Source organism: Cricetulus griseus, chromosome 5 (assembly GCF_003668045.3).
Source record: "Cricetulus griseus strain 17A/GY chromosome 5, alternate assembly CriGri-PICRH-1.0, whole genome shotgun sequence".
In the NCBI taxonomy this organism is placed as follows: Eukaryota; Metazoa; Chordata; class Mammalia; order Rodentia; family Cricetidae; genus Cricetulus; species Cricetulus griseus.
Genome location: NC_048598.1, coordinates 109,482,505 through 109,626,683, shown reverse-complemented (window position 1 = coordinate 109,626,683; position 144,179 = coordinate 109,482,505). Strand labels below are relative to the sequence as shown.

General features: G+C 38.2%; 1 protein-coding gene across 2 annotated transcripts; it reads left to right on the top strand.

Annotated features, from left to right (window-relative positions):
• Positions 1-32,399: 32,399 nt before the first annotated feature.
• On the top strand, positions 32,400-120,820 carry Flrt2 (fibronectin leucine rich transmembrane protein 2). Of its 2 annotated transcripts, none has more exons than XM_027419588.2 (2): positions 32,400-32,914; positions 114,086-120,820. In XM_027419588.2, exon 2 carries the CDS (start codon positions 114,479-114,481, stop codon positions 116,459-116,461), a length of 1,983 nt encoding a protein of 660 aa, XP_027275389.1. In that variant the 5' UTR covers positions 32,400-32,914; positions 114,086-114,478; the 3' UTR covers positions 116,462-120,820. The 2 variants fall into 2 exon arrangements, with proteins under 2 accessions (XP_027275389.1, XP_027275387.1); XM_027419586.2 differs by lacking the exon at positions 32,400-32,914 and adding an exon at positions 32,952-36,309.
• The last annotated feature ends 23,359 nt before the right edge of the window (positions 120,821-144,179 follow it).

The window sequence follows — 144,179 nt, the reverse complement described above, 5'->3', positions numbered from 1 at the left end:
CATTTATTTTGTAAAATGTACAAATTCATAATAGGCATATCACATCTGATGATTGTTGTGAATATTAATAGAATTTATGCTGTTGATCTTAATAGGCTCTTTAAGATACCATATAATACCGACTTTTTAAGAGTTTTTTTTCTATCCATGTGTTTGTTTTCACAGAAGATTAAATGCAGAGTTCTTTGCTGAGATCAAATCTAAATTTACTGTGCTGTACCAAAAAACTGCTTTCTGGACTTCAACCAATCACATAAAACCTGCAGTTTTTTCTTGATTTTAGCAATAATAGATAATATAGCATGAATTGAGAGCTAGATCTAGAAAAATTCCTAAGAAAATATGCTCCGAAACACTGTATATGCAGAAATAAATTTAAAGGATATAACGCATTGGGAGAAATGAGAAATGGAAAAATATGGGTATTGCCTTTCCCCTTAGGTTAAATTTAACACTTGAATGCAAAACTGTATGCACACATGCATATACACCATTGCAATACAAATTTTACTTTTCTCCACCTGAAAACGTGTGTATTCAAATGCATATGTTTATGGTGGGAAATGACCATAGAATGGAAATAATGACAGTGAAGTGCTGAGAAAAAACAGAAAAACTAAGAGATGTTGATTTTTAAGACAGCTCATAATGCTAACTTTACAGAAATAGGCAGCCTTTTTATCAACTCCCTGCACCTAATAATCACAAAGAAAAGAGATGTGTCGCTGTGATGCATAGCCTTGTATTCCAACAACAAGACCACTAAAGGGGGCTTTGGGTACTCATGGGTCATCTGAGAAGCGATCTGGAAAATGACAGTGGCAGATGTCTTTTCAACATGGCTGTAACCTGCATTGTTCTCTCATTTTGATGGTACTGGTTTAAGCAGAAACCACTTTCTTGTATAGCACTTTCTTGTATAGAAATTGAGTAAAGAGAATCCTGAAAAGATTGTGAAAATTGGTGGGGGCAACCTCTTTGGCTCTGAGAAAAGGTCTGCTCAATGCTTTATGTGCTCCAGGGCTTTCAGGAAGCTATTTATTTCTGTTTTATAAGTCTTGGTTTCCTTATCTGCTAGTGGAGATAACAGAGCTTTGCAGGATTGTTAAATGAGGATACTTTATCCATTTAATTCAATAAATATTTATTGGGTATCATATCTTCCCAATCCTTAGGGCTGGAATACAGCACTGAAGAAATTGAATTAAAATATATTTGTGAAAAGGTGTCTAACTCTTGTGGCTCACAGTCACAAGAAAGAAGATAGTCCGTAAAATAAGGAAAAGGGATGAAATGATAGGTGATGAGGTTTTAATATAGACAAAATAAATTCAGGAAACAGAAACAAGAAGTCCCCAGGAGTGGGACAATTTCACTTTAAGTAGAGTTGTTTAGAAAAGGCCTTGCTAGGAGTTTTAAACAAAGACTTAGAAAAAGTAAATGAGTAGTCTGGACAGATAAAGGTAGACAGATAACTAGGAGAAAAAACTTGTAATCTTGGCAGCAGGAGGTAGAAACTAGCCTGCTATGTGGAGAAAGAACAAGGGTCAGTACATTGCAGAACAGTGACGAAGGGGCACAAGGATTTTGTGGGGCATTGCAATGACTTTGAGCTCCTCTCTGAGCAAGAAGCTTCAGAAAGTATGTGACCAAAAGAGGGTTAGGACTCCACTTACTTTAAAGATGTTCCTATGTTGATATAGACCAAATTATAACAAGGGTAGAAGGAAGACAAGACCGAGAAGCAGTCACCTTGGAAAAAGACAGTGGTGGATTAACCACAATTACACAGCAGAAACTCAAAGAGTCCTTCTACGTCTGGGTGAAGACTTAAAGGTAGACTAATATGCATAGCAGGACCATTTTTGTGTAACACTTAAAGTCTCAGAACCACATCAAAAGGCAGTTGCCTCAAATGTGATGTCATATGAGAGCCTCCTACAAGGCACCTACTAAGCACACAGTGCTGGCATCCACCTGAAGATAGGTCCATTCACTACCTGTGGAATGGAATCTTAACAGGAATCCATTTCTCTTGACAGGTATACTTGATAATTGTGGTAGTCCTGTGCAACTGTAAAAGCACTAATAGAAGGCACATGTTTCCACTTTGAAAAATTATGGCATTTGGGGAAGAAATGTAATGAAACTAGAGAAAGGGGGGTTTATGAAAATGTCTAGGTGAAGATTACATTTCAATTCTAAGAAAGAGAAAATCGACACTGGATACTATGATGACTAACAGTGGTAAGTGTGGAGGTACGTGGGGAAGGACTGTAGGCAAGTCTTCTTTCAATGAAACTAAAGCCCAGCAAGACAGAGTATTTGATTCCCTGTATACACATAATTAGTGAAAAATATAGTAATTGTAATAGATACAAAAATTAGGTTATGGGGGAGACCAAACCTGTGCCAATTCTTTTGTCATTATTTTCTTTTTAGGTTATTAGTCTTTGCCGGGCGTTGGTGGTGCAAGCCTTTAATACCACCACTCGGGAGGCAGAGGCAGGTGGATCTCTGTGAGTTCGAGACCAGCCTGGTCTACAAGAGCTAGTTCCAGGACAGCCTCCAAAGCCATAGAGAAACCTTGTCTCGAAAAACCAAAAAAAAAAAAAAAAAACAAAAAAAACTGTCTTTGCACAGCAGCTCAGACAAAAACAAATATTTCAAAAAATAAAATGAATAGTGTCTGCCACTGATCATCTCTCAAATTGATTTGAAATCTCACAATCTGACCTTGAAGCATCAAACAAGGAGAGAAGAAATTTCTAAATTTCTTTGTATACTGGCTATTAAATTTCTTTTCAAATAGTTAATGTCTAAGGATATTGTAACAGGGTTTCTAAAGTTATTGATTGAATGGACTTTAGATTCAGTACAAAATGATGTGATTTACTAAATAATAACAATTAAGAAAATTCACATTTTAATTACTTATCAGTGGCTAACATGTACACATCTACTACATAAAGAAATTCCTCCAAAATGAGCTGTTCTTCATAAAATCAGGGAGTGAGGGAGAAAGGTACTTCTCCAGTTTTAAACTCAGTCTTTGCGTTGTAAAACCCAAATGAAATGTAAAACCCTGAATGTTCAGATAAGGTTTGGGAGAAAACTCTAAAATTTGGTTTCTTTTAAATTAATCCTATTCCTCTAACGTGGGAGGTAGGTAACTGTGAATAGAGCGCAGTGATCATTGATGTACATGGAATTATTGGATAAACATGAAGATTAATAGAAAGTGATATCTTTTGTAATTTTAAAAGACAAAGTTATAAAATAATGATCATTTGGCTTGGGGTCAGCTAGATGATTTTAAACAATCCTGTTATGTATCCAGGAAAATTAAAGAATGCTGGATGTGCTTGTAGTCTATAAAAATATTAGATAGGTATGAAATAGGCAAATGGAATTCAAATACTTAGAGTTGTCAGACAGCTCAATGTGGACAAATGAAATGTAATTATGACTTCAATGAGACTTCATCCATGAGACATCATTTTTTTATTTATTTAAATGAGAAACAAGCCTGCTTTACATGTCAATCCCAGCTCCCTCTCCCTTCCCTCTGCCCCCATCCCCATCTCATTCCCTCTCTGCTTCCCAGGGGGGTGAGGCCCTCCATGGGGTCCCCAAAGTCTGTCATATCATCCCAGGCAGGACCTAGGCCTTCCCACATGTGTCCAGGCTAAGAGATCATCCCTCCACATGGAATGGGCTCCAGAAGTCCATTCCTATGCCAGGATAAATACTGATCCACTGCCAGAGACCTCGTAGATTGCCAAGGGCTCCTCACTGACACCTATGTTCAGGGACTCAGGGTCAATCCCATGCTGGCCTCCCAGTCATCAATCTGGAGTCCATGACCACTTCAGGTCAGCTGTTTCTGTGGGTTTCAGCAGCTCTGTCTTGACCCCTCTGCTCTTCACTCCTCCCTCTTTGCAATTGGGTTCCAGGAGTTCAGTTCAGTGTTTAGCTGTGGGTGTCTAACTCTGCTTACAACAGCCCCTGAATGAAGGCTCTAGGATGGCATATTAACTATTCATCAATCTCATTATTAGGGGAGGGCATTTAAGTTAGCCTTTCCACTATTGCTTAGATTGCCAGTTGGTGCTATCCTTGTAGATCTCTGGAAATCTCCCTAGTGCCAGATCTCTCCTCAAATTTATAATAGCTCCCTCTATTATGTTATCTCTTATCTTGCTTTCCTCTATTCTTCCCCCTAGGTGAGGACTCCATAAGAGGATAGAGTACTAGTCTTGTGAGACGTCATTTTTTAAGTAAGAAAGTATGAGATCTTTTCTTTCTGAAAAGATGGAAAGAAAACATCTCTGGAGACAAATTGTTACATATCATTAATGGAGCAGAACAAAGAAAAATATACAAATCACAGCAGTTAACAACTCTTAATGGCGCAACTGTGTGTTCATTTCACCAAACCCTGCCAATTTGAGAAGGCCGAAAGCAGAAGACAACTTTTGAATGTATAATCCAATAGCAAAAGCCTTGGAAGCTCTGTCCAGTACTTGGATGGCGACAATTTGTCCTGTATTTTTTCAAGCTTGGCTTTGATAAATCTGAATGCAGGAAATGGGGCTTACAACATTTGCCAAATGAAAGCATTTTAAAATATGTCATCTCTCTCTCTCTCTCTCTCTCTCTCTCTCTCTCTCTCTCTCTCTGTCTCTCTTTCACACTTCACACACACAAAAACACACACATATACCTTGCCAACTACAATCAAACCTTTAAGAGGACACATAAGAACAATTTGTAGAGGCACAATTCAGAGATTATTTAGTAGTTATAATATATCGACCAAGAAGAACAACCTCCTCCCACTCCACCAAAAACAAAACAAAACAAAATACAAAGCAAAAAGTCCTTATAATATTTAGAGACTTTTCGGAATTATTGTCACAAGTTACGACTTGTGTCACAGACATCTTGTGAACAGAAACTAGAAATGGTCCTAAAGAGTCTATAGTATTCTGGGTAAATTTCCCCACTGCAGTCATCTTACCCAAATTTCAGTGGAAGTGAGTCTGACAAAGCTCAAAAGTAAGTTATCCAGCTTTGATCAAGTAGTGTCCAAGTAAAGAGGCCTAGTCAGAAGAGAATGAGAATGTATCAGAACGAATTTGTGTCCTTAAGGGTTTGAGGCATTAAGAGATGTGTTTTAAAACTATAGTCACCTTTTAGTTCACTTAGATGTAGAGGTAACAATTCAAAATATTAAGACATAAACATTAATGAGGAGCTCAAGAGACAGGTTTGTGAGTAGGAGGACTTACTGCTCTGGTAGAGGATCGAGGTTTGGTTCCCAGAATCCATGTGTCAGCTCATGACCTCCTGTAACTCCACTTGCAGGGGATACTTTGCTCTCTTCTTGCCTCCTTAGTCTCTTGCATATATGTTATGCACATAAACTCAGCAGGCATACAAATATACACATATAATTTAAAAAACAATAAATCAATAAACATTTAAGAATAATGTTGATCACAAGACAAAAAAGTTGGAAAACTGGAGAATTTTTTCATAATTAAGTATATTTTTTTGTTTTTAATGAATTTTTCGTTTTACATATCAACCCCAGTTCTCTATTCTTCCCCTTCTCTTGTCACCCCACCTGCATCCCCTCCCATCCCTCATCCACTCCTCAGAGTTGATTCCTTGGGGAATCAACAAAGTATCCATGCCAAATTGAGGCAGGACTAAGCCCTTCCTCCTTGTTTCTAGGCTGAGCAAGTTATCCCATCATAGGGAATGAGCTCCAAAAAGTCATTGATGAAGTTATTTGGATAAAGCCTGCAATAGGTGGGTAAGTTTGATTTTTTTCCTTATTGTTGAAAATGTTTGTTTTGCACAATATAGTCTAATTGCAATTTTCCCTTCCTCAATTCCTCTCAGATCCTCACAATTTCCAAACCCATCCAGTCCATTTTCTGTCCTTCTCTCCCTATTTAAAAAATACAAAGAGTAAACAGAAAACTCTCTCTCTCTCTCTCTCTCTCTCTCTCTCTCTCTCTCTCTCTCTCACACACACACACACACACACACACACACACACACACACACACACACACACAAAACCCAGACAAGCCAAAATATACAAGCAAAAGACCAGTAAAAATGGGGCCCAAATAAAGCTATATGACATAAAAAGTATCTACAAGAGACAAAAAAGTTGGAAAACTGGAGAATTTTTTCATAATTAAGTATATTTTTTTGTTTTTAATGAATTTTTCGTTTTACATATCAACCCCAGTTCTCTATTCTTCCCCTTCTCTTGTCACCCCACCTGCATCCCCTCCCATCCCTCATCCAGTCCTCAGAGTTGATTCCTTGGGGAATCAACAAAGTATCCATGCCAAATTGAGGCAGAACTAAGCCCTTCCTCCTTGTTTCTAGGCTGAGCAAGTTATCCCATCATAGGGAATGAGCTCCAAAAAGTCATTGATGAAGTTATTTGGATAAAGCCTGCAATAGGTGGGTAAGTTTGATTTTTTTCCTTATTGTTGAAAATGTTTGTTTTGCACAATATAGTCTAATTGCAATTTTCCCTTCCTCAATTCCTCTCAGATCCTCACAATTTCCAAACCCATCCAGTCCATTTTCTGTCCTTCTCTCCCTATTTAAAAAATACAAAGAGTAAACAGAAAACTCTCTCTCTCTCTCTCTCTCTCTCTCTCTCTCTCTCTCTCTCACACACACACACACACACACACACACACACACACACACACACACACACACACACAAAACCCAGACAAGCCAAAATATACAAGCAAAAGACCAGTAAAAATGGGGCCCAAATAAAGCTATATGACATAAAAAGTATCTACAAGATAGCATCGAGTTTGTTTTGTATTGGCCAACAACTCTTGAGCATGGGAACCCTGAATTGTGATTATCCAGTAAGATTCCATTGGGGAAGACTATTTTTCCTTTTCATGCAAGTACCTATTTCAGATGGTTTCTTGGTTAGGGATGGGAACCCATGTTCTCTCGCTTTAAGAACTGGGACCCCTTCTGACTTGAACCTGGGAAGGGTCTGTGAATACTGATACAGTTTCTGTCAGTTGATATGTGTGTCATGTTGTGTCCCAAGGACAATAATAGAAGTCATATATCACCTCTGGCTCTTTACAATCTGATTCCTTGCATGGGCTGCAGGATGTAGCAATTTCCAAATGTATTTACTTAATGAAAAATTTCAAAACTTATGCAACATGGATAGAAGAGTTATATTTGGGAAAGAAATGATGACAGTAGATTAATCTGAGATCTTCTATTAGGGTCAATACTTAGACTTGCACCTGACATACTGAGCATAAACCTGTGCCCAGGGAAGCCAACAGGGAAAGAGATGTTTTTGTGACCATGTAAGAAGGTTATGCACATGATTTCCAGAGGAAATAATGAAAAACTCTAAAAAAACTACCAAAAGTAGGATAATAAAGCTGTTGTCCCAATACTCCCAGTGATAATAAAACTATTGTCCAATTATTCCCAGTGATTACACTTGTCGAAAATCATTTGTTGTGATGGATTATGGTAATTTATTGAACAGCAAACAATTGTTTGAATTTTGGAATAGCTTTCATGAAAGCAAGGAATCTATGAAGTAGTGTCCACGTCATGTATTTGTTCCCCACACACTAGAAGGCCATAGATCAAGAGAGCTCATTCAGTAGCTTTATATTTTTCTTTCTTCAAAAGAGATATCACCTATTAATATGTAAGAGCACACAGAAAAGAGAAGCAAAAAATTGTCTACAAAATAACTAACCTAGAAGCGAAACCCATTTTACTATTCTGCCATATCTTCTTTCCCACTGACATCATTACTCATGATAGGGTCTGGAGTTAATTAGTTAGTAGAAAAAGATAAAACTCACAGATGCAATGGGAATCTAGGTTTGATGAATACCAACATTTCTACTTTGTCAGAGAAAATATATTCCTCTTTTGTTATCTACATTTGGTTCTCATTTGTCCTTTATTAATACTCAGTAAATATTTGAGGAATTTCCAGGGAAAATGAGTTTTATCAAGTTGAGGACTTTTGATTCATATAGATGCATTGATATAAAAGATTAGTGTTTACCTGGAGTGATGACTCAGTGACAAATGTGTGTGTGTGTGTGTGTGTGTGTGTGTGTGTGTGTGTGTGACAAAATCAGCCATATTTGAATTGGAAACACGTTTATATGACAATCCCAGTTCCCTCTCCCACCCGTCCTCACCTACCGACCCCCCAACTAAAACCTTGTCTATCACATTTCCTTTCTGCTCCCCCTGGATGGTGAGGCCTTCCATAGGGTATCATCAGTGCATCAGTGTCTATTGTATCCTTTGGGATACGGCCTAGGCCCATCCCCATGTGTCTTGGTTCAGGGAGTATTCCTTTATATGGAATGGGCTCCCAAAGTCCACAACTATGCTAGGGATAAGTACTGAACTTCTACAGGAGGCCCTGTAGATTTCTGAGTTTTTCTCACAGAAACCGATTTTCCAGGGGTCTGGATCAGTCCCATGCTGTTATTCCAGCTATCAGACTGGGGAGCAAGAGTTTCTGGATGTTCAGGTGAGCTGTTTCTGTGGGTTTCACCAGCCTAGTCTGCACCCCTGTGCTCTTCACTTGTCCTTCACTGCATCTGGGTTCCAGTTCAGTTCGGTGATTAGTTGTGGGTGTCTGCTTCTACTTCCACCAGCTGCTGGATGAAGGCTATAGGATGGCATATAAGTCAGTCATCAATCTCATAATCAGTGCAGGGCATTTAAGGTAGCCTGTCCTCTGTTGCTTAGATTGTTAGCTGGTGTCATCTTTGTAGATCTCCAGACATTTCCCTAGTGCCTGATTTCTCTGTAAACCAGAAACGTCTCCATCTATTATGATATTTCCATTCTTGTTATCATCTATTCTTCCCCTGACTCAAACTTTCTGCTCCCTCATGTCCTCTGCATCTCTCTTCTTCTCCCATTCTCATTCTCCTAGCAGATCTTGACCCTCTCCCCTTCTCCAGGGGACCATGTATGTTTCTCTTAGGGTCCTCCTTGGTTATTAGCTTCTTTGGCAGTGTGGATTGTAGGCTGGTAATCCTTATTCTATGCCTAAAATATGTATATGAGTGAGTACATGACATGTTTGTCTTTTTGCGAGTGGGTTGCCTCTCTCAGAATGCTTTCTTGTAGATCCATACATTTTCCTGCTAATTTCAAGATTGCACTTTTTTTTTCTGCTGAGTAGTACTCCATTGTATAAATCTTTCACATTTTCTCTATCCATTCTTCAGTTGAGGGGCATCTAGGCTGCTTCCAGTTTCTGGCTTTTACAAATAGTGCTGCTATGCACATCGTTGAACAGATGTCCTTGTTGTATGAATGTGCTTCTTTTGGTTATATGCCTAAGAGTAGAATTGCTGGATCTTGTGGTAGACTGATTCCCATTTTTTTGAGGAGTCACAATACTGATTTCCAAAGTGGCTGTACAAGTTGCCACTCCCACCAGCAGTGGAGGAGTGTTCCCCTTTCTCCACATCCTCTCCAAAATGAACTGTCATTGGTGTTTTTGATTTTGGCCATTCTGACAGGAGTAAGAAGGTATCTCAGAGTTGTTTTGATTTGCATTTCCCTGATGGCTAAGGATGTTGAACACTTTCTTAGGTGTCTTTCAGCTATTTTAGATTCCTCTATTGAGAATAGTCTATTTAGTTCTGTACCCCACATTTTAATTGGATTGTTTGGTGTTTTGGAGACTAGCGTCTTGAGTTCTTTATATATTTTGGAGATCAGCCCTCTGTCAGATGTGGGGTTGGTGAATATCTTTTCCCAGTCTGTGGGCTGCCGTTTTGTCTTGCTGACTGTGTCCTTTGCCTTACTGAAGCTTCTCAGTTTCAGGAGGTCCCATTTATCAGTTGCCACAAACAACATAAAATACCTTGGGGTAACACTAACCAAAAACGTGAAAGACCTGTACCATAAGAATTTTGAGTCTCTAAAGAAAGAAATTAAAGAAGATATCAGAAAATGGAAAGATCTCCCATGCTCTTGGATAGGTAAAATCAACATAGTAAATATGGCAGTCTTGCTAAAAGCAATCTACAGATTCAATGCAATCCACATCAAAATCCCAACACAATTCTTTACTGACCTTGAAAGAACAATTCTCAACTTTATATGGAGAAACAAAAGACCCAGGATAGCCAAAACATCCCTGTACAATAAAGGAACTTCTGGAGGCATCACCATCCCTGACTTCAAGCTCTATTACAGAGCAATAGTCCTGAAAACAGATTGGTATTGGCACAAAAATAGACAGGTAGACCAATGGAATAGAGTTGAAAACCCTGATATTAACCCACACACCTATGAATACCTGATTTTTGATAAACAATCCAAATTTATACAATGGAACAAAGAGAACAGTGCTGGCATAACTGGTTGCAGACATGTAGAAGACTGCAGTTAGACCCAAGCCTATCATCCTTGCACAAAACTCAAGTCAAAATGGATCAAAGATCTTAACATAAATCCAGCTATACTGAACCTATTAGAAGACAAATTGGGAAATACCTTGAATTAATTGGCACAGGAGACCACTTCCTGAACATTATACCAGTAGCACAGACACTGAGGTCAACAATTCATATTTTCTCTTCTTGACAATTGACCTTGTTGAATCTTTCTTCTCTAATTTGTTTAGTTACTCAGTAAGGAATTCTTTCTTTGCATATTCAGTGGTTAACAAAATGAGGTAATAATATACTTTAAAGTTTGACTCGGTATCTACTAAAAGTTCTGCAATAACACTGTGCCAAACTTCAGATTGTTAATAAAATTGGCAAGCCCTTTTCTAGATACGCTCTAGAATAAAAGAAATGTGGCATTTATAGTTTACAATAATTGATGGCCTTATCCAGTAAACATAGGTCATGATAGTCAACTGAAGCTACTTAATATTCTGCTTGTTATTCTGCTTGTTGTATAAGAAATGCTAAAGGATCACGGCTAGACATGCTTCCTAATCATCTTTCTGCTCTTACCAAGGGGCCTGGTTGTTAAAGATGTGTGTAGGAATTCTCAATATTTGTAGAAGTCACTATTTACCAGCTAACCTGACTATGTGCAATACCAATGGTTATATTGATTCTGGGAAACTTGAAAAGTAAGGAAGTTGAAACACTACATTACCTTCTCTTATCCCTCCTCACATTGTTTTTTTTTTTTTGTCTGTTTATATTGCTTTGTTTTTGTTTGTGTGTGTATGTGTTTATGTGTGTGTATGTATATATGTAAAATGGTCTCTGTAGGGTAGGGTATCTTAAAAATCACATTATAAACAAAGTTGTCCTTGAATTCTTTAACCTTTTTTTCTTTTTACCTCCTATAAGCTGGGACTACATATGTGCTAATACAACATCCTTTCAAAGAGGTTTCAAATAGTAGAGTTAGATTCACTAGAAGCACATGTCTATCTGTTAATGTAATTTGTGAAGTTGATGTGGATAAGATGATTTTGAGCTATATCACAACCATCAGCCTGAAATAATACAGCGAAAGTAAACATATTCTAAGAAGTGGGTACCTGAGTGTTCTCCACATGACTTGAGTAATTATTGGCCGAGGCAAGGCTTGATTTTGTGTTTTATATTGTCTGAAATGCATTTGGTCTTCTAAAGCTAAATAATTTTAAATTACCATCTTGTTTACTCTGGATTTGTTGCAGACTGAACAATGATGTTTTACCACTGATTATAAATATCAACTTTCTGTGGTTTTAAGGGAACTAATAAGAAATGGAAATTTATCCACTTTGTTTAGCAACTGGCAGAATAAAGTTAGGACTAAGATACATTAAGAAAATAAAGCTATCTTAATTATGAATATTTTGAATAGTAGAAATGAAGACACAGTCTTGGTTTCAGTTATATTGGACTGATGACATTATATTAAATGTGTGTGTGTGTGTGTGTGTGTGTGTGTGTGTGTGTGTGTGTGTGTGTGTGTGTGTGGAAGCTAGAGGACAGCAGCAGATATCAGCTTCTATCATTCTCCAAACTTTACTTTGAGGAAGGATCTCTCCTTGCACCTGAAGATTGTGTTTTGTGGGTACTCATCAGGCAGCAAACTCCAAAGATCCTCCTGTTCTCATGTTTCTGTCCTGCTGAGTACTGAAGATACAGACATGTGTGAGTCCATGGACCCCTGTGACATGGATTTGGTAGTTTAAATGCAAGTTGATAAACAAACATTCTTAACTAATGGACAATACCTAGGGCTGGAGAAATGGCTCAGTGGTTAAGAACCTAACAGACAATGTCCCCAGCCTATACTTTACATTTCTTCTTGTTGTTATTGCTGTTGTTGTTTGTTTTTGATTTTTGAAGACAGGGTTTCTCCATGTAGCTTTGGAGCACTACACTACCTAGGTAGACCAGGCTGGCCTTGAACTCAAATAGATACTACTACTCCTATCTCCCAAGTGCTGGAATTAAAGGAATTCACCACCACACTCAGCTTATTCTTTACATTTTTAATTTTAACACTCCAAATGCAAAGGGCATTTAGGATTAAACTTTAATAAATACATCTTTTTTAAGCAATATGCTTGATGAAAAGATAGTACATTTTTCTTAACTCTTGCCCTATGTTTTTTTTAAGTGAACTATGTGATTTAAAATACTTAATCATCAGTTGTAATGCCTGTTTACTTGTTATGGTATGATGGACAGTAAAATTTAGAAGGAGCTTTTGAAGTCCATGTAAGTTAAAATCCTAATAATAGCAAGAACATGAGCTGGAATCTACAGTTATAAACACAAGTAAACTCAATTTAATTTTTGGATTCAGTATTTTTTTTGAAAATATACATACTTACACACACACATACAAACAAAAAAATGTACATACACACATATACACAGATGCATACTCTCAGAATACAGAATCTTCAACTGTGCCCACACAGTCATTTTGGCATGCTACATGAAACCTTACCCACATACATCTGGACACAGTCAGGGCTCGTCATGCTGGAGCTGAGAGCTGGGGAAGGGATCTGCTCTGCTGTCATTGGTTTTTGACGGAGAGCATTTGAAAACAGTTTGTGGAGTGGCGCTTGAGATCTAAAGTACACTGACACAGCTCGGCATACATGAAAAGGAAATGTTTCATTGTTTGCTGGTGGGTTACATGCCAAAAATTGCAGACATTAAATATAAGGATGCCAAGAGTTCAGAGAATAAAAATTGGTGCAGCCATAGTAAACATAGGTACAAGAGGGTATTTGGAATTTAGATACTAAAAATGATGAAAGATTAAAGCTCGAAGTTACCGTCTCTGATAATTATCATGCATCATCTCTCACTGATGGTCTGTGATGACCCAAGAAATAAGCTTTCCAGAAAGGAGGCAGGCAGGAATCTCAGTTACTCACAGTGGAGAAGAGCATCTGCCAATTTCTTGCGGAAAAGTAATTAGGAGTTGCCACACATTTTAACATTAATTGTGACACTACCACTCTGCCTCCACATTCATCTGTAAAATATGAATGATGGGAGCCAAAAGTGGAGAGAGAGGGGCAGGGAGGGAGGGAGGCAGAAAAGGAGGGAGGGAATAGCTTGAGAAAACTGTCTTTAAGGTGATAACAGTGATACTATCTTTTAAAAGAAGGATGAAATTCCAATCTCAACTAAAGACAAATTACAGGCAGAACCATTTCTCAAAGGAAAGAAGTGGAATACAAAACATGTAACATTTTTAGGATAAATGCTGATCCTTCTCTCATCTTATCTCTTCAAATGAGATAGTACACCATCTGCTCTCCAAGCAGTTATTTCCTATCAAGCTGGGTTTCTGCAGGGCCTCCTCCCTGTTTCCATGAGTTTTCAGATTGGCTCTCTTCCGGTGAGTCACATCCTTTCTTTAAATGTTTCCATATTTCCCCCTTTTTCTATAGCGTATGTGTGACTCTTTGTTAAGAGCTTCAGAATATTACACATAATGTAATAGTTTCCCTCCACCTAACACCTTTTTTTTTTAGGACTTAGTGGTGTTCAAGCAAATACTATCTTCCCCCAGTACAACATTAAACATTAAAAGTGTTTATTTGTTTAGCAGGTTGTAGAGTTGCCTTATAATGTGAACAAATGGTAGAATGAATGCTTCAGGCTTTGGTTCTACTACAATGCTTAATACAACTCAGGGTTTTTGGTAGTATCATTTCAAGGCATCCTTCAATTGATGATCATACGTTATTCTATCACTGTATTTTTCAGAACATTCTCTGTAATACCTTATGAGCTTTAGGATTACTGATTGATATGTATCATTAAATGTAGATTAGGCCAGAATCTGGACAGCTCTCCTTCTTCCTTACATTTACCCATCCCTTCCTTGGCAATTTTATCTCATATGTAGTTGGCGAAGTCTTGCAATCTTTGACATGGGAGTCAAAGTCTGATAGCTGCTTTGTGTCAAAAAAGGTTTTATTGGACCATACCCGTACTCCCTTGCTTTCACACTGGCTATGGCAGAGTTTGCAGCAACAGCAAAATTTGGAACTTACTGTTATCCCATTTGAAATACCCACAGGCTCCATAATTCTGAATGCTCATGTTGCTAACTTCAATTGCATGGTGTGTTGCTACTTCTGTGCCATTTTTTTTACTTCCTGCACAACAGAGTTTCCAGGCATGAGCAACTTTGAATGAGTCTCCATAGTTGGAGAGGTAAGAGGGAACTTTGGCTGGTCTTTTGCTTCTCTGATCTTTCAGCTTTTACCCCAAAATCTGTCTCTGTTTTATTCTATTATTAAGAATAATTAGCCGGTCGGTCGGTGGTGGTGCACGCCTTTAATCCCAGCACTCAGGAGGCAGAGGCAGTTGGATCTCTGTGAGTTCGAGACCAGACTGGTCTACAAGAGCTAGTTCCACGGCAGCCTCCAAAGCCAAAGAGAAACCCTGTTTCGAAAAAAAAAAAAAAAAAAGAATAATTAGGATCATGCTTCAATATACTGTTCACATGCTCAAAAAAGAAAAGGAAGGGGGCTGCAAAGATAGTTCAGTAGCTGAGAGCACTTGCTACTCTTACAGGGGATCCAGGTTTGGCTCTCAGGACTCACAATTGGGGACTCACAGGACATCCTCTTCTCACTTCCATTAGTGCACTGCACTCATTTGGTGCATACACATACATTCAGGCCACACACGTACCTACACTCACACACACACACACACATACACACACACACACACACAGAGAGAGAGAGAGAGAGAGAGAGAGAGAGAGAGAGAGAGAGAGAGAGAGGCTTGCGCATGCACGCCAAAAAGTAACACTTTATTATTTTGAAGAAAATGGAAAAGTTCATATGTTTATGAAGTTTATTCTGAAAGGATACTACAATTGGTAAAAAACTGAAGGGAATCAGAAAATTCAACCCAAGAGTGGTTGAAAGGATGGATAAGTGCATTGGACATTTGTTAAATTTCAGTAAGTAATGACACATATCTATGAGAGATAATGGTGGAGTGACTATGCTTACATTTTATTTCATCACATGAAGTTAAGGAACAATTCCATAGCTGTATTTTTATGCTGATTTTTTTAAGTAAAATCCCTCTCAGGTATAACCAACTTTTGTAAATTTAGCCTTCTCAACTACCAAGATAGAAGACATGAGAATCTTGTCTTGCCTGAATGAGGCAGGTACAGCATGGGTGTGATTACAAAACAATGTTTTTCCAAACAAAGGAAGCATGGTGATTTTACTTAGGAAGTCTGTACATGTTCCTAAATTATTCTCTCTCTTCTTAGCATTCTCAGATAACAACTCCTGAACATGAGTTCTGAACATGACCACAGTGTAAAAGCAGAAAGATTCAGGGACAATTTTTCCTCAAAGTCATGCAGGAACCTATATGAATTATAAAATGATGGAAAGAAAGGTCCCTGGCATGTTCATATTGTACTAGAAGGTCTTAGTAGAAAACTAAATAAATGACACTGTGAAAAGTATAGTATCAATCGTGATGTTTCATCTAAAAGACAAGTGTACCAACAGCAAAATTCATATAGATAAAAGATAGAGAATACAAAATCTATGCTGATTTTTAACATACTTAGTACAAAACTGCAAGATATTAGCATTTCCACATTCATGTGATATTTCTGATAATGATTATGAACTACCCACTCTTATTATTTAGATATATATTTGTATTAGTATTAATTTTATGACTGTTTTGCTTATATCCTGTTTTGCAATATATGAATATATTAAGTATAAAAGTTACATGACTGAAGTAATTTTTTATTAGACCAGTCTCAAAGTTACTATGATATAGGTCATCGGAACTACAACTAAGTAAGATGGTCAAAGGGATAAAATACTACCAGAATATTAGTCTTTATTTTTATTTAATATTATCTAGTGTTTGGAAACTCCAAAAAACAGTTTAGATATTGGGATACCACTCATTCAATTAGTAATACTACAATAAATATTTAAATGTTCTATTCAAATTCTGATCATTGAATTATTTCATTGATCCTGTTAGCATTAATGTTGTTGAGATACTTCTAGATGTAGCTTTTTAAAGAGCATTTCATTACAACTAGATTTGTTTTAAGATATTTCAAAGAAGAAAAGGATTAGTAAGTATTTTTAAATAAGTAAAAACTAAAACATTTGCAAAAGAGAGGATTTTGGAGTGTTGGCAGAAGAATCCTAGTGAATTTACAATGTCCTCTGACCAACAAGAGTGACCTGAACTCTTGGTTGTGTAACTAGCCTATTCCTCCACAAAAAAAACACTTTGCCAATGATTTCAGCAATCAGGTAGACATAATTCTTTCCTTTTAATTTCCCCAGAATACTTTCTGGAAGGGCTGCCAGTGTTCTTTTCCTAACTATAACTTCATAGCATTAAGTGTCTAAAAGCAAATAAATGTGGGATATTATGTGATTCACATAAACAACTTGACTGGTCCTGAGAAAGGAAAGCCCTCCTACTGTTCTCAATGGTTATGTGACAGGATAAACCTTGCTTGAACTATTTGAATGCATATCCTCTTACTTCTGCCTGGTGGGATTCAGAGTCACCCACTAGGCAGGGTTAACTAATGACTGAAATGAAATCCAGTCATTTAAGGAAATCTCAAAGGCTTCCTGGGGTTAGGCTGGAAAGATGTTACTAAGAGTAGGGTTGTACTTCATGCTTCTGCAGTGTTTACAGAACCTGTAACACAATGGAGCATGATTAATGAGGCTCTTCCAGCTCTAACCCCAGCATAAGACCATACTTGTCATGTCTACAGATCAACCTTTATCACCCCAGTATGACAGAAATGTAAACCAGAACCTAGTCATTTCCAGGGGTGGTGGTAACCCTGGCTTTCATCCTCCACTAAGCTACAGGGTTAAAGAGGAAACATCCTCATCTTCTAAATGAGATCAACACCTTTGCCTATGAGATGATTTACACTCTAACATTTTTACAAGAGTCTTGTTTTCTATGCATACACAGTAGTGTAAAGAGAGCTTGCTAGACATCACTGTCCTCTCATAATGGTTGAGGTGTCTGGGACACAAGGTCATTAAGTAACTTTCCTGAAAATATATACCATGTTGGGAAGTTGTTTCATACTAGAATTCTGTTAGGCTCGATTTCATTATTACATTTAATTATGATTCAAAATAATAGGTTTCATTACAATAGTAATACCTCTATACCCTTTTATTTGTTCCCACTCACCCCTTGTTGGCCTATCTTTCTCTTCCCCTTCCAACTCTTGTTTGTCCCCTTTCTAATTCTTAATATACATAAACATGTATAGCAATAGATTTAAAGTGTAATGACATGCTAGTTTGGGGGTTTTTCATTTTTTTATTTTTTTTATTTTTTTGAGACAGGGTTTCTCTGTGTAACAGTTCTGGCTGTATGGGGACTCAATCACTCTGTAGACCATGCTGGCCTTGAACTCATAGTTATCTACCTATCTCTGTCACCCAAGTGCTGGGATTAACGGTGTGTGCCACCACTGCCCAGTTCTGATGTATTCTTATCCATAAAAGCAATATGATTTACGTCTATAGGATAAAATGTTTTCATTTTTTCAATAAAAAATTATATTTCAAAATCTTCATAATTTTTTTCTGTCCATCCCAAGATTACACACACCTTTTCTGTCCACACCCAAGGTACCACCTCTTTTGCACTGGGGTTGCTTCCAGCAGAATAGCTGATAGATGACTCACAGGCCCAGTAGATCTAGTCCTAACCTCTTTTATCCTAGTAAGTTTTTTAAGGCTTAGAAATTAAACTCTTCTTGATGGTAAAAAGCCAACTTGATTTTACTGCATCTTTGGTTGGAGAAAAATTAACACAGAAAGCCAACCAGGACTTGTGGTCACAGATTAGCGTTGTGTCTGGTGTTTTGAGCTTAGTATTTGTTGTGAACTTTTCTGGTACTATTAGAGGTAGATGGAAATTATTTTCACTGCAGGTTTTCCTCAAAAGTGCCCCCAAAAGCATGATGACAGCTATCCAAATGTAAAAGACATGACACACCCTTGTTGGGTTTTCTCCCTTTTTTGTAGTTAAGTTTGTCAGGTCATTTTCCTGGTAAAATGACAGATTTATCTTTTCCAGACACCGCAGTGAAAAACATGAAGAAGCAGTACCTTTGGTGGCTTTGGTTATTTATTTTATGGTTTCTCATAGCTCTGGAGCTGTCACTATTTAAGTAAAGAAAGGCCCTTGATCTAAGTTCCTTGATGGACAAGATGTTGTCCTTATATTTCCCCTTTGGCAAGATATACTATGTCTGATTTTCTTCTTAAACCATCTGTCTTTTGTTTCTTATTTTGCCAGAAGAGAAAAAGAAAATTTTGACATTCTTGGAAATTGATATTTACAATGCTGTAGCTGGGCAGAGGCACAAGTGATGCTCTATATTTGAATTTATAAAAGAATTAAATTTCTCTGCATGCAAGTAATTCATAATTTTGTGATCAAAGATGGAGGATTACTAAGAAATAGCTATGCAATGTACCTTGACCCTAGTAAACAGATCTGTGAAGTTATAGTAACAGAAGAAATTTTGGACATATGTCTGATTATAGACAGAAAAAAAAATCCAGCAAATTTCCTTTCCATGTGGCTTCATAGGCTTTTTTAAAAAATGTTTTCTTTTTAAAGAAAATACAGTGGGAAGGATAAATCACTTTGAAATTTGTTTATTTTTCCTTTGAATTTTGCAAATTGCATGTTGGATTCAATAAAATTTCTGATCACCTGCTGCTCCAAAGAACTTGAGAACTACAGGCAGTATTATTTGGATTTGCTCATTAGTTAGCTTTTTGTAGTATCCCCAATATATCATTTACCACTCTGAAGATTCAACCTTATACACTGGTGGTGAAAGACAACTTTATGATCTTCCAGGACCAAATAATCATACATATTGACATCGTTATTCTTACTGGTTTAGAAAATAATTCCATTTAGGCATATTTTGCATCATACCACATACTGTTATTGAGTGTACATCTCAATGAATTTTAACAAGCTTGAAAATTGATGTATCTTTCACCTTGAATCATTTCAGAACACCATCACCATAGTATTGGGACCCCAATATACTGTTTTATACTACAGTCATTTATTCCTTGAGGATTTCTGCATATTTACCATATGTTTTGATCTTATCACTCTCACTGTGGCCTACATCTCCTAGAAATCTTCCCCCACAAAACCCTTGTTCTTTCCAATTTCATGTCTTTTTACTGTTCATTTGATTTAATTAGGTTTGGTATCCCAGTATGTCTAATTAGTGTTGTCCATGTGTGCATGAGCATGGGGACATCCAATAAAGTACACCCCCAAAAAATGACTCTCTCTCTCAGGCAGTCATGGCCTGCCATTAGATTCTCAACTAAGGATATGGCATCCTGAGCTCTCCCCCCATTCATTAATTTCTATTGTTTGGGTCTTGTGCAGATCATTTGAAGACAGCCATGGCTGCATAGTTCATGAGTGCATCAGCCATGTCATGTCCAAAAGAGAGCATTTAGCAACACTTCTTCCCATTTTTATTCTTTCCCTATCTTCTGCTCCTTCTGTATGCTGCTTCATGAGTCATGTTGTTGGAAAAAGGCACAGGATGGGAATTAATGCAGATACCCATTTAGATATGAGCACTCAATAGTCTGCATTGAAGACTACATGCTGCAAACAGAAGCTTCTCTGAACAGAGTTGAGAAAATCCCAGGTCTATGGGTATGAACATAAATATTAGAAGACAATATGAAAACCTGACCATTTGTAAGGTAATAAAAAGGATTCCTGCTAAGTTCTGTGACCGGCATTGCTATGAGCTTTTGAAGAGGTTTACAAGGTCAGTTATAAACAATGTTGGTAGATGAGGCCACAAATCAAAAAAAAAAAAGTTGGTTATCTCTACAAGAGTCATTCCATTATTGCATCAGTGAGAGCATCTTGTTTGGTTTGACAGGTCTGTATTATAGCATGCAGAGTCTAGGAAAGTAGAAAGGAAACACTAGGGTAGGGGTCTATTAATGGAGAATGGGCAGTAAAATAAAGGTCACAGAGAAATAAGAGATGTGACCAAAAGGGTTGTAAAAGTTTAAGAGAGGAAGGGGTTAAGGGTATGAAAGAAATGAGTGTATAGGAGGAGAAGATTAAATGTTCAATTTGTTTGAAGGTATATAAAAATGTTACTTGTAAACCTATCTTGCAACCCACTTACAGATATAATTGGCCAGGTGATAGTAGAACTCACATAATATGAAAGAAGGTGGGATGCTGGAGTCATTTTTAATCTGAGATGGAGGGAATGAGAGGAGGAGGAGGTAGGAGTGAGTTAACCAAAACTAATGCTGTATGAAAAGCCTTATGGGAACCTATTAGTTAGTATGCTAATTGCCATTGTTTAGGGGAGGTTTGAAGAGAGATGCCCTGAATAGGTGGAAAATGCCACTCACAGAATCAGGGGAAGCTAAATAAAAAAGATTCTCAGTGCCAGCCATAAAATACCTTCTTATATGTTACTGTTATGGAATATACTAGAGTTCTGTGAAGCAACAAAAGCTTTTGTCATTGCCCTGAGTTGCCTACCTTAACTAAATGTTAGCATTTTATTGTTGAAGACAAAGTCCTGGTTTCAGGACAGAGAAATGAATCTTCACCTAACAGAAAATGTCCTCCCTGCAGGCTAGCTTTAGTAGTTCTCCAAGAGATACTATATGAGTGGGCACTAATTGGTATCTCATTCTACTTTGGGTTTACATTTCCTTTGTGACTCACCCCTATAGTTTAAAAAGCCATCTGATAGAGGCTGACACACACAAAAAACAATCTTGTGTCTTTGGCAAAATCCAGCTTTTAATTCAGGGATAATTAGAAACATTGTGACTACCTTTGGTTTCACATATGACGTTTGCTGCCTCTGTCTCTGTGAGTCCATATGTGCTTTGACCATGTCCATTGCCTAGTTTCCTTGTTGGCCTCTATCTGCTTTGTTTCTTACACCTTTCTGCCTCCTCTACCACAGGGCTTCTGAGTCTTGAGGGGGAGAATTTGGTAGAGACATGATGGGGGATGTCCCTTTGTATGCTGTGAATATGTTTCTCTTATTGGTTAATGAATAAGTGCTGATGGGTCAGTAGCCAGGCAGGAAGTACAGGAGGGGCTACCAGACAAGGAGAAGTCTGGGAAGAGGAAGACAGAAAGTGAATTGCCATAAAGCTGCCAAGAAAGCAAGAGGCTGGACCATCACTGGTAAGCCAACACAACATGCAAATACAAAGAATAATACATATGGTTAATAATTAAGAGAGATCTAGCCAATAAGAAACCTTAGCCATCAGGCAAACAGTTTATAATTAATATAAGCCTCTTCGTGTTTCTTTGGGACTAAACAGCCGAGAGACAGGACCTGGTGGTATAGAAACTGTCATCAGAGACATTCCCTTTAGAGCTGAATATTCTAAGGTCTCTCATTCCCTGTGTAATGTCTAGTTTGTATCTCTGCATTCTTGCCATCTGCTGCAGGAAAAATCTTCTCTAGTGGTGGCTTGTGGGATATTTGTACACTGTGTGAAAGTATATTACTGTGATTGGTGTAATTAAAAGCTGAATGGTCAATAGCTGTACAGGGGGTATAGGCAGGACTTCTAGGCAGAAAAAGGAAGTAGGAGGAAGAATCTAGGCACTGGAGAGAGACAAGACAGGGAGGAAGCAGGATGGTAGGTATGTGATAAAATGCAGATTAATATAAATGAGATAATTTAACTTATAAGAACTAGTTAAGAACAAGCCTAAGCTATAAGCCAAGTTTTCATAATAACATGTCTCCATGTCAATATCTGGGAGCTGGTTGGCAGAACAGAAAAAAAAAACAAACAAAATCTCATTACAACAGCTGAGTAAGTGATCATTGAGTATAGCACAATGACATTAGGAGTCATTTTATTGCTACATTTTGTTTGTTTGTTTTCTTCATTGTTTAGTACAGTAGTATTTGGTTTTACCCTAGGTCCCTAGCCAATCTAATCTCCCTTTTCTAGTATCAGAGATATCATTGGTATGGGTTACATCTCATGGAGTGGGCCTTAAGTCAAATCATGTATTTGTTAGTTACTCCTTCAACCTGTTTTCTAGCATCTTTGGTTTAGAAAGGTATTCTGTATGTTATCAAATCAGAAATGCAAACATCAACCAAGCCACAAACTATCTGATTGGCAGTGGAAGCCCGCCTGCAAGATATATTAGTGCAATGGTGCCATAAAGTTTCTGGTGAAAGTGAAGGTATTGCTGTAATGAGATTGACGATGTGCCTCATGAGCCTTTGGATCTGGTTTGCAAGAGACATGTGGAAGATTTCAGAGCTGTAGACTAGAGAATGCTGCAAAGAGAACCAACAGATCATACTGATGAGAGCTTCGAAAATGAAGACGTAGGGAGAAATTTGGGCAGTAGAAACCTGGTTATTGGGGTTTCAGTATTTAATATAGATTGTAGACTGAAAGATCAGAGAAGCAAATCAGCCAAGTCACTAGAAAGTTCTTACCTCTACCAAGGCTCAGAACAAAAGGGGCAATCCAGTCCTCAGCGTGACTGCAAACTGAATGCTCTGCATTCTTGCATCCACACACCTTATATTCCTCAGTACTGCTGGGAATAGAGGTGTGCACCCACCCAGCTTCTGAGGCTAACTAGCGTGGCTAGCTAACTCTCCAATCTTCAGACAAGCTGTATTTGTTAGGTCATAAATAAAACATCACCACAATAGATTCTATCAGGATCTGGGTTATAGTTCTGCCAAAGAATCTGGCTTCATATGCCCATGTCCTGAGACTGTGAATAAGGCTGAATTCAAAGGAATGCCGGTTATTTACTGAGCTGACAGTAAAACTTGACAGTGTTGTCTACATAATTCTGGTTTTATAGGCATGAGACACACAAGAATAAATGGATTAGGGAGGTTTGCACCAAGGTTTTCAGAAATTCATTAAGGCCAGCCAATGTGTTGCAGTATGGGATCCCTCCTAAGAAAGTCTTGAGGGACAAGAGCATGAAGCTGAAAATAAAAGGTTTAAGTGACAATGAATGCCCAGGATCATAGATATGCTATAACTGTGAGATATTCACCATACAAAATTTCAGGTGTGAATTGGAGTTGTCCCAAGAAAGAGAATATGTGTGCTATAGGCTGGAGTAGCAGGGCTGTTCAGAAATGTAATAAGTAGTTCCAAATGCTGTAAGCAAAGATGCAAGTTTCGGTGTTTGCTCTATTTCAGTCATTTGGTCTAATATTTCTTTGTTATTTTAGAAATGCTTATTCTATTATATATAGGATGGACATAACTTAGGTTTTAGTGGCTGAAAGTCTTCAGTCTCAAAATACTTTGGGTATATTGAGCAACGTTGAGAATATTAATGGATAAGGGAATTTCCAGAGACCATCTAAATGTACTTTGCATTGTAATATGGAAATGAATCATTAGGAACCAGAGACAGAATGCTATATTATAAAATTGATGTGTTTGGGTGTCAGGTTGACAAGGTGTGGAGGTGTGATGATTGTTCCCTGTCAGCTTGACAAGATTTAGAATCATCATGGAAATACACTTCTACGTCTTAGAAGGTGTTTCCAGAAAGATTTAACTGAGGGTGGAAGACCTACCCAGAGTGTGGCTCTAATGAACCTGTGGGCTGGGGTCCCAGACAGAAGTAAATATAGAAAAGGAGTTGAGTGTTCACCTTTCTCTGCTTCCTGACTTTGAGTTACTGTGATCAACTGCCTCCTGCCTCCATGACTTTTCTACCATGATGAACTTTACTTTCAGATTATGGGTCCAAATAATGTGTGTGTTTCTCTGGTATTTTGTCTCAGAAAAAAAAACAACTCACAAAACCATTTCATAGTAAAATACCTTTGTCAATTTGCATCCATCCAGGCTAGCCATCCAGAGTGGCTCTTTAGGGCGTAGTGGGAAATTTCAAAATATTTCACTACCAAGCTCTAATGTTAATTTTAATTTTCAAGAAGTGTTCCAAGTAGAAAAAAAAGGAGGAAACACTGAACCCAAGTAGTGTAAGTAAATGAGATAACTACATCTTGGAAAATCAAGCACTAAAAATATAAGAACAAAATAAAGATGACAAGTTGGGGAACTACTTGAAAACCGTTAGAATTACTTCTATTAGTAAGAAGAGGAAGCATAAAATAACATTTCTTCAGCAAATAATGTGAAGTTTTGAAATGACACAGTGACATATTAAAGTCTCTGGGATTAAAGTCTACTTTATTTCATGAGTAAACTTTGATATCAAATGTAATACCTGAAGGTATTGTGCAAAGCAACTTTGCAAAAAGTATGTAGTTCTATGCATGGGAAGTTTCAGAGAGGTTGTATAGAACTAAGTGATCAAAAAGAGAGAAATAAGACAAAAATAAAACTCTATGAAGGGGCATTGGTATATCTAGACTGAAATATGTGAGACATTGAATTTTGCTGTGTAGATTTCTTCCTATGTTGAGGTTTAAGATGCCTCACTGGAGTTGATTTTTACACATACATCCTAGATGGTAGACTTGATTTAAATGTTCTTATTTGATAGGAAAGAGCCTGGGGCTGAGAGCCATTTAATGATTACCTGATAAATTGATGGAGACTTGAAATAAGATCTTCTAAGTCCAAGTTTGGAATATCTGTAATCGAACAAGCTGAGTGAAGATGTGTTTGTTTTCCTAATAAAAGTCAGCCCTGAATACTGTCTCTGCCTTCCGAAGAAATTAAGTTTATTTTTCTAGTATGTCAATACATAGAAACTGAGAAAACATATATCAGTTTTAATTCAGTATCTTAGATAGACACATTCAATTAAATGTGCTTTCTCAGGTTATAAGATTTTGCCTCTGCTCATCAGAGTTACAGTTAGACATACAAAGCTCAGTTACATTTACTATAATGGCAACATCTAAGATTAAATAAGTCCCTTGGTAGATCTTGAATTTCTTTTTATATCCCCTGTTTAAAAAGGTGTGTCTCTTGGTTATTTCCCCTAGTGCAGTTGGAGAATATACATCAAGTTTTTGCTAGCCTTCCTTTGGAACAGAGCAACTCCTGAACAAATGGCAGGTTTATGTAAGAGGAAATCTCCATGGTTTAATGTGCTTTTGTTTCCTGTCAGTGTGTACCTTCTGTTTTTGTTCATGCATAATCATCTTGTAACCTCACAGAAATGAAAAAATTCAGGGCTGGGAAAATGGATGTTCAAGTAATTACTTATAGGCTGGCTTTCCAATCCAAGTCTAAAGGGCTTTTCATGGGACCAGAGACTTCAGTAGCTGGGGCTGCAACATGCAGAAGTCTGGATATAAAATAATGCCACAGAGGCCCCTATAATATCAGTACACTGTCAAGAGAACTTCATCATTACTTCAGTGAGGCCTTCTCTCTAGAGAAACATCTTTCAAAGCAGTGAAGTACTTTGCAGATATTAAAATTGTTTTATTTCTATAATGAGTATATAATTATGTTTCTCTGGGTCTCCACTAGACTGAGAATTTGACAGGGTAGACACAAAATCTATTCATCAACGACTTGCTACATGTTGTATGATTTCTACAGATGCTTGTGCGGTGTACCCTATACTCTGTAGTGTGACATTTTCAAATTAGAAGGGAATGTATCCCACAGTTGCAGATAGTAGACAACAAACTACTCACAAAATAATTTCATAAATTAATATATTTTCTACTCATGCAATAGAAAAAAAGCAATCTATTCACTGTGTGCTAGTCATGGATTTCCTTACAGTGGTCCCCACCTTAGACGAAAGGATATTTCTGTGCATGTTAAAGAAGGTTTATGTGTGAAATCAAGTCATCTTTGAGCATCTGCCAGGTAAAGAGTGATGGACTGGGTATTACTGATATAGAAGAGTGCAACCAATATAATTCTTTGCAATGATGAGACATAATTGAAAGAAAAACATGTAGATAAATTTCACCTTATGGAAGACTGAAATGAATAGCACAAGGGTGGGAAAATGTTAAAGGGTAAGAAAAAGAGTGGTGGGCGCAATGACTATGACCTCTGCATAAAGATAATGAAATTTTAAACAAATGAGGACTGTGATGTAGTGATATAGAGGAAAATGCAGAATGCCCCTGAAAACACCAAGAAGGTAGAAGAAAGACTTTTTTTGACACAGATTAGTTGAAAAGCACTTTAACGTGAGTACACAAAGAGAGAGGTGGAACCCTCTTCTGAATACTGGAAGCTCTCATAGTATCAGAAGATGATATGCACACTGTCAAGGGAGAGGAAATGATACATAGTCCTATTCAACCACAACAATGCCTGTGCTTGAAAGATATCCCCAATGGTACAATTGTACTAAATGTATGCTCAACGGTAAGGAATTAATGCCTGGTATTATAAACCTAGATAACTAGCCATGCCTGGAGAGGTCATAGGCCAGAAAGTAACTGCCATTTTTCTAAATTAATATACAACCTAACCCTATTACAAATACTTATCTTTGTGGGAGTTCTTTGTCCCCAGACCGATAGCTGGGAAACCAGCATGACACTGATCCAAACCCCATGAACTTGGGTGTCAGTGAGGAGGCCTTGGAAATCCACGGGGCCTTTTGTAGTAGATTAGTACTTATCTCTAGCATAGGAATGGACTTTGGGAGCTCATTCCACATAGAGAGATACTCTCTGAGCCTATACACATGGGGGAGGGCCTAGGCCCTATCCCAAAGGATATGACAGACTCTGAAGACCCCCCTATGGAAGGCCTCACCCTCCCTGGGGAGCAGAATGGGATAGGTAGGGTTAGTTACAGGGGCAGGGGAGGAAGGGAGGGAGAGGGAACTGGGATTGACATGTAAAACAATCTTGTTTCTAATTTAAATAAAAAGGGAGAAAAAAAGAAAGAAAAAAAAACAAATACTTATCTTTAAATCTACATACAAGTATAGCTCTGAGCCTTCATCAAAGAAGCTTCTTTTCAAACAGATGAAGGTCTGCAACTTGTCAAAATGCAGAATAAGGCATGTGGGTTGTCAATCCCAACTGGAACATCTGCAAGACAAAACCCTACACATAAAATCTCAAAGGACATTGTGGAAAAGGAGTCTGAAAAGTTGTAAGATCCAGAATTCCATGATGCCTGATGTTAGATAACACCATCTAAGCATAACATGGGAAATGCACCCATGAAACCTCATAATGTGGTTGCCTGAATATGAATTGCATAATGACATTGTCATTTGACATGCCATGGTGGACAGCAGAAACACCACCTTGACCTACACCTAGAAGTAGGGCTGCATTACAAGTGGTTACTCAATGGTAGCTGAGAGAGTGAGAATCTGTCTTTCCCAAGTACCAGGTTCCAAAGAGGATCTCTAATCCCATGTAGATAATCAGGGACACGTGGAGATACAAGCAATGTTAAATGGTCCTCTCCCTCTCCCTCTCCCTCTCCCTCTCTCTCTCTCTCTCTCTCTCTCTCTCTCTCTCTCTCTCTCTCTCTCTCTCTCCCTGTGTGTGTGTGTGTGTGTGTGTGTGTGTGTAACAATAATGGCTAATGACCCTACTGATTGAAGAGGGCATGAGGTTACTTTGAGGGAAAAAGGTGGATGGAAATGATGTAGGTAATAGTGCTCATGTATTTAGTTCTCAAAAATAAAATAAAACCTTAAATTGTTGTTGATGGAAGTTTCTGTCCTGTCTGGTCCTGCAGCCCTTTAGTTCCAAATAAGCACACAGAGTCTTATATTAGTTATAACCTGTTTGGCCTATTGCTCAGTCTTATTACTAACAAATTCTTACAATTTAAATTAACCCATAATTCTAATCTGTGTTTAGCCACATGACTTGGTACCTTTTCTCAGTAATCATTATTATCTTGCTTCTCTGCCTCTTGCTGGCCACTGCATCTCTGGCTTCCTCTTCCTAGAATTCTCCTAGTCTGGCTGTCCCACCTATACTTCCTTCCTGGCTTCTGTCCAATCAGCATTTTCTTAAACCAATATCAGTGACAAATCTATAGAGTGTTGCAAGTTTTAAAAAAATAAAAGTTTTAAAAGTTTAAAAAAATAAAATAAAAAGTATCAAAGACTTTCATAAATATTTTCTAAGGTCTCTGTGAGAAACCATATGTAAATTTATATTTGGGGTTCTTACCAGTCATGTGGGACAATCATTTTGCTCTTTTAGATATCCTAAGTTTATGAGGGGGTGATGAATTTAGAATTTATTTCCTGCCCGGCATTGGTGGCGCACATCTTTAATCCCAACACTCGGGAGGCAGAGGCAGGCGGATCTCTGTGAATTCGAGGCCAGCCTGGTCTCCACAGTGAGTGCCAGGATAGGCTCCAAAGCTACACAGAGAAACCCTGTCTCGAAAAAAAAAAGAAAAAGAACTTATTTCCTAAGAAGAGAGTACCAAAAGTCAAGAGAACTTCATGACAGAAAAATTGGCAAAGAATATTACAGTTTTGATGTAATAAATGATACCTGGCCCCATGAGATTGGTTAATGATTATTCACAAGAACAACAATGAAAGTTGAAACAGGAAAAGTACAAAAAAAAAAAAAAAAACTGAGACATGCCATAAAATCCCTAATCCTCACTTCTCAAAACTCTCAGGATCAGAGCTGGGAAGGTGGCTTCTTGGTTATGTGCTTCTCATGCAATTATGGGAACATGAGTTTGCATCCTAATGTCCTGTATAACAAACCAGGACCAAGAATGCTTGTAATTGTAGTACTGGGAAGGAGACAGGAGTACCCGGGGCTCACAGGCTAGCCAAGTTGGTGAGCTGTAAGTTCTACTGAGAAAACCTGTCTTGAAAAAAACAAGGTGGAAAGCAGTTGGGGAAGAAAGCAAAGTAGACCTTTGAAGTCCACATGTGTGTGTGCATGCATGCATGTGCGTGTGCACACACACACATGCACACACACCCTCAGGATCTTAAAAAATAGGAGAAACTGATAAACTGTCAGACTGGAAACATCGTTAGGGGATCCTGAGACAGGAAAAGGCTGTAAAGGGAAAGTGTTGAAATGTGAATTTGCTTTATTGCAGTGTTGGCATTATGGTTTCTCAGTTTTTGATAAAAATTTGGAGGCAAGATGAGAGCATTAGAAGATGCTGCCTATACTAAGAGTGAAGGAATTCACCTATTTGGTGAATGCTAGGACTATGTGATGGAAGGGTAACCCCATTAATGATAATAAGGAAATGAATGTCTAATGCACCTTGCCTATGCTGATTCCCTGATGGAGTAGGGAATTTTCTCAATCAAGTAACATTGGATCAGTCACTGGCTCAGTGAAGACTTGAATTTATACAGTATTGAACTTTTCAGTACTTTTGGAACAAACCATCTTCTGTGATCCAGGTATTGTGTTATATTGTTACCTAGAATTAGAAAGACAGGCCAGTAACTCTCTCTCTCTCTCTCTCTCTCTCTCTCTCTCTCTCTCTCTCCTCTCTCTCCCTGTGTGAGTGTGTGTGTATGTTTGTGAGTGTGTGTGCATGTGTGTGTGTGCATGTGTGCATGTGTGTGTGAGAGTGTGTGAGTATGTGAGTGTGTGTTTGTGTGTGATCCTGCACTCATTCTCACATGCTATCTAATAATGGAGAATAATCTGAGATATTAGAAGGGAGGTAAATTTTAGTTGCAATAAAAACTCCATTAAGGACTAAAGCCTTGAAGATTACTAATGAGCTAACTTTCTGTTTCTTTTCATTTCTCTTCTTCCCCTTGTAGACCACCTCAACCACTCTGATTTATCAGTGATTGTTTATCAGTGCAAGTAAAATAGCATGACTACAACAGACCGTGAGTTTGTATAACCACTGTTAGGAGCCCTTGGACCACAACGTTTCTTTTGCTCTGTCTGCTCCCACCTTCATGCATTTCTAAAGCTGACTTTTATTTACTTATTTTTTCTGAGACAGGGTTTCCCTGTAGCTTTGGACCCTGTTCTATAACTTGCTTGTATTCCGGGCTGGCCTTGAACTCACAGAGATCCTCTTGCCCCTGCTACTGGAGCGCTGGGATTAAAGGCCTGTGCCACAATAGCCAGGCCTAAAGCTGACTCTTTAGTCATGTAGATAAGAAACTTATTACATTGCTTCTCTTCATATATTTGTTGTGGTATTTTTTGTAAACTCACATTATAATCATGATAACTGCACCAGTATCTTTTTTTTTTAAAAAAAAAGACTATGCTCATTACACTGTTTCATTATAATTTAGAATCACCAATACTTGAGATTAAAATCTACGTATTGATAACCATTCCCACTTCCCCTGGTAGACTCAACTCTTTCCATCAGCATAAATCTGAAAGCAAAGCCTGTTTAAGCTTCCATCTTGCCAGTTAGCCAAAATGTGTTTTTAAGGGTGAACTCAATAAAGCGTCCTCTCAGAGAAGGATGCAGAGGAAGAGCGGTTCTGAAGGCACAGATGCACACTTGCATAGCAGAATGGATATTTAAAGGCAGGTGGAAGCACACTTGTCCTAAAGTGTGGTCTTTGCGGATTCAAGAGCTCAAGGAGCTATCCCTATGCTCTACTGCCACCTTGGCATATCAGAAGGATTTACAACGGAATTCTTCACTCTGAGGTCTGGAAGCAGCTCCTGAGGCCTCACAGGGCTGCAGGGCTCAGCGAGGCATCTGAAGGGCTTCTATTCACAATGGCTTGGGTACGATTCTGCGTGGGTGGGGGGCCGGGTTCTATTCGGTGGAAAAGCAGGATTAGCTTTCCCCTTTGAAACAATCCGGTTTCAGCAAGATCTACCTGTAGGTAACTCTCGGAGCTTTCTAATAGCTTCCTGCTTCTTTAGTGCAAATGAGAGCCTGAAAAAGCGATTCTGCCCTTTCAGGGATCTGGGTTTGCTCTCAGATCACAGTCTTGGCTCATTTAAGTGTGAGGGTAGAGTAGAGGAGCCTGAGAACTATTTTCTCAGGACGAAGTGTCTTCTGGGGGTCAGAGACTGTTCTCTGTTCATTCAGCTAACTTCCTGGAAGTTCCGAAGGCGTAAGCAAAGCTGTTTACTAAACCCAAGCAGGAGTTTATTATCTGATTAACCTGTTCCAAGAAAGGCACTGAGACACGGTTGATCAAATCGCCCTTAAAATTGATCTGCTGTTTCAAGCCCCCTCTTCCCGCTTTTCAATTTCTTCTTTATTTCCCTTTTTGTGTTTTGTATTTTTATTCCTCCCGATCCCCCGTGTATTTTCACGTTAGCCTTTCTCTTTCTGCCCGTTTCCCCAATCACACCCCCCCCTTTTTTTCCTTCTCAATGGGTGTTCAGGTGTCTTGATCTTCCTTTCTTGAGTGATGTCATTTAGTTTACACCGGCCTCGGATGGGCAGGTGAGAGGCAACTGTCCTTGTGGTTTTATTTAAAAATTTGCCAGGAGTAGTGGGTCCCTGCCTCCATTCCCCTAGTGCTGCACTTGGAATTCTGTTAAGAGTTAGAACTAGATCAGAGATTTCCAAGTCTCAAAGCGCAACTGGGAAAGGAAATGGTACCAGGGGCGGGGTAGGGGTGGGGGACGACGACGACACAGAAGTAAAGGAATAATAATAATAAAAAAAACTTTTCTGGCAACTTCAATAAATCCGGTAACTGGAGGTAAAAAATAGATTGTGAGGGCTGGGTCTGGTCCGGATGAAACGCTAGGCTCCTTCCCAAATCCCGAGTCTGGCTCCGAAAGCGCGCCACTGGCATCTTGCCATGCGAGTGCCCCTAGACAGCCACACGCCCACTGGAACTGCACGTGAACAAAGCTTTTGCCCAGAGAGCCACCGCCTGCGGTTTCTCAGTGCAATGTAGCTTCTATCCGGAGTGTAGGGTGAATACAGGGTTAAGCTAGCTCCCTCCTTGGTAGGAGGGAAAGGAGGGGGAGGGGGAACTAAGCATTCTGTCTCGCCGCCCGCCGGGTACCTTGCAGTTAGTTGTACATTTCAAAGCGGTCGCCATCACTCGTGAGTTTGGCGTCATCCATTGTCACCACCGAGGAATGTGCGCTGGGAGATAACACCAAGTGCAGGGCCTCTCAAAACACTCAGAGCCCTCTCTGCTTCCAGGTGCGCTCCTTTCTGATCCTCCGTCCCGAGTTTCCAGCAGCCAGAAGCAGCAGCTCACAACGGGTCACGGCGTCCACCGAGCCTCAGGACCAGGGTGTCAGTTCTCAACGATGGGCAGGAGGGACCTCGGCGGCGACCCCTAAAACAATACCATGCCCGGAGAGTCCCTCTGCTGCCGTGCCAGCTTCTTCCCTTTCCACCTCCCCGACCCGGTCGGATTCGGATGAGCTAAGGAGACAAGACCACCAGGTAAAGGGATTACTGTGTCAGGTGAAGTTTCTAGTGACTGCCCTAGCTTTCCTGACGCGGGCACCACTGTATTTGGGAAAATTTATTATTTTTTTCCTTCTTTGAGCAAGTGGTGGGTGGTCACCGGATGGGTGTTCTAGGTATTGTCTCTTTTTATTCCCAAAGAATATTGGCTTTCTTTCTTTTTTCTTTCTTTATCTCTGTACCCCTACATGGAGGACTTCTATACTCTCAAGTTGAATCCATATCGTCTAGAGAGTTTTGTGACTGAGTTATGGGTTAAAAACCCCTCGTTTGCCGCCTGCCAGAAACATCCATCCTAAATGGAGTTTACCAAATCCCCCATGCCTTTAGAACTCCAGCCTCTCATTCCCCCTAGAATGACTCTCTTAAACCCGGTAAGTAGCAACATCCCTTACTCCTCTTTGTTGAACACCAGAGTGTTATTATCAAACGTCTGCATCTGAAACCTCTAGCCGCCTTGTGCCCCAAATCCGGAATCAATTAGCCACTAAACTGAGGATGCTGGTTCGTTTTCTTTCCAATCTAGTGTGATTTTTCCAAACCAAGGATCCTTGCTGCTCTGCTCTTGCTCCGGGGACTGGCAATTCCAGGGCTGGAGTAGCTGCGCTTTCCCGACTCAGCGGCGGGGGATGGAGAAGTCCCCCAGAGCTCCTAATGCTGACCTATCATCTCTTTCCCTGCCTGGAAAGTGGAGATGGGTCCTTCTACGCCCCCAGGCGCTGAATGCAAGTCTAAGCAGATGCCCAGAAGGGGAAGGACCCATCCAACTGTCCTCGAGTCCCCAGCAGGCTAGGGGCCTCCTGGAAAGATTTCTCTGCTAAACTAACCAGTCCAGGGCTCCTCCTGGAGCTTTCAGCGCCTGGCGCGAATGGAATCACTTCTGTTTTGTAATCCCTTCCACGATCTATGGTCTGAGCGAGCTAAGGACTCTGCACTGATAAGGGAAAGGAAGATTTAGGAAAGAGCCTGTGTGTCTTGGAAAGACTGATCCCACACTTGCTGTTTGGATATATATTATTTTGCTGGGGGCTGGGGCAGGAGCAGTAGCTGCTGAAGGCTACCGCCATCGCTGCTGTCATCTTGGCAGCTTCTCTTCAGAAGCTCCCAAGATGATTCTCAACTACTCATTCTCCTTAGATCAGAGTCTCCATTCATGCCCCATTCTCTCCTGGGTATTTGTCAGTTGCGCTTTGAGTTTGAAGAAAAGACAGGCTAAACGTAAGTGTGTTCTGGTCGACTTTGTGTATATAAAGGACGGGAAAGAGTGGCAAGTTCTCCTGAACCTCAGTGGTGTCTGCCAATGTGTGCGAATGAGTGTGTCGCGGTGCGTTTTGGGTGGATCCTTGTGTGGCTTGGGAGACAAATCGGGCGTGTCTCCAAGTCGTCTTACCAGGACTTAAGCGCTCAAATCCATGAAGGTAGTAGACACAACAGCGATGAAGGAAATAAAAACAATTGGGGAAGTGGTGCCAAGTGACTCAGACTTTGAACTGAGGACAAGGAGTGCGGTCGCGCCTGGGGTTCGTCCGGAAATCATCTCCAGCGGGTTACAGGCAACGCCCTTGCCAAAGTCGTCAGCCCAGAATGCTGAGAAGATCCCCGGGGAGTTGGTCCAGGGCGAGCTTTCAACTTGCAAATTGCTTTTCCTGGGGCCCTACCCACAGCGCGCCGCGTTGCAGACTAATGCTTGGTGCGGGCTTGTTCTCCCTCTTCTGTTAGTATTCCGCCGGTCTCCAGACTAGTTAAAACACGATCACAACTTGCTGGAGACTTCTGGGCAGCAATGAATGGAGGAGCAAATCAGGCTACTACCCCCTTGCCAAAAAGAAAGGAAAAAGATCAAATGAAAGAGACATGTCTCAGATTTCTTAGATTACTCTTTAACCTTTGCAAAGATAATCCCAAGTGAGAAAGGCGTGCCGGTTGGACGTTTTAACTACGCAGCCTGTTTTCATAGTCTTTGCAGCTGACATTGTCAGTTGTCCATCGTAATTTAGAAAGACAACTCATCTACTGAACATCACTCTTGCCAGGAGCAGCCAGGGTGACAGGGGAAAGTGGATGTGCTTAAATATGTTGCCAAACTCTAATTCCTCCAATTAAAGTTTATGGAAGAAAGCTAGAGGAGCAGACCTTTGACGCGCTGGGGGTGCGGCACGTCCCCAGTGTTGCCTGCGAGTAAAATAACGCCATTTTGGTTGAGAGACTTGCTATATTTTTACCCTCTAATGTTATGTTTCCATCATTTCTGAGTCTAAGTAATAGATCATCTGGCATAGACATCCAGCGGGCGCACTATAGGGAAAGGGTCCTTCACCGTTTAGAGAAGCTGGGGGGTAGGAAGACGCCTGAGTTTTAAAGATAGAGGCGAGGACCTGGGTCAAGTTGGTATTCCTGGAGCAGCCGGGTGCTCGTGAACTCTCTCCAGGGAAGACAGGGTTAAAAGCCCCATCTGACTTTGGCTCTTGGAAAGCTTAGGGTTGCTGCGACTCCTCCCAAGCATTCTTTAAACCAGAGAAGTGGGAGGGACTGGGCTTGGGAGGGAGGAGAAGAGGGAGGCCAAGTAAGAGGGCTCGAAGAGGGGAGCGCGCCAGAACACGAGGGACCGAGGGAGAGGAGGGGCGCGCAAGCTGCAAAGCCTATCCCGGGAATTCATTACAGTAAACATCTCCTGGGGGTGTCAAGAGGGGTGGGGGTGGGGACCTCGGCTCCTACATTAGCGGACGGGTCCGATCAAGGCAGCAGTGTGGTTGGACCAGCCTCCAGACCCGCGCCCCGCAGACGCTGCACTTGGAGTCAGACCCGCGCCCGCCCCCGCGCAGCCAGCCGGAGCTGCACGCCCTGCTGCGCGTGGTCCGCACACTCCCCGCGACCAAGCACCAGCCCAGTTCTCTCGCCGACTCCCGCGTTCCTCGGTCTCCCAGCAATCCGGGTCTAGGTCTGGACTGTCTCCGCCGCCCTCCTAGATCGCCCTACTTTTTGGGGGGTTCGAGGTGGAGAGGGGGAGAAGGAAGAGGAGAGGAGACCGGAGCTGCGGCTGCCCGAGCCTAGATAAAGTGGCATGCCCGACCCCTGGAGGAGGAGGTGGCGGAGGACGGGGGAAGACGATGCCGCGGCTCCGTAGGGGACGTAGGCGACAGCGAGCAAGGCGAGCCGGGCGCTCAGGCTCCGGCAAGCTGCCGGGAGGCGCGCACCTCTCTGAGGCTCTGGCCTCAGCTTCCCGGAGCTCCGACGCAGCCAGAAACAGAGCTGGGTTGCAGCAGCCGCCGCCGCCACCTGGAGGACCCAGCAAAAGTTTGGATCTGGGGGAGGGCGCTGCGCTGAGCGGGATTACCAGCAGGGCTGGAGAGAGACCTGGAAAACCTTAGCAGGTAAATGAGTACCCTTAACCGTGCCTCCCCGCCCCACTCTGGGCTGGAATCTTTTGAGAACCTTTACCAGGGTTAGCAGGTTTAACTCAAAGTAAGACGGTCGTGGTGGGGGTGGGGGGAGGCAAGTTCAAGGTCCCAGGGATGAGGATCCATCACTGGCAGTCATGTTAGCTGGGGATGGGAATGGGAGTGTGTGGCTGCGGGGGTGGGAGGTGTCTTGGTGTTTCTTCATGCCAGATTGGCAGCTGTGTGAGTCGACCCCCCCCCTCCCAAGTGACGAAGAACCCTGGGCCCCAGCTGGTGTCTGATTCTGTACAGTTTGGAAATTTAGAATTGTGTATCCAAGGACTTTTAAGTGTGCCTCTCAATCCAGGGAATGATTGATGGATTTCATTCACCCCCATTCTCGCATTCTCTTAGCCTTATGTCTTAAAAAAAGAAAGGAAGCTTACTTTTGCTCTCCTGTTTCTCGGCTTTCTCTGAATCTTAGATTTGGAGAGAATTATGAATATTGAAAGCAAAGTAGAAAGACGTATACCGCTTCCCCCCCCCCCCAATCCCCGGAGTCTTTCCTAATTTCATTCACCTTCTGGTGTGGTAAAATAGGAGCTATAAAAGTCACATTTTCATTGCAGGCTAATATGAAATGTTAGTCATTGGAGGTGTGAATTTGCTCTTTGTGTGTATGGTGCGGGGCAAGAGGGGGCATGGATATGGATGTGCATGTATGTTCCACTGCCTGGGGTTAGTGATGTTGCAGAGAGCGCCCCTCTTTCCTTTGGACTGATGCTCAGTGATGTGGGGGAATTGAGAATGGCCTCCTGTGTGAAAGGAGGGTAGGACATCAGAGGGAAGACACTCGCTGTTCTCAACAGCAGCTCCATGCACTTCAGCTAACAAAATAGCTACTGCTCACTCCCAGGGCACAAAAGATTTAGCACCACCGTGACCCCTTAAGGCACTGTAGAGTTCTGAAGCAGCTCTTGGGGCCCTCGTATTATCTTTATTATGATGATCACTATTAATTCTTCTGGAAACTCCTAGTCCATTCTCTGAATGAAAATCATCCCCCCTGAGAGCTTGTGATTAGTTCTAATAGAGGGGATCTCCGAGTAAAGCTGACAGTAAACTAATCAAGTAAGTGCAAGGCGCAAATCCCTGCAAATGCTCCTCCAGGAGTGCAGGGTGCTGATCAGATTTCTTTGCATGCTGTGTTTGTTGTGCCCAGCCTCTTCTAAATGGGAGCCATTGCTCCCCCATTCAGCTGGGAGGCTACTTAAATCACACAGGGTTCCAGTGAGCTTCAGAGCATGTCCACTAGCTTACAGCATTATTGCTAAATTTATTATGGCTAACTTTCCCCAGCCCAAAGCTAATGTGAAGGATGGCTTCCATACCAGAGCCGGATCCTCTCTAGTCCTACTTGGTATGACCTTATGAAATCAGCGAAGTATCTCCCCAACATTCTGGGGTAAATAGAATGCCTGGTTGGCATTTATCCAGGGCTGTATTTGATTGTTGCCGTATGTATATAGTATGTATATAAAATTTTAGGTCAGGATTTCAAATGTTAGAATTGGATTATGTCTTTTAAATCACCAAGGATATTTACCAGATACATCAGGCTTGCTGGTCACCATATTAGAGGAGAATCAATCTTTGGGGAATATGCACACCAAGAAAAGTTGCCCATTTTATTGCCCCTGAATCCTGAATATGTAAACCCCCCCCATTTGCTTTTTTTTTTTTTTTCAGAAGACTGAGGAGAAATCAGAATAGACTAGGGTAAAACCCTTTAAGGACCTTTATTAATGACTGTTGACAGTACAGCACCATACTGTCACATCAAGTTGCAAGTATCATGACTGTAGGAAGTTGGAAGATGTGATTTTAAACATTATTCCATGTGTCGGATAGTAAAAACACAGAACTGTAAAAAGAATTGGACCAACTATACTATTGCAGAATCTATTATAGACAAGGAATGCTAGGCTTTTTGTTGTTGTTGTTGTTGTTGTACCTATATCTTCACACTTACTGTAGTTTCACTACGTTTAATAAATTCTAGGGGATGCTTTGAAAGTAATAAATTATGTCATGACTCTGGGGTCCCTAAAGCACTCAAGTTTTTTCCTGTATGCAAGGTTTGAGATGCTGTGATCGTATCTGAGTTTGAAAAGCTGGATCTCAGTTGAACCTCCTCTGATGCCCTCTGCATTTACTTTGGCCTGTTGGATAGCTTGACTTAGGATTTAGACTACTCTTCCTAAAGCAGCGGTTAAGTTTCCCTGTTTGAAGCTGTGACTTCAAGTATGTCCACAACCAGAAGAGGCTGGGATGGAGCATCTAATCTAGTTTGACTCTTCATCTCTATACCTTTTACAAGGAAGAATGGCAAGTGCTGACAGGATCAGCAGTGCCTTAGGTTCAAAATAAATAAATAAATAAATAAATAAATAAATACATAAAAGGAAACAGTGAGGGCACTCAGAGACCCTGATGCCTGTTTAGAATATTCCAGTAAGGTGAAGGTGATGAACTCTGTTTCTGTTTGATCCGTGATTTTCTGGATAATCATCATTTGATATATTTAATTTTAATTCAAGTTTCCCCCCAACACACATACTGGATTGCTTTAATAACTTTGTGGTTTCTGCCACACCGATTCAAATTCGGTCCATTAGTGACCTCTATCTGTGAGAAGGGAATACTCATTGTTTTTCTTTCTTCTCACCAGCATCTGCAGACAGATGATGTGTGTCTGGGGACCTGCAAACTCCATAGATCTTTCTGAATATTTCATATTTTGTTTCTAATTTGATTTTTCTAATACAGAGTTCAGTGCAGGTAATGATATTTAATAACAATAATAAAATGTTATCAGGGGATGGAGTCCTACACTAAATGATTATTCCATAAAACGTTGACAATATGATCCACATAAATTAAATCCCAGCAGTGTATACTGCCTGAAAGACTTGTACATGCAAGGCCACTGTTGTGTTGAGACTCACAATGCTGCTGAATGTCTGTGGAATTTTATTGCCCCTAAGTGCTTACATAACAAGGGAAACTTGAGACGGCCCAGAACATATATGTGGTAACCTGACTTCTTAGTAGCAGTGTACATGTGTCTTTAAATTCAGCTTGGCTGCTGCTGTGAACTTAGCTTCAGATGAGGGACTAGATGGAGTATGAGAAGGCTATTTCTAAACAGATGGTCCTTTTAAGGGGAACTCCAAAAACCTGACTCTTAATCCAGCTTTATCTTCTGGGGCTTTTCAAGTAGAAGCCCGAATTTTAGTTGATTATTGGAAATGTTAATTGAAGCCAAAGTTTACTGCATTTCTTAACTTGGGTGGATATCATTATCTGGCATTTTCCACATGTTTTTGATGTAGTGGTGTTTGGGATGTGGAGTTTTAGGAGTTTTTCTTTCTTTTCCCTTGGGCAGGTTTTATACCAAAGGCATTTTAAAAGACCAATTATTGTTATTATTGAAGTTAAACAACCATTATAGTATACCCACAGGCTTCCTTTCTTACTGTTCCTGCCCTCGTTTATTTGCTTTTTCGAAATCATATTTTTTCCTCTATAACTACATGCTGAGGGATGGAGCAGTATTATCAGTATGTTGAGACTGTCTCTAATGAAAATCAACCTCCAAGTTTATAACAAAATGTAAACCTATACACACCTCCATGGCTATTTTCAGACTGATTCTTTTCAAGGGTCTAAGTATATTCCTTTTTTAAGGACTACAACACAAATATCGTAATAAAAATATCCTGTGTTCCGATGAATACAGAGGTTTATTTCAGTTGCATGAAACAGTAAAACACTGTATTAGCAAAATAGTCACTGGTATTTTGAGAACATGGTCAAAATCTGTTAGAACCTTCATGCCCCCCCCCACTCCCTTTTTTTTCTACCTTTTGGCGAATTTCACATCTACTGGTCTCTTTTGGTTTTCTTTGATTCTTTCTACTGTGGCTCTTTGAAGTGCTTCAAAATTAAACAGTAGCTACTTTTTAGGGAAATTCATCATGTTATGTTCAGGATTCCAGGAGAGTTAATGACGCAGAAAAAGTCCTGTAAAACGTCTTTCTAAAAGAAGTCCTTCTCCTGAAGGCTTCCTACTTATTGGCCTCCTGTACCATTTGCAGTGAATTGGAACTCCGTTATTTGTTTTTCAAATACCACCTCTAACTTAATTTAATGTGGGATGTATTTCTGTAGAAGTGTGCATTGCCTTGTGTGTCCTGAGTCTCTTGAACAAAGTGGTGTCATTGTTACCAAACTGCAATAAGGGAAGGTCACAGAAAGTCCTGTGATATAATTGAGGAAGTCAGATGCCTCATTCACAATCTTTAAACACTGGTCAGTTACGCTGCTGATATTTAATAAAGACATACTTTTCTTTTCCTGCCAGCTTAGTGGTTAAAACTTCAGCCATTTTTGGAAGCATTCACAAAATAAATCTTTGGAGCTGCAAACCATTGTCTTTCCTTGATGATTCTCATGTTAATTTTAGAGGAATGTGCAAGAAACTTGGAAGAAGCCTTCCTTTGACCTAGGTTTACAGGCCCTATTGTTCACTTCAGCTATATTGATATATTCCAGTTCTTTTTATCCAAACTTTCATAAAGATAAAAGGATCCCCCATATAAACTTTTGAAGACCCTGAAGGGGTTTGGAGTAAAACTTACTAAAAAACAGGTTCGAAAGTTCATAGATTACAATGATCACTGAGACCAACCTTTCTAGGAGTGAAAAATCTGTGGTTCCTGTGAAGGTTCATGAATACACTGCTCACTGGAGTCCACACAGATCACATGGCCAAGTGGAAAGCATTAGACACATATTAGTCCTGAAATAGGTTCACATGTTAGTGTCACTCTTAGTGCCAGCTGGTTGTGGGTGTCACTTTCCTGATAATTCAATGTCACGACAACCTTTGGGATCATTTTCTTTTATATTTTGCTCCCAAGCTTGGATGCAGATGCTTGGATAAAGGAATTATGAAGGGGTTCTAGTATTTAACTACATGTAGGACAAAGGGGAGCTAAGAATAAAGAATAAAGGGGAGGTTGTATAAACATTGCCCTTCAAGACTCTATTATAATTTGTTTCTTTTTCCCTAATGGTCCAACTTCTGCTTAAGTGACACAATGAAGTTAAGGGTTACCTGACTCTACACATAGTTAACAATGATCATTCCTTTTAAATCTTAATGAAGTAGATGCACAAATCTCCAAATATGGAGTAAAAGTTTTGTTCTTTATAGATTCACCAAAAAAAAAAAAAAAAAAAAGGTCAGAGGTGTGTGTTTTTGTTAAATACAAAAACTTCATGGCAGTCTTTGATGTATGTACATTTTAAATAATAGCATTTCCCCACCTCCCTTCCACTATTATACAAGAGTATTTGAGTTTTTCTCTGCCGAATGATTTTGTGGTGTAGGCAACTGGCTCCTCAACTATGATAGAGCATGGGAAGTGTTTTTGTTTTTGTTTTTTGGGGAAAGAAAAGTACAATGTGAATTTTTTGTCAGTATATTCCTTCCTATATTTGACCTTGTAGGTACTGCTTAATCTCCTGGAGAGTTAATTTCCTCTTTGCAGGGTTCACCAGAGTTGTTGAGAGGTCAAACAAGATTAATGTGTGTGGAATGCCTTAGTAACAATACGGTGTTATATTCTCATAAAGAGGCATTATTCATGTTGATACCATTTGTCATTGCATGACTGTCTTGTGCTAGGATAGGCTAGCTTCTGTCTAATTAACAGGTTAACCAATAGATTCCCCTGCTCTTTCGTAAGTCTTAGTTTTTGTGTGTGTATGTGGTTTCACAAACTTAAGTGTTTTTTGGACCCATGTATAAAGGATAACTTTTTCCACCAGCTGCCTGGGTTCTGCCACCGCTTTAGGGCCCTCAAATAACACACAGAGTCTTATATTAGTTACAATGTTGCTGGCCAATGACTAGGATTTCTTATTTGCAAGCTCAGTCTTAATTATTAACCATAAATACTAATGCATATATTTTTATAAGGACTTATCTTACTGATTATGCTGACCTTCTGCCTCCTCTCTTCCTGGGATCATAAGGCGACTCCCACCCCCTTTCCTACTTTTCCCAGAATCCTCCTCTTCTAGTTCCACCTAACTTGCTTCCCTATTGGCCAGCAGTTTTTTATTTATGCACCAATAAGACAAACATATACACAAAAGGACCTCCCCCATCGTCCATGTATCTTTTTTTTTTTTTCTTCCACTCATTTAGTGATTGGTTGCCTCTTTTGGTGAGCTTTCTCTGTTTTGATGTTCCTCTTTGCAAGCCCAAAAGGTAATTAGAATGAGATGAGTTAAAGGATTAGACTCTCATTTCCATGAACTACTGAATAGCTGACAGAGACTGAACTGACCTTGGATGGGTTCTATTAAGGATCTCTATTGGAAGAAACTTCACACTCCTTTGAAATAAAATTGCTTTTGTTTCTGACCAAATGTAAACTTTATGTATGAGATTTACTTTTTGTGAAAAGAGTAGAAGTAAAAAAATATAAAAAAGTATGGTGTGTTTTTTAAAAAGTTCCCTTGTAAGGGAAGACTGTCATTTTCGTTCTTTGGTTAAAAAAAAAAAAATTCATTCATTCATTATCATGAATAGAAAGATATGATTGGCTTTGATGAAAATATATATTATGGAACTTTGTGGTGCTAGTGTTACTAACTCTTGATGGCATTAAGAGTTGGTGTTCATTGCCTATTTCTGTGAATTTTTCAGTTGTCCCATCTTTAATTGTTTGTTTCCACATTGGCTGCACTTTGCTAATGTGTTTACATGCAGGCTTTTTTGAAGGCTAATTCTGAGTGTTTTAATGTCTCCTGATTCAAAGTTTCACAAACATAGCACATTTGTAAAATGTGCAAAGTTCTCTTGAGATGGTGATTCCTGGTCAGAATGAATATTTTAACCAGTGAATCTAATTTCTTTTTAATTTCTAATATTTTACATGTCCAAGTTCTATAAGATAGTCTTACTTTCTGTTTCATTAATTTCTTTGTTATGAATTATTTTTATGCTTATTGAAATTACTGAAACAGGGGTCTCACTGTGTAGCCCTGGCTGTCCTAGAACTTACAGTGTAGACAAGGTAGACCTTGAAGTCACAGAGATCTGTCTGTCTCTGCTTCCAAGTGCTGCAGTTAAATTCTGCATCACTACTCCCAAGTCTTCCTTAACTTTAGCATTTTTATAATACCTTGTAAAGCTCATGATTATACATAGTATTTCAAGAATGGAAAATTGCTTTCAAAATTTGGCAAAATGGGTCAAAATGCTTTTGAGTCTGGCCTTGTTAAATACTTTAATAATAAGATTTTAAGAAAGAAGATGCTTTCTACAGCTTAAAGTTTAAATATTCAAATGAAAAGAGCTTATAGGCATCTTTCTGTGTAGTTAGTAGTTTAGTGTGTATCCTTGCAATATATAAACATATCTTTTGTCTTGGAGACTGGAGGGGAAATACTATTTACCCTAAAATAAGCTGCTGTTAATTTAGCTGTTATCTCTTTGAGATAATAAACAAAAAACAGGTTTCACAAATAATTTTAGGGTTTTGTTGCTACATCATTCCTTCTTTCCTTTTTTTGAGATTATAATGTAATTACACTTCCCCCCTTCTCTTTCTGCCCTCTGAACCTTCTCACACAGCCCACCTTGCTCTCTTTCAAATTCAGGCCTTTTATATTACTGTTGCATGCATAAATGTATATGCTTATGTGTATACTCAAATATTTTCAAATATAACCTGTTCCAGTCTGAAGGGTGCTACTCACAAGCATGGCCTCAGGACTGAACATTTGGTATCAGACAACCAACTCGTATGATCTTTCCAGGAGAAGACTATTTTTCCAACTCTTAGCATTCCTTAGGTGTCTATAGTTCTTTGACTGGAGGTTTTCTTTTCCATGTAGGCCAAAGGAAACAGTGTGTAAAGAAAAGTACCAAATACTGTGAGCATGTCTGTCTCTTATAGTGTAGATTATGATACTTTAGAAGCAGAAGGTATACTAACTACACGTGGTAAGAAATCTTTTCCATTCACTTAGAAGATCGTCTTTAGCACCTGCCATGGGTCAGACAAATAATGCAGGCATAAATGACCAATATGACTGGAGAGTCAAGAAGGAAGTAGCGAATGAGTCCTATGCTGAGGCTCTGAGATGGTAGCAGGAGAGGGTGATGCAAAGTTTATGTATGACTGAAGACATTGCTTTCGACCTGAGTAAATGAGCCAGGATTATGCAGTGAATGGAACTCTGCATTTTGGACAGTGAGAACCTTAAGTCCTAATGTTGGCTCTTCCTACTTGTTAAATTGGTGAAATGTGCTATTTTTTTTAAATGCTTCTTAGTCTTTGTCTCGTTAAGTAGAAAATGGGATGGTTGGGCATGCATTTTTTTGTGGTAGAGAAGCTGCTTAATATATATGAGGTTGCTGCTGTGCATTTCTAGCTTAAGAAGGACTGGGAAAGAAGGAAGGAAATGCATGCAGTGGAACCTATAGAGGACAAGAAAGGTAAAATTGTATACAGTGACAAAGGAGCCATTATCTAGTAGGGAGTGGTATAAGAAGGTGGTTTGAGATAGGACTGGGAAAAGACAGAGAAACAGAATGTGGGAAAAGACAGAGAAACAGAATGATGACTTCTCTCAAGCTGGGGAATCAGACACACCAAAAAGTTCATTGGAATCTCCACTTTTTCATTATTAAAAGTTGTGTGCAATGTGCTCGCACACACAGCAGTATATCCTTGCACCCTGGACCAATGTTTGCAAGAACCCCAGGTTGTAGACTGCAACACTTATCACAGTGAGCTATGTTGATTATGTCTGTCAAGGTAGAGCAATTTTTATCAAAATGAATTTAAAGCTTGCCTTGCCCAATTCACTTCACCCATGACTTTTGGCAGAGTCATGAAAATAATTCATTTTAAAAAGTTAATATTCTGATTATTGTTATAACTTTTTAATATTGTTTCTGTCCATGTGCAATGTTTGTCCCTTAATTGTCCCATCTTAATCAAGTCAATCAGAACTGTGTAAGAAAGCTAGCTGAGGCTTGGTGTAGGTGGCACATGCCTTTAATACCAGCATCCTGGAGGCAGAGGCAGGCAGATGTCTGTGAGTTCAAGGCCAGCCTGGTATCCCCCCCCTCAAAAAAAGAAAAAGAAAAAGAAAAAGAAAGAAAACCGTCTGACCTTGAGCCAGTGAGTTAGCCGATAGACAGTTCCTGCCCTGCCTTTCCTCAATGGTGGAATGTGATCTGGAAGTGAAATTTGAACCCTTTCCTTACCTAAGTTGCCTTTGGTTATGGTGTTTTTCAGAGCAACAGAAAACAACCTAGAACACTTATGTAATGATGGACATTGGATATGGGATGGTGCTGTTGGACTATCAGTTCAGTATGAAAGCATGTCTTTCAAAAGCAGTTCAATTAATTTAAAAATGGGACTTTGCACAGCTTCCATAATGGTTTCTCAGAGAGTATAGTCTCAGAAACTGTTCAATATCAATTTTAATACATTATACTCATATATGTATGTATAAAACAGTATATATAGTTATATATATGTATACATAGTTATAGATCAAAATGCACAAATTAATATATATGTATTTATACTATATAGTATATATATATATGTATATATATAATATGTATGAGCTTTGCTCATTTTTTTAACATTGTGAGTGTATAGTGTAGTGATTTATAAAAGATATGTTTAACAGGATGTTAAGCAGGTCCAGGCCACCAAGTACGGAAACATAGTAGCTTTTCCTTTTAAGATCACATAATTCATAATGTAACACAAATACATGTGATTAATCAAATTGGAGCAGTGAGCGCCAGGCACCAGAGTACCCTTTGTAAGGTGGTACTATATTTTTAAGTAGCTTCTGAGCTACAATTCAACCCAACAGAAAACAATAAGACCTTGTTTTGCTATTTTAGAAAATGTAGGAGAGATTAAAATTCTTTGGAAAATGATTTTTTTAAAAAAATGTTTTTCTTTTTACTCAAATAAGTAAGGAACAAGTCCAGTAGTGCTGACAGCAATGGAATTTAAAACTTCAGTCTAATACTCTCAGACTCCAAGGGATGACAGGCAGACTTCTGTAGGAGTCAGGAGCTTAAAACTGAAGGCTGGGCAAAGACTGAATCTTACCCATGTGCTGCTCGCTCACCATGTTAAGTTTTGTGTAGGGCATTTGGGGTAAATGTTCATGCAAGACTTCATACTTGCTCAGAAAATGGTAATAGCTTAACCTGTAGCTGAATTAAGTGAAGACGCTTGATAAAATGCAAGTTTTTGGATTCTAGCATTGGAGATTATGCCTTAATAAACTTTAGTGGAACCTGGGCTTAAGGGTTCTTAAGAGCTCCTTAATTGTAATATGACTGTTAGATTTCATTCTTTCTGACCATCTGACCTTAATATTCTGTGGGTATATAATAGTCTAGTTGAGAGTCACAGGAATTTAAGAGGGGGGGCGGGAGAATGTGTGTGTCTGTGTGTTTTCTCACTTAGGCATACTGCTCCATATACTTTTATTCTTCAGATATTAGGGTTGGATTCACTCTTGGAAGAAACAGTGTCTTATGTTTTTCTCTCTCCATCAATACTTCCCTGAACCCTCATACTCTTTTACTATTACTAGAATTAATTTATTAGAACATTGAATAAGCCAAAAGATGCAGTTGTATCATAATCTTCATTTATCTCATCTGTTTCATGGATTCTCTGTCCTTGTAGACAAAGCCTATCTGTATATGTTGATCTTTCTCAAAAGATCCGTATTTATCCAGATCTCAAACCAAGCTCTCATTTGTCCTCAAACACCCATTCCATGGATTTAACTAATTTAAGAAAATTAAACTTTTCCTTGGTCTTTATCTGTTACATAGACTATTATACAATCATTCTTCTTTTAGGAAACTTTTCTTGTAGAAGTCACTGGTATGTAAGCTTTCCCCCTCAACAGCATAACTTCACTGGCTGCTGGTTCATGTTGTGTTATAATGTGTTTTTACTCATGTCTATGTGTCTAACTGGATTAATAGATCTTTGACTCAGTCATTCTTTTTCCTAGTGTTAATGAAAATGCCTGGTGCAGCAAGTTCTTCATACATGTAATTAAATGAGTTTATCTGTAACTTCATGAGCTGATCATGAAGGACAAGATCTTCATGCTGTAGCAGAGAAGGGCTGTTTGTCAGAAGTACAGTTCATTTCTCTACATTGGTTGCCTAATGGAAAGAAATATAGCCCCCGCCTTTTGACTTGCTCTAAGCAGGTTTTACTGGCAAATACCTGCTGGTTAACCAAACCCTGATTGGCATCAAACTTTTCAACCCACACATGAGGTAATTCAGATGCCACATAGCACCTATCTGTTTGAAGAAATAATTTTGTTTCATGATACGTCTTTCCTGATGCCAAATGAAACTTTGTTAAATAGGTGCTCATATGGATGTGCATTTTCACATGGAATAAAATGCATAACTCACTGAATTAACTTTATGGATCTGTCTTGGCAGAATTAAAGAGAACAAAGCAAAGCACATGTAAGTTTGTAGATTTGCTCTCTTTTTATAATTTTTGTTCTTTGATTTTATTTTATGTATTTTATCTTAGGTTGGTTCTTTCTTGACAGTGTTCACTGAGAGGCTGGGGCTCTCCAGAGAGGGTAAAAGAAGACTAAAAAACCTAACTTGTTTATAACTATTTTTCCACAGAGCAGGGTATACTCAGTCTATTGGATTTACATCTTGAGTGTAGTCAAGGGCATGTGAAGGTTATGGTGAGTTCCAAACATGAATAGCATGAGTCAATTTAACAGTTCACCATGCCAAACTACCTTTGATCCTGTGTGTGTGTGTGTGTGTGTGTGTGTGTGTGTGTGTGTGTGTGTGTGTGTGTGTGTGGAGTGGGGTGGGCAAAAGACAATTCTAACTGTATTCTTCCGCTTTCATGGTGGGTGACAAATTGTGGTTAGAGATGACTTGCTTATATGTGCTGTGTCTGTTGTTGCACCTGTTTTTCAGAAAAACAAACAAGCACAGCAGAGGCAGAAAAGTATGGAAAAATGAAGGATATATTTTTGATATGCACCTTTTAAGGTTCCTTTAGTTTTTATGTGTGTGTTTTCCATTCTTTCACACCCTGAGATAGTTTTTTACAAGGTCAAGGCCTTTCACACTGCAGACTAATGACATCTCAGATTTTTAATACTGATCTGTGGGATGCTATGAAGCAGTGACCTCTCCTTAGTCTTGAATTGTACAAGGTGTTAGAGAGGCCACATTCTCATCTAGAGGATCAATAATAATAATAATAATACCACTAAAGGTTAGTAATAATGTTATCCATCAAATGGTTATTCTTTTAGAATGCTGTTTATTCAATTCATGCATGATACCACATTAATTTTTTTTTACAAAGCATGTGAGAAGTGCATTCCTCTGATTAATACTGAAAGCCTTTGCTTTGCATCACCCAAGACAATGTGATGTAATCTTTGCCATTGTTTTGACTGAAAATGATCTTGAATCATTCAATATAGTTCAGTGAAATGGAAATAGTGAAAGTGTCATTCATTTGTAAATAAAGCATGACAACTTTTAGCAACATTTTTGCCAGGGATGCTAGCCTGCAGATAAAAGTGAGAGATGGAGGACGACTTTAATTGTAGAGGAGGCTCTCCTTTATTTTCCTCTTGCTGTCTTACCAGCATTGCTAATAAATAGTTAAATGGATTGATTTGAGATTCACCTCTTTTTCCCTGTGGAGGTGATAATGGGCAATGAAGTGACCAGAGGGCAGATAACAACATAAAGTGTAGAGCTTGAGAGAGAGCCTGGAATAATGGAGAATTGACTGTGTTATAAATAGGTCAGGTCTGCTCCTTTTCTCAATCTATGTAATTGCTTGGGTGGTAGACTTTTATTGAGTGAAAAAAATGACCCAGAAATGGGCTGGGAAATACTCCTTCCATGTTGATAACTTAAATAAGCAAAAGTCAAAGCTTGTAAGTATCCTGTCTGTTGAATTTTGACCACTTTCCACCCCTGGAAACTTATACTCTTTAACTTATCTGCATAAGTTAAATTTGTAAGTTTTCAAGTTCCAGAATTAAGATGCTCAAGTTACGTGTTCATTATATTTGCACATAAATATGTTTTAGACTGTTGAAACTAATGGGTCTATTTATTAATTCTTTCCCTTCCCTTAAGGCAGTAGACTGCAGTTTCTGTTATTCCTGCACACATTTGTCACCACACCCCATTAGCTGCAGTGAGTCATGAGGCCACCGAAGGTTATTTCTGACCTGGATCAGTCTAGATGAGCTCACTTATGGGTTTGTCTGACACATTGTAGTACCCAGGTGTGGGAAAATTTTGGAGAGCATCCTTACAGTCACCCAACACCATGACTGCTTGAAAACGGCAGCTCATTTTACATCTTTGCAAATATTTTACTTGTTTCTTATCAAGAATTGGGTATAAACTTTTGTTACCTTGATTTTTATAATTAGAAAGGAGCAAGTCCATTTCAACATGACCCATAACTGCACAGTGTCAATTCTTCTGGGAATGGCTGGGCACCTCCCTTTTTTGTACCTAAAGCTTCTGTAGGTCAGGCTAGGGCATGGAGACTTTCTTCTTCCCTACTCTTATTGCTGGGCTTACCTGGACTTTTCAGATTTCAATGTCAGTGTGTTTTAAATTGAGCTGAGCACTACTGGGATAGTTCCACTAATGCTCCATTCACAAATATTTTATTGAAAAAGGATGCTGCCTATGTGGGACCACTACTTTGGGTCCTGTTGTCTTTTCTGTTTTGGCTGTCCCCACTCTGTGGCTCAGGTCTGCCATAATCTCTTGATCCTACTTCTTAGCCTCCAAAGTTCTGGAAGTACAGATGTTCTCTAACATTCTTCTTCATTTGTCTTTACCTCTCCTGTCATTAGTTTCTTGCATCATTAGGATATTTCTTCCTTAGCGTCCTTCACAGAGACTTAAAACTGTGATCAGTGTAGTGAATTCCACCCAGTCCCTCCTTTCATTTATCCTTCACTGACCTCAAGAGCAGCTACCTGCCTCCCACTCTTCCTGTTAATTACACTCCACATTAACTGAGGGGTTCAGGCTGATGTCTAGGATCTGAAACTATTTTTTTTTTATTCCCGAAGTCTTCCCTGGTCTTTCAAGGACACTTCTCCCTTCTCAAGTAAATTTAGGATAGTCCTGTTATGTATTTTTCTACTAGTCTCAATGTGGCTATAAAGTGCTCCCAAATTCTCAGTTTCAACTCTGACTGTGAGATCACTCAGAGCAAATGATATTTGCAAAGATGAGGGGCTGAATTTCTCTGGTGTCTGTCTCTCTATCTCTGTAACATAAGTGTTGTTACAGGCTGAATCCATCTTTAGGGATACTGGCTCCCACGGGATTTTCATTGCTGAGCATATTAGTATTTATGGAGTTTGTACAAATAATGCTGATGTACAAAGGTTTTTAAATGATCTAATAGAAGAAGCTTCCTTTGTTCTCTCCGTGGACTACGTTTCAAAACAGTGTAGCCTCTTGCTTTGAAAACAGGAAGGTGGAACATTCCAACAGCATCGTGAGCCCTCTGTTTATATTTGTCAAACCTGTACTCTTTCCAGGCCTTCAGGCAAGAGCAAATAGGAGTAATCAGAGACATTAGAACTTGATTATGTTGAACTGGATTCTTAAAACCGAAGCATGATAGCCAAAATTAGTGGTGTGGCAGTTTATTCTGAAAGAGATGCTTGTGATATTGCAAAACCATAGACTCGGGCCTGCTGGAATCCTTGAAGGCAGTTGGACATTTTGATAAATACAAAAATCATATGCTTTTGATCATAGTTTGATGATCATCATAGTAATAGGGTCGAGGAGGAGGAGGAAGACCAGAGAGTTGTATTTACATAGACTAGGTTTGAAACCTGATTCAGCCTCAGCTTGTTAACATGCTTCCTTCTTTTTGTATCTGATATATAATACTCATAGGACCATTTTGAATGACAGCTTATGTGTTGCTGGGCATATATCATGACTAGCATGCACAAAGACCTTTCTTGTCTACCAACCAACTTGTCATGGGGAATTTAGCTTTTAATTTTCTGATTTCTTCTACATAGATAAGAATATCCTTCATGGCATATACTGGTCCTCCCAATGGAACCTTCTGTCTGGCCATCATTCACTTCTCTATAACAATATTTATTTCTGAGGTCCAGAGGAAGGTAAGTTACTCTGGAAATAGTTACTGCTCTCTTTCTCAATGAGGATCCTTTTTGCTCATAAAATTGATTCTTTTTCTGAGAACAAGAAAGAGAGAGAGGGGGAGAGGCATAGGGAGAGGGACAGAGAGAGAGAGAGAGAGAGAGAGAGAGAGAGAGAGAGAGAGAGAGAGAGAGAGACTAAGGAAAATCTTTCCAACAGTCTCATCATTTCACAGACAGTGAATAATAGGGATTGATAGCAAGGAATTACCCAAACAAAGTGTTCTTCAAAATAGCTGTAGAGGAAGGCTGTTGAGGATAGGAGAAAGGAGTTTTTCTACTAAATTTCTTCTTGTCACTATAAATGAGCCAATACAGGATTCCTGATGTATTCTATGGGGACAATGCTGTGTTTCCACTCAGTGCAATTCTCCTGTAAGAGTGTCTGAGAGTGAACATGTATTTTAGAGAACCCCTGGGAGTGACTCTTAGGAGCCAGACAGATGAAAAATGAGAGAAATGAGACAGCGGTTGCAAAGAGGAAGGCAGAAGTAATCAATAAATAATACATAGATAAATTCTCTACATGTGAATAAATTCTAGATCATATTATAATAAGGGACACATTTTGTTTTGCTCAGTGTGTGGGATCAGTGTGATTATACTTAGCTAATTTGTGTTTTTGCTTTTCTGCATGATATCAATATCATCTAAAATTACATGATGTTTTTGTTTTCAAATTCCTTAGTAACGCAAAATTATAATTTCCGAGTTTTTCCCATTTTTCTGGTTGGGAAAATGTAGTCTGTATTCCTTTGTTGTTTAAAAAGATTTATTACTTTTTATGTATGTGCTGGTTTGCCTACATGTGTGCATTTCCCATAGATGCCCAAAAAGGACATTGGATTCCCAGGAAGTGGAGTTATACATAGGATTGAGTTCTGTTGTAGGTGCTGGAACATTACCTGGGTCTTTTGTAATATCAAGAAGTGCTCTCAGTCATTGAGCTGTCTCTCTATTCCAATTTTCTCGTATTTATTTATTTATATTTGTTTGTTTGTTTTGTTCAGAAGGTAAAGGTTTCACCCACAATCTGGAAGCTCAATGTCGGGCATAAATACAATGACTTATAGAGTATATTTGTGAGTTAAGGCCAAGTAATGCTGGATATTCCTTATGTGGGGGTATCGATCAATATCACACTTTGGAGATCTGGAAGTGGTATCATCGGAAATGCCTAGTGTTTTCCATACCAGAGGTTTTAACAACATGAGGTCTCTTTTAGATGATTTAGTATCAGTTCAGTTGTCTTATGACAAGTGTATAAACATCATTGTCCTCTCAAGCTCTATGCTTCGAAATTGCTAAATCATTAATGGAATTTCTCTGAATATAGCATATAAATTCCTGAAATAAATTGTTATTCAAATAATTCTTCTCTGTGCCTAGGAGAGACTTCTAAATAATTAAATCTAGTGTCAAGTCTCTAGTTTCATTTCACTGGTCGATTGGAAACAACACTGGCTACAACTTTTTATCATATCTCCTGATGGCAAGACAGAGGGAATCTAATCTTCAAATCCCATTTCTTTTTCTCCTTGAAATTAAGATTGCTGCACTGTATTGGAAGGAAGGTGATGAATGGGGGCACTTTATCATAGTTGAAGTAATAGGAGAAATAGGATTGAGCAGAAAGATTTGAAAATGAATGGTGGCTGAAGAGGAGAGCACTGGAGAAAGGTCCAAGTAAGCTAGGGATACCAAAAATCCGTTAGTGTGTCTTTTTGCAGAGTAGGCCTTATACTTCTCCAAGGGACATTAATTGTTAATTTATGAAAAATTTAAAAAAGGTGAAATGCTTGCTTTCATCTAGTTAACCACCAGAAGACCTTGTGGTAACAATATAGATTCCAGGGTCACCTGTTTGTGTCTTGTTCAATAGGAAGGGACTGAAGAGGTTGTGGCTGTTTTCCTTTAACACATGCAAGCATGACTCTATGAAGATGGGATTATAGTACCACACAATTTCTAATTAAGTGGGCCCGAAAACCTGAGAATATTGTTAGTTTTATCTAAGCCATTCCTACAAAGTGAGAATACTTTATTCCTGTCCATAGAAACATTAAAAAAATAAGCTGAGCACAGTACTTTGCATTGGGATATAGTATATTGTTGTTGGTATTATATATGTTTTCACTGTTGACTACTATAGCCTAATTGTTTCATTAATTTACTAATAAGGGCATGCATGCAGGGACTGAATGCATCTGAATGAGAATTTGACCCTCAAAGTCTATAAAGGTTTATTTTGTTTTATATCGCAAGGGACTCAAAGGGATAACTGAAGCTTCAATTCAATTATTACCAAAAAGAAAGTAAATCCATATATCCATGCAATGGGAAACTTGATGGCTTGATGGGAGAGATTAATCTTTTTTTTTTTAAATTTGTGTGCCTTTGTTTAAAGTTTCCAATCTGCTTATGACATTTTACTTTTTCCTGTATGTGGATTCTCAGGGGAATGCTGAAGGTGATAAATATCCATCTCTGTTCTAATAGGCATTTATTTCATCAACAACTGAGACTGTGAATGTAGCCTCACAAGTTATGTGGAATTCTTGACAGTCCAATACTATTATAAATAGCACCGCATTCTAATTTTTATGCTGCTGCTAAAAAAATTCTTTGTGTTATATGAAATGACTTAGGCTCAGGTTTGAGTTTATCTGTCAGAGGCTAATCCCTGATTTTTCACAGTCCAGGTTACCAACACTGGCAGATAAAGACTTGGCCCCCAACTTATTCAGCATGGATTTATATTCGTCTTGATTGTTTCACAGTCTTGCCGTGTTGACAAGATACTTAACCTATATATGAACCTCATTTTTCATATACATGCAATGTGCTTAGAATTGATTGAAAACATCTTAATGAGTTGCTTGAGGATTAAATGACAATTCAATAGGAAGCCTTTACCAGAGTACCTGATGCAGGAAAGAAATGAATAAATGCTACCAAGTTTTTCAATTTGACTTCTTTTAAAAATATATTTGGATAAGTACCTCTGGTGTTTTCTGAAAGCTTTGGTATTGATATATTCTTGTGTTAATTACGTAGGAGCCTAAATTATCCTCAATGAAACACCCAGGAGACTAAGCCACTATGGTTAATGCTGGCATGTCTCACAGGCCTCTCAAAGGGAAAATAAGTATTCTAGGCACAGAGGCACTGAATGATAGTGTTGATGGTTCTGTGAAGCATGAGGTGAAGACAGGTGAAGTGGGTAGACCCGTGAGATTATGGCAAGTTGTGAGGGACACCTATGTATTTTGGAAGGAAGTTAGTTATTTTTGCAACTCTAAGACACCTAACTCCTCTTCTAATGACACCTGACACTCCCCCAACTCATTTGTCTGCCATTGTATTAAGTCTCTGAAAATTTACAGCGAAGACTGTTGGAGCAATGATCTTTCTTTCTTCATGTAGTGTTTGGCATGTGAATCCTTGACTGAGTTTCAATGATGGGAATTTGTTGATTAAAGATACATAAGTAAAGCAGATAAGGTGGGTTTGATAGGGCTTTGAAGAACAGCTGCTTTTTTACATATTGGTTCTTTTTGATTCAGATAAGATAGTGTGTCAGTGTTAGTGATGGTTATGCAGTGTGCTCCTGACTATACTGTGCAATATCCAGGAAGGCCAAAAGGATTCAATGAATGGTGCAGCCTTGAAATTTGATGGGCCAAGAAACATGAAGGAGGACAAGATATGGTAGTGGATACAGGGTATTTACTATTGAGCTCCTGAACAGTCAAATTCCTTAGAGAGAACCCATCTCAAAAACACAAACAAAACAATAAAAGAATCAATATTAAGGGTCAGATGTGATAGTGCCTATTTGTTACCCCTAGCATTTGGTGGTGCAGGCAGAAATGTCAAGGGTTCAAGGTCATTCTTGCTTTCATAGACCAGATAGTACTACAGGAAACCCTACCTCAAACCATGACAAAAGAAGAACAGAAAAAAAAAATCAAAATTACATGGATTTTCAAGGTATGATGTTTGGAGAAATTAAAATACATTCTTAAGTATGAATTTTGTAATTGTACTTAATGTTCATGAATGCTAAAAATCTTTGTAAAAAAAGAGTGAATTTTGTATACCACTGCAAAGAAATGAGATAGCTCTGATATATACAGATACAGAGATATTGACAGGAAATTCTACTCACTACTGGATGAGGAGACAGCATGGTGTAAATTAGGATGATACCATCCCATATACATAATTTTAAAGAGAGTACGGATTCATATATATTTGCTTATGGTTAGGAAATCTATGACAGGTTACACAGGTTGTACCTACCCATCACTTGTAAGTAGGGCAGTTAGTTACATATTTGGCAAGACTGAAATGCAATGCAAGCTCGCTTTTTTTTTAACTGCCTTCCCATGTGTTATCTCTGTCTCTTAGAGCTGATATCACTGGCAACATTGAAGACTACCTGTTCTTCATGAAATCCTTGGGATCTCTAGATGTGAAATCCATACTTTTATCCTCAGATCCTGACAGTAACTGGGGATTCAGCATGTGGAAGGCAGGAATTGGGGGAATGACAGGAGGGAGAGAAAGATTGTAGGGATAAGAGTAAGGAGAAAGAAATTGAAACTTATCTCCAACAAGTTGTTGTAAATTGTTTGAATTTTTATTCTCCACTTTAATTTCTGAGAATGATGGAGACGTTGTGAAGGCTATGAAAGAAATAGAATTAAGTGGTAAATTTCAGGATGTGTTAACAGTCAATTCTGTCTAAAGAAGCACAATAGATTTTATGTTCCTTTGCATGCATGGTTGGGAATATCCTTGGGAAGTTTCTTTTCGAGGGTTTAAATTGGAAAGGAAATCTTATCAGAAACACAAAGCAAAGCCTCCCTTTTCATTCTTGGGGAGAATAAAGGGAAAACTTCTTATTTTATTCTCTTTTAAGAGCTTAACTTAGTAGAATGCTTTATGATACTCTGCAGGACACCATATATGTTTAAGCAAAAAAATATTTCTTGCCAGAGACAGTGATCATCAAGTATGTATTGAAGTTTCAAATGCCAGAAAATTCTAAGGCTAGTTTAGTGGTCATGCACACACACACACACACACACACACACACAGAGAGAGAGAGAGAGAGAGAGAGAGAGAGAGAGAGAGAGAGAGAGAGAGAGAGAGACTATGGTCCAAAATGCACAGGGTTTTCATTTGTTTTAGAAGAACACCAGTGGATGACAGATGATTCTCAGGTTTTAGCAGGTTGTAGGCTCTTTTTATTTTATTTTTTTGTCATTTTATTGAAATATAATTTTTTCTCACATATATATCCTGATTATGGATTCCCCTCCCTCTATTCATTCTAGTTCCTCCTGATCTCACCTCCATCCAGATCCACCCACTTTCTGTTGCTCATTACAAAACAATGTTCTATGGGGTAATAATAAAATATGATAGAATATAGACTAACATAACAGATTTTAACAAAACAAACAAAAGGAAGAGAGCCCAAGAGAAGGCACAAGAAACAGAGACCCACTCACTCACACACTCAGAGATCCCATAAAAGCACTAAACTGGAAGCCATATCCTGTAGGGTAAAAAGAGATACACACACACACACACACACACACACACACACACACACACACACACACACACACACACGCCTTCAATTTGAATCTTGCACAGAAACATGACTATGAATACATTTTATCAAATATAAAGAGACTGCTTCCTCTTTAGTTAATGTGATTTCTACTGAAACCATTTGTACAATTCAATTCATTGCTCTGAACAATTAACATTATGAATATTAGTGTAGCCTTTAACCTAGTCCAAACCATGTTTATCTCTCTAGTAATCCCATTCTGAATGTCAAGTCAAAAAGAAAAACTTTTGCTTTGAATTTTAATGAACTTAGCTGGGTGGAGCACCTTTGCAGTACAAAGGCCACCGTTGGACTATTCGCTTTCTAGTCTCTATGGCTGAGTGTTGTAGCTTGTCCTATACGGTAAGGGTTTAGCCTTTGCCATGTGTTTGGAACACACACCCTCACCCATGAGGTATGTGTCACACTGTGAAAAATGCTGTGATACAGATGGACAACAAAGACAAAATGCAATGAAAAAAAAACATGACATCCTCTAATAATATCTCTCTACTGGAAACAGACATCACTTTGAAAATGCAGTTTTGTTCCTTGGAGATTAGTACGCAATTAGCACTTGCATTTTGCTCTTTGTGTGAAAGTTCTCTTAATAGAAAGAAAAAGGAATACCTTACTTGGGAACACAGTCAGGATGTTTTATTTGTTGTTGTTTGCCACTGCTCAGAATATTTTGAAGACCTGGGAGCTTATAATCAACTTAATTTGGCATACACAGTTTCAGACAACAAACTAGAGTAAGGTGGAAAGTGAGGACTGACACTTGAAGTTATTCTCTGACCTGCACACGGATGCTATGACATCCGTGACCATGAATGTTCACACACACACACACAAGAATATGTAGCTTTCTTATTTGTATCAATAATATGTTGGTTCACTGTTCGTAGAATTAGGAGATCTCCATTAAGTTGCCAAATATTTGTTTAGCGAGTGCATATGGTGTGTGTGTGTACACATGAATGGCATTGTGCACAGGTGGACATCAGAGGACAGCCTAGAGGAATTGATTTTCTCTTTCCTTTATGGGAACTTGGGGGTTCAAACTGAGGTCATTGGGCTTGATGTGAAGTGCCATTACACACTGAGCCATTTTTTCAGCCCAGAGAACTTACCATTTACCTTGATCTCATACCCTGACCCACTGAGTATCTGTCATATCCTGAAGAATGCCCTGATGTGGACTGAAAATACATGGCATCATCTAAGAATATCTGTTTAGTGAAAATAGGTGTCCCTTTGCACATGTAGTTATGTACTCACGTAGAACTAGATGGAATATTTAGGTGATTCTTTTAAAATAAAATCAAAGCATCAGAACTTACTGCTGTCTAGGCATTTACAATGACCTGGCTTCATGTCCTAGAGACAAACTATAGATTCTGTATATAATAATAATAATAATAATAATAATAATAATAATAATAATAACATAGAAAGAATGCTGAGTGGGTCTTTGGGAATCAACTTGTATAGGATTGTCCTTGATACGGCAATTTTAGCAACAGGCACTCTTTAAAAATTTTCCTTTTCAAATTTGCAACTTATTCCCCAAATATCCTCTTTTCGTTCCCTGAACTTCATATTCAAATAATGCTGTTGATTAAAAAAAATCAATAAAATTGTGTTGCTAAAATATGTTTTTTTGAAATGGAATGTAGTTTAAGGTTGGAACATATTCATGGGAAAAAAGGACATTCATCCTTAATATTAAATATACTCTGGGAGGATGTTTAAGTTGCAGAAAATATCAAGCAGGAAAGGGAATCAAACTCACTAGTTTCAGTTCCCATCTCTTGCAAGCACTGTTTCACTTTGGACAAGCCTGTTGTCTCAGAATATCTTAAATTTCCTGTTAGAACATGTGGATATTAACTGGATGCCTATCTTATGTGGTAGTGGAGAAGATTACATCAGTTAACATATAGATGACTTCAAAACATGGTTGGGATTAGCTTTTACTGTTAGTTATAATTGTTTCTGTCTTGCCACAGTTTCTATACCACTTGTAGATTGTCTGTTAGAAGCTGTTATGTATACCAGGATAAAACACAGACTCCCTTACTGGTGTGGAAACTTAAATCACCGATTCCACATATTCTTTTTAAAAACATTTTTAATGAGATAGCTAGAATGCTAGTTTTAAAACATTACAAAATCAAATGTGATACTGTGGGTGTCTCATGATACCTCTTCAGCACCTATCTGAACATTGAAATGATGACCAAATCTTCCCTAATGTCCTCTTTCCTAACTTTATATTATGAATATGAGTAATATTAGTGGTGATGACATGCACAGGCCTAGATAAATATATAATGCCAAAAGCTAAAGGATTCTTCTCAGAGCTGTTTTAACTACTTCATTATTTTTCTGTCTGTTCATATTAAAAGGAAACCAGTGACCATTGAACTTCCCTACCTGGGTGAATTTTCAGAAAATAAAGTACAGAATGGACTTCCACAGAAAAGATCTCTCAGGACAGTCTAGGGACAGGTAGTTATGATAATGAAGTCACTGATTATTCTGTGCTGCCCTTGGAGTGTGTGTGTCCTTGTGTGTGTGTACACATACCCATTCATGCCAATGCTTTCTGGAGGTTTAGTGGATATACTTGTTTTGCAAGCAGAGAGGTAAAGTGTTCTTATCACTCACAAAATTGTACTGAAGTTTTTCCAGAGAATTTCCCCACCCCCAGTGGACCTTGCAAGATTTACCCTTGTTTCTAAACTTAATTTGAAAATAAGCAAATATGAAGAAACAAAAAAGATTAAATGGAGAGGTGGAGATGGGAACACACAAAATTTTGGGAATGAGCATATGCTTAGCTGAATTGAAAGGAGAAGTAAATCAAGGACAAATATTTCTGGATAAATGTCGATATGCATTATTAAATTAAACAGTAGTAAGATATGGACTGTCAGAGCATTTTTTTTTCTTACAGAGACACAAGGGGAATTGAAATATGGTTTTCAAAGGAGAAGTTTCTCACAGTGTTTCTTCAATCATTTTCTATCTGAAGCTTTAATTACAGTACTTCTTGCTGCCTAATGCTTAAGGTTTAAAATCCCATCACAAGAGAGTGTGTGATTGCCTGTCTGCAAAGTACCATCTCAGCATGGAGGTGTTCATTCATCTGGGAGTTCCTGCTACGTGACTCCTGTCTAGATCAACACATTGTTTTAGGGACGCTTTTGTGTCATGCATAACCGACACAGTGTTTCTTTGCAGTGATTGCTGTGACACTGCCATTACCAGCACAGATAACAGCTTTCGGGAAATAATGTATTCCAAAATAAAAGAGCTCATTATTTGCATAGCATTTTCTAGATAGGATAATGTGTGCAAGGTGGCTAGTGGCTTCTTGGGGATTTAGCATCTTAATCATGGAACTTTGTGTTTGAAATATGTTTACACAGCTTAGAAATACACATGGATGCACATGTGCACAAGGATACATGCATATATGCATACAAATAGATTATATGTGTGCTTAGTGTAAGAACAGTGGTTTAGAGGATGTGGTCTCTTTTGTCAGGTCTTCACTTCTGAAGCGGCCAAGGATGGAAGGGCAGATCATAAATTGATGGTTGAGGACATATGCACATGGGTGGCAGCAGAGCAAAGTGACGGTCTTTCTCCTAGGGAACCTTGGCAGTTTCTAGGAAGGATGGCCTCTGAGCTGGTTCTTTATAAAGGAAGAGGACTTAGATAAACATATAAGCAATAGGAAGTTATATCAGGTGAAGTACTTTCATTTTCAAGTACTTCTGATGTTTTCTCAGTGTGCTGGGCTCATTTCTTGAGGAAAGGGAGCCAGGGAACTGGTTTATGGCATGGCTACTTTTAATGTAGTGTGTGAAGTCTATTTACACATACCTATGTCCATATTTATATAAATGTGTAGCATATGTGTGCATATATATATATATATATATATATATATATATATGCTGTTTATTAAACGTCTATACATTCTACTTTTCTGCTCTTCCTCCTTCTTTTCCCTTTAAGTCAGATCAATGGGACTCTTGTCTTCCAGGAAGGGACAAGGAGGAATGGAGACTGTTACTTTTGCAATTTCACAGGGGTCATTTCTTCCGGTGAAGTTTTGGGATTCATCTCCCTTTTCATGACCCTCAGGTTGAATTGCAGGTTGAAGATGTCATTGCTGACCTTAGTCTCCTGGTAATTATCGACATCTTGTTAGTCAATACTTTTCTGGGAGTTCCTAGTTTATTCTCCATTTGGGCTATTTAAGACTTCCTATGAAATCTAAGTGTTGACTTTCTGTCAAATCTGACAAACCACCATGCGTTTAAATAAATCTCTTATTGCCATTTCCTCATTTCCACATCTCAAAAAGTTTCCTCCCGACATACTTTGCCTGTACCATCTCTCAATCTTAATTAAAATTCTCATCCTCTTCTACATGTGGATATACATAATGTAAGGAAACTCCTCACCTTGCCTCATTTCTGTAGTTACAAATGTGTAGTTCAGTGAAATGATTGTATCCAAAAGCAGGGAACCTATCCTGATCTAACAAAATTAGATGTGGCAGCACACAAGGAAAACTGATTCCTCACACACTCCAAACATGTGGGTCCATTCGATTGGACCAAAGGAGGTGCTAAAAAAATGAAGATATTCACAAGAAACATAAGTAGCTGTGTATGTTTCCATAAAGGTGGTGATGCTCCCTTGAGCTCCTGTGACAGTAGGAAGTTTTAAAAGTATCCATTTCTCTGATTTTCTCCTAAAATAAGTATCTTTTTGACTAAGTAAAACTTCAGACAGAAGAGCAACTACCCAGTTATAATAATGATAATTACTCTCCTAATTATAATGACAGCTTTTTCATATTATCTAAATTATCTAAACAGAAAATGCAAGCTCCAAATCATACCAAAATTGGTTGTATTACTGTGTCAATAGCTCACTGTCAAGTCTTAGGATGCTAATTTTTCCCCCATTACATTTTACTTACACAGCAGACGTTTCTTTGCCTCAGAAAATGGTAATATATTCATTATGATGTGTTTGGGTTCCACTACCCCATGATATGAATATAGCTTTTCGAAGGTCTGCACAGTTTCTGCGTTGTCTCTTGAGCAGTGTGTAATTCTCTCTGGCTTTTAGATGGTAATGAGAAGCGCACATGTAACTGTAAAACACAGTCTGGGGTGAGAAAGGTGTGGTTTATCAAGGTATCTTACAAGCTTATGTTGTTATAAAATTTTACTGTGCATGCTTGGTGAGATTACATCCCCTAGAAATTTGTCAGCCATTGTCAACATAGTAAAAGAAAAAATAATATGAATTATTCTAGCCAACTTAATTTCATTCATTTCCTTGCCCTCATTTTCAAACAGACTGACTATCAGGGACACTGTTTAATGGTGCCATCTGTTAAATTATGAACTGTGTGGAATGAGCCTAGGAAATATACTAGAACACTCCCTGAACCCTGGCAGGTGGATGACAATTCATCCTGATGCATGGCTTCTGCCAGTTTGGAAACTTTCTCTCTCCAATATTACAGCATATGATACTGTTGACAACTAATAAAGTTACATAATGGCTCCCCCAACCCCTGGCAAATGATGATGAAATGGAAATGCCATATAATATAATCACTTTCTATATATAATGGGAAATTGCCCTAAATATTAAATGTATTCTAGTGGAACCTTTAAAAACCATTAGAGTGATGGCTCTACTCTTGCAGAGGCCTTGGGTTCAATTTCCAGCTCCTACAAGGTAGCTCACAACTGCCTGCAACTCTAGTTTCAGGGGATCTGCTACCCTCTTCTGGTTTCTGCAGGCATTGCATGCTTGTGCATAGTCAAAATACTCTTACAGGTAAAATAATAAATACATTTTTAGTATCACCAGATAAATAATGAACTATTTTCTGTTATTGTATTTGCCTTTTGTTGTTATTGCTTGGCTGTGCTGTTCCTAAAATTCCAGAGTGCCTCCTCCTTGAAACTTTAAGGCACTTGGATTACATAATGTTATGAGTGTCCCAATGTTTTCTGAGTAAGGGGAAGACTGGTTCTCATTATAGTGTCTCTGACTGAAACCCATGTTGTAAGGAAGCTTCCCAAAAGTATTTACCCTTTAAAATTGTAAGTTAGGCTTTGACTACATTCTATAGCTATATCACCCTGTGAAAGAGATTGGTGGATGACTGATGGACTGGGTAAAAATATTCATGGACACCAAACTACCAAGGCTTCTAAAAGATGTCCTCACACTCCTGGTTAGTTTCTAAGGTATTATCTACTACATTTTTTTAGCCTGGCATCTACCGAAAGTTGTTAAATTTTCCAAAAATTGAGTCTCCATGACATATTCAATTTAATGAATATGATGAGGTGGTGTTTATCTGCCATCATTGAGAAAAGGTGGCTAGATAATGTCTGCTACATGGTGCTTGTTCCCAAAATTTCCCTTGGGACTTTGCTATTTTCTTTTTACATTCTATAATGTATTCCTCATTTTTCCCCCATATAGTCTGATGTTCATGAGCACAGTTCACTTTCTTCTCTTTGGGACATTCATCAGTCTGTAACAACTCACTTGCAGGAAACAATACTATCATATGATTGCACTGCTCAGAACGAAACCTATCTATGGCTCAACTGTGTAAACAGCAAAAAGCATAATTGGTCAAACAACCCAAGAGAAATAGCCCAATGAAATTAGGCAAAGGAAATTTTGTGCTGCAAGTGAAAATCAATAGTTTGAAACAGAAGCCTACATGAAGAAGTGATCTCTGGTCACATAGAAAGAGAGAGGGGTTGTAAAGCTGGTCCTAGACCCATTTTTCTACATTTCTATTGCTTTCTACTATGTTAAATATAAAAATAAATAGTAGAAAAATGTATCATGGAATATTTTATTAAAATTCATACATATATGCTACTTAAAAATAACTACTTTAGAAAGTTAAGATTTCATGTACATTGTCCTTTCTCAGGCTTGTCATTATAGAAAGTGATATAATATGAATTATCACAGTTATTCTTCCCAAATAATATCCTAACAGTTACCCAATTGCCAGGGCTGCATTGTCAAGAAGTAGGGATATTGGAATGAGAAATAATTCAACTGATTGGATAGGTTATCCTATGTAGCAAACACTAAAGGCATATTGAATTCTTGCTCTGGTTTTTAAACCAGATCTTGTGTTAATTTTAAACCCTGATAGTTTTATTTGGTTCTGATTATTGAGCACAAATCAAGCAAGCAAAAAAGTATGGTGGAGCATATTCACAAATACATGAAACAGTGCAAACATTGCCTTGTAGGCAGACACGATGGGGGTGTCTCTGACTTTTACATAACCCTATAGACACTGTTGCACTAATGTCTCTTCCAGTTACTTACAGCTACAGATTAGCTCTTATGTCCAATTCTGGCTTCCCTGAGAAGCAAATATATTGAAGACTTAGCCACATCTTTGGAATTTTGAAATATTATTTCTTCAACATTGAAAGACAATTTCAACTAGTGATTTGATAGGTTCACCTAAATTCTATGATATTATAAAGAAAGCTGTTGAATGCATACTTGTAAGTTCTTATTATGAAGAAGAGAAGTCATTTACCTTGTGATTAATAACTTCATCTTGACTTCACTTGCTGTTTATGAAAGCAAGAAATAAGATGACATGCAGTCAAAGTACAAAGCCCTTGGAATCCGGGGATTCTAATTCAAGCTATACTTTCAGTTTTATCACCACACTTCCTTCAAGGATATTAGGGACAGGAATTTAGTGACTTAACTAAAACCTAAAGGAAAAACAACAAAACAAAAAATCTGGCTACTGATTTGTTTTGATTGTGTGTGTGTGTGTGTTTCTTTCTTTCCCTGAGTGAGTGAATGAGGGAATGAAGGTAATCAAAGTCTCTTTGACTCAACTGATATGCAAGCAGGAGTGCCTTGTGTGTTTGTGTGTAATTGTACATATGTTTGCATAGATTGATATTAAAAGTCTCAGTACACATAGGAAAATAAAAATAACTTTTGTCATAACATTACTAGTGTGCTATTACTTTTCTCATAAGGAACCTGTCACATTCATTTTAAGCTAAAATGCGGCTGTGAGACAAGTAGAACCTGCAGGTTTTGACAATAGTGTGTGGGTAGAAATAATGATCTTACAGTAGCTGTTCCTGGTCTTATATACTAACTGAAACCCTTATTTCTTATACTAATTCGTAAGAATGCTATCATCTCTACTGCATGCATGGTAATTTCTTTATTTACCAATTTACATTTTAACGTTCCACATGATATCAGGAACCAAGTACAAAGACATGTGTTGGTGTGTGTGTGTGTGTGTGTGTGTGTGTGTGTGTGTGTGTGTGTGTGTGTGTGTCCTTCCTTGAAATCTGGCTACAGGTTTTAAAATATAGGTTGTTAAATCTTAAAATAAATGTTGCTATTTCAGGATGTCTCACTTGAAAGACATTTTGAAATAGCATAAAAGGATTCCTAGATTGAAGGCTGCTACATGCCACGAGGGAAAATGTGCTTTTTGTGACAGTAATGTATTCACACAGGTTGAATCCATGGGGCCTTGGAATATGTGATGGAATTCATTGCAAAATGCCACCAAGCTTTATGGTAAGGGAGAAATGATGCTGCTTTTTTAGCATCCTAGGCAGAACTTTCTCTACTTAAAGAGAGATTTTGATTAATCATGAATATACACATGTACTTAATTTTACAGGATTCTCCTGCAAACTTTTAGAACATGAAAGGAAAGTCTTTATCTTCTGATAAGTATATACCATGTTAACAGATGAAAAATGAAAATAAATTATGGAAATTTATAAATTTCATTCTGTTAGTAGTAGTTTTCTTATGTTGTAATCTGATGATGCACAGACTGGGGGGTGACTCGAGGATAGAGAAATTACACCTAGAGAGAGGTTGGTGCTGTTGATGGTTCTTGCCTATTCATTCTGATCTGGTGCCTTAAAAAATACTTGAGCCAAACAACAGACAATGAAGGCCTGGTGGTGGTGGCGCACACCTTTATTCCCAGCACTGGGAAGGCAGAGGCAGGCAGATCTCTGTGAGTTTGAGACCAGCCTGGTCTACAGAGTGAGTGCCCAGGATAGGTTGCAAAGCTACACAGAGAAACCATGTCTCGAAAAAAAAAATAAACAAAACAAACAAACAGAAATAGCATCTAGATATATCAGAGATATATAGAGATATATCTAGATATATATCTTGCTTTGGCCTCAAGAACCTGATGAGCTCTGTGCACATGGCCTGGGGTCAATGGCATTTACTACATGATAGTTACTCTGACTGGAGAAATATTTACACAACGGGAGGTTTCATTGAGAAGAATGCAAAAATAACAGTATTTTTGTTTGTTTGTTTTTGACAAATCAGAGATTTTTCTCTAAGGATAAAGTCTTTTGTAAAAGTGAAATATCCATACCGATTTTTCAGTGCTCAATATAACACTGGCACAGTTCTCAAGCATAATATTAGAAAAGCAGGGTTTCTTTTTAAACCAATTTTGTAGCTCTCTCTGTGAATGTCTCTATCTCTCAGTCTCTCTGTGTGTCTATCTCTGGTCTCTCTCTCTCTCTCTCTCTCTCTCTCTCTCTCTCTCTCTCTCTCTCTCTCTCTCTCTCTGTGTGTGTGTGTGTGTGTGTGCGTGAACAAGGTGAAAATTCTACTTTGCAGAAAGACTTCTAGAAAAGGCAATATTTAGTATTATGAGCTATTTGCTAGGAATGTGCATAGTAGTGTTTACAGAGCTTATAATTCCTAGGCTACTTCCCAGGAAAAAGAGGTGTCATCCACTGGCTGAAAAATAATGTCAGTGTTCAGTCCTATTAAATCTTTGGCATGAAAAAGGAATTTATCCCTTGCATGTATCAGCTTCCTAGAAATGAAGAAAACATAAATACTTCATGGTGTAGTAATTTGTGAATTAGTCACAATTAAAGAGCAGTCTATTTGGCCAGATGAAGGATAATACACTATGAAAATTCAAACACTAATAATATTTGTATTGGGATTAAAGGGCAACGAAGCTTAGTTTAGTTATACACAATTTCTCATCCTACAACATCATTCAAATTTAAGAGGAAGAGGTATTTTTAAAACTTGTTTAAGTGAGTAATATGCTAATGTTTTTATTGAATTTTGATTTATTTGAAAGAGGTTAGAACTGGGGAATATGTATCTATGTTACATAAATTGTGCATATGCACAACTTAGGAGCAGAATTTTAAGTTTAAAATTTGAAACCATTCAAGTTTATCTGCCATATTTGACATGTTCTCTCTGAACCCTTAGATATAGTCTTGATCCTTATGTTTTCCATCCTGTATCCTTGAGATGATCCTAGTATCTTTAACGCCCATGAGCTTGCTGCATCTCAGATGGATATGAGAAAGAAAGAAAAGCTATTCTCTGGGTGTACAATGTGTGTTTGCTTATTGTGTGGTTAAAAGGAACCATTCGCTTCCTTGAGAGTTAGGGCATATACCTTCCTTATGCTCTCCTCTCTCTCCCTGCAAAGTGCAGATAGGATCTCATTTATTTCATGTGTAATGGTGCCTGAGTGAATAGGTATCTGTAAATAGCTTAGAGTAGGATACAGTAAGGGAAAGTTTATCTTGATTGACTCATCCTGTAAAATCTCATGGTTTGTCCTTCTCTCAGCACAGACCTTCTGGTCAGCATGAGCATTCTAGTCAGCCATGAGCAAGGAGTTTGACAGCTGATATGTTAATGAATCATCTCTGTTCTTGACTTGGGTTCCTTGAAATTCCTTCAACTATCATGCTTCATAAGTGGACAAATAAAGACTAATTAAAGATGATCTACTTACAGGTGAGAAACATCTCAGTGCAAAATGGGGACTTTGAAGCATAGAGCTCATGAGTTTTAAGCAGAGTATTTCTTTATTGCTTGTATATTAGAGACATATTGTGCAAATCTGTAATGATACAATAAAACAAACTGGATATCCTAGAGATTACATATGAAGCATCAATATCAAATCATCAGCCGTAGCTAGAATATTTGGTCTTCATTTTAACTGAATCTTCCTTAGGTTGCACAGGTTTATGGAGATTATAATGTAAAATATTCAATGCAAGTGCCTCAGACTAGCTCTTGACTAAGCATAAGACACCCAGGTTACATACAGGGTTTTGTTTGTTTGTTTTGTTTTTTGTTCTTTTCTTTCTATTTCTATGAAGTTTCTTAGGGCTGGAAGTTCAGATCCTGTCCCCTTTCCCACTCAATTAGTTATTATTATGGGACCCAGCCTCAGTTTGGTTGCCTTCTCTTACTTCTCCAGTGTCTGTTGATCCACTGTACTATAAAGCAAAAGAGCAATTGCTGATCAATATACAACATTTGGTCCACAGATCATTAGGAGGATGCCTTACATGTACGCTAACTCTCCTTTAACATAGTCTCTGCTTAAATTTAGGAGTGAGAGTAAGTACTGAATATTGTACACGGAACACACACACACACACACACACACACACACACACACACACAAAATAGGCTTTCACTTTATTACTGAACCACACCACCAGCCCTCAGTGACTTAACAGTTTGAATTCCAGTTCCACTGTTAGTCAAGTGGAAAAGACATTACTTGCTTCAGAAGTTAATGGGTAGGAGGTGCAGGCCTGACATTTTTGCATTTTTGTGTGTTTTGCATATATATATATATATATATGTATATATATATATATATATAATTCTGGATTAAAAAGAAGTGTATCTAGATGTGCTGAACAAGGGCAGTTTTACAGTCATCCACCCAAATACAATGAATAACTACCCATATAGCACTTACGTTGTATTCAGTATTACAATTCATCAAGAGATGATTTAAATATATATAGATGGACATAAATTTTATGTAAATATTATCAACTTATAAAAGCCATTTAAGTGGTGGAGATTTTAGAGCTAGCATGGCTTGAGGCCAGTCACCCTCAGATGTTGAAAGACAAGTGTATTTTAAAGTGTTTAGCACAATTTCTGGCTCAATTTTCCTACTCACTATCCCTGACTTTCACTTATTCCCTCTTTGCTTTATTTTGATATTATGCTCTCTTAACTGATACGGAGGTAAATGGATTTGGTATTTTAGAAAGAATATGATATATGTGATCTGAAATTTCTTTTATGATTGATAGAATAGTTTAACTGCAATTTCCTAGCAACCACAGTCTTTTGCTAGCAAGAAGGTCTACACAGTAGTGTAGGTTTGGCCTGGCATATTGTGTAGGCAGGCATGTGGCGCAGGGGTGATAGGCCCGTGGGAAGAAAATGAGCCATAGCCACAGGTGCACAACATTTTGGCTTTGAGTACCAATCTTGGGTTTCTCCTGGGAAGGAAGAAGAAAAATGTGTCTGCGCAGAGAAGCTCTGCCATCCCTCCACATCCTTGGCAGCTAAACAGCCACTGTCAAGGCTACCACTGTCAATGCAGGTTTTCTTTTTCCAGTCTGACCTAGAGTGAGGGGGAAATTTGATCTCCTCTGGTTCCCTCGGCTGACCAGGAAATGGCATCAGAAAGAAGGAGGAGGGCAGAATCAGAAGTGCATCTACTATCCTTGGACTGTAGGACCAGAGCAGGGCAAGGAGGACACCAGGGACAAGAGGTCATTTAATGCTGCGTGAACGCACACTGGATGTATTCATTTCAGTTGTATGGATAAAAGTTTGCAACAAAGGACCATTTGGAGGCAGGATATTGTAAGTGTGCTGCAGAGTCCTAATTCAAGATTTTAGACAGTCATCATAAGGAGGGCTTTTGAGATTTTCAGGTGAGGTTTATTTTGTACCTGGGCATCTGTAACTATAGCTTGTTAGGATTTTATTAGAGATACTAAAAACACACGTATCTTGCTAAACTGTGATGAGACAATGACAAAATGCCAATCAATCTTGGGATAGTGTTATTAAGGCTTTATCTTTTTTCCTCCTGATTTTGCAGAATATTTTCATTAACACTGAAAAGGATCTCCAGAGCTGTGGTGACCAGGATTTTTTCTTTTAAATATTTTGGCCAGATTGAATTTTGGAATCAAGTTAATTGAATGTGACAGTGAGTCTCAGTGGTATTTATAAGTTGTTGCTATGCTCATTTTGTTTACGCCAGCATTCTTTAAACAGCTTTCTCCAAAGGGGCATATCATTTTTCAACCTTATAGAAAATCAAGAGCTGAAAGTGACAAGCTTTCACATCAAATACGATGAGCATTTCTGCAGTTCTGTCTGGCTTCTGTTATTGACAGCCATCACCTAGGAGCGTAGAGTTGTCATTTCAACACAGGAGCCATATCGCTGCCATTTGAAGATGTTTTCTGGCTTCTGTGTCAAGTTTCCATTGAGCACTAAAGATTAAAGACCTTGCGTTTTATAGGTTTCAAAACCCAAGTTCAGATTAGAGTCTATGTGAGGATATTGTAAATAACTCGAAATGCTTATGGGAACTGAAATTGGAGTAATTCAGATCTTTTGTTATTGTTATTGTTCTAGACATTAAAATCCTTGGTTGTGTTTTTCTCATCTCAATATGAGCATGGTATTGTAAGCAGCTAAAAATGACTTCACAATTCAGATTTTACTGCTTATTTAAAACTTTGCATTGGTATGCCTTAATTTGTACAATTAAATGAAGAAGCAAAGAGTGAAGTGCATGGCTTCTATCTTTGTTCATATTGGTTTGTTTAGATGTATCTTATTTGAGGCAAGATTTCGTGTATTCTTGTCTAGCTTGCAACTCCCTATGTTTGCATGGTAGGCCTTGACCTCTTGACCTTCCTTCCTTTCCCTACTAAATACCATATCACAAAGCATGCACCATCATGCTGCCAGCATGCAGGGATTTGAAGCATACTTTGTATTTTCTCTTCAATTTCCATTACTTCATGAAAACAGAGATACTCTATAAAATATAATCAGACTTTTCTCTGAAATCTGTGCTATAAGAGGAGTTCAGGCATTGAACTCACTACTGTATTAGCAACTGCCAAGAACTCTCTGATTAGATGATACCTGTTTAAGGTTTCAGGTCTTTGTCAATGTGATATAAATTGATAACAATGGATCTTTGGTTCATCACAAACCATTTAGAACCATGCTTTTGTTCATGTATTCTGAGAAAGTTTGAAACGGTTTAAAATGCAAAGCTTTACTTCAGCACAAAAGGCTAGTGTGTTTCTGTAGATGAACAGATCACTTTAAGACTACCATGATGGCTGGGTGGTGGTGAAGCATGCCTTTAGTCCCAGCACTTGGGAGGAGACAGTGGCTGGCAGATCTCTGTGAGTTTGAGACCAGCCTGGTCTACATGAGCTAGATCCAGGACAGCCTCCAAACCCTGTCTTGAACTACCCTCCCACCCCGCAAAAAAAAAAAAAAAAAATCTACCATGATGTTAACTTGGGATCAGCTAGCTTGTCCATAAATGTTCTAGCATTTCTTTATTTCTTTCCAAATGAAAATTATTCCATTCTTAGACACACACACACACACACACACACACACACACACACACACACACACACACACACACTACAGAAATGCTCAAAATTGATTACTCAAAGTTGTAGGGGGGAATAGTGAGTTATCAGATGGATGAATACTGTGTGTTATGATACTCCCATTCCCTACAAAAGTTGGTATTGTACAAGATGTAATACAGTCCTCTTCATAGTACTTGGTAAAGGCATAGGGAAAAATTGCTCATCTGATTTCTGAGGTCTCTCCTTTCATTGATTGACATGTCCCAAAGCTAGATCAATAATTAGTTCCTAAAGAAGGTAGAATGAAAGAAACCATTATTCATCTAGTATTATTTCCATGATATTGTCATAGTGGTATTGAGAGGGGAATTCTAGCAAATGGAATTGCTTAGGATGATGGAATAATAGCTGTACAATGTTGTGTTTGTCTGACTTCTTGTGTAAATGATGCCTGGAGAGCAGCATCAGCACCTTCTTTCTTTATCAAGTGTTTTATGATAAGCATGTCAAAGCACCCAGTGACTTCTGTTCCCCATGGTGGTGATATAAACCATGTGTCCAGAAACTCCTGTGCTTTGCATTCCATGAGACAAAAACGTGAGTGTGTGCATATTGTTGAGGGGATGTAAATCCAATTCATTGGCCTCTTCATGTACTTTGAAAATGGACACTATTCTCATCTGACTACTATACAATAGCAGTATATTCGGGATATAATGAATGCTTGCAAACCCGTAAACAGCAGTGTCTCAGAACTGGCATTTGCTTTTGAAGGTATGAACAACATTAATAATATGTTTCAATGTCTCCCAGTCATCCTTTGGCTCTGCATGTTCTCATTTCTCTGGCTTCACTTGTGTCATATGTAAAGGATTTCCTCTTCTCTGCTTATCTGAACTCTGCTTCTTTTTCAAAGTCTGTCTTCAGTGCCTTATCTTCCACAAAGAATTCCCAGACTACTCTAAGTGAAGGTAGTTCCTTTCTTCTCTGAGCTCATAATTTTTAACCATTTATAACAATTTAGGTTAATGCTCAATGACTACAATTTTTCTTTTATGCAGTCATTTTTGTAGTTGTTATTTCAATCATTCCCATTAACTTTTCAAGCTAATCACACATTATTTTCTGATCCAAGATGTGGAGGCTGAACAAAAACGACTTAAGATTTCCAACCATCTGAATATTCCTATGCCAAGTTCATGGCAAGGGTTTGTATTAAACATGTATTGATTTCCTTATTCATAGCACAATGATGGACAAGACAAATGGTAGCATTTGGTGTGGCTCCTTTGTCCTGGTCATAACTAGGAACAAATTCACATTCATAGTTTTGGACAAAGTAAATTTTTGCCTGAGGATTGGTAAATGTACAACAATTGGAAAATCCGTCGGAGTCACAGAAATGTACCCTTCTTCTTTCTGTTCTTCTCATTTGCTGACGTGTTATTCTGTGTGGTGGGTGCTTAGTTTATATAAATTTACTTACTATTCATAGATGACTAAGCGCCTCAATGGGTTTGGATTTCAATATTCTATGCATTAACCTGTGAAGTGGGAAACTTGAATTTGAGAATAGTTCTAAATAACTATCAAGAGGAAATTTCTATTACTCATTGCTTTCCTGTATGCAGTTTTGAGTTCATGGGTATCCACACTTCATATTTAGCTTTCCAGTCCTTGGTCATTCTTTGCATTGATTTGCAAGGACTTTCCTGTAAAAGCTTTCTCTGGCTGAGTCATCATTTTAGAAATTTGGAATTCCAAAATTGTCATCCATACCCTTCCATAAGGAAGTACCTATAAATTATAAATGATCACATATGTAATGGGGGCATGTTAAAAAGCCTACTATTTTAATCACAAAGATGACAAATGTACCTTTCACTGCTCTTCAAATTGGCTTCTCTTTTTTTTGCAGCAGAAGGAGATCTTAGAGGAAGCCACAACTTCTCCAAATGCAGAGAACAGCAATGTGCAGTGAGGTGCCCAGAGCAAGTTGATATATTTATAATAGAAGTCCCTAGATCCACGGCTTAGAGACATATCAAAAAGGAGGCTGTGAAGTTTGTCTTTTTGACATGACAGGGAAGCTACATCCATGTAATCTTAACAGTATGGCTGCCTAAACAAGACTGCTCAATGACACCAGTTGAGATGACAATACAAATGAGAGAAATCTGATGGGACTCTACCATTAGATGAAGAGCTATAGGCAACTAATGAGTTATAAGAGGGAGAGAATTGATCTTCCCCAGAGATGAACAATTTAAATTGTTATCCAATACCAAGTGGTCAGCCTTGAAAACATATACATATAAGCAACAGTAAATGGATTCATCAAGTAGTCATTTTATATTTATTCATTAGTTTGCAGACATATGTAACAACAGTTACTAAAGATAAAGAGATCATGAATTTAGGAAGGGCATGGGAAGTATTGGAGACAGGCTAGGAAGTGGTGAATGATGTAATTATACTTAATTTAAAAATAGAATAAATGTAAGAAATTAATGGTGTTAGGGGAAAATGGTATTCTGAAGAAAAGCAAAAAGACTATTCCCTTCTCTACCCTGTTACCCCAAAACACATCACTTACTACACATAAGCACATATAACATAAGCACATATAACATATATCCCTAGAAGAAAAACAAAATTGTTTCATTGAACTGCAATTGCATTTTTCTGCTCTCACTTTTATTGCTGTTTGCCCCTTTGCTGATAAGATGAAGAAACTGTTGACATCTGTTGAGATAATTCCTGATTCTCATGTGTATTTTGCTATGCTGTATTATGACCGGACAGTCCCTCTGCAATGAAGGACTTAGCACATCACGTAAGCACAGAAAAATGTCTCCACTCTGACTCCTGGGTGTGCCAATTCTTTCAGCTGTTGAAGAAACAGGACACGAGGAGAGAATTGTTCAGTAGTGACAGCATGTGAAAGTTCTTGCATGAGGTGCCATAGCTTCTATTTTGGTGTTTCTGGTTTGCTACTTTAGGGGAGGATGACTTTCTCTACAGTGTTCTAAGCTGGGTTCTAAAGAAGCACACTTCCATTTGGATTGGCATAATTTCTTCGATCATTCCAAGGGTGATGGTGTCGGAAGGTTTGGGACTTCTAAACTATTGTGAGAGTCCTCGTGGAGTTATTTGAGCCTTTGGAGGACTTCAGTGTATTGGTTCTTCTTTGTTTTCTTTTCCTTTTATTAGTCTGGGTTGTAATAGTTTTCACAGATGGGTGTGTACAGGGACTGTAAACATAATATAAACATTAATTATGCTTGATTCATAGGAATCCTGATCACAAGGGGAAGCCTCCAACACTTTGTGATTTCAGAATATGTTCCAGCTAACTGGGAGTGCTCTCCTAGATAAGGATATTTGGTTTGCATCATTAATCAAGAAAAAAATCACTGAGGACTTGGCTCACGACTGCCAGATTTTTCTGTTAATGCAATATTAGTGGTAATAAATAATAAATTTCAGTATGCTAGATTATATTCGAATTTCTGACAGTGTGTCTTGTACCCATACATCTCCTGTAAAAACTATAGTTTGGTTAGAATGTTTGTTCTTTATGAGACACAGAACCCCTTCCTTCTCAAATGTTAATGCAGAAAGATTGCAGAGAATTGAGGCAGGGTCGTTGTAGGGGCATTGGTCCTGCTATGGACCCATGTCCTGATACCTTTTACAGAATCATTACATAGGAAACTTGTATATGCCTTGTTTACCTTTTAGTACTCTTCCTCCATTTCTGCCACTCTGTGACAATTCAACCTACACCTTCGTTCCTTGAATACACTGAATGTTGCCTTGCCAAGTGCTCAGGAGCCAAGCCCTATGGCTATTACAAAGTCATCACTACACATGGAAATTTGTTCCAGGTTTTCCCATTTCCCTTTCCCCAAACCGCAGGACTTTATTTTGATCAGAGGTTTATGAGAAGTTCATGATGTCAGCACTGACTATGATGATGTCTTCTCAGTCATTATCCAAATGGAATATTTTTCCCATTAATTGAATTGTACCTTTTCATTCTCATTCTGAGAGCATGAAATATCCAGGATGATCCTAAGCAATGCAGAAAACAAAGACTTTGGCCACCTTTCAGGCGTAAATCAGGTCAATGCCAACAATACTAGGATTCATTTCCATTCAGATCTCTGGGTACCACCCACACATGTTACAGATTTACCCAGCAGAAAAGTTCTGTGACCTGGATAAGCAAGTGCTTTCTCTATGGCTTTTAGTAATTTACCACTTGTGGTTTTCTGGGCTCAACATAGGTATACAAGTCTTGTGCCTGTGTCAGATTGTAACATAGAACTTGGAATGTTTTTTTTGTTTGTTTGTTTTTTGGTTTTTGGTTTATTTTGGTTTTTCGAGGCAGGGTTTCTCTGTGTAGCTTTGGAAACTGTCCTGGCATTTTCTCTGGAGACCAGGCTGGCCTCGAACTCACAGAGATCTGCCTGCCTCTGCCTCACGAGTGCTGGGATCAAAGGTGTGTGCCACCAACGCCCGGCTCAAGGAATGGTTAATTAGGATGGCCAGGGAAACTTGGTTGAGTTGATCAGACTCAAACTTACCATCACCTTTGTTTATCTCCAATGCATGTCCTCAGATACTCAGAACCAGATGAACCTATGCAACAATAGTATGTCTAAAGCAAAAATGGCATGGTTTTACACAAAACATTGAGTGCATGTGTCTGTTCCATCTGTCTTCCTAAGGATGTAGAATAGATGCAGCTTAGTTGGGGTTTCTGAACCTGCAAACCCCATGCCCTATTTCCAAGACTGATAGTTTAATAATTTCTTATTGAAATATTTTTTCCAACTCCAATGCATCTACTGACACATTGTCACCTTAAAAGTAGTTTTCTTTTAAAAAAGATTTTTATTTATTTATTATGTATACAACATTCTGCTCCCATGTATATCTACACACCAGAAGAGGGCACCAGATCTCATAATGGATGGCTGTGAGCCATCATGTGGTTGCTGAGAATTGAACTCAGGACCCCTGGAAGAGCAGTCAGTGTGCTCTTAACCTCTGATAGATCTCTCCAGCCCCAAAAGGAGTTTTCTTAAAAGAAAATAAAAGAAACTTTGTATCTCCTGCAAGTATTACTGAATTTACCTTTTTAGGAATGGGAATTTAGGTTGGAAGTGGGGAAAGAAAATATGTCTCTGCCTTTTGACTAGCATATTACCCCAAGCTTAGCAGAGCTTAATGGAGTAGTGGGAGATGAACTGTTAGGATCTCTGAGATCCTAAGATAGCATGTATTATGGTCTGTAGAAAATATTTCCTTCTGTTCTCCTTCCCTTGGGTATAGTGAACTAGTGGATAAAGAACATCCTTCACATGTCCAAGGCTCAATGTAGGAACCGCACAGTGAGAATGTTTAGGAAAGAAGGCAAAGGGCCATTTTGACACCTTCTTACAGAAGGACCACAGCTGTAGATAGCCTTTCTCTTCTAAGTGTTAAGTATTCATAACCAGAGAAGTAGTGTCTTCACTCACTGAGCCCTGGGAAGCATTAAAGGAGATGCTATCAGTTCACAGCCTAGCAGCACATTACTAGGCAGGGGTGCAGCCCTTAAGGATTCAGGAAATCTTAATGCTTCCTTGCTGTTTGGGAGAGCAAGTTCAAGATTTGCAGTGGACGCTTGTTTCTTGAGCTCATAAGCATATTTATTTATGTGCTTCATTTCCTCTAATTAATGGTCTAATGTGGAACTCACAATGACCATCATGAGGAAACTAATGGTAATGTGGACTATACTTGAAACTCTGACTGACAGATGGACCCTCAGAAACTCATGGCCAATCCTTACTTACTCAGTTTTGTGTTCGTTTAATTACGGATGTCTTTTTCAGGACAAATGTTATATAATTTTATCATGGCAGTTGTCTTTGAATGCCTCAAAGTGTCTAGCTGTGTCATTCTGTTTGAGTATAAAAGTAAAGGCATTCTGATTTGTTTGAAAAATTCGATGTCTCCAAATAGTAGACACAGTGACTTACATTTATAATGTGATAAAGCATTACTGTTGTTTGCTGTTTGTGGCTTGCAAAGTTGAGATTTTACATGTTATTAAAAGCTTTCAACACCCTTTCTCCTTTGAAGAATAATCAGCATATTGCTTGCCTCTAGCTTTCTTTCAAGGAAAGCCAAAAACAGTGATTTTCCTTTTGCTGAAAGATCTAATTCTAAATGCAAAGGCAGTACGCCCTATTTGTGTTGTTTGGGGCTAGGTTAACAAGCTATTTGTCCTTTTTATTTTTGTTTTCAAACTCACCTTCAGCTCCAAAGCTCTCCTTGGATAAAACTAATTGCCTGCTTAGTGGTGGAAATTTTTTTAGTTCATAGGGGGAAAGTCATCATAGATGGACTTTGAAAGCATCCCTGACACACACCTACAAGTCCATTTACTACGGAGGTCAGAGTGGAACTGATCATTTTGCTGGAAGATGCAAAACCATTGACATGAATTTTTTACTGTGTGCATTTGCTTTCTCTGTCTTTAGAGACAAAGTAGAAAGCCAGTTCTGTTAGTGTGTGCTCCTGTTCTTAAATATTATTATTCCTCTAAATATAGTGCGGGACATTTGTCAGCGAACTGTAAGGCTCTTGTTAAAAATAAAATGGAAATTCGAATCTTAAAATAAGTCAAGAGCAATCTGTGATGCTTAAGCACTTGGACTTTTCTTTGTGAGCTGATTGTCTGAGGCCTATGGAATTCCATTGTGGGTCACCCCCACTTAAGTATTTCTTCACAGCCTGTCAAATCTTTTAATTCTCAGGGCTCCTTTAGATGTTTCAGTAGAAACATTGATTCTTTTTTTTTAGAATGTATTTTTATATTCTGTCAATATATATAAAATGCAGGAGAGGAAGCAAAATGAATCATTGTAAATGACGTCTGAATCCATTTCCCTCTACAACGCTGTAACAAAACTCTCGTTGACTTTGGAAGGAAGTGCATTTATAGACAGGATCCTAGGCACAAGCTCACCGCTGCTATGACTAAACGGAGATGCATGGAATTTTACTAATTCCCCACAGCCACACTTTTTATCTATGTTCACTTTCCAGGCAGTGTACTATCTTATAGTGTGTTTATTAGTCTCTGAGGTTCATGCTTTGCCTCCAGAATGTGTTTTACTTCCTTGACTCTCAGTAGGACATATATGAGAAGGTGAAGGACAGACTTGGGCCTTCATTCAGCTTATGGCCATCAGCATCCTCTGAGAGTTACTCAAAATTTGAGTTGAGAACAGACAGGGCAGTGGGTTTCAGTGTTGGAATCACTACATGAAAGGACACTCAGTCTAGTCTTTTGAAAGATGCCATGGACGTGTTTTCTCTGTCCTTCTGAGCTGTACCTGTAACCACCCAGAAAGCTGCCAAACATAAAACTTGGGGCCTTTTGTGGCAGAACAAACATTAAAGGCATGCTGTATTAAGTAGGCAGTAGGAAAGCTTATTACAAGCATTGTTATCCAAAGGCTCATCATTATAAGTCTGTAATGACTATGAATAATGATGCAGCAGCAACAATGATGACAGATGGATGATAAATTAAGAATGAATGCCTAAATGGCTGCCTCAAAGAAGTCATTTTGTAAATCAGTGACAGGCTGGACTAAGGGAGGCATCCACCTGACTTCTAGGTAAACTCCAACCCCTGTTACATCAGAAGAAGCAGATGCCCTAGCAATTTGGAGAGGCAGGGGCTTGGTAACACAAGAAACCTCTTGTAAGAAGTGTTCTAGTTATATCACAAGTTTGCTTTATGTATTAGCTCAATCTACAGTTATTTTTTCTTCTACAAAAGAATATTTCTTGAAATTACAGAAGTGCACAAATCCAGACAGATCAGCTCTGTGGGAAGCACAGTAAGGCTGCCTTGTCATGGTAGGGGTAAATTAAGTCCATTTGACATATGGATGCCTTCGCTCTTCATCAAACTCAAACTGGCCCACAGAAACCTGGAACAGTCTTAGAAACCTGGGAAATATCTGTGCAGCAGGAGCACATCCCTGCCAGATGGAAACTCTTACTTTTTGAGCCGGCCCAGATCCCTGATAGAAATCAGCACTAGGAGGACGCTTTGAACACACGATTTGAGATGACTGGCATCTGCAATGAATCTCTGTTTCTTCATGCCTCCCTTACAGATCAGGGCCTCCTCCTACTGACCCTTCTGACCTCATTGCTATTTTTTCCCCAGGAGCTGGTTTTGAAGTCAGTGGGAGTTGTTCATTGGTCTGGGGGAAGTGAAACATTGAAGAGGAAAAAAGAGCCAATAGAAGTCCCAGGTGCTCCATGGAAATTATAGCTTCCTCCTCCTCATTCATTCATTCATTCATTTTTTTCGTTTTGAAATGTGCAGTTTCTTTTTGATAAAATAAAAAAAAGTTATCAGGGTTTCAGTCACCCTTGGGAGTTAGTTTGTTTTTGCAAAGTGGGGTATAGTGAGCAACTATAATCAAAGTCAGGATTTGAAACCTTTGCAGATACTCATTTCATTTAGACATAGGTTATTAAGAATGGGCAAAAGAACTAGGGAAGTGTCACAAAATACATAAAAGGCCCTAATGCCCAATTCTTCCTATTTTCTCATTCATTTTCTATGTGGACCAAATTACTTTTCTTCTCCCAAGCCTCAATTTTCTTTATCTCTAAAATGGAAATAAAAATCCTTACTACTCTTCTTTTTTGAAGATTAATGTGTGTGGAATGCTTAGGCACTTTATATAATTTCTGATTTATTCTAACTGTTCAGTGACTTACGTCATTTATCATAAGCAAAAATGTGTTTATGGCAAGGCGGTTTCTACTGGGTATGCACAGAGGCTGAAATAGCAAAAAATGACAGCTTTTTGTGGAAACACCACTGGAGTCAGTGTGAAGACTTTCTACTGAATATGTAAACCATGCCACAGATGGGACAACTGAGGAGTGTTCATCCCATACATACAGTGCTGGGGGTTTCGTAATGTGTGGTTGTCAGAAGCGGAAGTCTGCATCTTTGCAGCTTTGCCCTTGAGTATGCACTGGTCTCTTTTGACTTGTCTTGGTTTCCTCACTCAGATTTGCATATTATATTCTTCTTTTTTCTTTCTTTCTGGTTCTAGTTGTGTGGATTTCTTCCTGAGTGTTGTGGCTGAGATTCCTTTTAAACGCTGAGCTGCTCCCTAGCCACTCCCCCTGTTTTGCATAAGATTTGGGAGAGGATCAATAGAATGTTAAGATGTTAGGCACACCTGCCTAATAGGTGTGTGTCCAGCTGGACAGTGTGATTGCTTTCGTGACAATAGTCAGTGTGGGCCCCAATGAATGATCTAGGGAAGGCACTGTGGTGGTTGTGGGGTGTTTGCAGAGTTTCAGAAGAAATGTGGTGTTTGCTCCTGATGAGTGTCTTTAACAAAAGAAATATTTCTTCGTGTATGCTTGCTCCTTTATCAGTGTTCCTTTACTATAGCTTTGATCCAGCATGTCAAACACAACCTCAGTAAGGTTTAATTTAAAGTCAGAGTTTTATGCTAACTCATGTTCAAGAGAGCAATACACTGGAAAACTGAGTGCATTGCTGAAGTTCTCAGTTATATTTACCAGCCCTGTTCTTATCATGGAAAAGCACTTTTAAAAATGACTCATCAGAAACCAAGACAGAAAGTTAAGGAAATGTGTCTAGATCCAGGTATTACTGCATTTGTATCTTGTTTCTGCTCTTTTAGTATTTGGAATAGCTCAGAATTCTAGACCCTTTTACAGAGTAAGTATAGAAATGCAAGTGAAGAACCTGGGATACCTCATAGGCACCTTAAAAATGCTGGCTGGCTCTCTAGATATTCAGAGATGCGACAACATAGTAGTGATTCCAGTTTCTTCCATAGTGAAAAATGTCAACATAGGTCTTTATATTTCTTTCTTGCAAAAGACTTTCTCTTGCTTTAGCTATTCATTTCAAATAGTTCTTAAGCCTGTGCCATATAGTTAATGATCACATGTACCCTTGAATTTTAGTGACCTCTACATTGGTGTTTCTAAACGGTCCTGATCTAGATTTGGACAGAAGGTGAGTAAAGTGGAAATGAAACTTATGTAAATTTGTTTCTTATTTGTTCAGTGATGGTCTGGAGGCTGCCTCGAGGGCTACCGGTATTCCAAATTCCAGAAGAGAACAAACAGTGCTCTGAAAGAGATGCTTGTGGTCATAGTGGCTCATTGAAGAAAGCCTCTCAGCTCAGAAAAGGCCTGCTTTAGTGGTCAAGAAAGGAAAACAATAGCTGGGTAGTGCCATGGATTTCTGGTTGAAACAGTTCAGGAAACTCTACCACATCTCAGCTTCTTGGAAGCCTGTGGTGGTTGTTGTGGAGCTTGTTTCCTTCCTCCAAGTTCACAACCCTGGTCTTCTTAGACATGCATGCTTACCATTACAGTAACCTTAGCATTAAAGGTTTATTCCAGGATGCAGGGGTTCGTCTTCTGCTGGAATGAGACATTAAATTCCCTCTAGAAAATGGTGACATTACCAATGTTCCTATAAGTTTGTTTTATACATTCTTTTTTGTTTCAATTTATCGAAATGAAATTTAAAGGATGAAATTATTTTGTATGATTTTTTAAGAAAACTGTGCATGTGTACAGAACTTATGAGAATGATAAGCCAATATTCCTTTCTCATATTGCATTTAAACGAAAGTGATACAATTTTTAAACCCTATTTTGGCACTTTTTTCTTTCTTTCTTTCTTTCTTTTTTTCATTTCATTCTATTCACATCTTCAAGTGTCATGAACAAAATCGTATGTCATTTCAATTCTACCAAGATTATGGCCTTTGAAAGGATATGGGTTTAGGATTAGCATATATGCACATGTAAATACAAATGTTGTCTGGTATAAACATAGTATGAGGGACTTGTAATGTACCTCTAGTAATGGGAAATCTCTCCTTAATGATGACTGCTAATCTATAGCCTGTGTGATATACAAACTAAAATGTATGTGTGTGTGTCCCGCTATTGGATACCACAGGCTGGTGGTAAGTTAAAACAGGTGGAATTTGGATAAAATAATATTCATAGTCATATGACCATTATTTTCGTCATAAGAAATATTAGCTACCATTGATTGATGTACAAGAGTATTTTTCTCTGAGTGAAATATAGCAGTGGTTTATTTTGATTTAAGAATAATGGAAATAGCCAGAAAGCTTGAAATAGAAACCTGAGCAGTTATTTGCTCAATAATTCAGACATCCTTTTGAATTCTACTGAGTGATTTTCATTTGGACCTAGAATTTGTTCGAGGCAGTTACACAGATGTTAAAAAGTCTAGGACCTCCAACCTACACCCCACCCTATCCACCCACCACTCCCCAGGCAGGGTAGGGCCCCCATGAAATTATACAGGGAACAACATTTGATCTCTCCATTAGCGTGCTGGATAAAGAAATATTATTACATGTATTACTTGTGCCTTAGTTTGTCTCATCAGTACAAGCCAACTGTCATACTTAAGGACTAAAGATCTAAAAAACAAACCTGTGAAACTGGGACTGTATTTGGGTACTTTTAAAACAACAGCACAACCAAATATAAGACAATGGTATATACCTTCAGCTATACACTGATGGGTGATAATAACTACAGAAACAAGTATTACACCTCATAGGAAAGAAAACAAAGTTGAAGCCAGATGGTGGTAGTGTACACTTTTAATCCCAGCACTTGGGGTGCATTGGCAGACAGACCTCTCTGTGAGTTACAGGACAGCCAGGAATGTTTCACAGAGAAGCTCTGTCTTGAAAAACCAAAAAAAAAAAAAAAAAAGAAAGAAAGAAAGAAAGAAAGAAAGAAAGAAAGAAAGAGAAAATGAAAAAGAAAAAGAAAGAGCAAACAAAGTTGAAATACATGTACAATTATATTTTAATAAACGTAAGTGAAGATCTCTGTTTAAAAAAAAAAAAGCCTAGGACCAGGCATTCTAAGTTAATGCCTTGGCAATTATTTCCACAGGTACCCTGTCATTTATCTTCTGTGGTGTCAGTTTCTGCTATGTATATTGGAAACAACTGAAGAACCAACTTCAGTACTGTTCCATGAGCTAAATTAAGGCACTTTAACAATTGTGCCTGGCAGATACAGTTAAATTCCCTCAAATCTTACTGATGTCATCACTAGTGTGAGTATATAATAGCACTGGTAATTCATCCAATCTTAAGTGGCCATTCAGGGGACAGCATGAGATATTCATATACAGACCTTTTCACCTTCAGGAAGTGCTCAGTAAATTCTGGCTTTTTATTATCAGATCAACACATGTGCAATATAATAATAAGAAGAATTTAAATTTGGAAATAACCTAGGGAAAATTCCCTCTTGAGGAATGGAATAGCTAGCTGAGGGTTAGGATTCTAAGAACTGTGTGGACAAATGTCAATGAAAGATAATATTTATGTGTAATGAACATTACAGGCACAGTTCAACTTTGAGGATCAGATGGTGTCTCCTAGTACTTCTACAAATAATATTTAGAATGATGTAAATACATGTGGTGTCTGCCTTGTTTTTGTGAAGTATATCATATCATTTTCAAAAATGTGAAAGTCTTGAATTTTTTGCTTGTATCCTTAAACCCTCCCAAATTCTTGCTTCTGGGAAACAAGGACATTACATTTTTCACAGTAACAGTCATTAAGCGGTTAATCCATTGAGCAATGGATGGACACTCTTTCCTGAGCAGAATTCAAATGTGGGTTAGTACAATGAATTTTAGGAATGTGGTTCTATTTTGGCAGCAGGTGCTTAAAGCCACAAGTACTTCCAGAATCAGCCCTGATGCCTCTGAGAGTTCCTAGGAGCCTATTCCTGATCTCTTAGAGAGTAACGGCAGAATCACAGCTCCTGGCACCATCCAGGAATGTTGCCTCGAGGCATTGTTAAAGAAGGAAATATAGTCCCCTTTATAGTCAATAAGCGCAGAAAGTTGCCTGTCGTAGTGTAGAGAACAGAGAGCAAGAGCCTCGTGGGGATCAGGTAGGAGAAAAAGGACCTTTCTTAAGTTAATCAGAGTGTGGCCACGAGTGTATGAAACGTGTAAGAACAGCTGATGATTGACATTGGTTTCTCATTATTGACTGGCCCCTATGGTATGAACTGTCTTTAGTATTGCAGTCAGATTTATTTATTTTTCAGGGAACGTGGGCTGCCACGTTCCTTTGGATTGTCAGCTTGAAGGCTCTGGAAGGCCCTCCAATTAAATTGCTCTGTTGTCTTAACCTTTCTAAGCACTGCTGAACCAGGGCTTCTTAGCTACTTACCTCATAACATGAATGAGTGAGTTGATTAATGTTTGCCTAAGACTTGAGCTGTCTGTTCTGAGTGAAATGTGCACTTTCCAGGTTGTAGAATATTGATTCAGGACATGATACTTATTTCCTTGTTTAAATAATTAGAAAAGATATTTCCTGACCAAACCACACAAAGATATAAATGAGAAAGATGTTGGGGCTGATGAAAGATGCACAAAGCTTTCTTCTGCGTCTTCATTCTGCAATCTGTAAAGCAACACATTGAGTGCCTGGGTTGGGAGACACAGTGGGGCTGAGGCTCTTCCATGGACAGTGTTTGGCTGGCTTTCCTCTTCCTGTCTTTCAGGGTGTGACAATACACCCTCCAGAGCCACAGAGGATGGACATTCTTCTCTGGCTCACAGGCTCTTTACTCTGCTCACATGCAGGCCTGCCTGGGTTCAGCAGAGAATTGCTCACTGTGCAGAGGCTGGCTGCTGTTGCAGATGCATACTCACACGGGATGCTAAGTGCTGCTGAAAGCTGCTTTATGAGCCTTGCAGAGTCGGTGTGCATGTCTGCAGCTGCACTTCTGGGAGAATGCTAGTGGGTTCAGGCATTGCTGGCCCCACCTTAGGCAGGCCTTTTGTGTGGGAGCAAGCGGAGGGTTTTGTAACCTTGTTTACTTTTCCATGAAAAAGGGCTAACATCCACAAAGTATCCAGTGAATGAGCTGGGGAGATGGCAAAGGAATAAATAAAGATATAGATGGACCAGAGAAAGGCAAAAAAGAAGTCTAGGTCTCTGTGACATAGTGAATAGATGTTTGATTTAGTTCCAAGAAACATGTAGGTAATTCAAAGTCCTCTTCTGACCCATTGTGTGACTCTGGGCTCTGAATTCCTTCCTCATGAAGTACTCTAGTGATAACTAAAATGTGGGCTGATATTAAGGGAGATAATGCCTGCCACATCATCTGTAATCAGCACTGGATGAGCCCTGTCCTTTGCAAACCATCTGTGATCAGGTTTTACTGAGTTGACTGTCTACCCTCTGGGTTGAGAAGAAGTTATTTGCTGAGACAGTCTATTTCACCTACTAATCTCTTTCAGATTTATGTGATTCCAGACTGCCATTTTTCAGGACAGGATTTGCATTATACTAGACTTATTCAGACTTCCCCATTCAAAGGGAAGTTTAGTGTTCAGCCTAACAGCATCTCTGAATCCATTCACCTTTAAAAATGGAAACTATTTCAGATGATAAGCAACACTGTAGTGAAGATTTTTCAAAATCCAAAGCTAACAAGAAACTGTAAACTGAAAACTCAGCAAACAGAAGGGATCATTGTGTGTGCACCTAGGTGTGTACATGTGTGATTATTTTGTATATCTACATGCCATTGTGGATACAGAGTTTTCCATTATGTATTGTATTTTTTGAGTGAATCATTTAGGCTTCAAGGAATAAGGATATATTATTTCTTCCCTTTTTATCAAAATCTAAGCCACAATAGAGAAATAAAGTTGCAAGGGTCCCTTGTATTTTTTCCTGAAGCTTGATGTAAGATCTAGAAGTTGTCAAAGCAGAGATGAGTGGTTCTGTGTGTCTTTCCCAATGTTGTAGAAGAGCAAAAGTGCTTCAGTTTTGCTGACAATTACAGTAAATATTTTGCTATATTGTCCTCCTTGGCATCAGTTCTTCATGCTTTTAATGAGTAAATGAAAGTATTTCATTAAATACTTTCTACAGCTAACATGTATTTGATGCAATCAACATTTATACAATATATAAACACACACATATATTATGCATGTATTTATGTATGCACTAAATATTATATTCAATATAGTATTGATTCTCACTAAGAATTGAACCTAAGATCTTTTGTGTGCTAGGCAAGTGCTTTGCAACTAAGCTATATCCCTAGCCAAAATACTAATTTTTAAAACAACTCTATTAAAAATATTTCACCTCCATTTGTCAAATGAGGGAAATGAGGCACCATGATCTTAAATAACTTATTTGAATGTAATACAGTGTGGGGAACTGCATTTGTATCCTGCTGGTAGAGCTTGAGTTTTTTTTTTTTTTTTTCCCTCTAATCTCTGTTTGCCAGGCAGTGCAAACTATGGTGCTCAATCAAAAATCATAGAATTTCTGGGATGAAAGAAGAACAAGCTGTAGAAGTCTACAGTACAGCATTGCCCTGTGGTTAAAATGCCATATTGAACAGTTCAAATTTGATGAGTGGGTAGATAACATGTTAGATGTGATTGCCATGGTACGTAGAATGTCTGGAACAAAGGAGAGGGTCAGAAATTGGTGTTTAATGATTTTCTGTGTGTACCAATGTTTACATAATACTTTGTTGTGTAATTTAAAAAAGTATGGTATTTGATGGTGTTGGAGAAATTGCTCAGTAGTTAAGAGCACTTCTTGCTCTTGCAGACTACACTGGACTGGTTCCCAGCACCACCATGGTTGCTAATAAACATCTGTACCCTGTGTGCATAAAAGAAAACAACCATGCATAATAATTTTAAAATAAAATAAAAATTTAAAATATGGTACATGTATGTACATATATTACATAAAATACATGAAAATGCATGAATATTTTTTACGTATAAAATGCATGTTTTCATGGGAATGGTCAACATATATTCCATTTGGAAAAGAACTTAGCATTTTATCCAGTGTGATCTCAAAGCAATACAAAGGAAATTCTCATCAAAAAGTTCTAGACACAAGCAAGGCTTGTTCGCAGGAGCTTTGGTGGGACAAGGAAGTTCCCAGGGAGTTTAAAAATGCTAGCTATGTTTATTTATTTTTGTTGGCTTTCCTTTCCAGATCAATAGTCTCCTTTAACTGCAGTGAAATCCAAGCTGTTTTATATAACCAGCCTCTAACATGGCATTTGCTACTTTACTGCATTTCAGACAAGTGTGTTGTGACTGCCTTTTACTCTCAAAGGAGGAAGTTCAGTTTAGCTTTGTTTCCAAAAGTAATGCTGTGTGTATGCACACTGGCTCTCACACACAGCCCTTCTGCATTTCAGGAAGTGGGTACAAGTGCGTTTTTACACTGAAACTGCTTTGTCATCTAGTTTGTAGCTGTCTAAGAGAAAGGAAAGAAAATGTAAAAGCAGAGGTCGTTTTTGGACCCTCTAATTGACATTGACAGCAAACACCCATGTGCTAATAGTTGCAGTGAATTTCTGCTGATGAGCTCTTTCTGCACTCTGGATCCTCTTGACTGGTTTTGTTTGTTCACTGCCTGTATAATCTTGTGGTTTATGGCTCTCTTCACCTCCTAAAGTGGAGAAACATATTGGATTTTTAGGTCATTTTAATAGGAACCTGCTTTTCAAGTGCCAACTGTTTCAACAAATTAAATGACCTGACCAGGGAGACACCTCCTTACCCTCACCCTGCACTGCCCAAGTGAAGACATCTCTGTTATTCAAAACTCACCACAAGATCAGCAGACAAATGAAAACTGCCTCTTCAGATGTGGTCACAGTTGACAGTTCAAACAAACCATATCGGATCCATGAAGACTAAATACAAATTTTAGCCTTGGCACTGGAACTCCTGTTTCAAAAATGACACGAATATAATCATTATTTTAGCATCCTTTTTAAGTGTGAATTTTGTCTGCTTAAATCCTGGCCATAATTTCTAATTGCTATTTTCATTCAGCAAAATACTTGAAATGTGACATGAAAAATAATTGAGGGGTTGTTCTTGGGTTGTTTATTTTATCATCCTTAATTATTGATGGTGATCGGATTAGACCACAGTCTTCTAAAAGTTACTAAGTATAGTTTTCCAATACTGGACTTTATTTTCTTAGTGTTATTATCAATTTAAAACTAGTGTCTAGCCAGGCGGTGGTGGTGCATGCCTTTAGTCCCAGCAGTCCGGAGGCAGAGGCAGACATATCTCTGTGAGTTTGAGACTAGCCTGGTTTACAAGAGCTAGCTCCAGGACAGGCTCCAAAGCCACAGAGAAACCCTGTCTCGAAACCACCCCCCCCAAAAAAATAAATCCCCAAAAGTCGTGTCTACTTTTTGCAAAGTTAGAAGTTTCCATCTTCTTTTGTGTGTGTTTTAAAGTCTTCAGGGTAGTGTGGATGTTAAAGTTTCAGGAACCTTTGAGTAATTGAAGTGTTTGCATTGAAATGCCACAGCAACACATAGCTTTCTAGGTAGAATCTACTGTTTTATTAGTAATATCATATAGATGGGAATAAAAAGGCTCTCAGAAAAAGTAGTTAACCTAGTCAACTTCCTATCATCAGTTCAATATTCCTTCAGGGTGACACTCCCAAGCATTGACAAATTTGTTTCAAAAAGCCATGCTGTGCTGTGCATTGTAGGAGAGTAGCCATCTCTGTTTTCTCTGTCCACCCAATGCCAATCACACCCCAGGCTGTGACTTTCAAAAATGCCTCCCCTGGGCTGAGGTCCTGAGAGTAGAAGCTGAGAGGTAAAATGGTTATCACAGTTTCTATGCTAGTGATGTAGCAGAGCCTGGCTATGTTCTAGACTAATTTATTTTTTTTTTCTTAGTTCAGGTGTAGAATTGCTTCTCTCTTTAATTTGTTGGTAGTAATAGCTGTCAGCTTTTGTCTTTCCCTTTTTGTTTTGTTTTTCTTCTAAACATGAAATTTTATCTTCTGAAAACTGAATCACTAGTAATCTACTTGTTCCACAAGGTGTTAGGTTCAGTTCATGGATAAAACCACATCCTCTCTTGCCTTTGTCAATATATTCAGTTAAAAATAGTGTAGAGGTTTTGGATATGTGAAGGCTATAGAATCTATGTACCATCATGTGAAGAGGCATGGATAAAGCACCATTTGTTTATTCACACTGAGTGTGTGCTTGGGACTTGTGGTAGTCATAAGTTCACTGAATCAGACATTTAGTCACTGTTTCCACTGAATACTGAGTGGCCTTGAGTAAGTCACTGAATTGCTAGTGTTTCTTTTTCCTTTTTCTTTTTTGTTCCTTTCCTTTTTTGTAGAGGAAGTGAGAGCCATTCTTTATCTGATATTCCTTTTACCTTTGTCTTTGGGTAAGTTGAAAAAAGCTAACTGCAAGGTAGTTTGAAAGGAATTCCAAGTCAATTAATTCACTGAACATTAAATACCATGTTTGAGAAATAAAGTATCCTGTTTTGGCTTTAACTCTTGATATTATATAGTGAAATAGTCATCATTTTTAAGTGTATAATTAAGCAAGGGAGGTTTCAAAGACTTGCAATGCACTATTTGATTTCTGTTTTATACTTTCTTAGGACTTGGACCCCCTTGAGGACTGGCCTCTAGACCTGGCCTAGGTAACACTTCCTATGTGCCTGTTTGGTCTGGTCAGTGCTGTAGGTCCCAGCACTCCTACTCTGTTCCTACCCTCCATGCTTAGCATCCTTGTGACATTCCAGTCTGCTGAGCCTTCCTGACTCTAACCTGTCATGACTCTAACAAAGCCATTTCAAATCTCTAGTTTTAGCTTGGGTCTCACACTTGTACACTCTCCCAGCCTATCGACTGCTTGGAACCCTACCTATGTGTGTCATCCCCAACTGTCTTGCCTAGCCTCTGTCATACTGCACGTACATTGCCTTAACCAGTGAGTGCCTAAAGCCCAGGCCCATAGGCATAATCCTCACACTCCAAGCATAGCCCAGAAGCCCAACTGACACGCCAGCTCAAGTAGATCCAGCTATTTCTCTCGTTCCCATCCAGTTTTTACTTACCATGGTATTGCAATTTTCTCCTTTCCTTGAATCCACATTCAACATGGAATATTTGAAAAACTACCCTACAGACTTCTCATATGTGAACTAAAATCAACAAATCATGAAAAACAATAAGAATGCAACTATAAGGAAAACAGAGTGAAGGCAGTTACTTCATGCTAGAGCCACACCATAGTCACAGCTGTTCAGACACCTTGTATCATAGGTGTAATCTTCTAATGATTAGAATGTCTGCAGTGTGAAGGGATTTGGAGTCTAAAGATGAACATACTAAGCATACAATACAGCACTGTGCTTTTCTTGATTCCTGCCAAAACATCTTATGCACCTGAAAATTACAGCACCTCTTTGGAGATTGAAAGACCCATTACTTCAAGCCTGAAAATTAACTATCAAGTTATTTTGGCCCATTAATACATAAAACTATCTGAGGATAATACAAATCTTTCTATATCCAGGGTTATAGGAAACTTCATGTTTATCCTTAGTTATCTTTGATTTATTGAGTGACAAGTAAGTGTAGCTCCTAATTTATAATTCAGGCATTGCTTTAACTGATAAATGTCTAGCACTTTCATTGTTTAACAATATTCCGACAGGTAAACGTTGACTCTTACAAACATGTTGGATAAAAGGACCTTAACTCACACAGACTGCGATATAAATTTAGTGCACATTTATTTTATTGTTTAAATCATACTTAACAGTCAAGAAATGAATAATTTACTGCACTAATTGAAAAACCACCAAGTAAATTACAAAGTGATTTAATGATTGTCAGATGAACAATTTCTTTACATCATAGTAATAGATTTGGCAGTACTTGAAATTGGTCATTAAAATAGATGTGACAAGATGAAATATGCTTTGAAATGAGTAATAAGTTTTCTTTAACATAATATATCCAAATTATAATCATTGTAAGACAACAGTTTAAATGAGATGATTTTCTTGATTTTAAATATTGCTTTTATTTTTAAAAATTATAAATGCTCCATTTCCAACTTTAATTGGTTCCCTCTAAGTTCTCCCAAATACCCAATCCTTTTTCTTTGTCAAATTCATGGCCTCTTTTTTGCATTAAATGTTATAATATACATATTTATTCCTAAAGACACAAGTAAAAGCTGCTTAGTCTGCATAATGATTTATTGTATTATGATTTCAGGGGGAGAGATCATTGCTGAGGAGGGGAAGGGAATATTGTATGAACCATCAGAACAGGGAATTTTCTCTAAGATTGTGTCTCCTAGTAGCATCAGAAACTACACCTACTAACATGGCTGCCTAATCATGAGCCAAACAAGGACAGCAAAAATAGCCATGCTGATATAGATGGGGATAACCCACAAGTCCCCTGGCATACCCAAAGAACTACAGGCAACCAAAAAATACTTACAGTGGGAGAAATAGTCTTTGTCAAGGAAAAACACACAGATTGATTATCCAACTGTCTGACATTTTTGTCAGATTATTTTACAAGGGGGTGAGGAAGCAGCAGGATAAAGATGGCATTCTAATATCTTAATACTCACCAGTATATACTGTGAGACTGAATAAAATGGAAAGTTTAAACGTGAGTACAGAGAAGGATTTTAGTGCTTCACACCTTGTTTAACACATTCAGGGTTTTTTTTTTTTTTTCTCCAAGTCTAGTAGTAATTTATCTGCATATCGTGGAGCCCCACATAAATGAAGTGCACCATCTTTGTGCCTGTCATATAGTAGATAATAGGACTTTCTGTAATAACAAATATCCTTTGCATGTGGAAATATTGGCTCTATCAAAAATTGTAATGCCCTGAATTCTCCCTGTATTCATGTGGAATGTTATACGGTGTTCTAGGGAATTCCCATGTAAAAAGTAAGCTACAATGTTAGTCTCATGGACACAGGAATTTTTAAAATAAGTATTATGATGTATGCCCAAATTGCATAAATGTTTTAGATAAGTGGGTGGATGAAAATCCAGAAAACATTCTTTCCCATACTATATGCTGTTTCATTTCTGATGCAATATAGGAAATATTTTTCTCTTTTCTTAAATAGATGATTGACAGTGGGTTATATTATGCTTCTTTAGGAGTGCTGTGGTTAACTGCCCAAGAAAAGCTATAAATGGTGTTTTAGAAGATATCTATGTAATGTCTGTAGATTAATGTTTTCTTGGTTTTGTTTCGTTTTGAACAAATGACTGTTGATGATCAATCAGTTTGCTTTTCACCCTATGCTTTTGTAAAGTTTGGTTTGCATTGCATGCATTCCTAGTTAACATGCATTCACGTGTTCCTTTTGAAATTCCATGGAGCTAACTGCTTACCGTCTGTTTCATCTAACGTTCAACATCTTTGTCATTGCATATCTTTTGGCTGCATGGCTATTGTAGTTAGTCTAAGCCTCATCATACTTCTCATATGGTCCCTGTTTTAACTGAAAGTCTGCTGCCTTGAAGGTGCGGAAAATGTGGAGCAGAAATTAGGCCGTGCTAGTAGGACATTACTTGTGTTATGTGCTTTCTGAGGGTCAGTACCATGATATATCATCCAGCATTTTATATTCTTTATGAGAGAAAGTCTTCTCCTCCAAAAACTCTACACCATTATCAACTCTGACCTATCTCTTTTGGTTGTTTAGCAGCGTTTAAATGATTCTTAATTGCCTACGTATCTCTCCCTTTTCTTGCAATAATTTTGCATCTGACTCAATATTAAAGATAGTTAGCTCCTGATTCTTAAGTAGTTACATGTTTTAAGCCACTAGTCACCTTAGACTATAGATCTCATCAACTTTCTGTTTTCTGAGAATATTCAGCTACTTATTAAGAAATTATGTTAAAATTCATTAAAATTTTACGGTTTACATAAGGATTCAATTAGGATTAACCAAATAATCTCACGGAAATCAGCTAGTGAAATTTTGACTGTAAGTAATTAGCTTTTTGCCTTAGCTAAAAGTTATATTTTTAACAATAATGAGTTTCTTAAGTCTGCTGATATTATGGTATTATGATTTCAGCTTCAGAATCAAGTTTCTACAAGAAATTCAAATAAGGGTTGGGTTGGTAGACATACACAATTCACTAATGATGAGAATGAAGACTGGCCTTGTCTTAACAAGACAAAAATTGGTGCCTTTCTCTGATTGAGGAAATGATATCACTTGTGAAAGAGGAGGATTCAGACACCATGCTGCAAGCAGAGGCACATGAGCCTGGTTAACTGCCCCAAACTTTGCCCAGGTGTATCTTACCAACGTGACATTCCAGGAAATTCTCTGGTGCTTTCCTGCACCCCAAAATAGACGAAAAGAAATTCATGAAGACTGTAGTCAGTATTTAAAATATATGAGTCTTTATCTCAGATATCTTGACTGGAGAGGTGGTTAATATTGATTTTCAACATGATAGTCTGGAATCGTCTAGGAAACACATCTGCCCATGTGTGTGAGGGATTTATCTAGATTAGACTGACTGAGGTAAAGACATATGCCTAGAATATTGGTGGCAACATTCAATGAGCTGGGTTCCTAGACTGAAGAAATTGAGAAAGTTAACTGGGTAGAACTATTCTTATCTCTCTGCGTCCTGACTACAGATGCAATAAGATCAACTTTCGTAAGCTCCTCCTGCTATGACTTCTCTGTCACAACAGACTATCCTTTCGATTGGTGAGCCGATAATTCCTTCCTTAAATTGCTTTTGTAGGTTTTTTTTTTTAATTTTAATCACAGTAACAGGACAAACAACTAATGCATCTATTAATGCAGCACAAGTATATGACTGTGAAACATGTCTGCAGGAAAAAAAAAAAAAAAAAGATGCAACCAGGCCGCTGAGTCAAGATGGATCCACAAAGCAGTAACAGAAGAAATTTACACCACTTCGTGTTCAAGACTTGAGTTCTAAGCTTGCCAAAAGAAGCAGGAAGTTGGAAAGCATAGGATGGGGTGACTGGCAGAGCACAAGGGTCTTGCTCAGATTCTGCCTGCTTTTCAAATGTGCTCTTGGTGAAGGGAGGGGAGGAGAAATGTGGACAGTGATCCTGAGAGCTAGAAAGCCTGGCATGTGTGTAGTGTAGAATGTGCATATACACATGTGTCTCTGCCTGTAAGTCTGTATGAATTGACAGAGATTCCCACAGATGTCTTTAGACCTAGGTCTCTTATGTGTGCAACTCTTGTTTTAAACACCCATGGTGAGGTTTAGCTTAAGCATGGCTGTGTGAAATTGCTCCCACCCAGCCCTTTGCTGCATATCTTAAGCTCCTTTAACTTGTGTTTGTTTCTAGAAAACTCTTGGGAAATACCTTCCTGAACTCTGCAAGAAGCAGAGTCTGTGGGATTATCTCTGTATTGCTCATTTGAAGTTGATTCACATAAATAATTATGTTTTAAAACCTTTGAATCTCAGATTGCCCATTGCGTTCCTTACAATCTTGTTAAGAGCTAAAGTTTTCTTATCAGTTCCATGAACATTGCTAGTAATTAGGTAACATGAAACAAGTGTTGTGACCCTGGGTTTGGGGTGTCTCATATGCATAGGATCAAGTGCTGACTCTGAAAATAATTTCCATCTTGTTGAGTGACTTTTAATTTTCTTTAGTCTTAAAAGTCTCACAAATTCGTGAATAATCAGGACGTCCAGGTTGTTTTCTGAAGATCATTAAGAAAATATAATAATAATAAAAAATGCCCAGCAAGGTGCCTGACATGGAGAATGTTCTCAGAAGTTGATGCTCATGCATTTCAAGGGCTCCCTTAATGCTTATTTATTTATGTGTACATATATGCACATGACCACAAGAAACTATGGATTTCTTTCAATGATATAAAGAGCCTTTTGAAGTCTATGAAAAGAGCTCAGGAATTAATGCTCTGCTTTTATCCAAGTTCTAAATGCTGGCCGTGTTCAAAGGGTACCTACCAATAGTATTAATATTAAAATTTTTCTTTGAAGTCCTAATACAGAAGAGCCTAGAAGTAAAATACATAGTTATTCCTATAAGGGAATATGTAAAGAAACACAGTGGGAAATCTCAGCCATTCTTTGTCAGTTATGTTTTCTTGACCTTACCTATGCATTTGACTGTTTTCCTGGTTTCATGAAGATTGAGATGGTCAGTTGATTGGCAGGTGATGATTTTGTTCTTTGGTATGCCTTTAGGTGTCTGCATGAGACCTGGGCAGGGAAGGTCTGCACCTCTGAGGATATTGCAGCTGGCATTAGCCTTATTTCCATTCATGTAAGGAAAGACCTGTGACTACATATATTAGGAAATTACCATTTTTTTTTCATGGTCAGGAAGACTCTTTTAAAATACTGTTGCCCCTAAAACAAACAGCATCTCCCTGTACAAGCCAGGGAGGCTGCCTCTTGCCCAGGGTGCAGGAAGCAGACAGCTCTGAACTGCTGTCCCTGTTTGTTTTCACTAGTTATCGTCTCTTGCAGATCTGGAGACAGACACAGAAATTGTCCTCTCGGGTTTTGGGTGGAGTCAGTACAATAAATATCTGCTCTTATCTTCACACAAAAAATTAAAATGAATCATGCACAAAAAATTAAAATGAATCATACATATCTGTAACAAAGCTGGACACATGTACTTTCCATGTTTTTTTGTTGTTGTTCTGTTTTTTTTTTTTTTTTTCTATTTTGAAGCTGAAACTTCTTTTGGCTATTTGTCATCTTTGCTTTTTAGAACTGTTGACAAAGCCAGAATTAGACAGTAGCATAATATAAGCTGATTTTTTTTGTGTGTGTGTGTGTGTGTGTGTGTGTGTGTGTGTGTGTGTGTGTGTGTGTGTGTGTGGTATGTGTGTGATGCATATATGTCACATTATGTATGTGGGTTTGTATGATTGTATGTGTTTAGACCCAGCTAATACCCGGTGTCTTCCTCTAAGACTTCGTTTTAGTTTGTGAGACAGGCTCTATTTTACTGAACTAGTTGATGGATTCACATAGACTGGCTGCTGAGGGGACTCCAGGAATCTACCTATCTCTGTTTCCCAGTACCTGTCATTATGGGCACTGCTGCAGTGCCCAGCTTTTAAAATGGGCACTTTAAATTGTAACTCAGATCCTTATGCTTCTTACTGCAAGCGCTATTTCTGCTAACTGATTTCTTCAGCCAGTGCAGTAATTTTTAATGTGAAAATGCTAGAGGAACATATATTTTCTAGATTTGTTCAATATGCAAGTAGATAAAAGAACTTCAAGTATAGGAATTTTGGTATAACTACCCATCATTTTTCCTGAGACTTGATTATGTTTTGGAACATTTTCCCTGTTTAAGTTCTTTCTGCCTGTCATCATGGTCCCTGAGGAATTCAGGTGTTTCCTGGCAATTGCAAAGATCCAAACATGCTAGCTGTAACTTATTATATGATGTGTTGACTTTCACTTGATTTTAAGCACACTTTAAATGGTAATGAGAATGCTGAGCAGGGAAATAGCATATGGCTTTAAAGATCTGATTCTCAGAATGCAAGCAAACATTTAAAAATGATAGAGTTTCCTGATGTTGAAAATCAAGGTGAAATCAGAATGTTTTAATGGCAGCAGTGATTTTCTTCTTCCTTATTTTTAGCTATGGCTCATTCTGTTGTTATGAAAATATAATTGTGAAAACCAGAACTAGCTATTAAAAAAACTAGTTTAGATCAAATTAGATATAACATAAAATGCCACTACAATAACAGGACTACTTCAGGGCTTTTGAATTAAAAAAAATCATTCAGATAAAATTTAATATGTAAATATTAATTAAAATGTAAGAAGGAGAATGTATTGTAAGGATATTGAACATATTGCTCAATGTATTATTTTACTAACCTAGAGAAATTTGTGGTTGAATAAAATGAGATTGTAAGAATGCAATTTGTCAGAACCAGAGACATCTTGGTCATGGCTTCTGCCTTACTTGACAAATGACCCTAGTATACATCCCAAGCCCTGTAGGACAAGTAAAGTCTCCCAAGAATTATGTGCTGTCATCTGATGACCAGACTTCTAACTAAAATTAGAACATATGAATAGTTTTGGAGAAAGCCCAGGTATATTCTAGCTAATCACAAGCCATTTGTATTGTTACCACATAAGCTCCTTCAGCCTGCTTTGTGCAGCTAAATTCTACCTGTCTTGATTATGAGTTCCATGGAAGATAAAGTTTAACCCTTAACTCTGTCATAAATTTGGAATTCTATAATAATCTGTCTCTTTCTTGAGTATAAGGCACCTCTCCCTGTCTGCGATTGCTTGTCAGACACCAGGACTGAATTTCTATGAAATGCTGTCATTTGGAGTTGTTTGATTGAATTATGAAGAGAAGTATTATGTGTAAATTACACAGAAGCTTAATTTCTCCATTTGTTTTCTAAATTGTGCTTGTGGATAGTCTCAATGAGATAGCAAAAGTTTCTAACTTAATTTTAAAGACAATAGTGTTTTCTCATTTGAAAGATAAATACAAGAAATATCAACATGCAGTTTTCTCTAAGATATTGAATGGGTGTGAACAAGCCAGGAGACTCTCAGTCTGCTCATAGAGACTATATTTCTCTCCTCAGTGATTTCTATTCCTGTAAATAAATATAATGATATTGAGTTTTATTCAGTAATATTTGGCTTAAATTATACAACTTAAGATGTTATAATTGAATGGAACTTCAGAGAAGATAGATATTGTTAGTATTGCTTTTATACCAGCAAATTTTCTATAGTTTATAGCTCACTTGTCCATTGTTGGAAAATAAGTTGAATTGATTGGCCCAGTGTGAACCTGTCTCTTATGGCTTATATATATTTAACACTCTTTGAATTATGGTGTTGCAATAAAAACTTGGGTCGTCACTTCACAGAGACATAACCTATGTCTAATGATGAAAATAATGATTACCATTTATTGAGCACTTACTCCATTTAGACTATTTACTAAGTAAAAGCTTTGTGCATTTAATCTTTGCAACTGCTCTGCAAGGAAATGTTGCATTAGAGAAGTTAAATGACTTGTTAAATATTTGCCTGCAGCTCATTAATGGCAGAGCTGTGTTTGGATCTACAATCTGACTGACTGTGTTCATTCATCCTGGATTAAGCAGACTTCTTAGCTGAGTAAACAGATTATTCTGGAATTCTAATCCTTTAGATTTGCAAGTTAAGTCTTGGCCACAATTAATAAGGAATCCCAGAAACGTGAAAGATGTACAAGACATTGCTTTTTCTATCATCTTCCTGAAAGCAAGAACAGAGGAGATGGACATCTCTTTGTTCTATAAGGAAGAGACAAGTTGAAATCCTGGGTATTAGATTTTACAGAGGGCAGGATAGATTGTGCGTGGGTGAGTGTGTGTGTGTGTGTGTGTGTGTGTGTGTGTGTGTGTGTGCTTTCTAGAACACGAGGATTTACTGGATAACTGATAATTACTCCAGAAAGCTTCTGCACTATTGCTCACTGCCTATAGAACCTTCCTCATGAGGACATGAAAAGAACAGATAAGAAACATTTGGATTTTGTACAGACCTTACAGATTTCTATGTAACATTTCATGTTTTGATTGAATTAAGGTATATTTCTTTCATCAATGTTCATGTCTATTGCTTTTTACATTAGTTTGATGAGCTGAATAATTCTACTTTTCTAATTGGTTTAAAAAATGTTGTTGTGGAATGTTGTGTTGTTTGTTATAGATAGATGTTGAAAGATTGCCATACATTTTAAAGTTAGAAAACAGATTGCTTCACTCCTATGAGGGTACCCTGAGTAGTGACAGTTAAAGCCGAGTGACACAAATTTATTTGTGTAATATTCAGAAGAAGTTCCAGCTTTTCTCCATATCTTGAATTGCTTTTTATTTTTTCCTGTGTTTTCTACATGTTGGATCTAATCTGTTGTGCCAATTCTGTTTACCAAGTGAGGCTATATTTTCCAAAGACTTTACAAATATTTCAAAAACATTATCTTGGACATCTTTTGACTTCTTACTACCTAGTCCACATTGTGGATATTATCATTATCAGTAGGTCACACTTTAAGGACAAATGATTACCATCTACCCCATGTTTTTGACATTACAATTTTTGATAGGTCATACTTCAAGGATGAATTATTACTGTTGGTTGCTTTTATTTTTGCCATTTGATAGGAGTGGAAAATTGAGAAATAATTGGAATATTCCTCCAAGAAAGTTTTAAAAGGAATCTTAGGGATTTTTTCTCAACAATGTATTTTAGTTGTTTTTTTTTAATTGGACTAATTATGGAATCAATAAATGGGTGCAGAAAAAAATAAAATTTCTCTAAATAGCTGCAGTTTGGAGCTGTGCTCAGGAGATGCTTTTTAAAAGGGCATACAACAAAGCAAGAGTGGGGACTGGTTTTACCTTACTCGGTGTGTGTGTGTGTGTGTATGTGTGTGTGTGTGTGTATGTGTGTGTGTGTATTAAGAAATGAGATGTAAAAATAAAAAACAAAGGGGAAACTGGGGGATAATTACCAGAGGTTTTTGCCCCTGTGTTCTCGTGGCAAAGATAGGACTCTTCTCACAGGTCACAGAGTAAGTGCCACAGAGTAAGTGCCACTAAGTAATCATAGCCTTTTGGGGCCCAACTTCAGTGAACCTGATAAATAATGCAGATGTACAGATTTCCATGGCCGGGAGGTCAGCCTTTCACTCTTCTCCTTTAATGTCATCTCAGACCTTTCCATCTGAGTGAGTTACAACACATCCTTGCCCACACTTGCTTGGGTCTGGAGATACCAGGAGTTTGGGTTGCAATTGGGTATCGTTTTCTTACAGTAACTTGCTGGTGGATATTTTGAGCCTAATTTCTTTTGGTTTATGGCCCTTTCTATTGGATGGGGATTTGCTTGGGGTTTTGCCTCAGTAAGTCTGATGTTTAGGGCTCATGGTAGCATTATATGCTTTTGGAAATTGCTACTGTAGTCAAGTTCCCCAATATCACACAAAATTGGTAGCTACATCTGTAAAATGAATAAGCATTAAGTGACAACTTGTACACAAACCATACATAGTTTGACACGAACTTGCCAGGTGGTGGAGCCCAGGTTTCACTCTTCACATGGAGTTACTGACTGAGGCAACTTGTTTTCTCCTCTCATGGAGTCATCTCTCCTTTCCCATTTTCTATCTTCTACAGCAATGACGATTTCAAGATTGTTTCCACTTTGTCTCCCTTTAACCTCACTTCCCTACTACTTTTAACTGACTAAACCATTAATGTTTTTTTTAAAAAAGTATTGCTCTTGTTTATTATTATCTTTTTCCTATTATTTATTTCTTGTTTTCATACAAATTCTGTTGTATGTTAGCCACCTTTCTCCCCATTCCTCTAACCCTCCCTTTTGACCCCCCTTCATCCTTGAATCTAACAACAGAAGATTAGGACAAGAAAATATGGGACATTTTTGTATATTGTTTACATTTTCCTTGCTTTTTAGCTAATCAAATACATTTTCATTCATAAGTAACTCTTTTGTGCATCCATATTTTATTTTGTTACAAAAATTTTTCTTAATTACATAGAAAAATAAAAGAATGTATTGATGACATTACATAATCTTGGACTCTTCTGCTCAGTGGTCAAGAGTAGGCAAAGATCCCCTGGTAACTTGCAATCCTAGCACAAAGGAGGCTGATGCAGGAGGATTGAATGTTTAAGATCAGTCTTCTGTGCACAATTTTTCACATTGTTTCGCAAACTAACATGTCAACAGAGTACTGGGACAGAAACTCGAAGAATATATTCTTGGCATCCTGTTGACACTGGGTATCCTGACATAAGAATTTTACTAAGGGCAGGCGAAGATAGTATCAAGTGTAGTATTGGCAGGGAAACTTCCAATACATAGACACTAGTAGGGAGCTCTCGATTACATAATCTTAGAAAAGTAACTTAAATATTTGACCATCAGTTTCTACATCACAGAAATTATGACATAATAATGCTATTTCATAGACCTGTCAGGAAGATGGAATCATTTGACAGGTCTCACACAGCCATGTGGTGTAATGCCTTTCGCATGATGCTGGTTTATCTGTCATGTTTATTACTTCCATGATGAGTGATCTGTGACTTTGCCACTCATACTTTTTCATGACTGTTATCCAAAAACATAGCTCAAATACTTTTTTTTTCTATTTAAGTCATATCTTCGGAAGGATGCAAACAATATCACATCCCTAGGTAACTTTTCTCCTTTCTTCAAGAACCAAATTTCATCCTCTGTGCTTACTTCCCTCATTGAGAATATAGGGTCTGTTCCCAGTATTGTGGTCTCTACAGTTCAAGCATTAGGGAAGCACTTTAACATGGGAGTGATGTTAATTGAGGTTTGATCAAATCTCAACTGTAAAGTCCTACTTCCCTCCCTCTAGCATATTTCTCTCCTGAAATAGACATCTAGTTTTGGAAGCTATTGGTTCAGAGGGTCAGTAAAATATCAAAGTACATCAGTGATTTCCATAGTCTAAGAAAGCAATTAGAATTAGGTGATGTCACTTATCTTAATGAACACTTAGCAGTTTTCATTTTTGTTATTGGATCATCATTGAAGATATGAAGGCATAACTCATTGTCCTGGACAGGAGGGGGTGGGTGGACTCTTAGAACTGCTAAGACCACAGCACCTGGGAAATGACAGTTTTCATCTCCTAGAATAAGAGATGCTCCAGGGGATGCCTGGCAATTAAAATTAGATTCAAAATGGGCATCATGTAGAAAAACTTTCTCTCTAGTTCAACATATGTATCAGACACACTGTGCAAGGTAGATGCAAATGGGTCATTTATTTCACTTTATGGCGGGGCAGGGAGTTGAAGAATAAATTGACGGTCTTTTGCATGTTATAACTCTGCCACTGAGCTATGTCTCTGGCTAAAGGTGGCTGTTTCTTAATCACATGTTGCTGTATTGTGAAGATAAGTGTGTTTCTGTACTTGCTGCCATGCCACGATAAAGCACCATCCATTAGGTGACTAGAGCAGTGATAGCTTATTTTCTCTCATTCTGATGACTGAAATTTCAGAGTAAAGATAGGGGCAAGGTTGGATTCATATGAGGCCCCTCCCTTTGGATGGTATAAGACCATACTTTCTTCCTGTGTGCCTTGAGATGGTCTGTCCTCAGTATGACTCTATGTCCTGTTGTCCTGTTTTTAATAAAGACAATAGAGATAAGATATTAGCCTCTATTTCTAAATATAGCCTCATTCTAAAATTTTGTAGACTAAGATTTCAGCAAATGAATTTGCATGCATGAATGGATAATGGATTTTTATTTAATTTCAGTATGCATTAGCAGCTAGAAATTCTAGCAGTTAACTATTATGCCATTTTCTAAAGTTTTGTGGTTTGCCCACCCTGTCAGTATGCTTGGAATACAAAATTCCGCAGTGATGTTTCTGTTTATTCAATAACTGATGGTAAAGAGCCATCACATCTTGTGAGAGGCCCCTGCCATCAGAAAGCCTTCCTGACACATTTGCGTAGAGAAGTGTTCCATAGATGTAATTAGTAAAAAGTTACAATCCTTATTAACCACTTTATTTTAATGTATGTGTGACTGTGCATAGAGCCTACATGCAAGAAAGGCAGCCAGGGATTATCTTCACCACATCAAACAATTTATAGGTAGTGACCAATTTACTTGCTCAAGAACAGCAGGTAGCCTGTGCCTTTCCCTGTGGAAGGGACACTATGGTAAGCTAGAAGGGATGCTTCTATGTTCATGGGAGAAGGAAGAAGACCCTTCTAACTAATTTCATGACTGTCTTCATCCAGCCCCAGTAAATCACATTGCCTTTAATAGTCCTTTTTTGCTCAAACCAATGTTTCTCATTTATTTACATGTTTGTTTGTTTGTTTGTTACATTTTATCTAGTTCCAAAGAGAATCTGAGAGAGCTCGAAAAATATGTAGAGTGTTTGGGAGACACTGAAGTAGTCATTGAAAGAATTCTGTCAGTGGTTGGGGGATCTTTCAATTTCTTTTTCTTGCCAACAACACATTTCCCCATCTAGTTCATTTTGACTTTCTTTTGGTACTTCACTGCATTCAGCCACACAATGTCTAAATCCTGTCTTCTCTTGATATCCCCTCTTTGCTCAAGGGCATCCAGAAGCAGCCTGTTTATCACTCCATGAATATTTCTTCAAGGCTTACCAAAGCAGCATGGTTTGTACATCCTAGACCAGTAGAACTCTTGACTCTCTTCTTTTTTTTATTACAAGCTAATTGTTCTCAGTTGTTTATGGCAGACAGGGTGTTTTCCCCTAATGGCCTTGTACCTGGCTTGGAATATGACTGCACACTACCCCCTCTTCATTAACGACTGCACTGCCCTTTCTTATTCTAGGCCATCGTGTTTGACAGCTGTTCTCACATCTCTTCTTGCATGGCATATTTCATGTCTGCCCTCTCTTGGTTCACTCCTATACCTCTTCCCATTTATTCCTTATCATATTTTATTTTCTTCATGACATCATTGATACTTTTATCATTGCAAGCCTTCACTTGTTGCCTTTTTTGATTTTACATTATTTTAATTTCTAGTTAAATGACTGTGCTGACTGTATTGCTTTGTGCCACACAGGAGCTACTAAACAATGGATGAGTAAGTAAGAAACATCAGCTTCAAGCAAACATCTAGGTTTAGGAACTGTAAAGCACTGGCTTCACAAATGTGGAGTTTGGATTATCAGAATCCATATGGAAACCTGGGCATAGAGCCATGTGCCTATAATCTCAGTGATGGCAAGATGGGAGGTAGAGATAGAGTAATGTTCCACATTCACTGGCCAGCCATTCTGGCCTACTTGGCAAAGTTTCAGCTCAATGAGACATCGTGTCTTAAACAAAAAATTTGGCAGGCACCTGAAGTAATGTCCAAGGTTGTTTTTTTTTTTTTTTTAACTTTCGCATATAGGTACCATCCACACATATCTCTACCCACAGACATGAACATCATGATCATAACACATTCATGCACATATACACACACGTAAACACACACACACTCAAATATCTAAAATACCTCACTTGATTTAAATTGTCAAAAATGTGCACTAGTCTAAGATAATTGTTTTATATAACAAATTTCTGAATACTTAGGACCTGGAATGGAAGGGTATTATGAAGGGAACATTATAGTCTAACCTGACAGGGTAGTAATCACTAAAATGTGAATACATGAACAATCCTTCAGGAAGTGGGTGGAGGCCATTGGGAAATGACAGTCCTGGGTCATCTGCTTATAGGTTCTCTTTGACTTGTACTCTGTCATCATTTTTGAGTTAGATTTGCCATTGGATGTCATTCTCTTCAAGTTTACAGTGGAGTTCCATTCTCTAGAATGCTGCCCATGGTGGCTACATCTCAACTCATTTTCCCACAACTCTCCATCAAAGCAGCTCCCATAAGTAGAAGGAAGGCAGTGGACTTGAATATGTCAACAGAAGCAGTTCTATCACCTGAGAGACCTGGTACTGGGGCTTAGGTTGCTTTTGCTGTTTAAAGCTCAGGATAAACAGGACCCAGCTTGCCAAAAAAAAAAATGTTTTCTGAAGTTTAGATGATTGGGAAAGATTGACACTTCCTGTGCATTACATGAGCAATAAGAGGTGCAAACTGGTGATGTCATGTTCCCATCTTAGCTTGTTAAAGAATTTTTGTTTTGTGGACTTCTTCCAATATGCCTCAGAACTGGGGCCTGAATTTAAGCCAAGCTAAAGAAGGCAGGAGTAGCCCAGTCTTATGCAAGCAGGTAATGATGTCCTCATAACCATCTCTGTTTCAGATATACTTCCTTACTGCTCTCTTACAACTGCTTTCTGACTTTTTTGCTTCATTTACATTTAACAATGAAGAGCACCAATGTTCTGCCCAAGAATTAGCTGGTTAAAACAAAAGATTAAAAAACGGAGCTGAAGAGTCTTACATGTGAATTATGTTCTTCAGGTTTGTGTGTGTGTGTGTGTGTGTGTGTGTGTGTGTGTGTGTGTGTGTATGAGAGAGAGAGAAAGAGAGAGAGAGAGAGAGAGAGAGAGAGAGAGAGAGAGAGAGAGAGAGAGAGAAATGAAAGAGACTGGGTAACTTTCACTGATATTACCTCTGTGATGGTAATTTTATTCACATAGGCCTGGAGACATGTACCAAATCAGCCTGAGTTTTAAATAGAGAAGTAAGGATATGTAATGATATACTTTGTTTGGAGGGAGAAGCATATATGGTCTCTTCTCTTGCTCCCGTCTTCTCCTCTCCTTCTCTCTCCCCCTTCCCTTTTCCCTCCTCTCTTATTCTCTAGAATTAAATGGCTTAAACCAATTGGCAGTATATGTGTACAAAGTTCAGTGTGCATAATTGTTTTGCATTTGGGACAAAATACAAGCTCAGTGTTTTGACTGTATATAAGCTAGATGTTTTCATATCTGTGTGATTTCTCAAACAGTCACTACTCTCTTCCTCACTACACCACCACTCCCCGTAATGGAGGCATCTGTAATCTCTTATGGGTTTTTCTTTGAGTGATTTCTCCTGGGTGTAATGCTAATTGGGCTTATCTGGGGTTTCATTTTAAGCATTGGAAATGGTTTGATCTTAACCTGTACCCATCATGCTCTGGAGATAGAACATCCTTGAGACAATGAGAGAGGGGCAGTCTAAGAACAAATAATCTGTCTTCTCCTTTTTCTCCTTTTCATTTTCCAACTCCAGAAATATCCCCCGGAATGCAACCTTGACACCTCCACATGGCGGGGTTTTGTAGATGAGAATGTGCATTGTATTGTAAAGACTACTTATTAAGAAAGGAACCTTCACCATTTCGATTCAGAGACATGACTAGGATGCCAAAATGAACTTCTGTGATGATTTTTTTTCATATTTTTAGTCTCAATACACAGTATGTAATTTCATTTCATGCATAATCAGTATTTCCCATTGAAATCTGCATTCTCCTTGTGAATGAGACATAAAATCTTCTGTTCTGATGTGTATATTATGTGTGGTGAAATAGTTTGGTGGAGAAATAGGTCATATTTATATTTTTGGATTCAGTTTATTTTTTCCTATTGCCTTTTTTTATAGCTTTCAAAGACACTGGCCTATTTTTATTGATACTATTTTATTGAATGATAAAATGCTATTCAATTAAAGTTCACTGAAACAGCCCCAATGGATTTTTGTAAATATTTAGAAGCTATTGATATTATGTGATCAGAAAGGCATACATGTTATAGTACTCCACAAAAGTGTTTCCTTATTTCAGCTCACAGTCCTCATGGAACTGTGGCATTAGGTACTGACATGCTTCACATTGACCCTATTTCTATGTTAAGAAGACCAAAGAATTTAGTGTTATTTTGTAAAGCAAGTACAGCACTACAGGAATTTGCAATTGTTTTCTGGTTGCATGTTTTCTGCCTCTCTCTCAGGTCGGCTAGTTTCTTAATGCTCAGAACTATTTATCCATTTCTCTATCAGAATAGGTTGGGATAGCTAAAACTTTTTAAAGCCATTTTGAAGTATTAGCTTCATGATTACTATGGAATCTAAGATTGAAAATGTTAAAGAGGTTTACAGATTGCCTCTTCAAATGGAGCAATATCTGAAGGTCATTCTTTGATTCATTCATTTGTTTTATAAAGAGTACTTAAATGCTTGCCACATGCAGGTCTGTGTTCTGGGGCAATACCCAAGATCAAAAGCTGACCAGCTTCTGCCTCCAAGGAGATTGCATGGAGGAACAAGGCCATGTGGATCATGTCTGGACTCAGATTCTAGTCATGTCTCCTATTCTCTGATCAACCATTACATGTGCCCATCTTTTACAGTATTGGTGGCTGGGAAGAGGCATGTGTATAACACCAAAGGGAAAGTTGTAATCTGTGAATGGAAGAAGGAAAGTGATTTGCCTGGGTTGGAAAGATGTACCTCTATTGGATGAGAAACATACTCTGAGGTGCACCAAGTATTGCTGTCTAAACTAATAGCATGGAAGATCAACATAGTAAACACTGTTTTCTGAGTGTTGATGATAAAAGATGATGGTACTCTTTCCTCCAACTTTTCCCAGATTACTTGGGTTATTTGAGGTGAAGCCAGTTGCTCAAGACAACACAGAGAATAAGTACAAATGCTGTTTGAGTTTTGGTGTCCTCAGAGCCCACCCCTTACACAGTACACTCTCGTGCTCTACCTCTCCTAAACCAGTGTATTTGTGCTTAATTGCTACTCTTCCCAAGTTATCCTTCTAGTATTTAATCTTCCCAATGTTCTGAAAACACAGCTAATCCAGAGTGAGTCCTAGAACCATCACCCTGATCTTATTCAGTGAGTGGATTACCTGAGATCATTGACTCCAAACCCACTGAACTTTCAGGATGGCAAACCAACTCCTCTGTGACTGTTGCAGAAGAGAGAAGGACATAGTGTTAAGATGCTATGAAAGGAATTCTTGATGAGAATAGCTGGGTAGACGATCAGTTAGTTACCTGGGAAACATCAATACAATATGCGTCCCTAGTCACCTTAAAAAAAATGGACTAAAATATGTATAGGTATAAGCTACAGGAGAGTCATCCTTGATGTACTATGCACTTTTATATTCCATTTGTCCTTGTTTTCCTTCATTTTCTCCCTCTGCAATTTGCTTTGCCTGACTGCTAATCAACAACTCTGACACTGGTCATCAGGAATTGGTTTATGTGGGTCCATATAAACTGCTGGCTCAAACTAAGTTTAAGGATGTTTAATGTGGAAAGTGGTCAGTGTCTGGCACCCTTTGGTATTGCAGGAGTCACAAGGCACTCACTTGGAACTTCCAATAAAATGAGCCAGACAGGTGGCAGTAGTGGAAGTGTGTTCAGATTTTTTGCATCTGACTCTGCAATGGTGGCTGTTTGCTCCAAGTTTATTTCTGCCATTCTAACTAATTGGAAACCATGTGAGAAAAACCTTTTAAGCCCCCTAGATTCTATGCTTGTCTAGAGTAGGTTTTATTTTTACTTTTAATGTTTTCAGCTCTAGACGTACTGGAGCCAGAAAATGGTCCATTGTTTAAACTATCTCCTTTTTCCCCTTCATCTTTCTCTCCTCCCTGGCATCCTTTCATGTCCCTTTCTGCTTCAGAAAAGAGGAATATTCGCCTGATGATATATTTTGGGGGGTGGATAATTTCAAGATTGGGTGAGGCTATTCTATTCTTTCAATTTCTCTTCTAATTCCACAGCTTGACCATCTAACAAAACATTTCCATTGATATATTACCGTACTTTTAACTTGTGCTTAGAAATGAAGAGTTGTGTATACGACCTCTAAATTGCTTTGGTGAGTCCAGTTTGCAAGGAGGTAATTTATAGGCCAGCTGGCTGTGTGTACTCTACAGTTGCAAGTTTCCAAGTTTAAGCTCAAATTACTATACTCCAAAACATGGTCTAAGTGGAACCTCTCTCTCTCTCTCTCTCTCTCTCTCTCTCTCTCTCTCTCTCTCTCTCTCTCTGCCTGTCCTTCTGTCATATCGTAGGTTGGCCTTGAACTTACCATGTGTCCAAGGAACACCTTGAACCTTGAACCTCTGATCTGGTTACTAGAATCAGATATGCATCAGCATGCTCATTTACTTGGTGTATGGAATCCAGGTCTTTGTGCATATGTGTAGCACTCCCAACTGAGCTGCATCCCCAGACCTGCTTTCTTTTATTTTTCATTTATATGATTAAATGTTTTTCATCTTACATACTAGCCCCAGCTCCTCCTCCACGTTTGCTAGCCCCCTCACACCTCCCTCCGTTCTACTGCTCATCCACTCTCCTTTAAGAAGAGTAAGGTCGTCCTTGGGAAGTCAACAAAGTCTGATATACCAAGTTGAGGCAAGACCAAGACCCAACCCCATATAAAGGCTGAGCAAGGTATTATACTATAGGGAATGAGTTCCAAAAAGCCAGTTCTTGAACCCAGGATAAGTCCTTGTCCCACTGCCAGCACCACTCCCCCAACAGATCAAGCCACATAACTGTCAGCCACATTCGCTGGGCTTAGTTTGGTCCCATGAAGGGTCCCCAGCTGTCAGTCCAGAGTCAGTGAGCTCCCACTTGGTTAGGATCAGCTCTCTGTTGTTTTACCAATCATGATCTTGACTCCCCTTGCTCATATGATCCTTCTTCCACTCTTTACCTCAACTCCAGGAGCTCAGCCCAGTGCTTGTCTGTGGGTAACTGCATCTGTTTCCATCAGTTTTGAGATGTAGGTCCTATGATGACAATTAGGGTATTCACTAATCTGATTATAGGCAAAGGCCAGTTCAGGCACCCTCTCTAGGAATCTTAGCTGGGGTCATCCTTGTAGATTCCTGGGAATTTTTCTTGCACCTCGTTTCTCCCTAACCCCGTAATAGCTCCCACCATCAAAATATCTCTTCCATTGCTCCCCAGATCCCCTTTCTGTCCCTCTTCCAACTCAACCATCTTCAGCCTCATATTCCCATCTCCCATACCCTTCCCTTCTACTACATTTCCCAGTTTACCCAGATCGTATATATTTCCCTTTCCTGGGACCGTTCATATGTGTCCCTCTTCAGGTCTTCCTTTTTTACCTAGCTTCTGTGGGGGTGAATTTTAGCCTGGCTATCCTTTGCTTTATATCTAATACCCGCTTATGATGAGTGAATACACAGCATGTTTGTCTTTCTGGCTCTGGGTTACCTCACTCAGGATGATTTTTTTTTTTAGTTCCATCCACTTGCCTGAAAAATTTCAAGATCAGACATTCTTTCTTATGGGTAACCCATCATACTCAGGGTTGTCCTTTCACAGTCCAGACAGTGAAGCTAGCTCTGGAACCATGACGATTTTATTAAGTTTATCCAGGTATCATTATGTGATGTGATTGGCGGTGCTTATTGATGAATCTTATTTTCTGTTCTGTGATTTTTATTGTCTGAGTTTATTAAGTGTTCCTGGGATTCAGCCTTCTGTAATTAATTAAAAAAACCCACTTTTTAGGCTGAACTATGGTAGAAATGTGCAGACAGGTTTTGCATGATTTGTGTTCTTTGAGTCTTACTTCCTGTGAAAAGAGTTACATTGACTTAAAGTAACCTATAATAACTGCTATTGTCACTGCCATCTTTAAAAGATTGTGTGGACCATGTTCTTATTGTCTCCAAACAGCAATTTTTACATTCTAGCTTTTGGTGTTACGCTATCAACTATCAGTGCAACTTTCTGTTCTTGCCAAAAAAGATCTATATAGCCATTCTTCCTAATCTGGTTTCCTGGAATGGTGCAGGGTCATATTCCACATAGTATTCATATCAGTAAAGAAAAAAAAACAAAAAAAAATGTTTGCTCTCTATGTTTTGAATTCATCTTATAAAGTATTTCTATTACCAACTTGTAAATGGACTATAGAATGATTTTAAAATGTTTATTGTGTTCTAAAAGGACAATAGAGGGTTTCAGAAAGTGTTCTGAAGTAGACACTTTAGTTCTGTGGGTTGAGCTGGGTTTTATGTCTTGATTTAAGTTGCAGGCAGTCTGTGTTCATAGCACAAATATCTAGATGGACTCTTGCTTTTAGCCTTCTGTGTTTCAGATCCCTACAATGTTTTCGTTCCTTTTTTCTGATATGCCATTGATTTAGTTTTAAAGGCCATTACATAGTGCCAGATCTCTGTGTGTTATAAAGTCACAACTTTTGATATAGCTTGCTAATTCCATGCCTACATATTCTTTCCTCTCACTAAACATCTAAACACCACTAGGCCAAAAATCCCATGGCCCCTATGCACATTAGTAATTAACTGTGAACTAAGCACATTAGTAATTAACTGTGAGTTACCAATAATGCATATGTGTTGCATTAATTGATGAAATAAAAGTACTTCCCCTTAGAGTTATTGAACCAAGAATGAGTCCCGATTTTAACTTCTTACATCATGTTCCCTGCCTGTATCTTCTGTCTGTCTATCTAGCTATTATCTATCTATCTATCTATCTATCTATCTATCTATCTATCTATCTATCATATGAATCTGAATCTATGCCTTCCTGAAGGCTGTCTTGTGAATTTGTCCCTGGCTCTATATCTGGGTCCACCCTTGCATGTCTATCTGCTGTGTGACTATGTGGCTATGTGTGTGTGTTCCAAGTAAAGGGCTCTGCTCTGTCTTTATTGAACACCACAGAAAGCATTGTGCAGAAGGAATAATATACTTTACAAAACATCTTTAACAGAATTTTACAAGAGATTATGTCACTGGGTTCAACTGATCGAAAATGACCCAGACAGCAAACAGTATGACAAGTACCATTATTTATCAACCGATATCTGTAAATGTTGTATTCAACATTTGTGATAGTTATTCATTTTAGAAGATTGCTTCCAACATTTGTATTTGTTGCTTTCAGCTATATATATATATATGTGTGTGTGTGTGTGTGTGTGTGTGTGTGTGTGTGTGTTTTCTGTGTCAGAAACGTGGAAGAATACATGACTTTAGATTGAAACTACACATTGACTTAGGTTGCAAAAGCTGATTATATGGAAAACTCAAGACAATTTTCAGTTTTATCTTAAAACTTTTGCTCAAATACACATTCATATCTTGAAATTTTGTATTTCTACCAACAACTCATGTGTTTGCAAGTTAATCTAAATATGGCACAAAGATGCACACACACACACACACACACACACACACACGTATATGGTGTTCCAAAGTTTTTTTTTATTTTTTTATCCTTTAAATTACAGAATAAATGTATACTGTCTTCAGTACTTAGATAACATTTATAGTACTCCTTTTTTTATTTTCAAATTGTAAGTCTAAAAGTAGCCAAAGAAACAGTTTCAAACATACCCTCTCTGCTGTGGATACAAGTTGCTCCAATCTTCCCATTTGTGAGAATTGAGGGACTTGCACCTAGCCATGTCCTGTCATGTTAGCTTATTTTGTAGGGAAATCAAATCTGGCACCTTTCAATTAGCTTCCTTCCATTTCCATCTAAAAGCAGATAGAACACAGTGTCGAGAAAGAAAGCATGAGTGCTATCCTTGGATTTCCTTGACTCTCTTTTCAAAATTTGCTAAAAAGTCATCCTGTAAAGACAAGAAAGTGCTCTCACACTGGAAGATGGTCCTGTTGAAACAAAATTTATTCCCAATTTGAGGTTGAAAATACTTACGATAATCACAGTGGGCTATTTCAGTTATACCTGGAGGTCCCAATGAAGGGGATAGGTGGATATGTGTCTTGTATTGTTATTGGTCAGTCTCCTTGGTAATGAGTTTAAGTAATTCCACATTAAGGAAAAAGAAAAAGAGATAGAAAAGAGAAATCTCTGGCTTTATACTTCAGTTATGTTTCATCCTGGTATCAGAGGAAAATATGGATGGTATATTTAATGATACCAGTCATAGTCATGATGTATTCCAAAATAGTACAAAAGTAGATAGTTATTCCACTTTTGGTGTGTGTGTGTGTGTGTGTGTGTGTGTGTGTGTGTGTGTGTGTGTGTGTGTGTGTTTACAGCAAAAGGGGGTAGGTAGTAAGTAAATACTTGTGTCAGGATGCCCTTATTCTCTCATTACCTTTTCCCCTTCTTTTATTGTCCATTCTCTAATGTTCCCCATTAAGCACAAACAAGATTTTGTACCAGAATTTAAAAGTGTCTTTTGCAAGAGATTGAAACTTAAAAATTTTCAGCTTCTTTACCATATCTACACTATTACATGGTACCTATGTCTAGGAATGCAACATGTTTTGGGGAGAATTTCTTAATAAGGATGTATTTCAAATGGCTTAGTTCCCATTTTGTAGTTTTACAATTGATAATTCCATAGAACTGCATGTCATTTCTCTTAAATTTCTCTATCTTCCACCTTGAAATAATAGAGCTTCCAACGAATCTTCACTGACAAGACAGACACCAAGAATCCAACAAGATATCGGTTGCACTTGCCTATCATAGCATGCAGAATGTCACCAACCTGACTCCCAGTACTTAGTCCCAGTCACAGTTTTGCTCTAGGAATTACTTGTAGCAATACTTATACCATTATTACCCTTAACTGACTCTTATGTCTTTCTTTTCTACAACAGATTGAAGACTGTTTAGCCAAGGAATTCCTAGGCTGCTCTATGCTGGCCTGACTTACTATAGAAGAAGCAAGATTTGCCTGCCTGGCTGGACTTCTATTGGCAGTACTTACCACTTGGCATCACTCTTTGCTTGTGTGGAAAATTCTCCCTTTTGAGTCGTTTTGCACATGGAGGACCACTGCATGAGGGCAACATAGGCAGATCAGACTAAAGACATCGGAAAGATTGTTTCACCATCTGCCCTCAGGTCATTTCTTCTAACAGAAGTTTGGACTTTGACAGAACCTGTTCCAGTCATTTTGCTTTTGCTTTTTGTTTTTGCTATTGTTTGCTATTCTTTTGTTTTTAATTTTCCCCCTCCATCACATTGTATTTTATTTCTGTCTTTCAGCAATGGGCCTGCAGACTACAAAGTGGCCCAGCCACAGGGCTTTTTTTCTAAAATTTTGGCTTATCATTTCCCTGGGGCTCTCCTCACAAGTGTCAAAACTCCTGGCCTGCCCTAGTGTATGCCGTTGTGACAGGAACTTTGTCTACTGTAATGAGCGAAGCTTGACCTCAGTGCCTCTTGGGATCCCGGAGGGCGTAACCGTACTCTACCTCCACAACAACCAAATTAATAATGCTGGATTTCCTGCAGAGCTGCACAATGTACAGTCAGTGCACACGGTCTACCTTTATGGCAACCAACTGGATGAATTCCCCATGAACCTTCCCAAGAACGTCAGAGTCCTCCATCTGCAGGAAAACAACATTCAGACCATCTCTCGTGCTGCTCTCGCTCAGCTCCTGAAGCTGGAAGAACTACACCTAGACGACAATTCCATATCTACAGTAGGGGTAGAGGACGGAGCTTTCCGAGAGGCAATTAGCCTCAAACTGTTGTTTTTATCAAAGAATCACCTGAGCAGCGTGCCTGTTGGACTTCCTGTAGACTTGCAAGAGCTGAGAGTGGATGAAAACCGAATTGCAGTCATATCAGACATGGCCTTTCAGAACCTCACTAGCTTGGAGCGTCTGATTGTGGATGGGAATCTCCTGACCAACAAGGGCATTGCTGAGGGCACCTTCAGCCATCTCACCAAGCTCAAAGAATTTTCCATAGTCCGGAACTCGCTCTCCCACCCACCTCCTGACCTCCCAGGTACGCATCTGGTCAGGCTCTACTTGCAGGATAACCAGATAAACCACATCCCACTGACAGCCTTCTCCAACCTCCGTAAGCTGGAACGGCTAGATATCTCCAACAATCAGCTACGAATGTTAACTCAAGGGGTCTTTGATCATCTCTCCAACCTGAAACAGCTCACTGCTCGGAATAATCCTTGGTTTTGTGACTGCAGTATTAAGTGGGTCACAGAATGGCTCAAATATATCCCGTCTTCTCTCAATGTGCGGGGTTTCATGTGCCAAGGTCCAGAGCAAGTCCGGGGAATGGCTGTCAGGGAGCTGAATATGAATCTTTTATCTTGTCCCACTACAACTCCTGGCCTACCAGTCTTCACCCCAGCTCCAAGTACAGTTTCTCCAACAACTCAGTCTCCTACTCTTTCTGTTCCAAGCCCCAGCAGAGGCTCTGCGCCTCCAGCTCCTACCCCATCGAAACTTCCCACCATCCCTGACTGGGATGGCAGAGAAAGAGTGACTCCACCTATTTCTGAAAGGATCCAACTTTCCATCCACTTTGTTAACGATACTTCGATTCAAGTCAGCTGGCTGTCTCTTTTTACTGTGATGGCATACAAACTGACATGGGTGAAAATGGGCCACAGTCTCGTAGGGGGCATTGTCCAGGAACGAATTGTCAGTGGTGAGAAGCAGCACCTGAGTTTGGTTAATTTAGAGCCTAGATCCACCTATCGGATTTGTTTAGTGCCACTGGATGCATTTAACTACCGCACTGTGGAAGATACCATCTGCTCTGAGGCCACTACCCATGCCTCTTATTTGAACAATGGCAGCAACACTGCTTCCAGCCACGAGCAAACAACTTCCCACAGCATGGGCTCCCCTTTCCTGCTCGCAGGTTTAATTGGGGGTGCAGTGATTTTTGTGCTCGTAGTTTTGCTCAGCGTTTTTTGCTGGCACATGCACAAAAAGGGACGATACACCTCCCAGAAATGGAAATACAACAGGGGCCGACGGAAAGATGACTATTGTGAGGCTGGCACCAAAAAAGACAACTCCATCCTGGAGATGACGGAAACCAGTTTTCAGATCGTCTCCTTAAATAACGATCAGCTTCTTAAAGGAGATTTCAGACTGCAGCCCATTTACACCCCAAATGGGGGCATTAATTACACAGACTGCCACATCCCCAACAACATGCGATACTGCAACAGCAGTGTGCCAGATCTGGAGCACTGCCACACGTAACAACAGCCAGAGGTCCCACGTTAGAAAGGTGGACAACCAAGCTCTCAAGAACACACATGTGTGTGCACATAGAGACACGCAAATTACATTTGATAAATGTTACCCAGATGCATTTGTGCATTTGCATACTCTGTAATTTATACGGTGTACTATATAATGGGATTTAAAAAAAAGTGCTATCTTTTCTATTTCAAGTTAATTACAAACAGTTTTGTAACTCTTTGCTTTTTAAAATTAAAAAAAAAAATGTTGCTGAAGTACTGTACTGGGTTGTACAATGAGGACCCAATGCCAAGGCAGAAGAACGAGTGATTCATACTTAAGATGCATATTAACCACTTTGCTGTTGAAGCTGTCAGAATAAATCCCTTCTCTAGAGCTGATAGTCACATGAAAGGATAGATTCAGATGGGCTCAGATGGGTAAGAGGGATAGTTTGAGTAAAGAGAGAATGGCCTAGTTATTTCTATGTTTTCTATACCTCCTGGCCTGGAAGAAACGCTGTTTGAAAAATTCATGGTGTAATAGTAGAGATAGTTATTCCAATTTGACCCAGTGCAAGAAATAGAACATCATAAGGAAGCCAGTTCCCATAAGATAAGTTAGGCCTACTTGACCAAATGAAAGAAACTGAGAGATTTGAAATGTCCTTAAACCAGGGTTGGCTTTCTGACTGTGAACTTCAACCTCACTCTTCATGCTTCCCTGGCCTTGTATGATAACAGAGTTGGAAACCTGAGTCTGATTCTAGTCATCTTCAGGGACCAATATGATCTCTTCTAGCAAGAAAATTCCCCTCAAAACTGTCACTATTCAAATCACATGTCAGGTTGAATCATATCCAACAGAGTTATATTCTAGAATAATTTTTTTAGAAGAGGCTAATAAAAATAATGGGAAGAATTATATTGAATGGAATTATTTTTGATAATGAAAATTATTTGGGTAGATTCACTGAGGCTATATCAACATGGTGTTTAGACCAACAAAGAACAGTGTTTGGAATATTTTACAGTAATATGTTTATTTAAAAAGTACTAATACCACTTAGAAAAAAATCAGTGATTCTCTTACACTGTGTCCGCTGACTTTGTTTGTATCATGTTGAAATAGCTTGAATTAATACCTATACCCCCTTTCAAATTCTTGTCTTCCAATCATCTTGCATATATATTTTTTGTGATTATGTTGTATATGCCACCTGTGTTTCCCCCCTCTACTTGGTATTTCAAAGAAAATTATGGACACAAATCTTGATCGCACAAAATATCCCTGTGCATTTCTACATAATAAAATCCATATTAACATTCATTGCCAATGATTCTGTGAAGACACCAAAACTGGCCAAAACAATGCGTATTGTTAAAAAGCAATACTCTGTTTCTGTTTTGATTTAACTTTGATCCTTTTCCACATTCCAAATTCCATTTGTTCTTTTTAGATTGTGGATGTCCTTCTATTTTGCTAATGATAGGGTGATAATCTTATGCTAAAAGACTACCAGTGAAAATGAATAAGTCAGAGAAGACAAGGTTTCTCTAGCCATGGCATAGAAAGGACAATAGCAGAGGGTAGAGGAAAGAGGGATGTCCATTATTGATGCTAGGTATTTTTTGAAGTATGTCCATTTCCAGAAAACATGCATAATTTACCCCAATTCTTGTCATCCCTTAGGTGTAGAAGGGCTATAGACCACATACATTGTCTAAAGAAATTTACCCTTGGGGAATTCTTTTCAAAGCCTCATTTAGGCATTTCATTCTGTGTTCCTTTACAGTCATCCATCACTTTAGGGACTCATGAAGTAAATGTCACACTCTTCTTGCTTTCTCTTTCTCTCTAAGCAAAATAAAACTGTGATTTGTCTTCTTGTAAAAATTTAGGTATAAAATGCTATGCAAGCTTTTCTTTATAGCAAGAGCTTTATTTTCTTTAATAATATACCCTGACTTATATGTTTTAATCTCCCTCACCCCTCAGAATAAGCAGAAAATATAACTGCATTGATAATGTTATAGACACAAGCATTGAAACTGTGCAGTCAGTAGAGCTGAACATAGTTATGAATTAATTTAATTAATTCTGAAGTGACTCGGGTTTCCTCTTTAGTCTCTTAGCTAGAGGGTTTGGGCTGTTGGTTTCTGGAAAGTAGGTTCACACAGTGAAGGAATAAGACCATCTGGAATGGTGATCAGTGTAGCGTTACATCATCTAAAATCAGGACAATGACATGGGTTTCTGTGTATTAGCTGAATGTTTTCTTTTCATTGTTCTCTTGCCTTTCACTATAGGTAAGACTGTGTGCTGAGAAATATAATGGTACTTTGATTTTTGAGGCTTTTTATTTTGTTATAAACAAGATAATCATTCTTATCTCTTTGTAATGTATGTCTGACTCCCAGAGGGATTTGTGGCCATGGAAATGTCTTTTCTTTCTTCCAGGAGGAAGAGCAGAGAGGTTCCCACAATATTGTATGGCACCCACAACACTACTGAGAGTTGAAGTGATGCTATAGAGGCCCAGTCATGTAATATGGTTAAGATACTTTCAAAATTGCCCAGGTAGCAGGTGTTTCTGGAAAAAGCAAATCTTTATTTTGATCTTATGAGCAACACAGCAAAGACATCTACCATGAAAATCAGACTACCATCTGTAATAGTGTGCTTGAGGGACTCCTACATCATAGCTGAAATCAAATTATATAATCTGTACCAGCTTATGAAATTTAAAAAAACAAAAACAAAAAAACAGATGAGCAGCAATCCTTACTGGATGCCATTTTGGCTGACATCTTTCATCAGGAATTTGCCCTGCAGTTATATTTCCTCTGTGTTTGGTCCTCTCTCAGCCAGTATTTATTTTGAGGTGGTTAGTTAAGAATCAAAGGAGAGTTGATCTCAGATAGTGTCACAGCCTGACAGTACAATAACTATACCTATACAGAGGATATTTCCTTGTAAAAGGAAAAGGAAAACCTGGTCACACAACTGTTATCAGTGGTTAAATAGAAGGTAGTCACCTATACCTCCTTGCTTGTAGAGATGCAAACGACCCTAGGGAGACTCTGGGTTTCACTTAAACACTTAAACACTTAAACACTCACTACTGCCTTGGCTTGGCAGTATAAAACTTCGGACAATCACAGCAGACATGAGAAGGGAGTTTCCCTGTTTATGATATAAGTAGAAAAATCTTCCCTTGTGAGAAATAATGCTTTTTCTAACTATTCAGATGGTTGCTGAAACAATATTAGACTTTTCTCTCAAGGGTAAAAACAAAAACTATAATGTGATCTTTTAGAAAAAATATATTAATGGCATCACTAATATTACACCTCTGTTTCTTAATAATGGAGGTCATAATGGTCTTAGTCATGCCACACAGAGAGAACTTCCTTCCCCCCTGGAGAAAACATGGCTCTTCATGTGAGGAGAGCATCCATTCCAAATACAAAGCACCATTGTTTTCTTCAAAGGCAGGTGCCACACTGGATCAGCAAATTTCATCTGCAGCATCCCCTGTGGTTTTTGACAATGAAGTGGTTAATTTTAATTGATGTCTTTGTTTATAGCATTTATCTCTGACCTATCAAAAGGGAACATTAGTTGATTTAGAACCTAAGGATGACACATATGCTCATAACTTACTCTTCCCACTGAATGGGAAAGCAAAACAGAAGAGTGCCCAACCAGAAAATGATACACACACAAAACAAAAACTCTCAATTTTTAATCTTGCCAAATTTAGCTTCTTTTCTGTTTTTTAAGTTAAAATAAGTAATGATAGGAAGCTGTATCTATACCCTTCTTCAGTTTCATCAACGGGATTGAAGCAATTGTTGACAATGGGGATGCTTTTCACTGATTGTGGGGAAAACATTTTGTACACAGTATGATACTGTTTTAGCAAACCAGGTTGTTTTGTTATAGTATTTGGTTTTTTAGCTACACATACACCAGAAGAGCACAAACCAAGGCCATTGCAACAGGCATTTTTAAATTAATACAAAACATGCAAATCCATGCATACATATCCATGGGGTGTTTGTAAATTGTCTGTGGGATGTGAGATTTGTAACCATTTATGACAACATGAGGCATCACCACTGTATGCCCTCATAGGATAATATTTACTGAACGTTAACTTTGATGATCTGTCACTGTTTGAAGCATATATTGATTTGATTCTGGTTTGTGTTTAGTGTGTTTCTCTGACAAGGGACTGCAAGGGGCTGGAAGATTCTGTGTCATGCATCCTCTGAGACCTACCATGTTGCACACTTTGTTAACTTCAGACTTCACTCTACACTATATAGTACCTTGTTGATATATTCAGTAAAGGCTTATTTTAAAAGAAAACTCATTGTGTTTATCTGAGTGAGTTCACCTGACTATAACCAGTACTTCTGCTCTAAGGTAATTGAAAACGTGAAATTCTTCTCATACAACAAAAATGGCAGAAATGAAGCAGGTTGTAAAGTATGTATACCCTCCTACTAAATAAGCAACATCCATTTTTTAAAGATAGTGGTCTTTTTGTATAAGACACAAATGTGGAAGTCAAATATTCCTCCCTTTTCTCCACTGAAATATTTTCAGAAAATTATCTTATATAAACAGTACCACAGAGAGCACAGAATTCAGTGTTTGAGAAATGCAATCAGACACATGTATCTAATATGCACACAATCACAGAAGTCTGTCTCTTTCACAATATGCACTTGATTTTGAATGTTATTAATGAAAATTCATGTCTCTTTTATTCAAGTATTACTCACAGTTCAACTGTACTTTCTGAAGGCTACTCATGGTAGTGCATCTACTCAAATAACTCTGATTTGATTCTAGAGTAGCCTTAAGGGAATTTCCAGAGCCCCATTCTCTAACACTTGGTCATTTCTTCACTGATGTATTTGACATGGGAGTGAATGAATCAGGAAATAAAATGATGGCTTTTCATTTAACTAACATTACTAATTGCAGAACTTCAAGTGGGTAGTGAACTGTGAAAGCCAGGATTAACAGGCACTTCACATTACATTGAGAAGACTTTACATACAATACTATAATTGCTAATCTTGCTTATTTTTGCTGAATTACAGAGTCTATGGTAACTAGGCTCTCAGCCAATAAGAAACATTCATTTAGTAGAATTTATTAAGGTCTTCATTCACTGACTGGGCTCCAGGATGATTTCAGAGACTTTAGAATAATACAATAAAATCTTTTTAAAAATCTGCATTTTCTAGCCCCCCAAAATCTGTGTACCCAATGTATTTACAACCTACTTTTTATGGGACTGTTACATTTTACTCTTGTTACTTTCAGAAAAGAAGAAACTTGCTACTTAGGAACTCAAAGATCACTTCCTAAACAATTTCTCTAAGACATTTTAATGTATTCTACATAGTTTCCCTATAGTAACAGTATACCAACAATAATAAATAGGTATATCTACTAGTGAGGAAGTGAGATGGTGCATTTTTCATATAGTGTTGTAAGTTGTTGCAAAGTGATAGCATATTGAAAATTAGGGGCTCAGCTGGATTTAAGGTGTCAAATTCACAGCAAAATATTGAAACTGTATTTGCAAATTATACATGCAACCTATTAAAATTCTATTCAGAAACAGAAAATGAACAATCAAATTGAATAAACATACCTGAGAAGTGTGAAGAACACATGAAGATAAGTGTGCTCTTGCTCTCTCTTTCTTTGTCCCTCCCTCCCTCTCTCCCTCCCTTCATCCCTCTCTCTCTCCTTCCTTTCTGTCTTCCCGTTTGTGTCTTTAAGATATTCATGGAAGGTTAATTCTCAGTAATTTTTCAAGTTTTAGTACTGAACTTCAAGAGAATCTCAGTGTTTGACCTATAATCCCAAGTGTATATGGTGGAGTCCAGAACTTAGCTTCCAAGAGGACTACATAGAATCTCACTGACTAGCTATAAGGCTGACCTTCCAAATAAGATATTATTCAATCTTACAGAACTTTGATGACAGAGCTATTGCAGTCTTTAAGTGGATGCCAATACTAATTTCTATATATATAGATGGACATATTGATATTTCCCAGAGAAAGGTGGTTCTTACACTTTCAGTAATTTATACACCTCCAAATTGGGGTAATCTTTCCTTAGTGATAAATGACACAGTCTTGGATTCTGTTAAACTCCAGTAATTGTCAGGATCAACCAGTATTGCTTTATCTTTATTACCACTCATTGAATATTTACTGAAAGTTTGAGTGTCTGGTACAGTACATTGCTGCATCAAAATCTCTCCCAGACACTGCAAGGACTTAAGACATGACCCATATTCTCCCAAAGTCAGGTCTCTCTTTTCCACATTTGGATCCTGGGATCAAACTCAGCTTTTCAGGCTTGGCTGCAAATGCTTTTACACACTAGGTTGAGTTTCTAGTCTTTGTCATGTTAATTTTTTAATGACTTGTTTCATTCCTATACTCTAGACACCCTGGAAATCTTGAACATAGTCTACCAATCCTTTTAGCCTGTCCATTGCTCAATAAGATTCCAGGTCCATGACGTGTAACAGGGACATATGTAATCTTAAATCAATAATGCCTCCTCTTGAATAATGTGAGGTAGCCTTGCTCAAATAGCTTAAAATGTGCTTTACATAAAGGAGGAAAAATATCCTCTTCCCTCAAAAACTTTTCAACTTCACAGTTAGATATATTTTATAGGAAAAATTGAGGCTATATATTTGATTTGAAATTTTTCTATAGAATCTTGTTATGCCCCAAGGGTGAGCTGAGTGAACAACTTACATGAATTGAAGAACTTCATTTTATGTTATAGGCAAAATTCAAAATTTTGAGCCAGTTTTGGGTAATAAAGGCATATAAAAGAAAATCTTTTAAAATTATCTTGCAATAAAATGACACAATCATGAAAAGTCAACAAAGCACCTGTCCTCATTAAATTAAACATTTTGACAGTTGGAAGTTAATAGTAAATTTTCCACATTTGAAAAACATTGGTAGATGCGCCTTTCATTGCTAGCAGTAAAATCAGGACGGACAATCATTGTTCATTGTCACAGCCCAGATGAAAACACCCCAATGTCACTCATAGGGTCACATTATATTATCTTATTTCCATCTGTAATGTACAATGTATAATCCTTTCTAGAAATAATTTCTCCCTACATCAAGGTACAGTTGATGGTAATGAAATAGTCAGACTTGAAACAAGACTGATTAATGTTAGGAAGCTGACCCTACTATTAGCTAGCCTACTAACCTCAGCAATAACTTGGAGTTGAAGTTATCTCTTTCCTTTTCCTTTTGTGTAAATGGGAATAATGATAGTCTAAATGCATCAACTTGTGGAGAAGTTGGCATAGTTATTGTTTCTGAAGAAAAATCAAGGGAATGACTTTCAGCTTTATGTTTTCGGTTTTGGGTTTGTTCAAAACAAGGTGACCTATATCCACACCTCTATGATGTAAATTAAGCATTAGAATAGTTAACAGAATTCTATGCAGATATAATCTATTTAAAAGTAGCTGCTTTCCAAATCCAATTTAATTGTGCACAACTATCAGCATCACAATCAGACAGTTTCACATTGTCCCAGTTTTTTTATTATCGTTCTTTTTTGAAAGAGCTGGAGTAAGTGAGTTGTCTCACAATATCATACAGAAATAGCAGGCTTTCTCTTTTTGAGGAGGAGGACCATTGAACAAGACCATTGAAGTGAGAAGACACTGCTTTGTAAATGCAGCTCATCCCCCCCCCATTAAGCAGAATGCAAATAAGTGTGGTTATTTTGGAAATTCAGCTTAAGATATGTAAGCAACATGCATCCCTGAGGCGGGCATTCAGAAGATACTAGACTACAAACACAAAAACATGACAAAAAGCATTTGTCTTAAAATCTTAAAATCATCATCATCATTATTATTATTTGGTTTCCTTGCTCAGGATCAAAATGAAGGCCTTACATTAAGCTGTACACTGAATTCAACAAAACATAATTTAAATGGCTTGATGGTAGTTTATGCCACCATGCCAGCACCATAGCATGGTAAATCCACACTTGGATTGCAATGGCCAGGCAGGCAGCAACCCAAGTAGAGAACAGTTCTATGGCTCTGTAATGTCAATACTATTTTTACCACTTGTCAGTTACTTTTTGCAAACAAAGAGAGACATAATTTTGTGTTCTGGTAGTAATTTATAGTTATACATCCTATTATGCTCTACTATATTTTAAAATATTTTATTATTTCATTTGTATGTTGTTTTCATCTTGGATGCCAGCATACCACATACATGCCTTCTGCCCATGGACCAGAAGAGGCCTTTGGATTTCCTAGGATTGTAGGTGCAGACAGTAGAGTACTGTCAAGTTGGTGCTAGAAATTGAATGTTTGTCCTATGGGATCTTTGAGGTGTTTCTACATCCCCGTCAGGTTGGTTTTGCATTGTTTTCTGTACATACTTTTTGTCAGTGAAAGCAAATAGCCTTACAACAGTTTTTTCACTGTGGTTTGCATCAGCATTTCTTTCCCTCATATTTTCTATCTTCTTCAAAAAATGAAGAAAGCCAGACATTTCATTCTTTTTTTTCATTCATTTATTTAGCTTATAAATAAAGTCATGCACAATTACGATACACAATACAGTATGTTCACAATGGCATGGCTAAATTAAACCAATTAACATGTTATATCACACATATTCATCATTTTTGTTTTGAGAATACTTGAAGTATACTATCTCACAACTTTTAAAATATAGCATATATTTATCAACCATATTTATCACGTTCTCAGTAGACCTCAAGACTTCTCAGAGTCCATGCCTCTTGTCCAACTGCAGTTTTATATCCTTAAACCAATCATTTCCCCATTGTTAAAAGACCCACATTGAAGCCTAATAGCCACAATTCTGCTCTCTGTTCCCATAAGTTCATCATTTCTAGGTTACACATAAAATTGAAATTGTGTGACATTTGTCTTCCAGTGTGTGGCAAGCATATAACTTTACTACTTACTAAAGATGAAATCAAATTTGCATGCACAGGTGAGCACTCTCTGAAACACCTTGGCCTCATCACATATGTGAGTTTCAATTAGCATATATATATATATATATATATATATATATATAGAGAGAGAGAGAGAGAGAGAGAGAAAGAGAGAGAGAGCAATAATGGCAATATGTTACGCATCAATAGCAGCAACAGGTTTTCCAAGTTCTGCAGTCATTTGAACAAATTTGTGGAGACATCCAGCAAACTTCATTAAAAAAACAAAAAACAAAAAAACAAAAACAAACAAACAACAAAAAAATAAAAAACAAAATCCCAGAAAACAGCGCAGTTCTGTTACTCTTATGGTACTTGACACCATTTTTTTTTTAATTAGCTTCTCAGTCATCATCTGGGAGGAAACCATTCTGAGCATCATCATTAAAAACAGCTCTGATAAAGCATGGTCACTACTATGTATCATAAACCAGGTCCACATATGAGTGAGTACATATCATGTTTGTCTTTTTGTGATTGGGTTACCCAGAAATTTCATTCTTAAGTTGAAATGTATTTTCTTTCCACCCTTAATTTTGTTGTACAATCTAGTTAAATGAAACTATTTGCCAACTATCCAAGGAAACCAACATTATGTAATGCAATAGAACCAATCTCTATTCTCTTTAGACAGGTGTTGATTGGCTGGCCCTCCGTTCTTATTATTTTGTGACCTTTTTTACTGCCCCCCCCACTAGTAAGATGACTGTCAGTTTCCCTGCACTTTCTGAAGTAAGGAGAAGCTGGAATGAGTTGTATTGTAATGGAGTTCAATTCCATGAGAATTAACTGACCAATCTACAGAACTCTGGACTACCACACAAAAAGCTAACTATTCAAACATGACAGATCTCTTTAATCCGTGAGTGAAAGCTATCTTGAACTTGATTCTGATCTCTGACACAGCTTATACTAATGTGAATCAGGAGCACATTTATACTTTTCTCAACAAGATTAGGGAATTAATTTACTCACCTCCATAATAACAGCAGAGCACAGTGCCTGGCAAGTGCTGAATACACACTTATAATAATAAAGACTACTTTGTAAAATATGTGGCGTTGGTTTTTAGAATTTATTCTATATACACCAATTATTTACTGGACCATGGGTCTGTTGCCTGATTTTTTCTTGTTTGCTACTTGCTGTCAAAAAAACAGAAGTTGTTGTGGTCACAAAAGTCCTATGCTTGTGCCTTGTTTCTTACACATCAACAACTAAGGAAAGCGCATAGAGAATATATGAAGAGAATGACTCATGACATCAGTTCCATCAATTTTATTATGCTTGGCACATTGAATAAAAAATGGTGCTAGAGCAGTGACTAAAGCAATTCCGTACTTACTGTTCTTATAGAGAACCCAGGTTCATTTCTCAGCACATCAGAAGGTTCATAACCATCTGGAAACTGCAGTTCCAGGGAATTTGTTTCCCTCCCCTGGCCTCCATGGCATCTGCATAAAAGTGAAAAATTTAACTCATTCATGCATACACATACATAAAATTAAAAAATAAAATAAAAAACAACGTTAAACTCAGCAGGCTATGGGAGTGGCAAGCACAGTCACAACCAACAGGAGTAATGAACTCTAAAATTACTGAACTTTGAATCCTTATAAGATTCTTAAGTTCTCTCAAGGCTCTGTATCCGCACATGTGAGGCAGCATATTAACACTTACTGGGGGTTATTAGAGTAAATGATATGAAGAGGTCAGTGACAGGAATCGAAGATGAAAAACTGCACATCAACAGAGAGAAAAACAGCTAAAAATGTTATTAGTTCAAAATAAAAGTTATGTAACTAAGGAGACATATTTATAAAACACATTGACTAAAAACCTCATTTGAGTGCCTTGAAATGTTGAACTTGTCTTCTGTTTCTGCAAGTCTTTGAAGTCTGAAGCTGGCAGTTACTTCATATTTAGAGAAATGAAATTATGAGAATAAGACAAAGTATAATATTAAATTATCAGCATGTAGTTTAGAATAAACAGGCCACCAACTCTCTCGTTCCATCCTCCAAATCTGGAAACACTACATTTAAAAAAATATATCAGAGGATGAATTCAAGAAAAATTATGTGATTCTTTTTCCAACATTTTCATTATAGTGATAAAACTGCTGTTGAATATGTAAAATGAGATGCTAATTTCCAAAAGTTTAGACTTTAGAATGATTGTCTATAAACCGTCTTCTGTTGATGATATCACACTCCTGAAGCAATAATGAAACACTATTTTAGTAAGGATATTTATACAGCATAGACTTCCCAATAATTTATAATTGTCTAATGATTAAGATTTTAAATTGATAGCTTTTAAATGTACAATTGGAAAGTAATCATTAAGACTGAAATTGAAGTATCATTACCTATACTTTTTTTCCAACTTTTTATTTGAATTAGAAACAGTGTTGTTTTACATGACAATCCCATTTCCCTTTGCCCACCCATACGCCCCTACCCCCCCCAACTAAAACCTTATCTGTCACATATCTTTTCTGCTCCCCCTGGATGGTGAGGCCATCCATGGGGTGTCATCAGAGTCTTTCGTTTCCTTTGGGGTAGGGCCTAAGCCCACCCCCGTGTGTCTTGGCTCAGGGAGTATTCCTCCACATGAAATGGGCTCCCAAAGTCCACACCTATGCTAGGGATAAATACTGGGCTTCTACAGGAGGTCCCATAGATTTCTGAGGTTTCCTCACAGAAACCCATGTTCCTGGGGTCTGGATCAGACCCATGCTGGTATTCCAGCTATCAGACTGGGGAGCAAGAGTTCCCAAATGTTCAGGTCAGCTGTTTCTGTGTGTTTCACCAATGTGGTCTGGATCTCTGTGCTCTTCACTGGTCCTTCTCTGCATCTGGGTTCCAGTTCAGATCGGTGATTAGTTATGGGTGTCTGCTTTACATCCACCAGCTGCTGGATCAAGGCATATAAGTCAGTCATCAATCTCTTAATCAGGGGAGGACATTTGAGGAAGCCTCTCCTCCGTTGCTGAGATAGTTAGCTTATGTCATCTTTGTAGATCGCCAGACATTTCCCTAGTGCATGATTTCTCTGTAAACCAAAAATATCTCCCTCTATTATGATATCTCCATTCTTGTTATCATATATCTTGACTCATATTTTCTGCTCCCTCATGTCCTCGGCATCCCTCTTCCTCTCCCCTTCTCATTCTCCTAACTCCCTCCCCCCTCTTCCCGTGCTCCCAATTTGCTCAGCAGATCTTGAACCTCTCCCCTTCTCCAGGGGACCATGTATGTCTCTCTTAGGGACCTCCATGTTTATTAGCTTCTTTGGCAGTGTGGATTGTAGGCTTGTAATCCTTACTCTATGTCTAAAATCCGCATATGAGTGAGGACATACTATGTTTGTCTTTTTGCAATTGGGTTACCTCGCTTAGAATGCTTTCTTCTAGATTCATTCATTTTCCTGCAAATTTCAAGATTGCATTTTTTTTTTCCGCTGAGTAGTACTCCATTGTGTAAATGTACCACATTTTCTCTATCCATTCTTTGGCTGAGGGGCATCTAGGCTGCTTCCAGTTTCTGGCTATTACAAATAGTGCTGCTATGAACATCGTTGAACAGATGTCCTTGTTGTATGAATGTGCTTCTTTTGGGTATATGCCTAAGAGTAGAATTGCTGGATCTTGTGGTAGACTGATTCCCATTTTTTTGAGGAGTCATAATACTGATTTCCAAAGTGGCTGTACAAGTTGCCACTCCCACCAGCAGTGGAGAAGTGTTCCCCTTTCTCCACATCCTCTCCAACATGAACTGTCATTGGTGTTTTTGGTTTTGGCCATTCTGACAGGAGTAAGATGGTATCTCAGAGTTGTTTTGATTTGCATTTCCCTGATGGCTAAGGATGTTGAACACTGTCTTATGTGTCTTTCAGCTATTTTAGATTCCTCTATTGAGAATAGTCTATTTAGTTCTGTACCCCACTTTTTAATTGGTTTGTTTGGTGTTTTGGAGACTAGCTTCTTGAGTTCTTTGTATATTTTGGAGATCAGCCCTCTGTCAGATGTGGGTTGGTGAATATCTTTTCCCAGTCTGTGGGCTGCCATTTTGTCTTGCTGACTGTCTCCTTTGCCTTACTGAAGCTTCTCAGTTTCAGGAGGTCCCATTTATCAATTGTTGATCTCAGTGTCTGTGCTACTGGTGTAATGTTCAGGAAGCTGTCTCTTGTACTGATTAATTCAAGGGTATTTGCCATTTTGTCTTCTAATAGGTTCAGTGTAGCTGGATTTATGTTGAGATCTTTGATCTATTTTGACTTAAGTTTTGTGCAAGGTGATAGACTTGGGTCTAACTGCAGTCTCCTACATGTCTGCAACAGTTATGACAGCACCATTTGTAGAAGATGTTCTCTTTGTTCCATTGTATAAATTTGGGTTGTTTGTCAAAAATCAGGTGTTCATAGGTGTGTAGGGTAATATTGGGGTTTTCAATTGTATTCCATTGGTCTACCAGTCTATTTTTGTGCCAATACCAAGCTGTTTTCAGGACTATAGCTCTGTAAAAGAGCTTGAAGTCAGGGATTGTGATGCCTCCAGAAGTTCCTTTATTGTATGTGGATGTTTTGGCTATCCTGGGTCTTTTGTTTCTCCATATAAAGTTGAGAATTGTTCTTTCAAGGTCTGTGAAGAATTGTGTTAGGATTTTGATGGGGATTGCATTGAATCTGTAGATTGCTTTTGACAAGATTACCATATTTACTATGTTGATCCTACCTATCCAAGAGCATGGGAGATCTTTCCATTTTCTGGAATTTTCTTTAATTTCTTTCTTTAGAGACTCAAAATTCTTATGGTACAGGTCTTTCACATTTTTGGTTAGTGTTACCCCAAGGTATTTTCTGTTGTTTGTGGCAATTGTAAAGGGTGATGTTTATCTGATTTCCTTCTCCACCAATGTGTCCTCGTTGTATAGCAGGGCTACGGATTTTTTTGTGTGTTAATCTTGTATCCTGCTACTTTGCTGAAGGTGTTTATCAGCTGTAGGATTTTCCTGGTAGAGTTTTTCAGGTCACTAATGTAGACTACCATATCATCTGCAAATAGTGAGAGTTTGACTTCTTCCTTTCTGATTTGTATTCCCTTGATCTCCTTTTGTTGTCTTATTGTTCTAGCTAGGACTTCAAGGACAATATTAAAGAGGTATGGAGAGAGTGGGCAGCCTTCTCTTGTCCCCGATTTTAGAGGAATTGGAACGAGTTTCTTTCCGTTTAATTTGATGTTGGCTGTTGGCTTGCTGTATATTGCTTTTATTATGTTGAGGTATGTTTCTGTTATCCTTCATTTCTCCAAGACCTTTATCATGAAGGGGTGTTGATTTTTGTCAAAGGCTTTTTCAGCATCTAGTGAGATGATCATGTGTTTTTTTTTCCCCTCAGTCTGTTTATATGGTGGATTACATTGATGAATTTTCGTATGTTGAAACATCCTTGCGTCCCTGGGATGAAGCCTACTTGATCGTGGTGGATGATTTCTCTGATATGATCTTGTATTCGACTTTCTAGGATTTTATTGAGAATTTTTGCATCAATGTTCATGAGGGATATTGGTCTGTAGTTCTCGTTCTTCATTGTGTCTTTGTGTGGCTTAGGTATCAAGGTTATTGTAGCCTTGTAAAAAGAGTTTGGCAATGTCCCTTCTGCTTCTATTTTGTGGAACAATTTGAGGAGTATTGGTATAAGCACTTCTTTGAATTTCTGGTAGAATTCTGCAGTGCATCCATCTGGCCCTGGATTTTTTTTGGTTGGGAGAATTTTGATGACTGCTTCTATTTCTTTAGAAGTTTAGGTCTGTTTAAGTTGCTTGTCTTTCTTGATTCAATTTTGGTAAGTGATAACTGTCCGACAATTGTCCATTTCCTTTAAATTTTCCAATTTTGTGGAGTACAGGTTTACAAAGTATGACCTGAAGATTCTCTGGATTTCTTCAGTGTCCATTGTTATGCCCCAATTTTGGTTTCTGATTTTGTTAATTTGCATGATCTCTCTCTCTGCCTTTTGGTTAATTTGGATAACAGTTTGTCTATTTTGTTGATTTTCTCAAAGAACCAACTCTTTATTATATTGATTCTTTGAATTGTTTTCTTTGTTTCGACTTTATTGATTTCTGCCCTCAGTTTGATTATTTCCTGGCGTCTGCTCCTCTGGGGTGAATTTGCTTCCATTTTTTCTAGAGCTTTCAGCTGTGATGTTGGATCTCTGGTGTAGCTATTCTCTAGTTTATTAATGTGAGTACTTAGAGCTATGAACTTTCCTCTTAGTACTGCTTTCAAAGTGTCCCATAAGTTTGGGTATGTTGTTTCAACATTTTCACTTAATTCTAGGAAGTCTTTAATTTCTTTCTTTATTTCTTCCTTGACCCAGGAATGTTGCAAATGCATGTTGTTCAATTACCATGAGTTGGTATCTTTTTTGCACTTTGATTTGTTTTTGATTTCTATCTTTAAAGCATGGTGGTCTGATAAGACACAGGGGATTATTCCAATTTTTTGTACATGTTTAGGTGTGCTATATTGCCGAGAATGAGGTCGATTTTTGAGAAGGTTCCATGTGATGCTGAAAAGAAGGTATATTCTTTTGTGTTTGGATAGAACGTTTTATAAATGTCTGTTAATCCCAATTGTGTCATAACTTCTGTCAGTTCCTTTGTCTCTTTGTTAAGTTTCTATCTGGTGGTCCTGTCTAGTGGTGAGAGTGGGTGTTGAAGTCTCCCACTATAACTGTGTGAGGCCTTGTTTGTGATTTGAATTTTAATAATGTTTCTTTTACGAATGTTGGTGCCTTTGTATTTGGGGCATAGATGTTTAGAATTTAGACTTCTTCCTGATGGATATTTCCTGTGATGAATATAAAATGACTTTCTTCGTCTCTTTTGATTGATTTTAGTTTGAAGTTTGTCTTGTTAGGTACAAGGATAACTACCCCAGCTCATTTCTTGGGTCCATTTGTTTGGAGTATCTTATCGCAAGCCTTTACTCTGAGGTAATATCTGTCTTTGAATTCAAGGTGTGTTTCTTGAATGCAGCAGAAGGATGGATTCTGACTTCGTATCCAATCTGTTAGCCTGTGTCTTTTTTTTTTTTTTTTTTTTTTTTTTAGGTTCAAAGCTGCTTGGCCAATGACTAGGATTCTCATCTGTTAGCTCAGTATTAACTATCATACATCTATATATTTTATAAGACTCATCTTATCGGACGCCTTATTGGCGTCCCTCCTTCCCGGTGGCTCACATTGTGCTTCTGGGGCTGGAGCAGCAGCGGAGGGGAAAAGCGAGGGCCCTTCCTGTTTCTCCTTCGCTTAAATATGAGTCTCCTTGCTATGTCATTTCCTGTCTGCATCAGCACTTCTCCACTACATTTCCCAGAATCCTCTTTGACTCCTAGTCCTGCCTCCTTGCTGTCTCAGTGGCCAAACAGTATTTTATTTAACAATCAATAAGATAAACATACACAGTACATTCCCTATCATTTGATTGTAGGATTTATGTAGCCAAATGTCTTTACTTGACAAACTATCCATGCCTAGTTTCTGGATGGAAAATATTTGTCTACAATTTATTTGTAAATGGTTTTTAATGTGTGCGCATATAGATAAAGATAGCAAATATGTGCAATAAAATAAAGATAGCAAATATGTGCAATAAAATATTAACAACTGGAAAATCTATAGACAGTATACAGTTATTACAGTCACATATCTATTTAGTGAATATAAAAATCATTGAAAAGTAAAATTATACACATCATACATCACATTCATGAATTATGTATATTTAGTGTGTCCATCCAAACTTTTTTTCCCTTTTTTTTATTATTAATTCAAGTTAGGGAACATAGCCTGTGTCTTTTTATAGGCAAGTTAAGACCATTAATATTGAGGGAAATTAAGTTCCATTCAGTGTTTATTCTTGTTTGTTTTTGGTTTGTTGTTGGTAATGGTATTGTTTGTGGATTTACCCTGCCTTTTATTTTGTGTTTTTGTAGAGTGGGATTATCTATTGCCTATGTTTATGCGAGTGTAATTAATTTCCTTAGGTTGGAGTTTTCCTTCCAGTACTTTCTGTAGGGCTGGATTAGTGGTTACATATTGTTTAAATCCGGTTTTGTTGTGGGATATCTTGTTTTCTCCATTTATACTGATTGAAAGCTTTGCTGGCTATAGTAGTCTGGGCTTGCATCCATGTTCTCTCAGAGTTGGTGGATATCTATCCAGGTCCTTCAAGCTTTCAGAGTTTCCATGAAGAAGTCTGGTGTAATTCTGATATGTTTGCTTTTATATGTTACTTGGCCCTTTTCCCTTGCTACTCTTAATATTTTTTCTTTATTCTGTATGTTTGGTGTTTTAATTATTTGTGACAAGGGGACTTTCTTTTGTGGTCCACTCTATTTGGGGTTCTGTAGGCTTCTTGTACTTTCATTGCCATGTCTTTCTTTAGATTGGGAAAGTTTTCTTCTATGATTTTGTTGAATATGTTTTCTGCACCTTTGAGTTGGGTTTCTTCACCTTCCTCTATACCTATTATCCTTAGGTATGGTCTTTTCATGGTATCCCAAATTTCCTGAATATTTTGTGTTATGGATTTGTGAGACTTCAGATTTTCTTTGCTTGACGAGTTTATTTCCCCTAGTTTGTATTCAGCATCTGAGATTTTGTCTTCCATCTCTTGTATCCTATTGGTTATGCTTGCCTCTGTGGTTCCTGATTCTTTACTAAGCTTTTCTACATCCAGCATTCCCTCAGTTTGTGTTTTCTTTATTGTCTCTAATTCAGTTTTCTGGTCCTGAACTGTTTCCTTCAGCTGTTTAATTGTATTCTTTTTTTTTTTGGCTTTTTTGGCTTTCCTTGACTTCTTGCATCTTTTGGTTTGTCTTTTCTTCCATTTCTCTGAAGGATTTTCTGATTTCCTCTCTTAGATTCTCTATCATTTCCATGAAGTTGTTTTTAAGGTTGCTCTCTTCTGCTTCTTCTGTGTTGGAATGTTCATGTCTTTGTACGGTGTAGGGTCCGTAGGCTCTGGTGGTGTCATACTGGTTTTCCTATTGTTGGATGTGTTCTTATATTGTCGTCTTCCCATCTCTTGTTTCAGTGGGTACAGTTGGTGTCACTTCCTTTCCTGGTGTGTATGGGTCCGGGGGTTCTCTTCAGGTGTGTGCAATTGACTTTAATACTCTGATGGGTTTCATGTTGGGTGCAGGCAGGTCTGGTGAGCTGATTCTGCCCTTAACTTGGGCCCAACTTCCATCTGCCCACCCTGGCAAACCCTGGCCAGGGATCTTTGACAGGACAACTCGACGCCTGAGGAACAAGTAACCCAGAGTCTGCTGACATCTCTGTGACAGTGCTGCTCTTACCTATTCTTTTATTAGCTGTTATTTGTATTTCTAATTTGCTAGCTCTTTGTTATGGAATTTTAAAACTTTAATTGTGTAAGGAAATATGATACAAGATAACTAAATTATTAAAATAGTATTTTTGAAATTACATAAATATTATATTTCCTCAAAGTAGAAGCAAATTATATTTTAAAAGGAAATTTAATAAACATATTTAGTGATACATTTGTTGCAAACACTAAAATTCTACCTGGCAGTTTAGGAACATCAATCCTGCTATCTAACAGCAGAAAATCAGACCTGAAATCACAAGGGTAAGATGATGCCACCTTCCTACTAATCCCACCTAATTTTTTACAGTGACAGAAAATTACATTTTGAAGTTATACACCTTTGGAACAATTTACTTTATTAAATTTACTTTATTAAATATAGTTTCTGTAAATGAACTCATTACTATAAACTCCCTTTTCAGATACCAGTGTTGTCCCAAAGTATGCATCAAATTAATATAAGGAGTCACATAAAGTATATATATGAAATTGGTCACATTCTCACAAGTAACAGTAAAGAACAAAATATGGTTAAATAAATTGTGGCATTTCATACATTTAAAAAATCAACATATATAGTGGTTGAATAAACATTTACTAACCATAAAACTTTTTGTGATTTGGGTATACATATCAATCAGTCTAATTTAAAAACAATGGAAATTAAGTTTAGACTAAGAAGCACTAATAAGCTGCTTAAACTAGATAGCTTCCAATACTAAAAAGCTGACTGCTATTATTAACATCCCACAGTCTCCTGTCCTCCTAAATTAATGTCAGTGATATAGTCCCAAATATAGGTCCATCACTCATTTCTGCCTTTACCTTGCATGGTTGATATATCAGTTGACTTGAAATAAGATTTAAATGGTGATCGATTCTTTTTGCACTCATACTCATGTTTTAATCTCATACTAGTATCATAAAAGATCTAATTATAAGTACCTCTATAACATGTTAGTTAATAGGGCTTGCATTTCTGTTCTTAATCTTTGCTCTAGAATCCTCTATTTGGTTTAGCATGATCTTTATACTTTGAGTTCAGACATCATTACCCAGATTTGTACAAATTACCTGGTTTCTTTCCTAGCCTTTTATATGACTCCTAGCTTAGAAATTTAGCTTCTAGATTTGAAAATGTCAAGGAATGATTGTTGAGCAAGGATAAGATCTGAGAAAGGCCAAGCCATTCCAGCCCATCCACACTCAGATTTTAAAAGATAAATTCACCACTCTCAGCTCAGGGCCACTGATACTGGTATACAGAAAATAGCATAATGCCTATGGCATAGGGTTCCTGGGACATTTGCGTAATGTCTCACACCACCTGCCTGTTCATGTGATATAGTCTTAAAACATGAAAAGAAGCAATATTTCATGGAAGGCACTCCGACAGAAGTCAGCGGCTGTATGAGAAACTTAGAGGGCCTGGACCTTTAACAAACTACCCTCTTAATTGATGGATTCTGTAATGTGACCCAGAGCAACATCTTCTAGCTTTTCATTGCCACTAAGTACAACCTGTGTGAGGACACAGAAAAATAATTTTTGTTGAATTTTGGAAAATGAGGCTCTGGTCTTCTTGAACCACCTGGTCTAAGTCTACTACAGACAAGTCATCAAGAAACTGAATCTAAAACTTGATGAAATATCTCAGAATTCCTTGAAAAGTAGCCATAATTAGTAGGTAAAAATCACACATTTGTGGATTACTTGCTCGTGATATCCCTGAATTGCACTGTATATATGAATCTCTAGAATTATCGTTTCTAAATCTGTTAGACTTTATAGCTTACTTCAAGTGATGAAGAAGCTCTTTGCTATGTGAAGACCAACCAGATCTTTCCAACACCTACATAGATCAGGGTGGCCAAATAGGGCAATAAATAGCTCCTTGAAAGGACAAGGGACAGTGGGGGAAATGAGGCAATGTTTGCATTGTTTGAATCTTTAAGAAATGACTGAAGTTGTTGTACCCTTGTTGCCACCTTCTCCTCTTTTCATTTCCTCTCCCACCTACCCTAAGGTTCACGGTACCTTATTTCTCTCATCCAAACCCTGCCCATCCAGGCCCTTTGAAGCCTAGGCTTCTAGTTTTCCCTTATTGCTTGACTGTTCTGCATTAACACTCCCTGACAGTCTTGCTGGTTAGTTGCCAGTGAGCTTTGAAGAGCCAATTTGGGACCTTCACCCAGAGCACATCCTCACACTGCAGCCTGAGATGCTGGTGTGCACCCCTGCTTCACAGTGTGATTCCTATCCTACACTTTCTGCCCTCCATAAAGCTTAATCTACACCTTTCCCTGGTTATTGTACTCAAAAGACTTCAATGTGACCTTCAAGGACTTTCTTGGGATTCCACAGATATTTCAGTGGGATACGACCAGGTATAGGGCTCCCTAATTCCAGTGATTTGCAGGATAAGAGGCAGAATTTTGGAGCCAGGAAACTTCTTAATTATAGAGGTACTGAAGCTTATGCTACCTCAAGGGTGAAGACTCAGGCTGGTTGCACTCCCCAGCAATGAACCAGGATCCTCACTGTATTATAAGTCTCTAGAATTACCTCTACTACATCTCTGATCCCTTCAGTGTTTTCTGCTCAGGCTTACTTACTGATGTTCTTCTGTCAGTGGCACCATTAATTAGTTAATTCCTTATTAATCCCTCTTCCTCTCAAATCCCTGTGAAGAAAAGTTCTTCATGATTTTATTTTAAAAAACAACAACCACAAAAACTTAATAACAACTGATACAGGATGGGATAAAGACAACTGAGATTGTATGAAAGCAAATGGAAGAAATTTGAGCTCAACCCATTCAGATGGACAGACACTCAGGAAGATTTCAATTTAGATTCAATGAGGAAAGCAAATTTTGCCTGTGTGCTTGGTATCCCTATATGTTGTACTGAGTTAGTAGTTGAAAACCACCTTCTCCAAGCTCCCATAGGCATCACTCAAGCTGAAGAGAGATATCACAATGATTAGATCCTGCTTTTCAGAAAGAAGGCAGGGAAGGGGCACCTGGGCTTCTTCCACTAAAAAGACTAGTTCAAAGTGCCATACATTTCTGAATGAGATGCAGGCTTAGCTCAGCCTTCCTTTTGAATACCATCATGATACCACTTCTTCCTCCAACCAATCCTGTGTGTTTACCATGCTTTTGACCAGGGTCCATCTCAAACAACCAGCCTAGTGTGACTGTGTCTGCTTATGTCTGCCAGAGTCTGCTTCCCCTGGAATGCAAACTGCCAAGCCAATTAAGATTTTGCAAAGAATTTCCTAAACTTAATTAGACAGACAACCATTAGCTATATACATTTGAAAGCCTGAGCTCAAAGGACTGCCTGTCTTATTGAAAAAAAGTGAAATAAATTGCACTTTAACTTGTAACCTCTCCTGCTTCTTCTCATTCTGTGAATTTGAATAACTGAACATTAAGGGTTTACATTTTGCAGCAAATCTGTATGTGGTAAAACTATGCTGGTTGGTCAGTATTGCACCTTTCTCTGATGAATGTAATTTTAAGGATACAACCGTATAATACTGCAAACAAGCTGGTGCACAAACACAAACCAAAATTACCTACCACCCACACCTTTGAATGAAACAAAAATAATTTTTTTATCACTTCACATGAAACCTATAAGCAAGTGCCAGTCAACTTTCCTGGCATTATAGGGCAAGTGTCTGCTGGGTTTAGATGAAAGAAAATAAACTAAATTCAACAGGATCTTAGGAGCTGGCAGCCTGTACTCTGCAGCCACTTTTCGCCAATTATTTTAATGATACCTGCATGATCCCTGTGAACTGTTTCAGTTGCTGAGTAGAATATGAGAAAGTGGAGACTCCCACTCATGGCTGCTCTGTTTTCCTGCTAGTGACAATACTCCTAGCAAATTGAGTTAATCAGATGGCATGCTGTTTATGAGCCAGTCTTCATGTTAAGTTGACAGAGCCTTGACAGGAATAAAAGAGAATTGAATTCTCCTTCTGAAGTGGTTTATGGTTTTAAAATAAGCTGCTTTTCTTGAAAGTGGTTTATCTGTATGAGAAAAATGAGTAGGGACATTAAAGGCCATCAAACATTTAAGGTCCAAATATATTCTCTTTCTTGCAAGCATAACAAGCAACAACAAAAGGTGCCTTACTAGGAGTCCTGTGACTTCTGCTTTTACCTTCAGATGCTTGCTATTTAGGAGTCTGTATGATCGACAGCTGCTGAGTTTTCTTTTATGCATAGGCATTTTAGCCTCCATTAAACACATCATCCATTTTAAAGATAGAAAAAGTGCAGCTAGAGGGTGGCTCCATCTGTAAAGTAGCTGAAAGTGCAGGGATATAAGTTTGATTCATAGAAATTATGGAAGAAAAATGGGCAACAAAGCATTCCCGATGACTTCCCCACCTCCAACACACACACACACACACACACACACACACACACACACAGAGAGAGAGAGAGAGAGAGAGAGAGAGAGAGAGAGAGAGAGAGAGAGAGACTTCTTATAATCTCAGCATTTGTGGGCAGAGTGAGGCAAATGTTTCTGCAACTTGATTTAAGCCTGTTGATTACAACATATTGAATTACACATTCTGACAAACATATCTTTAAAGAGACCAGTCTTGGGGACCTCTGACAGTGGAACCAGTATTTATGCCTAGTGAACAAATGGACTTTGGGAGCCGTTCCCCATGCAGTGATACTCTCAGCCCAGATACATGGAGGAGGGCCTAGTCCCTCCCCCAAATGATATGATAGACTTTGAGGATCCCCCATGGAAGTCCTCTACCTCACTGGGGAGTGGATTGGGGGTGAGCTGGGGGCGTCAGTGAGGCACATGGGAAGATGGGAGGGAGAGAAAACTGGGATTGATATGTAAAATAAGATTGTTTCTATATTAAACAAATCAATTAAAAAATAGAGACCTGGTAGCCTTTGCTACCCATGCCTTAACCCACTTGGTGCAAATAAGCACCTAGAATACACAGTTCCCATGCCAGTCTTTATCCAGTATGTCTATGTCATTTGTGTGGCCATCTTGATTTGCTAGACAATTTTGTAGACAACTGCTTGTACTCTAGCAACAGTTCAAATTGTAAATGACACTTGTACCACTTCTAGTATATGTCTTTATAATGTAGGTAGTGATTATTCTAATACTACCCACAAAGTATTTAGCCTATGAATTAGTTACAGCTGATAAAAAAAAACACTGAAAATGATATCTAACAAAAAAGAAAGCTTTTACATATGAAACTACCTCAGAAGAACAGAGAATAAAATCAGATATTGAAGGATGAGGTGGCAAGCTGTGAAGATTTACTCTTTTGGCAATGCCCTGGATAGGACTGGTGTTTATTATTGCTAATTCTTTCTATTCACTTGAGTTTTTGAAGAAAAACAAAACTATTTGAGAGAATCCTTTCCTTTTACATTCTATAAATGAACTAAACTTTGCCAACCATGTGTGCATGTGTCAAATTTCTTGCAAAGGTAGAGAGTTATCTTCACAACAAGATTTGGAATTAGATACAAAAGCAATCAAACAGAGAACCAATGATCAGTGCTCTTATGTCCAAAGTCTAGTGGATGCAGGAGAGTTCACATTCCTTGAGAAGGGTTACTTTAATGTGTCCTTGGACGTAATTATTCAAGAGAGAGTACTTATAATCTTTCCCCACAAATGTAAGCTTGTATTAAGTATTTTCTTTTTGTGTGTGTGTGTGGGAAGCATGTGGAATACTTTCTATTTCCTGCATTTTATTGATACTAATACCATAGCAGATTTGTTTACTCAATGATGTAATTTAATACTGGTTCCCTAACTTGGTTAAATTTGAAAGAAGAGGGACTCTTTTACTGAATAGTGAATCTGTAGCAAAAGTGCCTTGCAGTGAAAAAGGAAAACAAAATTATAGTATCATGTAACTAATTTATCACCCTAGATCACATGAAATACAGGGCCTATCAAAACCAATCTTTTCATGGACTGTATGATTGCTTTAATAGAATTTCATGATGAGAATATAAATTCGGCAATTATGGGATAGGATCTCTTTCCAACTATTTTAAATTCTGGTTCAAGATAAGTATGTAAGCCAAGTATCATCCATGACTGCTATCTCACAGTTTGATAATTGAGGACTGTTGTTGACAAAAAATAGAGTATCTGATCATATGTATAGCTTAATTAAAAGAAGATTAATTCTCAGTATAATTAGGCTTCTGCTGAATTCGAAATATTGATTGAAGGGCACCAGAAATATGGAAAGTCCAGACTTATGGAACTAACAAATTTCATGTGGTTCATTGCCAATACAGGTAACTCATCCATTTGTGTATAAACTAGTTCTTCCATTCTTGAAGAACTAAGTCGGTGAGGTGACAAATAAGGGGATAACATTTCTACTCATAATCTCTTCTTACTACCTCACTGCTACTAGCTTTAGAGTCAAATTTGCTTTCATTATATCAGTGAAGAAACACCCTCCCATACCTATGACTACACATGCACACACACACACACACACTCACACACACACTTGTGGAGAATGAGATGAGGGAGGGGACACACAGAGAGAGACAGACAGACTAACAATAGTGAAGTGTCTTTTGTCTCTTCTTTAAAGGGAACTATCTACTTTAGATCTCAGTTCACATACCACCCTTTTCCAACAAACAAGTCCAAAATCTCACCATTCTTTACAAATGTAACATGAAGTTAGAGGAGATTCAAGTTTGTAGCCTATCAAGGCAGAATGGGGACACTGAACTGACTTTTGATGTTAACCAATTTTAGTGTTCAGTAATGCCTTCTACAAAAGTAGAGTTTTTGAGACACAGGTAAGGACTTTATTATTTATTGACTTGTTGTGATAAAATACCTAATGAAAGCAACTTAAAGAAGTGAAGTTTAGTTCCTAGTATAAGAATCATGGGAGTTATGGTAGCAGGAGCTTAGGACAAACAGCCATATTGAACTCATAGCTGGGAAGCATAGAGAATGAATGCCCATGTTCAGCTTGCTTTATCATTTTTTCACTCCAGAACCCCACCCTGTAGAAGAGCGATGCCCACAGCTAATATGGGTCTTCCCATCTCAACTGACCCAATGTAGACATTCCTTCCCAGGTGTTCTCAGAGGCTGACCAAATGTGAATAATCCAGCACAGACATTCAGAAATGCTTGCCTCCTAGATGATTCTAGACCCTCTGTCTACAATCAATATTACCCATTACATGGCTTCCCCTTGTCAACTTGATATAAAAACATATCACTTTAAAGCCATAATCATTCCCTCTTTACATAGGCTCCTAGTTTAAAATGGCTTCATTCCAACTTCAAAAAGTCCCTATAATATTTAACAATTTTCCCATAGTCCAAAAGTCCAAACCCACTTCTGAAACTCAAGGCAAACTGTAAGCCTTTATCACAAAATTTCAAATTTGTTTCAAAAGAGCAAATTTCAAAGTCGCTTCAGCCTCTGTGTACCTTTCCCACTCTGATCCTGGGCAAACACAAATGTGTTAAGTTAGTTTATTATTTTAATTGTTATTGAGAATAGATCTTTTTCACAAAATATATCCTCAATATTTTCATAAAATATATCCTATCTCAAGTCCTTCCAGGTTTTCTACCACTTTTCCACTGACCAAAATTTACATCATTTCCTTCTCTCTCTAATTATAAAACAAACAACTAAGAGCAATGAAGCCAAACAGAATAGATAAAACAAACAAACATTACAAAATGAGCCAAAAGAGTCAGGTGTAGTGGCACAGAACTTTGATACTAGCACCTGTGAGGCACAGACCAGTAGATCTCTGTGAGTTCAAGGCGAGAATAAGCACAAAACAAAACAAAACATACAGATGAAGAGAAACACACATTTTCACACACAGAAATACTATAAAAACACAAAATTAGAAAACATAATAAACAAATGACTTGTAAGATGAAAATATGCCCAAACAAAGCATTATGAGAAAAAAAATCCTCCAAAAATACCATTGAGTTTGTTTAGTTTTGGCTACTGCTGGTCATGAGGCCTGTCTTTAAATGTGGTTTGTATACCCAGTGAGACTCCATAGGAGAAAACGATTCCTTTTTTTGAGCAGTTGTTGATTAAAGATAACTTTTGGCCCAGGGAAGGTGCTTATCTCCACTTCTCCTGTCAGTGCTGGGTGCCATCTTCCTTGGACCTGAGCAGGCCCTGTGCATGCAGCCTCAGTCTTCATGAGTCCATATGTGTGTGAGTCCTACTGTGTCTAGAAGGAGCTCTTTCTTTGGAGTTTTCCATCCATACTAGTTCTTACAATCTTTCCTCTTCCTGCTCTGGAAAGTTTCCTTTTTTCAGGAAAGGATGATAAGATGCTCTCCCAGCCTAGGTGTAGCCTTCTCATGCACATTTGCATTTTTACTGTTGGAGTCTTTGATACATGGTGTCTTTACTCCAGTCCACCTTTTTTCCTGCCACAACAAATAACAAGAGCTTTCTTCATAGCTGTCCCGCCCTCTTCTCATCACATTCCTTGACCACAAGTTAAAAATTGATCCTTCTCTATTCATTACACAGTTTATTTTATTTTTCCTAAGGGTTTCAGATTTTTATTATAGATATAAGGGAGAATACAGGCAGAGGCAGAGACATTTGGGAGAGTCCAGAGTGAATATGACCAGCAAACTGAACCCGGGCATGTTAGAAGAGGGGAGTACCAGAAGTCAAGAGGACAGAAGACCTGGAACCAAGAGACCGGAAAGAACCTGTGTAACCAAAATGATGGGGTTATATGGTAAAGAACAGCCCAGCCCAGTTTGTGGGCTGGAGAAATTTAGGGCGGGGGGTATGCCATCGAGGAGGACCCTGTAACAGGTAGGAACTAAGAGATGCTGTGAGAGCCTGGTGGCCAGAATCAATCAGCTTTGATATGATAATAGGAGTAAGGTAAAAATTAACCCTGTTACCAGAATGAGACCATCTTCCACTGACACACATGGAGAAGGATGTATGAATAAAGCAATGGTTTTGTCACCATGGACAATGGGGTCTGGATGAGTATACACCAGTGGTCTACAGACCCTAACAGCATCGTATAAACTAATTGTAGCCAGCTGCTAACTAATTTCTGCTTCCTGGTTTTAGTTCCATTTTTTTTTCAATAATTTTAGGAAGGTCAGCAGCATCCTTAGACACACTTCAGCCATCACAGCACATTCTTGGTCAGGGAACCTAGGCGGTTTTGTTGACTGAA

Coding starts and splice junctions, on each gene's coding strand:
- Flrt2 (XM_027419588.2), top strand. CDS start 114,479: ATGGGCCTGCAGACTACAAAGTGGCCCAGCCACAGGGCTTTTTTTCTA.